This window comes from Microtus oregoni, unplaced genomic scaffold, assembly GCF_018167655.1.
Source record: "Microtus oregoni isolate MIOR12 unplaced genomic scaffold, Mior012 000045F_ref0000178, whole genome shotgun sequence".
Taxonomy (NCBI): Eukaryota; Metazoa; Chordata; class Mammalia; order Rodentia; family Cricetidae; genus Microtus; species Microtus oregoni.
The window spans coordinates 13,134,979-13,279,157 of NW_024543219.1; the positions used below are offsets into that span (position 1 = coordinate 13,134,979).

At 43.5% G+C, this 144,179-nt stretch overlaps 3 protein-coding genes and 1 non-coding gene across 5 annotated transcripts; 2 read left to right on the top strand and 2 right to left on the bottom strand.

The window, feature by feature from the left end:
• Positions 1–18,176: 18,176 nt before the first annotated feature.
• Wdhd1 (WD repeat and HMG-box DNA binding protein 1) lies at positions 18,177–53,205 on the bottom strand. Its single transcript, XM_041634235.1, has 25 exons — positions 52,858–53,205; positions 49,961–50,072; positions 48,007–48,158; positions 47,091–47,202; positions 46,876–46,926; positions 45,930–46,025; positions 43,707–43,799; positions 41,703–41,809; positions 41,112–41,253; positions 38,756–38,966; positions 37,581–37,762; positions 35,663–35,847; positions 33,947–34,188; positions 32,875–33,012; positions 31,140–31,296; positions 28,054–28,168; positions 27,269–27,400; positions 24,823–25,040; positions 24,611–24,726; positions 24,208–24,261; positions 22,485–22,528; positions 22,020–22,190; positions 21,741–21,868; positions 20,614–20,752; positions 18,177–18,981 (listed from the first exon to the last, which is right to left on the bottom strand). The coding sequence occupies exons 1-25, from the start codon at positions 52,932–52,934 to the stop codon at positions 18,790–18,792; spliced, it is 3,366 nt and encodes a 1,121-aa protein (XP_041490169.1). The 5' UTR covers positions 52,935–53,205; the 3' UTR covers positions 18,177–18,789.
• LOC121435157 lies at positions 44,682–44,786 on the bottom strand. The gene has a single exon (XR_005972545.1). It is a non-coding gene; the product is annotated as a U6 spliceosomal RNA (small nuclear RNA).
• A 185-nt stretch (positions 53,206–53,390) lies between the features above and the next one.
• On the top strand, positions 53,391–68,833 carry Socs4 (suppressor of cytokine signaling 4). Of its 2 annotated transcripts, XM_041634045.1 has the most exons (3): positions 53,391–53,534; positions 64,708–66,137; positions 68,823–68,833. In XM_041634045.1, exon 2 carries the CDS (start codon positions 64,801–64,803, stop codon positions 66,106–66,108), a length of 1,308 nt encoding a protein of 435 aa, XP_041489979.1. In that variant the 5' UTR covers positions 53,391–53,534; positions 64,708–64,800; the 3' UTR covers positions 66,109–66,137; positions 68,823–68,833. The 2 variants fall into 2 exon arrangements, with proteins under 2 accessions (XP_041489979.1, XP_041489977.1); XM_041634043.1 differs by lacking the exon at positions 68,823–68,833 and having other exon boundaries at positions 64,708–66,297.
• A 5,779-nt stretch (positions 68,834–74,612) lies between these two features.
• On the top strand, positions 74,613–103,865 carry Mapk1ip1l (mitogen-activated protein kinase 1 interacting protein 1 like). Its single transcript, XM_041634117.1, has 4 exons — positions 74,613–74,729; positions 90,622–90,644; positions 91,800–92,492; positions 101,233–103,865. Exons 2-4 carry the CDS (start codon positions 90,627–90,629, stop codon positions 101,239–101,241), a joined length of 720 nt encoding a protein of 239 aa, XP_041490051.1. The 5' UTR covers positions 74,613–74,729; positions 90,622–90,626; the 3' UTR covers positions 101,242–103,865.
• Positions 103,866–144,179: the final 40,314 nt, after the last annotated feature.

Genomic DNA, 144,179 nt, shown 5'->3' on the forward strand with positions numbered 1-144,179 from the left:
GGGTCTTACAAATTCCAGACAAGTGCTTTACCATTTAGCTATATGCAGGGCCTCGCCTTTCTAAGCAAACTCTTTATCTGAAAAATGATAATAATTTAATGGTTGCTTGGATTGAGAAAGTAGCTCATTTAGTAGAATGCTTGTTTAGCATGCATAGAGCCCTGAATTTGATCCCCATCCTGTATAAACCAGATATAAACCAGAAACCAGGCACATGCCTGTAATCTCAACACTCGGTTGGTAGAGACAGGAGGATCAGAGTTTCCAGATCATCTTTGGTGTTACACAGTGATTTTGAAGCTAGTCTGGGCTACATGAGACTCTAATATATAAGTACAAACACACATGTGCACACACACACACACACACACACACACACACACTCCAATAGTTCCAGTGCCTCTCACTTGCTAAGCAGTCAGCAAATGCTACTGCTAAGGGAGGAATTGCTTGATCTTGGTTCAGTGGTGTTGAGGATCCATTGCTGGGGAAGCAAATGGTCACCAAACGCCACCCTCAGCCCTGCAATGTATGTTTTCAACAAGATTAATCACTGGTCAAAACAAGTGAGAAAGAAAGTATTGAACTTACACTAACAGCTATCAAATTAGCTTATACTATTAGTCAACGCAAAGGGGCAGCCTGAAGAAACACGCCGAATGCGATCAATAAAAAACATTATCTGCTGGCCAGTGGTGCCAAGCTCGCCTCTGTCAGAAACTGCCAGCGTCTCTTCGGAAGAGCTCCAGACAGGCGACAAACCGCCTCTGACTGCCCAGCTCACTCAGTGCCCCTGGGCAAGACCTGAACTTCTCAACCTCCAGCCAGTCTCAAGCTCTAGCAGATGACACATGGGCAGGTCACTCAAAAAGCAGGTCATCTGCTTTGTTAGTCCTTACATGTCTAAATACTGTTTCAAACATGATTTTGAAATGTAAATTGGCTCTAAGTTGTTTTTCACTTTATTTAGCCAAAAGGCAGTGAAGCAAGTTTTTAAATTTATTTTATTTACTATGCCCAGATTATCTCATCCATATATATATATATATGATGTATTTTACCCTCTCTCCCACTCCTGACGAACTCCTTCTTTTCCCAGTAAGCCCTCCTCTCTATTTTTATGTCATTCATCGTCTTCCAACCTGCAGAGTTGGTTGGTTAGTTTTTTTATTGTTCTTTTTTAAAGATTTATTTTATGTGTCTGAGTGTTTTGCTTACACGTGTCTGTGTACCACACGTGTCTGAGGCCTGAGGAAGCCAGAAAGGGGTGTCAGCTCCCTGGAGCTGGAGTTACAAAAGATTACGAGCCACTGTGTAGATGTGGGAACTGAACCAGGGTCCTCTGCAAGAGCAGCTGGTGCTCTTAACCGCTGAGCCATCTCTCCAGCCCTGATCTGCTGAGTTTATTTAGGGTGAGGAAGGTTATTTGCTGGAACATGGGAACTTAGGCTAGGCCAATGAAGAAAATGACTCCCTCTGTCCCACAACCATTTACCACCAATGGGATCCACAAGGAAGGGTGGAGCTTGTGAACCCCTTATGTAGTGGTTTGATTAGTAATAGCCCCCACAGATTCATATGTTTGAATGCTTGACCCATTAGGAAGTGTGGTCTTGCTAGAGTAGGCGTGGCTTTCTTGCAAGAAGTGGCTTCCTGGGGTCTCAGAAGCTCAAGCCTGCCTAGTGGCTCTCAGTCTCCTGCTGCCTTCAGATCAAGATGCAGAACTCTCAGCTCCTTCTCCAGTACCATGTCTGCCTACATCTCCCTGCCATGATGATAATGAACTAAATCTCTGAAACTGTAAGCCATTCCCAGTTAAATGTTTTCCTTTATAAGAGTTGTCACAGTCGTGCCGTCTCTTCACAGCAATGGAAACCCTGACTAAGACACCTTCTCTGCCCCTGATAAGACCCATCTTTTGCAGGCAACCACACTGCTGTTAGCTCCTGAATGCAGCAGCCCTGCCATGTTGTAGCAGACAGCATTTCACAGCGTTCCTCCCCACCCATCAGCTCTTGCACTCTCTCCGCCCCCTTCTCCACAATTCTCAGGATCATGGGGAGGGTGAACTGGAGGTCTGCTCCAGGGCTGAGCACTCAACGGTCACTTGTTCCCAGCATTTTGGCCAGCTCTGAGTCTCTGGATTAACTGTTGTCCCCTGCAAAGAGAAACCTCTCTCACCAAAGCTGGGCTGGCACCAAATGCCTAATCGCCAGCCCTCTCTTCCTGGCCTCATCCAGCCACTGCCAGTCCTCAGCTATGGGCAGCCCATTCTCCCCTCTGACTCTTCCTTTGCATGACCAGATTATTCTGGCTTTCAGAGATGGTAAAATGCTCAGTGCCAAAAGGGAAGAAGAACCAACATTTGTAACTTCAGATTTAAAGAAAACTTGAAAAAAAATTTCCACACACTTGTAATGACATGCAGATTCTGCAAACATTAATGCTTGCTTCATTTATTTCTTGTAAGTCAATCAGTACTGTGTATAAACTTAATGTGTTTTTATTATTGACTTTTATTTATTATTTTGTGTGTATGTGTGTAGATATGTTTGTATGTAAGTGTGTGTGTTGTGGTATGTGTGTTTGTGTATAGGTGTAGAGGGGTGTTGGATCCTGTATGTATATGTGTGTAGGTGTGTGCCTATGTGTATGGTTAGGTGAGTGTGGGGTGTCTGTATAGACATGTGTGTAGGCGTGTGAATATGTTGTGTAGGTGTATATATGTACATGTAGGAATGTGTGGGTGTGTATATGTGTATGTGTGTAGGTATATGTGTGAATGGGTGTGTAGAGTGTGTGTAGGTGTGTACATATGTGTATACAGGTATATATGTATATATGTGTGTGCCTAGGTATGTGGTGTGGGTGTATGTAAGTGTGCATGCTATGAAGCACATGTGGAGAATTATGGGAAATGGGTTCGCTCCATCCACCTTTATATAGGATTCAGGGTAAAACTCAAGTTTGCATAGAAAGTGTACTACTTGAGTGAGCCGTATCACCAGACCTCAATGTGTTTTCTCTTCATGGGAACTGAGATACTCCCTGCTCTACCAATTCTCTCTAACTCACACCTCAGATAGATTTTTAAATATGTACTCATGGATGGTTAGAATATATATTCATATAAAATGATATAAGTATATTCACTACTACTCAGGTGATGCACACATGTGGTCAAGCATCAATGTGAGCATCGGTATGAACAGTGAGCTTGTGACTGAAAATCACAGTTCCAGTGTGAGCACCAGTGTGAACAATGAGCTTGTAACAGAAAGCCACAGTTCCAGTGTGAGTGAGCATCAGTGTGAAGAGGGAGCTTGTAACAGAAAGCCACAGTTCCAGTGTGAGCACCAGTGTGAAGAGGGAGCTTGTAACAGAAAGCCACAGTTCCAGTGTGAGCACCGGTGTGAAGAGGGAGCTTGTAACAGAAAGCCACAGTTCCAGTGTGAGCATCGGTGTGAAGAGGGAGCTTGTAACAGAAAGCCACAGTTCCAGTGTGAGCACCAGTGTGAACAGTGAGCTTGTAACAGAAAGCCACAGTTCCAGTGTGAGCATTGGTGTAAACAGGGAGCTTGTAACAGAAAGCCACAGTTCCAGTGTGAGCACCAGTGTGAACAGTGAGCTTGTAATGGAAAGCCACAGTTCCAGTGTGAGCATCGGTGTGAACAGTGAGCTTGTAACAGAAAGCCACAGTTCCATTCCTGCTTCTGCTCCTCTAAAGCACCAGCTCTTGTTTGCTTTTTAAAATAGTGTGTGTGTCTGTGTGTGTGTGTGTGTGTGTGTGTGTGTGTATTCATGTGTCTTTGAGTGTCCATTGATACCAGAAGAGGGTGGTAGATCTCCAGTTACTGGAGTTCCAAGTAGCTGTAAGCCACCATGTCAGTGTTGAGACTGAACCCAGGTCCTCTCCAAGAACAGCCAGTGTGGAGCCATCATTCCAGCCACATAAGGTACCAGCTCTGAACTAGCGCTTCCTGTTTGGGCTTTCAGTGGTGACCACAATGTCCTTGCTCCCACTTCTTACTAACTTAGCAAACTGACTTTTAATTTACTACTATGAACAATGGGAATTTAGCACACTTACTCACCTCTAACTTCCATACCAATACCATTTTTCTTAGCTCTTCTGAGGGCAAATATGTCAATCAACACATGAAGTCTTAACATTTCCTCCAGTCACTGCAGGAAGCCAACTGATCTCCTGTTTTGTAAGTGAAGAATGTTAGTATTTCTGGAAGCTGCCACTTTACTTGGACACAGTCTGTTTAGACCGATTTCATTCTGACCCATTATCACAGGGAAATGAAGCTCTCTGAGGAAGCTGGACCTAGTTCTAGTGAGCTGGCTCAGGGGGTAAAGTCACTTGCTGCACAAGCCTGGTTGATCTGAGTTCAACATCTGAGAACACACATACAAGTGGAAGGAGAGCATCACCTCCATAAAGGTATCCTGTGGCCTCCACATGGGCAACGGGCAGCGTGGCAGGCATGCCTGCACAAGGACAGACACACAGTAACAGCCAATTGAAACCTTTAAAGAGCAGGCAGGGTAGCTCTGTGGCTAAGCCGGAGTTCGACTCCTAAGACCCACATAGGAAAAGGAGAGAACCGACTCCCACAAGTTATCCTCTGACCTCTACAGACACTGTGACATGTATGTGCCTCCCACACACAAAATAAATGGGTATACCTTTTTAAACTGTTTTAAATAAACGCAACTACAGCTACACTCAGGCTCCTGCAGAAAACTTGGCCTTGGCTTACTAGAACACGGCCGTTGTGGAAAGATGGGACAGCACAGGTCAGGTGCCAAAATTATCTTGGCTAATTGTCTTAGGCCCTTGAACTTTTGCATCTGACCCAACAATCTTAGAACCAACAGAGCAGTTTCTTGGAAAGTGTTGCTAACTTTGATAGACTTCTAGTCTCTGGCAAGCCTAAAGCCAAGAATGCAGGGTGTGCAGCCGCAGCAGAGCCTTCCCTGCTTTGCTGCAAGCTCCCTGCCTTCTCTCCCTACAGGTGTTCCAGCACACCGCTGCAATGTTGGCAAATTATTCACTTAGGACTTTCTTTCGTTTTGTGACAAGAGACATTTGTGTCACCTCTCCAGATAGAACACGTCATTCAGGGCAACTTGAATTTTAATGTCTGGGCCATAGTCACCCTTGTTTGACTCAGCATAAAATGTCTTCTTTAAAGCAGTCATTACTTTCCATTGGCAGTTTGGGCACCCAGCATGGTGCCCAGAGACGACCATCCATTGGAATTCGCCTTCTGGCTCGGGTACCACCACAGGCCTTTTCTACCATTGCAACCTTATCTCGTTTTGCATTGATGGTCCCTGAGCACCAGATCATGCATTCCCTCCAATCCAAGAGTTTGGGGGATCAGGGGGACTTCCCAGGGTGTACAGTGGCCTCACAGGAAAGACCTGAAATAGCAGACCCAATTGTTGGATCAGAAGCAACCTTTTTGGCTCCTCTGGTAAGATAAATGTAAGGCATGCCCAGGAGTGTCTGGAACACACACATGTTCACAAAGTCAATATGCAGGAAGGACCAACCCGAGAGGTAAAACTTGGGATAAAACTGAGGAAGCTGCCTTCAAAATTCTTACCTAAATCAATCCAAAATCCATTCCGTGAGTTAGCGTAGACGTGGAACCCCTGCAAACATGAGAAACAGCAATTCAAGAAGGAAGTATCTAGGAAAAATCCTTTGACGTTCCTGCTGGATTCATGTTTTTTTTTTTTTTGTTTTTTTTTTTTTTTGTTTTTTTGAGACAGGGTTTCTCTGTGGTTTTGGAGCCTGTCCTGGAACTAGCTCTTGTAGACCAGGCTGGTCTCGAACTCACAGAGATCCGCCTGCCTCTGCCTCCCACATGCTGGGATTAAAGGCGTGCGCCACCACCGCCCTGCTGGATTCATGGTTGATAATTACGGTGTACCAATTTTCAGATGCTCAGACACTGAGGTGATTTAGCTGGCAATAGCTGGGCTTTACAAGTCCCTCAATGGGGAACATTTGACAGTCCTAATCTCCTTTTCTGTTTGTTGTTCTTTGAGACAGGGTTTCTCTGTGCAGCCCTGGCTGTCCTGGAAACTAGCTCTGTAGACCAGGCTGGCCTCAAACTCACAGAGATCCTCCTGCCTCTGCCTCTCCAGTGCCAGGAGAAAAGGGGTGAGCCACCAATGCCCGGCCAGCTCAGTTTTTTTTAGACTTACATTTTGAACTTCACTTTTAAACTGCCTTAGGCTGCACAGCCGGCGGCTGCACCTCCTGCTGCCAATTCCACAGCTTGAAAACTGACGAATGGATTTAAATGAAAGCTGTGCCGTGTTTGCTTTCTGTTTTGGCATGTTTGTGTGTGCTGCACACTTATGTTTGTACATTATTTACATGGAACAAAGCTGATTTAGAAACAAATAGGCATTCCTAACCTAGAAGCAGGCGCTCGAGCAGGGCAGAGCAGCCCGCTTGTGATTCCAGCACTCGAGAGGGTGGAGGCAGGCGGATCCAGACTTCAAACTCATCTTCAGTTACATAGGAAGAGCCAGCCCAGGAGTGCCTGAACATGTTTTGTTGTTGTAGCTTTCTTTCTTTTGCTATGTAGCCCTGGCTGGACTTGGACTCATCATATTGTAACACAGGATGATCTTATCTCAAAATAACCCTTTGCCTTAGTCTTAAGATTACAGGCACATACCATCATACCTGGCAACTTGGGTGAAATCTTAGGTAGGTCGTGGCACATGCCTTAAATCTCAGCACTTGGGAGGCAGAGGCAGGAGGATCTCTGTGAGTTCAAGGTCAGCCAGGCCTACAAGTGCTAGTTTCAGGGCATAAAGCTGTGACACAGAGAAACCCTGTTTCAAAAAACAAACTAAATAAATAAATAAATTAATTAAAAAAAAGATTTACTTAATAATAGATCTGGAGAGATGGTTCAGCGGTTAAGAGCACTTGTTGCTCTTGCTAAAGACTTGAGTTTGGTTCCCAGTAACTACTCTAAGTGGTTCACAGACACCAAAGGGATCTGATGCCTCTGACCTCCACAGGTACCACACTCATGTACACACACCCCGGCACAGAGATACATGCATGCACACACATGCATGACCTCCACAGGTACCTACATTTATGTACATACACCACAACACAGAGACACATGCATGAACACACATGCATGACCTCCACAGGTACCTACACTCAGATACATATACCCTGGCACAGAGATACATGCACACACATACTGTCCTAAATCTCTCCAGCCCCCGAACTCACCTCCCTGCCCCTAGCTTCTCTGATCCCTATATAATCTTAGCCATTATGGCTACACTGCCTCTTGACTCTCTCAGTCTTTTGGCTCCTGGCTAGCTCCACTCCAGAATCTCTCTTGCTTTGCTTGCCTCCTCTCTTCTCTCTTGCTGGGTTCAGTCTGCTCACCATGTTCAATCTGAACTATTCCAGATGCTTCTGGCTGTTCTCTCCTTCATATCTACAGAAATACAATAAACCTTTTCCTCAGTCATACCTAGGAGAGGTCACGTCCTCATTTTTTCATTCAAAAAATAAGAGGGGGATAGTTGGGAAGAGGAAGGGACAGGAGGGGGCAGGGCAGGGGCTCCCCAAGGGATATGAACGTAATCACAACACATGATGTGTGTATGTATGAAAATACGATACTGAAGTAAGCTATGGGCTACACTCGGACTCACTGGTTAAGAGCATCATTGCTCTACTAGACTAGAGTTCAAATCCCAGCACCCACATGAGGCTCACGAACATCTGTAATTCCAGCTCTGAGAGACCCAATGGATCGTATGGCCTCTGTGGGCACCTGCACATGTATGTATGCATAAATACACACATAAATAAAATACTTTTGGAAAAAGCCATTATTATTTACAGCTAATATATTTAAATAAAAGTTTTTAAAACTATGTGTGTATGTGCAGGTTACATGGGCGTGGCACATAGGTGAGAAAGAGCACCTGTGTCATCAGGCCAACAGAGCATCCACGTGCAACTTACAGAGTTAAATAAAGATCGCTAAAAGATATATGGAGTAGGAAAAGGTGTTGCATTAGAGTTACTGGTTTTGTTTAATGTTTCAACATGTACGACAAGCACCTCAGACAATTGTTAAGAATGTATAAACCGGGGAAAGATTGATGCCCAAATATTTATTTATTACACCTGGTGTCACAAACCTGTTGAAATCATAAAGCTATATAATACTAAATCTAGTAATAATTATTAAATGTCTAGGTTATTTCTAAAATTAAAAACCAAGCCAGGTGGGCCAGGCGATGGTGGCGCAGGCCTTTAATCTCAGCACTCGGGAGGCAGACGCAGGCGGATCTCTGTGAGTTCGAGGCCAGCCTGGTCTACAGAGCTAGTTCCAGGACAGGCTCCAAAACCACAAAGAAACCCTGTCTTGAAAAACCAAAAAAAAAAAAAAACAAAAAAAAAACCAAGCCAGGTGGTGGTGGCACACACCTTTAATTCCAGCATTTGGGAGGCAGAGGCAGGCAGATCCCTAAGTTCGAGGCCAGCCTGGTCTACAGAGAGAGTCAGGACAACCAGGGCTACACAGAGGAACCCTGTATCAAACAAACAAAGAAAAAGTGTTATGTATGAGAAAGAACATGCTTCTATAAAAATTACCAAACTATACAATAACTAAGGGCTGATAAGCACACCAAGCAGGAAGAAGAGAAACAGCTGTGTGGGGGAAAATGATGCCTACTCTATTAGAGCACTAAAGACGGCAGTGTTTCTCAAAAGCACGTGAGGCCAAGGACTGGCACAGTCCGAGAACAGGCTGGGAAAGCATGGACAGGATTTTCAGATGACCAGAACTTGTGAAAGACTGCAAGTGTGACCAAGTTGGGGAAACGACTTACAGATTTTCTTATCCCCTGTGCACGAACAACAGCGTTCACAGAGCATCGCTCTGCTCTGCACAGGAATGTGTGAGTTTCTGGCACTTTCTAGTCCATTTGTCTGGAGAATAATGAGCCCATCTTTCTTGTGCTTTGTGCGTGTGTGTGTAGCCCAGTCGTTAAAAGCACTGGCTGCTCTTCCATAGGACACTGGTTCAATTCTGAGCACCCCCCACAATTCTCTGTAACTCCAATCCCCAGGGATCCAATGCCCTCTTCTGGCCTTTAAAGGCACTGCATGTATGCAGTGCATCAACATGAGCCTATAAGGGTCACTGTCACTCAAACCACCACACCAGGTGAATTGTTCATCATCATAGGAAGTCAAGATAGGAATTCAAACATGGCAGGAACCTGTAGGCAGAAGCTGATGCAGAGGCCTTGGAGAGGAGCTTGCTCCTCATGGTTTGCTCAGACTCTTTCTCTCTCTCTCTCTCCCTTCCTCCTTCCCTTCCTCTTTCCCTCCTTTTATTTTTTTTTCTCCCTTAGACAGAGCTTGTCAGTATAATAGGCCCAACTGTCCTAGAACTCTCTGTAGACCAGGCTGGCCTCAAACTCAAGAGAGCCGATCTGTCTGTCTCTGCCTCCGAGTGCTGGGACTAAGGGCATGTGCCACCATGTCCATCTCAGCCGGCTTTCTTTCAGAATCCAGGACCACCAGCCCAGGGGTGGCACCACCCACAATGGGCTAGGCACTCACCCACCAACCACTAATTAAGAAAATACTCCACAGCCCCATTTTAGGTAAGCACTTTCATAGCTGAGGCTCCCTCCTCTCAGATGGCTCCAGCTTCTGTCAAATTGTCATAAAACTAGCCAGTCTAAGCCCTTGGTCAAATCCTCGTGGTTCTTCAGATCCTCAACACAAGCTGGGCACCTGGCGCCCTGGCACCTGCGAATGTGTCACCTCAGCTTGCTCCCTCCTCCTCAACGCTGTGGGCAAACAGAAACCCAGGAACGTCAGAATGCGCAACCCTGGTTCTTCCTAGGAAAATCTGCTTGTCTTTAACACAGAAGCCTTCTATCTGCTGCCAAAAATAAGACAAAGTCGGGGTGCTTCGCAGAAAGTTTAGATTTTTTTTTAAATTAAGAATGAATAACTCGCCGGGCGATGGTGGCGCACGCCTTTAATCCCAGCACTCGGGAGGCAGAGGTAGGCGGATCTCTGTGAATTCCAGACCAGCCTGGTCTACAGAGCTAGTTCCAGGACAGGCTCCAAAGCCACAGAGAAACCCTGTCTCGAAAAACCAAAAAAAAAAAAAAAAAAAAAAAAAAATGAATAACTCTGAACCTGATTTCTACAAAGCAGACCGGTGGCAACTTTGTCACTTCTGTGTCCTGTGTGGAGAACGGGTTTTCAGACCCCACATCAGAGCTGCAATGAATCTCCATGGCTCCAGCCCCTCTACCCTAGCCCCACCCCCTCCTCTCCGCCTTTAGTCCCTCTCAGGTTCCAGAAGCAGACCGCGCTTGTAGCCTGCTGACCACGACAATTCTGGTGGTGTCACCTGCAAGGAGCTAGCCATGAGGCTCTCTTGCCCCACCCTAGACTGGCTCAGTCACAATCTGCATTTTGTACCAACATTAGGGACTGATCCAGACTGCTAGCGTCAGGAGGCCTTGCTCACTGGCTCTGGTTTGCTTGTTTGTCTCCCTAAGTTTACTGAATTCCAGACAAGGCTATCTTCCCACTCCTCCCTGCTTTTACACTTCTTTATTAATTATGTAGGTTTCCTTGTAAGTTTTTATTTGTTTCCAATTGCTTGATGGGGCCTCTAGAGGGGCCGAAGGAAAAGTTGTGACTGGGCAGCAACTCAGCAAGAGATTCGAGTTTTCAGTCAAATCGGAAACACTGGAATGACAAACAGTTCTTTTTTTTTTTTTTTTTTTTTGGTTTTTCGAGACAGGGTTTCTCTGTGGCTTTGGGGCCTGTCCTGGAACTAGCTCTCTAGACCAGGCTGGTCTCGAACTCACAGAGATCCGCCTACCTCTGCCTCCTGAGTGCTGGGATTAAAGGCGTGCGCCACCATCGCCCGGCTGACAAACAGTTCTTATGGTTGTTTGTTGGCTGCTTGGTTGGTTGGTTGGTTTTGGGGACAGGGTTTCTCTGTGTAGCTCTGGCTGGCCTGAAACTCACTCTGTAGAGCAGGCTAGCCTCAAACTTACCTGCCTCTGCCTCCTGATGCTGGGATTTAAGGCGTGCGCCAGCACCACCTGGCCAAGTCTGCTTGTTTCTCTGTTGTTTGCAATGATCCTCTAAGCGCAGATGTGAAAAACCATGACAGATGTTTCGGAAGCTAATGGAGCAGGTCCTCATGCCGGCATCTCTTGGTGGTTTGGTTGGTTGCCCAGCATTTGGAAAGGACAGAGGCTGCTGCCTCTGAGTCCGAGGGCCAGCATCCTGCTAGAAACACTGCCACTCACAAGGCAAATGAGAAGCTCCAGCAAGGCAGAGGACCAAACTGTGTCTCTGCGTTATTTTGGCTGGTTCTAATTTTAGCGTTGCAACTTTGCTGTACATTTGTGCCAGTCAGCCATCCAAGAATTGTGGAAATTAATGTCAATGTTATGAAAGTTCCACAGATGGCTGAACCAAAGCCGATGGGGAAATGAGCTGGTTCTGATCTTTCCAATTCTCAAAGGCCCAATGTTCTCTCTCTCTTAAAATAAATGTCCTCAGTAAGATGCTATCCCAGGTAATTTTTTTCCCTGCTATAAACTGGATACTCATTAAAATCAGCTTAAATCAATGGTTCTCATAGCTAGATGCACATGAGAATCCCAGGAAATCTGCCTCTCTGCTGGAGAGATCTGATTCCATTTGTGGGAGGCTGGGGCATGCAGCAAGTCTCCTGCTCTCAGTGCCGAGTGTCAATGCTTGAACCATGTACCCTGGACATGGTGCTGTAAGAGTGGCTTGGGCACTTAGGCTTTGAGCTCTTGGCAAATTTGTCCATCATCATCCTCAGACTGTTGCCAGTGTCTCCACTCTCTCACTCAGATGACTGCTGTAATTCTGGGGATTTAAAAAAAAAATCAGTGAAGGAAGTGAAATCAAAATTACTTCTCTTTCAGTTGGCAAAATGGTTCAGTGGATCTTTTAAAGGTGCCTGCTGCCAAGCTCGATGGCCTGAGCTGGATCCCTGGAAGGAATCCATATGGTGGTAAGGAGAGAACCAATTCCTAGAAGTTGTGTCTTTCCTAAACACGTTCCAAGTCACATATAAACACACACACACACACACACACACACACACACACACAACATGCACACACACAAACTTGAGAATGAGTGAGTGACAGAGTGAATAAATGTAGGGGCTGGAGAGATGGTTCAGCAGTTAAGAGCACTTGTTGCTCTTGCAGAGAACCTGGGTTCAATTCCCAGCACCTACATGCAGTTTACAGCCATTCCAAAGACCTCTTCTGACACCAACATGTAAGTGGTGCACACATATGCAAACAGGCAAAACACTCATGCATATAAAATAAATATAAAAAATTAAAATTAAATTTAAAATGTTTTTGTTTGTTTGTTTTGTTGGTTTTTTGAGACAGGGTTTCCCTTTGTAACAGCACTGGATGTTCTGGAACTAGCTCTGTAGACCAGGCTGATCTGGAACTCACAGAGATCCACTGGCCTCTGCCTCCCAAGTGCTGGGATTAAAGGCATAACTTCTTTTTTTTTTTTTTTAAGAATCTAACTTTCAGTCAGGCGATGGTGTTGCATGCCTTTAATCCCAGCACTCGGGAGGCAGAGACAGGCAGATCTCTGTGAGTTTGAGGCCAGCCTGGTCTATAGAGCGAGTTCCAGGACAGGCTCCAAAGCTACAGAGAAACCCTGTCTCAAAAAAACAAAAACAAACAAAGAATCTAACTTTCCTTCCCTAGGCTAAAAGAGCCACATTAGGGCTTCTTATCATTGGATGTAGGGCATTCCCAACGATTCTCTCCCTACCAGGCTTCCTCAGCATTAATCTTGAACAGCTATAGCACAATATCAAAACCCCCATTTTACCAGCGTAGACTCCTTTGTGTCTGTGCAGGGTGTGTCTGTGTGCAGTTCTGCATGTGCAGCCTCCTGCAGCCACCCTCCTAATCAAAAGAACCCCACTCTACTACTGCTATGGTTTCAGTGGGGATGGAAAATGGGGTCCCCAGCTGGGGGTACTATTCTGTGATTTTCAAAAAGTGTTTTTAGATTTACAGGTATGAATGTTTTGCCTGCATGTATGCACACACATCATATGTGTGCCTCATGTCCCCAGAGGTAAGAAGAGGTATCCCATCCTTTGAAATTACAGACAGTTGTAACACATCATATGGGTGCTGGAAACCCAACTAGGGTCCTCTGCAAGAAGCTCTAAACTGCTGAGCCATCTCTCCAGCCCCTATTTTGTAATGTTTTTTTAGGTGAGGCCTAGTGGAAGACAAGGGCCACTAGAGACTTGACCTTAGGGTCGTAGCTAATCCTATGGTCCTCTCTCTGCTGTTCATCTCTGTTCATCATTACTGATATTCTGCCCCCACATGGGGCAAAGAAAGTTTGAATTGAGCCCTTTGAAACCGCAAGCAAAATAAATCTAAGTGGCTTTGGTTATTTAGGTCAATGCTACTCAGTAAAATCTAATCCAGCGTCGTCACAGGGTCCCCCTTGTTGCTCCTTCACCCCATCTTCCTTCTCATCCTCACTCTTTAACCATTTTGGGTTTTTTTGTGCCTGTGTTGCTTTTATTTGTGTTTGTGTCCGTGTGAACATAAGACACGCATGTACAGGTACCCACAGAGTCCAGAAGATGGTATGCAGAGTTACAGGAAGTACAGGCAGTTGTGAGCCACCCTACATGAACCCTGGGAACTGAACTCAGGACCTCTGAAAGAGCTTTAAGTGTTCTTCACTACTGAGCCATCTCTCTAAGAATCCTGGGTTAAGTGTCTTGGCATTGACAGGCTTGGGGTCCCAGACACTCTCTACCACAGCCCTCTTGAGCCAGGATGACCTGGTCTCCATCAGTCACATGCTGAGAACCCTGTCACAGCTGCCTGTGGCTAAAGAACACTGAGCTAGAGACAGGACACTGGGATTGATCCAGCTAGCTGCTATTTCTGGGCCTTGGTCTCCTATTATGTAAAAAGAAGCCACTCATCTGGTAGCATTACAGGTTATAGGGACAAGATAAAATAAAGTACATGGTTGGGGAAAAAAAAGAATCCTGGGTTATTTTGGATTGTTATATTGCATATATTCTTTGAGACTGGGATTGTCACACAGTATAATATTCTTGTGGTTATACAAGGCATTGATAGTACAGAGTTTGTTGTAGTTAGTTGCACGGTATCCTCTTGCATGCAAACACCATCATGTTTGAATAGTCACCCACTGAGGGATGTTTGCATAGTGCCTGAGTGTGCTTTCTGCTGCTGTGATCAAACGCTGGCTAAAAGCAACTTGGTGGAGGAAAGGCTCTGAGTGGCTTACAAGTTACTGTCTACCATCAATGGAGTCAAGTGAGGAACTCAAGGTAGAAACCTGGAGGCAGGAGCTGAAGCAGAGAACATGGAGAAAAACTGTTTACTGGTTTCCTTCTCTGGTTTGCCCAGCTACTTTCTTACATCGCTGTGGTTTGAACGAGAATGGTCCCCATTGGCTCATATGTTTGAATACTTGGTCTCCGGTTGGTGCAACTGTTTGGGAAGGATTAAGAGGTGTGGCTTTGCTGGAGGTGTGACACTGGGGCTGGGCTTTGAACTTTCAAGACTCCCAGTTAGCTCTCTGCACTGTTTACAGATTAAGGTGTGAGCTCTCAACCTCTGCCCTAGCGCCATGCCTGTCTGCCTGCTGCCATGCTCCCTGGCATGGCGGTCAAAGACTCTAGCCCTCTGAAACTGTTAGCCCCCGATAAATTGTTTCCTCTATGAAGTTGCTTTGGTCACAATGTCTCGTTACAGCAACAGAAAAGCAACTAAGATGATAGCCAAGACCCTTCTGCCTCGGAATGGCACTGCAGACAGTGAGCTGGGCCCTAGTACAACAATAAGATTCCACCGACATGCCCACAGGCCAATCAATATGGGGTAGGCAATCCACAACTGAGGTACCTTCACTCAGATGACTAGTATCAAAAAGCATGAGTAGATTATAGGTTTTGGACTATCAGAATTTATAAATTAAAATTAATTAATAAATTAAGCTCACTTAGTAGTGTTCTGTATCGTTGTTTGTTTGCTTGGTTTTGATCTGTTTCTACCTCGAAAGGGCTGGGATTACAGGTGTGTACCACACCTGGTTCTGTGTGGTGTTGGGGATTGAACCCAGGACAAGGTACATATCCTTTGGTCATTTTATTTTTTCCAAAGCGGGTTTCTCTGTGTAATAGCCCTATCATGGAATAAGCTCTGTAGACCAGGCTGATCTCGAGCTCACAGATGCACCTGCCTCTGCTGGGATTAAAGGCTACCACCACCCAGCTGTCATTTTCTAATTGGGAAGAAAGTTCTTTCAACTACTATAAAAACAGTCTGCCTTTCAACCACTTTCAATATAGGCAGATAATAGATTTAAATCCATTAAAGTAAGAAAGCTTGTTTGACAAACAAAAAAACCCTAGCTCTGAAATCACCTTTCAGACACTGAAAGGTTGGTAATGGTACATCTTTCAGTTTAAGATAGAGATGGGAATGGATCTATTGTAAGGAAGAACTGGTTCTATGCAAAGGGGTTGCAGCCCAGGTCTAAACCTGAGTCCAAGGGCAGCTCTTCCAGTAGAGCAGGCTCTAGATAGTGGGCATGAGATGGTGTCCTTGGTGACCCAGCCAGCCCCTCCCATTTTCTAGAACATTCTCCCTTATACAGTCTCTTAATTATTGGCTTTAAACGTGCTCCATGAACAACACAGATTGGCGTTTGAATACCACTTGTAGCCTTGCCAAGTCGACGCATAAATTGAGCATCACCGGTCCCATATCTGTACCATTTATAGCTAATAATTTCCTTTTTCACTCACAGATTTTTTATTTGTATTTCTCCTTTTCTATTTTTTGTCATTTTCACCAGGGATTTTTCTAAAGTATTGGTTTTTCTGGCTGTTTTATACTGTTGTCTACTTTCTGTCTATGTTCTCTCTCTGTAGACTATCATCAAAGATTAAGGAAAAAATAGATCAGCCACACCTTCTGCCTTTTGTGGCAATGACACACGTTGAATTTCAGGCTTGTGTTGTTTCAAAATGACTACTTGTTTTTGTCATTTCCTATATGGAACATGAGTTTATACTAAATACTGTGAGGCCAGTTAGTTTCTTACTACAGGATCATATATCAAAGAATAAATCCCCCTGGAGCTAGAGAGATGCTCAGTGGTTAAGAGCACTACAGCACTACTGCTCTTCAAGAGGACCAGGGTTCGATTCCCAGCACCCACATGGCAGCTCACAGCTATCTGTAACTCAGTCCCAGGGATCCAACACCCTCATACAGACAAAACAGGCAAAACACAAATGTACATAAAATAGAAACAATTTTTTTTGTTGTTTGTTTTTTTTTTGTTTTGTTTTTCGAGACAGGGTTTCTCTGTGGTTTTGGAGCCTGTCCTGGAACTAGCTCTTGTAGACCAGGCTGGTCTCGAACTCACAGAGATCCGCCTGCCTCTGCCTCCCGAGTGCTGGGATTAAAGGCGTGCGCCACCACCGCCCGGCTAAAAACAATTTTTTAAAAAAAAGAGATACTCCCAATTATGTTTGAGATTGAGTTGTCCAGAAAGTTTGTGTGGGGAAGGGAGAGGCAGAAGATGGGAAAGCAACAACTTTGGATTTGATTTTTTTCTTTTTTTCCTCTATTTTGTTTGTTGAGACAAGAGCTTACTATGCAGCCCTGAGATTTTTTGAAATAGGGTCTTGCTATATAGCCCTGAACGGCCTCATACACAGATTCCCCGGGCTCCGCAGTGCTGAGGTTAAAGGCATGCACCACCATGCTTGGCCATACGGCTCAGCATTCACTCCATGAGGCCATGTAAACTGTAGTTCTCTCAATGAGCTCTAGTCCTCCAGGTGTGACCTGGCTCGTTTTTCCTGTCTTACCATTACAGCAGGTACAGTTCCCTGACAATACCCTCACAAGCCTGGGCCACTGACATTCCCACATGAAAGCGGGGTAGGTCTCACGGCTCAGCACGGGAGTGCCTCTACCCAGGGTATGTGTCCTCTTTAGTTTCTTGTCAACTCGACACAAGTTAGATCACCTGCAAAAAGGAATCTCGATTGAAAAGGTGCCCTTCAAATTGGTCTGTAAGCAAGTCTGGGTAGTATTTTCTGATGATGTGACTGATGTGAGCGGGACCAAGCCACTGTGGGCAGAGAGTCCTGGGTGACATAAGAAAACACGCTGAAGTCATGGGGGGTAAGCAGGTAAGTTTAATGGTCTGTTTCAGTTCCTGCCTCTAGGCTCCTGCCTTGAGTTTCTTCATCATCTTCCCTTCATGGTCTACTATAAGGTGTAAAACCAAATAAACCCTTGTGCCTCAAGTTGCTTTGGGTCATAATATTTATCATGTCCTTGAGCCACAGTGTGTCCTTCCTAACCTTGGTCACTGTGGGATAAGAACTATCCTTTGGCTCCTGTACATCTGAATTTTCAATCTATTTGATCCTTTCCACCTATAAACTACCCCGACTGTGAGTCTCCTCACCTTATGATCTACACTCACACTCTAGCTGTGTGTTTTGGTTCCTGCTAATCTCTGCTTAGAACAGACAAAGTGAGGGACCGAGGAGACAGCTGAGGTCCCCGGAACCCACGTGCAGCTGAGCACAGCACACATCTGCAGTCCCAGGGCTCCTCTTGAGATGAGAGCTAGAGATAGGAGAATCCCCAGCAGCTCACGGGGCCATTGCAGAATTCACGCAAAGCCGAGGCTAGGACTGATACCTAAAGTACGACACCTTAACCTGCACTCACACATCAAACACATGCACGCACCACCCCAAATGTACAGAATAAACTGCCTGTTTAAAAGAGCAGTTAGACACTTCCCTTTTCTATACCACCTTATCGAGCTTCCAAAGACTCAGCAGAGCCCTGCTGCTGCTGATAAGAAGGCAGCACCCAGCAGCACGGATGCTTACACAGCCACAATCTCTGAGTAAAGCCTTCAGCCTTTCTCAGCCAAGCAAATGCTGTGGCAGAAGGTGGGACACGGAAAGACGATGTAAACACCACTGTGCAAATGAGAAGGTTTTATTTATTTAAAAGACCCAGGCTGTACAAACAACAGAAAGCCATACATTAAAAAAGTTCCCAGGTACACAAATTAACATACCTCATTTACAAATTTACACTTTTGGGGCCCATATTAAAAGCCACAGTCCTGAGGTAAGGCTGACAAGAAAGTAATCCATAATAACTCACTTGGGAAGCCGATGACCATGGCATTTCTACTACGAAACATAATGGAGGAAGGAAACCCTAGAAGGTTCTGTAATGCGTAGAGGTCTTAAGATGGAGACTTTTAATGATTTTTAAAGAAACAGTAAAAATGGCTTGCCCGCGGACATGATGGCATCCCCGGCAGTAACTGCAATCATGACATTTCTGTTTGGGGAAGGCAAGTGATCTACACAGACAGCTCTTACGCTCTTACCATTTGGTTTTTGCAGCACTAAGAATAGAACCCAGGGCCTTGTGCCTGCTAGGCAAGCACTCCACCTCCAAGCTGAACCCCCGCCCACTGCACTGTCTCTAGACACACAGGATAATAACATGTTCCCTGAAGACTAAAACAAGTCTAGGGTCCACCAAAAGCCAGAGCCAAGCTTGAGTATTTCCTGACTCTTCCATTCCTTATTCCTGCTTGAATGCAAAAGCTGACAGTTTCTGGTTGGCAGAAAGATCTGACGCTTTTTGCTTTTTAGACAGACCCAGATTCTCCTTGGCTGCTTCCTCCAGGTTTTCTGCCCCGCAGATCTCACGTTTTCGCTTCTTCGCTTCAGCTCCATCACTGGCAAGCTCTCCCTTGGCCTTGTTGGTCCATGCCTTTGTAAAACATTTGGGTGAAGAGATTTTTATGCACGAAGGAAAAAATAGAATGAAAATGGTCTATTTACTTCCATGAGTAATATTCTTGTATACAGAACAGTAATTAGCACTGAATTTTTAAGTTTATCATTAAAGGTTCTAATTGTTGACAGATTTAAATTTCTTATTCTGTGGGAGAAGATATTTGCAAACTAACCATCTGAACAAGGGTTGTGTATCCATAATATTTTAGCAACTTTGAAAACTCAATAGCAAAACTCCAAACAGTCAGGTTAAAAATACACAATAGATTCTACACAAATATTCTCAAGATACACAGAAATGGCCAACGGGCACATAAAAAGGCTCAGCCTATCTAATCATCAGGGTCTAAATCACAACTCACTGAGGTAATGTCCACATAGGTGTGGTGCTAAACACTTGTAATTCTGGACACTTGGGAGGCTGCTGAGACAGGACTGTCAGGAACTCAAGGGAGTCTAGGATAATTAATTAGATACTGGCTCAACAAACAACAACCATATATACTTAAGGGCTGGGGACCAAAGAAAAATGTATTTTCCTTGGGCACTAAGGACAAACATATATATATATGTGTGTGTGTGTGTGTGTGTATACATATACATACATATATATATCACACATATACATACAGGCAAATACACATACATGTACTTTTTTAAAAAAAAAAATTAAAACAAAATGTAATCAGCAACTAGGTTCAACAATGTAATCTCAGTACATGGGGGATGGGAGCAACAGAAGCAGAAAGACTGCCCAGAATGTGAGGCTGGTCTTACTTATACAGTGAGTTCCAGGGCAGTCAGGGCTACAGAGCAGCCCTGTCACAAAACCAAATAATGCCCAAAGCCACTATCATGGGATGAAAATGTAGTTCCGTGGACGAGTGCTTACCTAACATTCACGAAGCCCTACATTCTATACACAGAAATACAAAACTCCCCAAATTAAAAAACAACAAACACACAATCACAAATTTTGTCAAGTCTCTTCCTCTTTTATAATAAATTCATTCATGTCAATTTGTACAGGAAAACAGCAATGCTAAGAAGGTTGTAAATACAGCTAGAAACGCCGTCACTCACAAACCCACTCAGTAGCCAGTGTCTACACGGGGGTGCCTACACTACACACTGCCTCCCAAGGAAGTAAAGCCTGAGGTTTAATTAGCACACCACCCACATTCCAGCCTAATTTTTGTGGGAAAGCTGGACCGAAACACCAAGATTTTCCAACAAAAGGAAGTATTCTCATGTGAGCAGATAGCATTACAATTTTTCTACTTTAATGGACTTGAAAGTAGTTTAAAGTTTAAATTAAATTCATTTTTGCTTACTAATCCTTTTGCTTTCAGTTCATAACTAAAGCATCTTTTGGGGAGAGTAGGTCCCTAGCTAAGGACACACATTTACAGAGGTAACTTCTAAAATTATCCATGGATACTCAGTAACAACAAGTCCGTTTGTTAAAATTCACCCACATCTAATTTCTTCTTCACCGAGCTTTTTTTTTGATATATTCAATTTCCCAATTAAAAAGGCATTTTCCTAAGAACCTTTCAAACCTGGGAAGTCCACCGAGCTCTCATCTCAGCACAATAGCCCTTACCTTCCTCTCTTCAGCAGACAATACTCTAAATCGAATCATTCCCTCTTTTATTATGTCTGCTTCATCTGAAAAGTCAGGGTTGTCACACAAAATATGACTTCTGTTTTCTTCCAGCCACATCTGGAACCCGGTCTTTGGCCTAAAGTAATAATTATATGAAAAAAATTATACGAAATATACTATTTAAAGTGTCACATGATCTTTGAAACTAGTAACTAACCAGCCACTCACGACTCACATAAAGTAAGGGAGACACACTATACCAGTAAATAATATCCATATTTCTTTCAACAGCCTAGGCACTGCAGGATCATTAGTGGAGAAGCCTTTGCATGGTCAAGTCATCTGTCAGTGCAGAAACACAAACTCTGCATTTTCAGTTCTTGTGTGTTTATAGGTTCAAGGTTTCCAACCTCTCTGAGCTTTCTGAGGCCGCGTGGCCTGAGAATTCCTCCAGCTGTCATTCATAGGCTTGTTACTCAGCAAAGCAGCGATCTGAAACCCTGCTTACTTCTCAGCCCTTCCCATCTCCACACCCGCTCACCACTGACCTGGGTTCTTCCTGCACCATCTTTAGGGAAAACACTGACAAAGCACACTTGTAAATTTAACTGAATTCTATTACACTTTTTGTATACTTAAATGGTTTAGGTCATCAGAAGGTTTAATGAAAATATTTAAGTTTCTGAGCACTTGCTGCCATGCATCCTAAATGCTTTATGTGCATTGCTTTAAAGCAAAACCCTATGATTCAGAAATAATTAGTATCCCAACTGATAAACCAGGCAACTGAGGCTCAGAGCGATCACAGAATAAGAGTAGGACCCGAGACCGAATAGTTAAGCACTCTGACAGCAGAACCCCCGTTATTTAGTCCATTAGCTCCATTGTTTCTCACTAAATAATTAGCCTGAATGACAAAGAGACTTACAACTAAAATTTTTATTTTTAATTAATTAATGTTGCAACAAAGTAGCTCTGGCCGTCCTAGAACTTGCTTTGTAGACCTGCCTGGCCTTGAACTCACAGAGGTCTGCTTGCCCCGGCCTCCCAAGCGCTGGGATTAAAGGGATGTGCCACCACACCCAGCTGGGGCCTGGCATCTTCACGCTCCTCTGTACACTGACCTTTGGTTTTCAGAGTTTTGAGGGCACGCAGCTGGAGTTTCAGATGATGAATTTTTAGGATTTTCTTTTACTTCCTCAGTCTTATCGCCCTGTGAAGCTCTTTTCTGGAAATAGGAAGCTGCAGATGCCTATGAAACAAACAAATGTGTGAGTCTAGGGACACACACACCAACATTCAAGAAGATTGTGGGGCTAACCAAGAACGAACACATTCCCTAGCCATGCAGTGATAAACCACAGGCCTCTACCCCAGAGTGCACAAGGCCACCAAAGCAGTACCTGCTTAGACTTTGGCTTGGGCACAAGAGGCTTTATAACTGGAGATTTTTCATTATTTGCTGCTCGATTGAGAGGGATGGGCTTCCTGGATGATTTGTTCATATTGTCTAAAATATTAGTTGAACGTGTTGAATTCACTGATACAGCTGGCTCTTTGGAATTGACTAGCACCTGAAGAGAAAAGAGCATACTGCAGTTGAAAAATAAAATAACCCCATTGTAGTATGATTTTTGGAAATGAATTCATGGAGTAAACCCAGATTGAGACTGAAGCATATTGTCTCAAATACCACACCCTAAAGACAAACAGGGAGCAGCTGTCAAAATCATGAGCACTCAGCACTGGGGGTGAACACCTGGAAGCAAGCGACTGCAGAGATAGGCCTTTAATCCCCCAGAGCCTAAGGAGGTCATTTGGAAATACCTTTTAATGATATTATTCAAACAGAAAACATCATTGGTTACCTTGAAGGGGTTTACCCGTCCTTGGCTGCTAGAGAAAACTGCACCTATTATAAGAAGAAAACTCTCAATAGTGTTTGGTTTTTGTTTTTTTTTTTTAAAGATAACTTCTGACTTTCACAATACTAAACAGAATATTTTAATCTGTATTATATGAAAACAAAGGTACTGTGTAACTCCTTTTCTTTTCTTTTTTTGTTTTTTTAAAGGCAAGAGTCTCTCTAAGTCTGAGTGACTGGCCTAAAACTATTTATTATGTAAACCAGACTGGCCTCAAACTTACAGCAATCTCCCATCTCTGTCTCTCTAGTGCTAGTATTGAAGGTGTGTGCTGCCTCACCTGGTCCCCATGGAACTTTAAACTAACTAACAAACACAGACCTCTTTCCTTCTACTAACTAACAAACACAGACCTCTTTCCTTCTTTCAAGACAAAATAACATTAGATGGGAACTATCCCAATTTGCTGCTGTGAGACACACTGTGACCATGTAACATGGCGCTTAGGTTAGTAATCCCTTGAATGTGGACACCCACGTCCACCTACCAAGGAACAACCTACTGATGCCTCTTTCCCCATCTTCTGACATTTACCCCTTCAATTGCCTCTCTCAAGAACAAAACAAACTCTTTACACTTCCAACTACCATCTTCTCTTACAACCCCACTGACATCACTAACATCGCCTCCACACAGTGGTGTAAGGTCCAGCCCTCCTACACGACAGCTAAAGCCCCAACCCATTTCTTTTTTTTTTTTTTTTTTTTTTTTTGTGGTTTTTCGAGACAGGGTTTCTCTGTGGTTTTGGAGCCTGTCCTGGAACTAGCTCTTGTAGACCAGGCTGCCCCAACCCATTTCTATGTGACCAAATGTGGTGGCTACTGCCTGCCTTTATTTGACCTCTCAATGCTTTCTATATACTGGGTTCTCCCTTCAGAATTTCTTCCCATCGACTTTTTAGACCATTCCATCCCAGACCTGGCCCTTTCTCTCTGGACCAGTGGTCTCCCTCTCAGTGCTTCCTCTCCTCTCCTGTACTTGATGCTTAAAGGCTGGAAGTCGCTCGACTGAGGCTCCTGGTTCTTCTTGCTTTACAAACTCCCTAATGTGTGCTCACCTATGTCCAAAGTATACACTGCTCTACTTTTGCCAGTGGTTTCAGATTTATTCCAAGAGTCTTTGAAGCAAACACCTAACCCTGTGACCTACTTAGCTAATGTTAACACACCAGCTTCCCCTATAAACCTGTTTGCTTCTCCAGTGTTTCTGATGCTATACTGTTCTTCACTTTAGAAACACCTCAACTACGCTAGCTTTTCTTTCTACCACCACCGCTTGCCCAAGCCAATCTATTCAGTCTCACTCGGCTGCTCTAGCAGTCTTATGTCCGCCCCACCTCAGTATCGTGTGCGATGGTTCTGTTCTGCTTAGAGCTACCGTCTCCCAGGGACCGTACAATGATGACCGAGATTTTTAACACCATCTAGAAAATCGTTAACATTTGCCTGCTGCCTATCCCTGCAAGGCCCTACTGAACTGTTCTTTTTACCTCCTATATCCTTTTTCTGCAGTCTTCAGAAGTACTGTTTCCTCTGCCCTTGCTGTCACCCACAAAAATCCTTAGTGTCTGCCGTCAGTGTTCCATGAGAACATTCTCTGGTACCTAGCCTCTTCTGACTGGATTACAGCCATTGTTATATGCTCCGAGTTTACACAGATTTCTCACCTGATTTAAGAGCTGGAATATCAGGTGAATTTGCACTTTGGAATAAGTTCTGTCCTATTAATTAAAATAAACAATACAATGTCAGTGAGGAAAATGAAGTCATTCTTGATATTCAACACCTAGACAGCAGAGATACCGTGAAAAAACATGGACATTTAATTTACCTCAGTCAACCATGGAAAAGCCAATGTTCACGATGACTTTCATCTTTTATTTATTTATTTAATTTATTGTTGTTGTGGAAAGCACTCTGTACATAGAGGTCAGAGGACAACTTTCTACAGGCAGTTCTATCTACCTTTTGGTGTGCTCTGGAGGTGGCACTCGGGTGGCCAGCATGGCACAGCAAGCGCCATCACCTGCTGAGCCCCCTTAGCTTTCACTACTTGAAAACGTATCTCACCGTGGTTGTGTGGCTCCGGCCTTTCTTCTGGAACAGTCTCTTCTCTTTCTTCAGTGTCTTCTTCAACTTGATTTCTGGCCCGTGGCTGACTCCATTCTGTAGTGGTATGACTGTAACTGAAGAGTAACAGAATGATTCCATAAGCGACAAACATAAGACCAATTCATATCCAGGACAGTAAAAGAAAAATCAAATAGCTGTTGCTCTTTTACCCAGCATTCAGTTTCTTTCTGAAATCCTCTTCTTTCTCTTCTTCTGTCTGGGTTTCTGCCAACTCAGCTGCCTTCTCTGCAGCAAGCTCACTAAGTTTTTGAGCCAATATTAATTTCCGAGAGCGAGAAGCATACTTAATGGCTAAGTTCACAGCATTTTGAGTCATTAGACTGGCCAGTTCCGCACAGCGAAATTCTCGTTCCAGTTTACAAGAAAGCTAATGGGGAGAATCACAATCAAATCATGGTTAAGTAGAACTTAGGAAAACAAAAAGCTGGCGGGACTGGCAAACAGAACATCTTCTGGGTGCACTGCCTCACTGCCTCACGTCCACAAAACTGAAAAGCGTCTTGTATTCATGGTGGGCTGGCCTGACGCCCGCAGCATTTCTCAGTGGTGTAAACGAATAAAATAGTGCATTTACCACAGCAGCTTAGATCCACCGAGATGCGACACATTTCAGGTGTTAGCTATACTGGATGGCAGCTGTCCTTCAAAATTCAAATGTAGTTCTCCTAAGTTTTTCCAGCACCATCAATCCCAATAGGGCAGGGAATTTTAAAGAGTGAATTAAAACAAAGACCGGTTATTACTTTGCTCAGAACTGGCTAACAGATGCTTCCACGTGAATTTGGATGGGAGAAGTAGGCATCCTTAAGATTTCATGTATGTCTACGATCTTCAGCCACCAGAAACAGCCATGCAACCTCTAAATTAACATGTGCAATTCTTATGCCTGTTATACAAACGGGGAGATGGCTCAGTGGTTACGAATAAAGGGCTTCAGTAGGCCTGTGCATGGCAAACACAGCTGTCAGGCCTTGCCCTTTCCCCTTTCCTCCTCCTCACTAAACTACAGATTATATTTCTGAAGCTAGTCACCAAGGTCTAGCCCCTTATTTTGCCACTTCCTCTTCCTGAGCCTAACTACCAAGGTACAGCAATCAATGTATTGAAGGTTAGCAATCAAAAGCCCACCTTTTGGCTACCCTAATTAACACGCTCAATTAAAATAAACCAACTCACCCTAACAGAGAGCTTCCCTTTTTCCACTGATAAATTTACATTTGACTATGAGCCACGACTGTCTCCTTCCATCCAGAGGTGGTCCTTTGTCCCACCAGGACAACTATACCTTCCCCTCTCCCTCATCCCCTGTCTCCTGTCTTTGTCTCTTATTCCTTGCCCTTTGACCCTCTGGGGCAAATAAATCTCCTAGGTGATGAGAACTTGGTCTTGGGGTATCCTGTGTCAATTCCAGTTCTTTCAAAGAACACTCGCTGCTCTTAAACGAATATTCCTCCTCCTCCTCCTCCTCCTCCTCCTCCTCCTCCTCCTCCTCCTCCTCCTCAGGCCTTTATGATCACCAGGCACTCACATGGTGGTACACATGCAGACAAGTACTCGTTCACATAAAATAAAAATAAACATTAAAAAGGAAGACAAAGAGGAAGAACAACAACATTCATGTAATACATCTTAGAAAATACTAGTTTTTCTTTTTGGTTTGAATTCTGAAAATTCAGCACATGACAACCCAAGTTCAAAATGAGCTCCTGACATTCTGAAGGACACTAGAAGTCTTGGAACTCACGGTACAGGAGCATTTTGTGATTTAAACCCCTGACCTATGAGCATGAAGTTCTACATATTCACCTGAGCCTCCCCAAGAGTGTTGGTACGTAAGCCCAGAGCAGCACTTCTAGTCAAGGCGAACTCTGACTCAGGGCAGTGCAGTTCTCCCTCAAAGGTCAGCAGTGCACAGCCAGTGGAAAGACATGGATCACATACATGGACATCCAGTGGAAAGACATGGGATTACATGCCTTCCAGCAAACAAACCTTAAGAGACCCTGCTCCAAAAATACACACAGTGAAGAACCCGAGGCACAGCAAACCTGGCCAGTGGTGAGGACAACAGGCTGGGAAATTCAAATGCCTAAGGACATGCTTAAAAAGCTGTCTAACCCTGGAGACCTAGAACAGACCACACCTAAAGTTGTGTTGTGGCGCAGACAAGCAGCAGTCACAATGACTCTCAGACTGCGAGTCATGGGGAGCACCTGCTGGAGCGGAGCACCAGGAAAGCCTACTCTCCACCTATGGCCTTAGCTACAGGGCAACATTTCAAATATCTCAACTGTACCATCAAGAGAGAGATGAAACTTTAAGGGAAAAAATAAGATCTATGAATCCTAGATGGTAAATTTAGTGTTTATTTAAGTATCTTTAAGAACTATTACCTAGGGCTGGGCATGGTGATACACACCTTTTGCTCACTCAGGAGGCAGAGACAGGCAGGTCTTTGTGAGTTCAAGGTCAGGTTGGTCTACAGAGTGAGTTCCAGAACTGCCAGGGCTACACAGAGAAACACCCCGCCTTAAAGTAAAAAAGGATCTCAAGCTAAGAAAATAATTAAACTTTGTTTCAGCATATTTTACTCACCGCCAGCATTTTCATCAGAAGTTCTTGCTGCTCTTTTACCGCCTGATTTTTAGTGCTCTCTTCATACTCATAACCATTTTTAGCCAAGTAATCAAGGTAGTTGTGAAACAGGACCGAATGCCAAAACTGTTCCTGCAAAACAGATCAAAGTGCATCAAATTACCATTCCCTTAACACTCAACCCACCCCTCAAGGATCAGGTCCATCTTAAGATACCGGTTTTAAAATACTTTCTGAAAAACTCCTTTATATATATACTTATTTTACAACTCTAATTTCAATGGGCATTATAGCTTAGCTTTATGGTCTAGTTTTTATTTTTTTAAAAAAGGTGTCTATGTGTGTATGTGTATAAGACTGTGATTTCTTATATTAGTACTCAGAGAGCTTGGAAGACTAGTTCCTAGACGACTTGCCTTCTAACTCGAATGACTAATTGCAAGGTTTCAAAAGTCTTTTACGACAACGGGCTAGGTCTAGAGTCCGATGAGTTTACGGTCAGAGTGCAGCAGGCTTACCTGACCCTACTAGGGAAGGTCTAGCTCTGGTAAGGCCCTCCCAGTCATAACCCAGTCCTTAGCAGAGAGCCCTGGAAGCTGTGGCAGCAACCACAGGTGGCCGTGGGATCACAAGCAGTGCCCCACTGCATTATTTATAATATTTATAATTATTTATAATGCAGTATCATAGTGTAGTAATACTCAACACTGGCCACTGTGATGACTTAAATCTCCTCTGTCACAGGTATTAACTATCACATGTAGAGTATTAAGACATCCACATACCTCCATTTGGCCTTTCTCTGTGGCAGTCTGACAGTAAGGAAGCTTAAAGGATAATATGGCCACGGCGGGACGTGGAAGGGTGGGAGGGAACCGAGAACCTTTACAAGGGATGCACCTGTCAGTGAAAAAAGTTCCACCTTAAAGACGTTCTACAGTATCACAAAATCCGCTAAACTAAAAACTTTTCAGGAATCTGGAACTATGAGAGGTAATACTATTCTAATAGGCCTGGAGATTTCAAATGTCTTATAAACAATCCTATTATTACTAAAAGTCCACCAGAGAAATAAGAAGCAGCCACACTCACAAATGTGTTCATTTACATGATCTATGCCCCTTTGTCACAAGATGTCATGATATATGCCCCACTGTCACAGGAGATGTGTGACAGTCAGTACAAGAGAAACACAAATTTGAGCCGGGTGGTGGTGGTGCAGGCCTTTAATCCCAGCACTCGGGAGACAGAGGCAGGTGGAGCTCTGTTTAGTTAAAGGCCAATCTGATCTACAGAGTTAGTTCCAGGACAGCAAGAACTACACTGTCTACAATATCTCAAAACAAAAAATAAAAAACACAAACTAATTTTTATCCGCTAACAGTCAATGGACACTACTCACTGGTGACATGGACTGTTCTATGTGCACTACTTAACAAAACCATCTCATCTTCCCAGCAATTCTGGGACGCGCACTTTCTGTCTGAGAGCTGAGGGGAAATCCCTAAGTCTGACAGTGTGACCTGGCAGGCAGGCAGCATGACTCACGACTCAGAGACTGAGCCGTGGACCTTGACACCACACTGCCCTTCCAGAGTAACAACCCACACCGTCTTTACCACAAACACCAAGAGCAAGCCGAAGCCCTGAGAAGTTTTAATGAATCTTTCTCGTACAAGGGCAGTTAAGTTTCCTTAAACACAGCAGGAGACTACCGCAGAAAGAAAGCTGTAGGATTTCTTCTCAGGTCTGTAGTTATCTCCAGCCACACAGAGGGAAACAATCACCCCTAATGAGTGTAAATGAACAGACAGGACGGTGGCACACAGTTATCCTCTCAGCACTTGGGAGCCCGAGGCACAAAAACCACGAGTTTGAAGCCAGCCAGTCTCAAACCCTTACGAGGCTCTCAAAAAAAGAAGAGGGGAAGAGGAAGCAGCAGCAGCTATGACTGAAGAGCAGTATCCAACCTCTGAAAAGTCTGTTTCTTCAGAATAAGACCAAGGGAAGTATGAAAAGAGCCTGTCTCAATGCACAAAACTAAATACAATTTCACTTTCTTCTTTCCTTTCTGTTTTTGGGCCACAGTCACAAACACATAGCCCAGGCTGACCCTGAAGTCCCAATTCTCCAACTCCACCATGCTTGTAGAAATACATTTTTAATAAGCAAACTTTTCATTGCTGGGATTAAAGGTGTGCACAGCTACCACCTGGAGTAAGTGTTTGTTTTTTTAAGCTGTATTTATTTTGTGTGTATGAGTATTATGTACACCACCTTCATGTCCATGGAGTTCAGAGGAGGGTCCCCTGGAACTGGAGTATGGATGGTTGTGAGCCACCATATGAATGAACACTGGAAATCCAAGAGTCCAGGTTCCCTGGAAGAGAACTCTCAATGGTGGAGCCACTTCTCCAGCCCCCAAAGGCAGACTTCTTAGCACCTCAGTGTTTCAGATGTGTACGATTATCCTAAATGTGGGAGCAGACCTGCAGTTCTAGCACTCGGCGCAGTGGAAAGCAGGAGTTCAAGGCTATCCATGATTACAAGGTGATCCGAGCTCAGTTTGGGCTACATGAGATTCAATTTCAAGAAAACCACAATCATTGCTAAATTCAAAATTTTTATTCTAAATTATGAGTATGGCCGAGTGTGGATTTGTGCAAATGTGTAAGGTGCCCAAGGAGGCTAGAAGACTGCATTGGATCCCCTGGAGCTACAGCTACAGTTGCGAACAGCACATCTTCAATCTTAGTACTTTAGAGGCAAAACAGGTGCTCTCTGAGTTCTGGGCCAGCCTGGTCTGCACTGCCTCAAATAATAAGATGAAACATTCAATAACAAAATGAGTCATCTTAACTTTAGTAACTAGAGAGGTTAGCAAAATCCCTCATGGGTTCAAACCATAAGCTCCTGTTAATAGCTTTATGTCCAGAAATGGAAACACAAGAAATTTCCAAGGACAACCACACATCCTAACACCAATTAAAAAGTTAACTAATGCAGTCTCAAAAACACAACAAAACACAGCGCCTCATTATGTAACCCTGACAGACCTGCAACTTGCTTCGAAGACCAGATTGATTCAAACTCAGAGATCCAGCAGCTTCTGCCTCCTGAGTGCTGTGCCACCACACCCAGATTTTTCTTTAAAAAAAAAAAAATAGCATTTTTCCCTGTACTGAAGATGAAATTCGGGGTGTCTCCTACATGTTAAGCAAGTATTACTACTAAATCATATCCCCAGCCAACTAGTATAGCTTATAATACTAAATATATCAACAATGGAATTCTGCAGATTCTAGGCAAATATGGAAATAAGCATTGAAACCTTTATGGTTTTCTATTAAATTCAATTTTGCATTGTCTGAAAAGACTGTATTTTATCTTCTCAAATCCCCATAATGTGGACTATGCCCACCCCAAACACCCCTGCTTTTGTCTCATGATCTGCCAAGAGATGCCAGGAATAGAATATAGGAACTCCTGTCTCTAGAGAAACCTTATTCTGGATATTTTGCAAGTGGAATCAAACAATATATAGTCCTTTAAGACCATAATGTTTCCCAGGTTCAATGACATTATAAGTATGTATCAGTAATTTATAACTTTCTACAGCCCAATAATATAGATAGACCACATTTTAATTTTCCCTTCAGCAGTTAGCAAATGAAAAGCAAATAAATACACTGGTAGATGTGCTCGCTTCGGCAGCACATACACTACAAATACACGTACGAAGTCTCATACCAAGAGGAAGATGGAGCCAGGCACAGCCCTGTGAGTGTGGATCCCAGCACTCAGGAGACAGAGGTGGGAGGACGGCCTGAACCAGAGGCCAGACTCAGTTCTACACTCTGTGATAGCCCACCTCAGCTGCTGGGGATGCTCATGGATCCCAACCACCCAGTAGTGATCAGATTTCCCTTTGCAGTGCTCTCGTATGTTACAGACAGGAGTCCACGTGTTCCCAAGCCCTCTGTTAAGCATTCGAACACAGCCTTCGGAATCCACGTAACAGGGGGTACCTAAACAACCAACAACAAAGAAATCACTTGAAAACACAGCTATGCACTGTTAAATAAACTTCCAAAAATACACACAAAGGATTCAACTTTCATTTCAAAAGCAAAGGTGGAGGAGATAATTCAGGGTTGCTTTCTGCAAGATTTTCATTACCACACAGACCCAACTGAAGAGAAACCCTGACTCTGACTAAAATTTATTTTAAAAAACAAAAAACAACAGTTTCAGTGAAAACTATGCCCCCTGCTGGAATATAACAGTAATTATTTTTAAGTCAATTCAACTTTTTAAGAAGTTCAAACATACATCTGAAATCTCCTGGTTACGAAAGATACAATAATCAGCACTTGCTCTAAGGTGATGCTTTGGTACTGTTTTTATGCCTCTTTTCTCTAGTGGTCTAATTACTGTTCTGCCAAAAGCTCCCAGGTACGTGATTCTTAGGAAGAGAGAACATCACTGCTGACCACCTACCGTTGCTCCTCAGAACGTATGTACCCCTTTTGTTATCTTCAATCATTTCCATAGGTGCTAGACCCATTTGGCACTTGGGGAAAGGAAAAGCTAAAGAAATGGAGGCTACTTGGAGCAGTATTATTCTGGCATAAATAAACAATAACATTCCAACAGAAATGGCTGATAAGTTAAAGATGAACCAAGGTTTTCAAGTAAACCAAATGGCCAATGAAGGACATACATCCCTAGTAAGCTATATTTAAGTCCTTGAGAGAGCTAGCAGATGCTTAAATAAGGCACCTGTCATAAACCACTGTAACAGGTCAGTAATAGAACTCCAAGAGAAATATCATGTGATCCATTAATGTAACTTTTATTCATATATAGTACTTGTTTTTGTTTTTCCAGACAGGGTTTCTCTATGTAACAGCCCTAGCTGTCCTAGAACTAGCTCTTGTAAACCAGGCTGGCATTGAACTCAAAGAGATCTGCCCGCCTCTGCTCCAAAGTGCTGGGATTAAAGGTATGCACCACCATCACCCAGCTTTATGTAGTACTTTTAAACAAAAAATTTTTAGCATTTAATCATATATGGCCAAAATATTATGACTTAACATGTATGTAGTCAATGTAAATGAAATACTCAGAGTTTTTTGATATTCCCTTTTTTAAATACTAGTCTTTAAAATTCAGTATTCTATATCTATATATCAATTCAGACTGGCCACATTTCAAGTGTTCAAGAGCCACACATAGATTAAACACAATTTTAGAAACTTTCTAACTTATGTATAGAATTTATTGGAAAAGACACAATTTTATTAATGATCTGTATCTTCTACTTGCTATGTAACAAATAAATACTAGGAAACATAGTTTTCCAGAGTCGGAGAAATGGATGACTGGGTGCGAGCACTAGCTGCTCTTACAGAGGACTACAGTTTGGTTCTCAGGGCACAGAGGTGGCGCACAACCACCTCTAACTATCGCTCCTCTGGATCCCATGGGCACATACATACACATAATTAAATTTTAATATAAACAGTATTTTAAGTAAACAGTAAAATAACAAAGTTATTTTCTTCTTGAAATGTCTTTATTATAAAGAAAGGAAATGCTCTTGCCTTCAGCAGAAAACCCCAGCCACGCAAGGTAGGACTTCCTTGTAAGAGGAAGAGGGTCGCCATGCAGAACCTGTTTTTTCTTTTGCCCCAACTCTAGCAGCTGAACTCCAAGGCACTGATCTCCATCAAACCCTGTACCTAGAGAAATGCACCAGAGGTTATTCAGCCATAGTCAAGTCTAAATTATATTCTGGAACTAATTTACAACACAGTCTTAAAACAGCACTATCTTTATAGTTAACCCACATGAGGAACCGTTCTGATACATTAGAAACAGATTAGTAACTACACTGACTGTGTATGAAGTGGTACTCGTTCACTCAAGCACATCTGTGGAGAACATAATCGGTACCATTCCCTGGTCACGATCTTGGACTATATAATGTAGAAAGGGAACTGAGCACACGCGTCCATCACTTTCTGCTTCCTGACTACGGATATAATATAACCAGGTAATTTAATAAACCTGGTTGCCTTTACACCCCACCATGACGGACTGTGCCAGAATAAACCCTTTCTCCCTCGAGTTGCTTATATCACATGCTCTATACCATTATCATCATTATCATTATTATTATTGGTTTTTCAAGACAGGATTTCTCTGTGTAGCCCTGGCTGTCCTGGGGTTCTCTGTTGACCAGGCTGGCCTCGAACTCAGAGATCCACCTGCCTCTCTGCCTCCCGAGTGCTGAGATCAAAGGCATGTGCCACCACCACCCCACTCAGGTACTGTATCACAGCAACAGGAAAAGAAACTAAAACAGGGCCATTCAGAAATAGTTGGATACTCTGTCCCAAAACTCCTATCAGACCAGGCTGGCCTTGGCTCTTAGAGATCCCCTGCCTCTGCTCCCAAGTGCTGGGACTAAGCATGCCCCACCCCTGCCCAGCTTCATTCACCTCTTTTTACAAGACTAAGATAGCAAGTCTTACAGTCAAGCATCCTGACACAGTCTAACCAAAGACACTTATCTGAGGAAGGAAACAAAAGGAGATCAGTAACAACAGAAACAGCTCAAGTAGCTTCCATTTTACTCAAGCTATATTATCATATAAGACAAGGAAAACCTACCTCTATGGTAAACAATGCAAAGCTGTTCTCCGTGTCCTGCCATTGACACCACGGGTCCGGGAAGGCAGAAGATTTCTTTCTGAACGCCTCCAATAGTAAACAATCGAAGGAGCAAGGCAGTAGTAGCAGCAGCAGCCCACCCTTGACCAAGACATATGGCTTCAATATCTTCACTCTGAGGCATATCTACTATCCACTCCTTGCTTGAATCCCAAGAACTGAAGTGCAGGCAATGAAGCTTGCTAAAAATAAATAAAACAAGCCAGAAACAATTGAATTTTTATATTCTTTTACTTCCCAAAACAGGATTTGTCCATGTAGCCCTTGCTATTCTACAACTTGCTCTGTAGATCAGGCTGGCCTCGAACTCAGAGACCTGCCTGCCTCTGCTCCTGAGTGCTGGGATAAAGGCGCGCAGCAATGTGCTATTTTTATATATAACTAAACATGATGGCAAAGTTTATTTTTCTTATCTTATTACTACAATTGATTTTAAAGAAAATAATCATGAAGTTCATTTGGGGGAGGAGAGCTTGCATATGTGCATGTCTGGTGCCAGGGATACAACCACTGCCCTTAAGGTGAAAAACACTCTGTGACTGTGTTACATCCCAAACTCATGAGATAAACTTAAAATAATTTACATTAAATCTGATGACTCATATTTTGAAGGATATTTAAAGACAGAAGAACATATTTACAATATATTAAATGTAAAATATGAGGTAAGGGCCATCAAGAGTGCACACAGAACAACAACCAAGACTTTAAACAAGTTAGAAAGTATCAAAACTTTGTAAGCAACGGTTCTCATTAACAAAAAAATTAACATGTATGACCAAAGAGAGAGAGAGAGAGAAAGCAATCAGATATCACCAGTAAACTATTAACACGGCTAAAAGCTGATGTACTTCCTGTCTCTTCTCTATGCATTCGGAATGCAGGCAGCACCCAAATTTGGTATCAGAAGAAATACTGATTCTCTGAATACTAATTTTAAAATAAAAAGGAAATATACAGAGCTGTGATAACTGTCTACCTATCAAATCACATAAACTAGTCAACAATCCACTAAGCAAAAAGAAAAATTTGCTAAATACTACATTTTGATATCATCTTCCTTTTAAAAAATTATTTTTCAAAGAAAGATTTCAAATCTAATCTATGACAAAGCAAACAAAAATACTGAGGCCAGCAATAATCCAAGACTAGGACTGAATTAATTATAAGAAATATAAAAAATTTTTCAGATAATAAAAAATAATCTATACTCTGAAGTAGTAATTACTCACAAGTATATACCAATCTGTCAACTTATCAACCTGAAGGATGGTTATATTTTCTTGTATATAAATTATTGAAAAGGAGGGTTCATACAAAACGAGGTCAAGGATACATGCCATATTATTAATTCTAGGAGAATTCTAAAGGGAATTCAGGGGAACTTAGGAAACTGGCATTTTCTGAACATTCTACGAATGTTACATTATTAATAGTAATAGCAGTAACAACATAAAACATAATCTCATCTCTCTTGAATTAGAAGTCACACCCTATCATTTTCATATGCAGAAGATGCAACAAGGAGACAACTAAGAGCAAAACATATTCTGAGCTGTACTGGTGCTTACACCCAAGCCTAGTTTCTGGTATTCCGTAGTATAAAAGACACAGCTTGATCTCACAGTTCAACAATGCCAGATTCCCCCACCATACCTTGCTAATTCGTCAGTGCTTTCACATGCCAACAGAACAGCTTCATGGGAAAGAGTTCCCATTGTGTAGTTGAAAGCGTTCGATAGGTGTGTTGCATGATGGATGGAGGTGTCATGGAATTCCACATCTATGGCACTGTCCTGATCATCATTATAACAACGAATAATCCCAACAGAGTTCCACACCTACGAGTACGTAAGACCAGTTAAGAAAAACAAACTCCTAAGGCCATGTTACAAGAGCACTGACCAAGGACAATAGCTCAATCTGTATATCCAGAGTTACCACATTTTATCTAACTCAGCACAGCTCCAGAAAACAGTAGTAATTTCAGAGCTATAATGACTAATTATTCTTTCCTTTATAAAAAGTCACATAATCAATTAGCAAATGGAATACTTAACATTTTAAGAATTACATAACACAATTGAAAAAGCACTTATCCAAACCATTAAATTCTTAAAAATAAATACCTCAAACTTTGAGCTTCTACACAAATAAAGATATAAATGAAAAAAAAGATATAAATGCAACATTTATTTTTCTATTCAAATAACTGGTTACAAGATAAATATACAAACTGTAAAACAACATAAACTGGTACCATTTGGAAAGTTTATCTTCTACTGATGTACACTACAGACTCACACTTGGTCCTGTCAGTCTTTCTTTTTAATGTATTTGAGTGTTTTTCCTACATGTATGTATATGCACCATGTTCATGTCTGGTGCCACCAAAGCCAGAAGAGCATGTTAATATAGCTATAAATAAAATATTGACACTAAGATGTATTGCTTGATGAGAATTATTAACAAAGGTTTATGATGAAATACCTCCTTTTGTATTTATACTAAAATGTAAGCCAAGACCAGGTCTTCGGTAAAAACATCTAACAACATTTGCAGAAAGAAAAACATCAAATAAATAACAAATAACATCCTGAACTTTCAAGCTCTCAAACTTGAAGCAAATGCTAATATTTTCATTAATCAATTCAAGAAACATCTTAATGCTCACTGTGTTATACCTTGTTTTAAATACTAAGATATTAGATTCTCTATTCTAATTTTTAAAAATTTAAAAAGTTTTATGTGTATGGGTTTTTAATCTGCGTGTAATGTCTGTGTACCACTGTAAAGGTCAGAAGAAGATATTCAATTCCCTGAGACTGGAATTACAGACAGTTGTGAGCTGCCACTTTGGCTGGGCAATTGAATCTAACCAGCACTCATAACTACTGAGCCCCTAAGATACTAACTAGTTTTAAAAAAGAACAAGCTCACTGGGCAGCGGTGGTAGTGGTGGTTACACCTTTAATTCCAGCACACAGGAGGCAGATGCAGGTGGATCTCTGCAAATTTGAGGCTAGCCTGGTCTACAGAGTGAGTCTAGGACAGCCAGGATTGTTACACAGAGAAACCCTGTCTCAAAAAACCAAAAAGGAAAAAAAAAAGTGTTATAAAAACATCTTCCAACAAGTGTTTTATAATCCAAATAATATTTTACATAAAAATATAGCCAGGCATGACAGTACAATCCTAGTACTCCGGAAGCAAGGGCAGGAGGCTATCACAAACTTGAGGTCAACCTGGTCTACATAGTGAGTACTAGGCTACTCATTGAAATTCTGAGGAATAAGGTTTAGAAATATTCCAACAAGTATTACAAGACATACAGTCATATTTTTATTATTTTATTTTGCAAAACAGAATTAACAAAATTTTCAATAGTAATACTGAAATAAGATTAAAATTTTTAGTTAACCATGAAATAAACCTACCATAAAATTACATCAATCAAAATGCTCTAGCCTACTTACGCAAGGTTTTTAAAATTATTTTTGAATCTATCAAATAAACTGTAGGGGAAACAGTGCTTGAAAAATTACTTGAAAGTCAGGTGTAGCTGAAGGCTTACCATGAATCTGTGAGTGAGATGCAAGGGTGTAGAACTGGGCTGGAATGGCTTCTGTCGAGGCGTTGGCATGGGCCCATCATAGAACGGCCTTTGGGATTTTGTAAGGGGGAGATTATGAATACTGCCTGCCTGGTCGTCTTCCCCTTCCTCTTTGTGAAGACCAGTGTTTAGCATTGTTGCATCTACAAAACAAAGACGTATAAGACAATCATAATTAACAACCTAGAAAAGGAAAAGCGTTATGAAGAGCAGAGGGCGTTCCTACATTTCTCAGGCATGGCTGACACACTACTCGCCTCTTCCGGCACGTTAAGAAATGGAGCAACGATGCAAATGTCCAGGGAGACAGAACACACGGTGCCTTACGTCAGTCTAGGCAACGACACCAAACTCTGCTAATAGTCTCTGCATTGTTAGCTACCATCCAGTTACAGTAAAAATACTCATTTTACCAATTCTTGATTTCTATAAATCAGTTTCTATTTCTTTTTTAAAACGTTCTGGGTGGACCAGCAAGATGACTAAGCAATTAAAGCTTCTTGCTGTGCAAACCTGGTAACCTGACTTTGATTCCGAGAATCCACAGAAAAGTAGAGGGAGAGAACCAACTCCATGTATGCTGTGACATGCACACACACGAATCATAATTTTCTTTAAAGTCTGGGGCTGTAGAGACGGTTCAGTGGTAAAAGTGTTCGCCGCATACTTGTGGGTCTCAGAGACTGAACCCAGACTGTTAGCCTTAATAGGCACTTATATCCAATAAGCCATCCTGCTGGACCAGTTTTGTGTGTCTTTGAGTGCAGATACGCATATGGCACGACACGTGTGGAGGTCAGAGGATAACACTGGGAAGTGAGTTCTCTCCTGCTGTCTGTGGGACCTGGAAATCAAGCTCAGGTGGTGAGGCTGGGCATAAGAGCCTCTATCCTTGGAGCTAGACCTCTCTCTAACTTTTCTGTTGTCAATGTCATTGAGTTCACCTCTATTATTTCCTATTTGTTTGGAGTATAACTTATAGTTTGTTAGAAAGACTTAGGGGGCTGATTTGAAATTTTTTTAACATAGGATTTAGAATGCAGTTCTAAACACTAATTAAGCCATCTGATAGTTTTAATAACATATGGAAAACTAATAGCAAGGGGATTATCACACGCACAAAGTCAAATTCATACCAGCTGAGTTTTCATCATCTCCCAGGACATGACTTCTCCGTCTGAGACGATCCGCAGCCAGCACGAGGTCATCGTCCTCATCCTCATCATTTATGATTCCTTTTGAAAAAGAAGGCATCTCAACTGCATTGTCGTTTAGAAAATCGCCAGCGCTACTTGTATCGTCTCCATCAAAAAGATCATTGTAATCCTTTTCCACTCTACTAGACACCTTGAAAAATCAAATTAGAACATCTTAGTAAATGACGTAGAAAAACACAATTAGGCAAAAGAAGGCTCTTTTTCTTTTGCTGTTAATGTGGTGCCAGAGATAAACCCAGTTCCTTGCACATAAACGTATAGCCTTGATTTCCAGAGGCAACCTCTTTGTGATTTTGGGTTTTTGAGACACTGTACCATATATCCCATGTTGGCCTCAAACTCACTATGCCACTGAGTTTGCTGCCTCTACCTGGCAAGTGCTACAGACAACCAAACACACCTGGCTCCTAAAGACATGTTCAAACTCTGCCAAGCATGTTCCTATGATTTAAAGTGACTAGCCAATACACTGACTTTAGGTGCTGTGTACTCTGGAGACAGGCCAGATGTAGGGACAGTCAGCAAACATCATTTGCAGGAAGCTTCCTGAAGTGCTATCACCATGTAGCACTGCTAAGTCGGCCTGCTCACCCTGCACCTCTTTTCCAGACACTGCTAAAGAACAAGGCCCTTCCCCTGACACTCCAGCTCACTCGGCTGCTCTCCAGACCCCCAACCACCCTCACAACCTCCCACAGCTGCCTGCTGACCTCCATGACGAACTTAAAGGCCTGACTCTCTTCTACATCTTCCTCAAGGTTCCCAGCAACTGCTGGGAGTTCCCACTATTGTTTTTCTTTCCAACTCTAATAAGATAGTCCTCAAACTTCCTTCTAAGTCCATCTTAACTTGTTTTATTAATAAATAAAACTAAGAACCCACAAAAGGGAACCCCAATTTCCTCAATAACATGTAGAGACCATGAAAGGACACGGAGTCCACGAGAAAGCCTGTGGTAAAGGAGGGCTAGAGGGGCAGAAAAGGGGAGCAGGTTTTGAAGTTCAGCACTGACAGCACCCACCATGCAGAAGAAAGCTGGAATCTGGGAGAAGAGCTGTGACACTGGGAGGAACAAGAGCAAGGTCACTGTAACTTAAGATGCCCTTTCCAAACGCACTGGAAATATCTATCAAGGAAATTCTTCCTATGAATTCACATCACAGTCCCCTCTGTGAAAACCTCGGAATGTTCTCTCAAGGTGTAACATTTTCAATGCAAAATGAATCTTTAAGTGGGCAGGGTCCACATGTGATTCAATGAGGACCCTGAATTTTTGTTGTTTTGTTTTTGTTTTTTGAGACACGATTTCTTTGTGTAGCCCTGGCTGTCCTGGAACTCGTTCTGTAGACAAGGCTGGCCTCGAACTCACAAAGATCTGCCTCTGTCTCTGAGAGCTGGGACTAACAGTGTGTGCTGCCAAGCTGCCTAGCCAAGGGCTTGAATTTTAAATTGTGCTTTCTTTGAATGTTCTTATAGGATGCAGTTCTTTTTAAGTATAGGATAAAAGAGACAACTGGACCAGGAAACCAACCAATCACTGAGCACCCTGACTCTGAACCCAGAGTCAGAGAAAGAAACACTCCCTGTATTTGAGACCTGGGCCAGGGAGAGAAACATTTTTACCCTTGAACCCAGGGTTGCCAGCTCAGAGCAGGCTGGGAGCTCAGAGGACCAAGCAGAGAAGCCAGATGAAGCTTGAAGAGCGGAGCTAATTCCAGGCAGAAAAGGTTGATAAGCCAGTTGAGACCTGTCTCGGTAATTAAATCTTATTTTTTATTTATTTGTTTGTTGTTTTTCGAAACAGGGTTTCTCTGCCTATCTCTGGCTGTCCTAGAACTCACTCTGTAGCCCAGGCTGGCGTCAAACTCACAGAGATCCGCCTGCCTCTGCCTCCCTGAGTGCTGGGATTAAAGGCGTGCACCACCACCATCAGGCTCAGTTATTAAATCTTAAGTCTTAGTTCTAAAACATTTAACAATTCTCATACAAAATGCAAAAGTAGTATTTTACAAAAAATTACAAAGTAATAAAAAAGAAAAAAACAAGAAAATCATTTAGAAAAACATTCAATGGAGCAAGCAAAGCTTCCTTGTGAAATACGTGAGAAATTTAGGTTGAACAGATGTAAATAGCTTTATTACAGATGATTACTGAACATCTAAGATAGAAACAAAAGCTGTAATTTCACAAGAAAATAAGGCGGTTTACTCTATTTCCTAAATCCACACCGCTGCAGAAACAGTGGAAAAACTGTTCCTGCACAGTACACTATTACCTTGCTGCTCGACACCTTGCTACTGAGGTCGCAAACATTCTCCAGGATCCCAAGGTTCCCTTCCACATCAGTGTAACAGATTCGACCACAGGTAGGATGCCAGGCCAGGCCACAAACTGCATAACCTTTCTCGTGTTTCACCCTAAAAATGAAAAAGTAGGCTCTTCTAAAGTCACAGTCACTGGACTGGAGAATGTGATTCAGTAGTAGAGTCCTTGCCTAGAAGCATTCAATCTTCAGCACCATCCAAAACCAAATCAAAGCTACATTTCTTTACTTTCTAGGTAAATTTGAACATAAAGAAATTACACAGTACTGGAGATGGCTCAGTGTGTAAGGACTCTTGTCACCAAGCCCGAGTTTGACCTCCAGAACCCTCACGATGCGAGAACTGACTCATGCAATGTCTTCTAGCTCTACAGTACACTGCAACACGCATGCTCTCTCCAGTGTGCACACACACACACAAACAATGAGTAAATAAATATTTAAAAAACTAAATGTTTTTCATCATCTAAGAGCTATTTTCATTTTGATTAACAGTCAAAATGGGCAAATATTTTCTAATGAAACAAAAACAATAAATTGTACCTTTCCATGCAGTCTTTGGTTTCCACATTCCAAACTACAATTAAGCCATTAATAGTACCTGCAGCCAAATACTGCCCACAGGGAGACCAGGTAACTATATTGAGTGTCTACAAAGAAACAGTTAATAATAATGTATATTTAGAATCTACCCACTTTATTACCCCCAAATAGCTTTAAATCTCTAGTCTATATTATTCTAATTACATTTTAAATGGCAATAAAGTGTACTTATTTTTAACCTTTTAAATAATTTTCAGCTATTAGCATGTGTTGTTTTGCTAGCCAAGAAGAAATTAGTACCTGCCTAATTCTTTTTTTTTTTTTTGGTTTTTCGAGACAGGGTTTCTCTGTGGCTTTGGAGCCTGTCCTGGCACTAGCTCTGTAGACCAGGCTGGTCTCGAACTCACAGAGATCCGCCTGCCTCTGCCTCCCGAGTGCTGGGATTAAAGGCGTGCGCCACCACCGCCCGGCTTACCTGCCTAATTCTTAACAATGAAATATAACAGTATAAAACAATGTTAACATCCTGAAGAGAAAAAAAAAAGAATCCCCTCTAAGATTCACCACACCAAATGAAGACACCAGTAAATGAGGTGAATATTAGCAAGTCACTGTTGCTACCCTAAGCCTTGAACCGCAAAAACATACATAAGTATAAATAGTGAATGAATATACATCAGTAATTTTTGACCTAAAATTTGATAGAAATGAGGAAATGAAAGACAGAGACAGAATAAGAAAAATAACAAGGTGTTAGAGAGGTGGTTCAGTGGTTAGGAGTACTGGCTGCTTTAGAAGAGGACCAGGCTTGGCTCTCAGCACCCACATGGCAGCTTACAACTATCCAGAACTCCAGTGCCAGGGTTCACAGCCCTCTTCTGGTCTCCTCAGGCACCAGGCAAATACACAGCCCACTTGTACATAGGCAAAAAATAACAAAAAAAAAAAAACCATATACTTAAAGATTAAATTTAGCCAGGCATGGTGGCATACATTTCTAATCCCAATGAGGCTGTGGCAGGTGGATTTCTTTTCTTTTTCTTTTTTTCTTTTTTCTTTTTCGTTTGTTTTGAGACAGGTTTCTCTGTAGCTTTGGAACCTATCCTGCAACTAGCTCTTGTAGACCAAGCTGGCCTCAAACTCACAGAGATCCGCCTGCCTCTGCCTCTTGAGTGCTGGGATTAATGGCATGTGCCACCACCGCCTGGCAAGGTGGGTAGATTTCTATAAATTAAATGCCAGCCTGGTCTGCACAGAGAACTCAAGGCAGAAAGGGCTATGTGGTGAGACCCTGGGGTGGTTTTAAAGAAACAGCCCCCAAAGCAAGTGGCACTATTGGGTTTGGTCTTGTTGGAGGAAGTGTGTCACTGTGGAGACGGGCTTTGCGGTCTCAAATATACTCAAGCCACGCCCAGTAAGACAGACCCCTTCCAGCACCGTGTCTCCTGCATGCCACCATGCCGCACCAGGATGGTAATTGACTAAACTGAAAATGTGGGCCATCCCAAGTAAATGTTTTCCTTTATAAGAGTGGCTGTGGTCATGGTCTCTTCACAGCAACAGAAACCCTAAGACAGGTCCTGCCTAAAAAAACCCTAACAATCTCTCATCAACTAAAATTCTAGAGACTAGATTCACAAGTCTTATTGAAACTTAAAATAAAAATTCAAGAATAATTTAGTCTAATATCAAGCTAGGGTAACTTTACTTTCTAGAAATTTATTTATATACCCATTTAATTTTACATGTATGGCGATTTTGCCTGAATGTTTGCCTGTGTACCACAAGAGGGCATCAGATACCCTGAAACTACAGTTTCTTGGTTGTGAGCTGCCATGTATGTAGGTGCTGGGAATCAAGCCTGGGTTCTCTGAAAGCAGTCAGTGATCTTAAGCCCTGAGTCATCTCTAGCACACATGCTTCCTCTGACAACTGTTTTAGTAGAGCATGCATTCAATTTTTGCTATAGTTACTGTTCCACGACATAGTCACTTATAAACCCACCTGAGAGATAGAACTATCTGAAAGATCAAATGGGTTAGTCCAAGTTTCTCTTTTGTACAGCTTTACAGATTTTTCCACAGGAACTGCTAATAACTATTGGGAAAGACAAACAAATTACATAAATTCAATTTGCAGAGCTAATTGCAAAGGTAATCTAGGTAAACTCACAAGACATAAGAGCAAATTTGAATTTCAATTCCTATTAATAAAACTCAAAATAAATCACATGATTTGAAAATTTGATAAGAAAAAATAAAAATGAGTGACCATCCATCTATTACTTTCAATGAAAAACAAAGCAATAGCATAGTAGCTACTGCATATAATAAATAACATGCTTGTATGAGTGAGAGAGAGCAAGCCACCTCGGTGCACACAGAGAGGCCAGAGGACAACCTGTAGGAGTCTGTTCTCTTCTTCCACCTAGTTAGGTTCTGTGGTTCAAACTCAGGCTGTCAGGCTTGTCAGCATAAAGACATCCCACTGGCCTCTGCCTCCTGAGTGTTGGAATTAAAGATGTGTGCCACCACAGGGGGAAAAAAAAGCTAGTCTATTTCTAAAGACTAACTTTCTTGTATTTTTTAAAGATTTATTTAATTTTATTATATGTGTATTTTATCTATTTGCATGTCTGTGCCACTCGCAAGCCTGATGCCCATGGAGGCCGAGGTGAGGGTCGGATGCCCTGGAACTGGAGTTACAGATGCCTGCTAACCACTTTGTAATTGCCAGAAATTGAAGCTGGGTCCTCTGAGAGAGCAGGTAGTGTTCTAAATTGCTGAGCCATCTCTCCCGCCTCAGAATCTACCCTTCTTATATCTAAAAATCCATCTCATTTGTTGCTAGGAAATAAAGTCAGAGTCCTCAATTTTTTTAATTTTTAAAATTACATTTACTTTTATTAATTTATTTTGTGTGTGCATGTGCAGCAGGTGGCCTTCTCCCAGGTGTGTCATCATGGAATTATTTTTAAAAAAATACATAGAATGCTTCATGAGTATGCATGTCATTCTTGCATAAGGACCATCCTAAAGTTCTCTGTATCATCCCAATTTTAGCAAATATGCTACCAAAGTGAATTTACACTCTTAAGTGTTCACTCAACTCATGGAGGCTAAGTGTGGTTAGCATGGAGGCCAGCATTCAGAAAGAGGCAGGAGACTTCTGCCTTCTGGACTACATAGCCCTGTGTCAAAGGAAATCTTCAAGATTCAAAAGGAAGGGTCTGTTCTGAAAGTCTCTCCAAATCAGAACCAGTTCTACTCATCATGGCAAATATAAGCAGACTATAAAAATTCATGAGCCGGCTGCATGTGAGCCTGTAATCCTAATACTCAGACGCAGAAGCATGAGTTTAAGGTCTTCCCTAGCAACACAGCAGCTTGATCATGAGCCCCTTCCCAAAATAAAACAAAAAATGCATAAATATATATGCATGTGTGTGAATATATGTAAGTATTCATGTATAGTAATGTCTTTATTAATAAGCATTAACAGTCTAGCTATAGTTACTACTTTGTAGTTTGATAGTTTGTACTTAATACATTTTAAAGTCTATTTCATAAGAACACGGAAGATAGTCCTCATTCAATCATTAGAATCTTACTTTCAGGACTACCAACATTTATCTAACCAGTTGCCTAAAAATAAATCCCTAAGACATTTGCAATCTCATTGGACGGTATAATTTTTGTTATACATATACTGTAGTGCACAAGTATAAGTATACTTATAGAATATGCCTAAAAGCAGCACTGAGTCATTATTCTGAGAAAGACTTCCTTATCTCTTCAACCCTGCAAATAATCCTGTTTCAGAATTGTTCCATTAAATGTTAATGAATAGGAAAATAAAGGAATAATTCATGTAAACATATAACTTGAAAAGATCTATCCTTTCACTTTTACGAGATTCCAAGGGAGTATTCATACTCTTGGCAAGTGTTATTGCTCGTAGAGCCATCTTGCCAGTCCACACCCCAACTTTTCATATTCTTTTTAAAAATTGTCCGCTGTCCTCTCTGCAAGCATGTTATGGCATGCATGCATACAACCAAACATCACATTCATACACACAATAAAATTTTTAAAAGTTAAAACATTTCTTGAAGCATTTCAGTATTATTTGACTTAGAGTTCTAAATGATATAATACAAATAAAATTATAATAAAAAAAACAAACTTCTCACATTAAAAATTAACAAGGACTGAAAGTGTTGCTTACTTTCCCGGCTCCGGGCTGCCACGCGAGTCTGCAGATGGACCTGGCATTCACAACATCATTGCACTTTTGTAGGACTGGCCAACTAATAGCACATGTCTGTTTTTTAAAAAAGAAAATTTACTCCTCTTCATCAAAATTTCTCTCAAAACTGAGGTAAAACAGACTTAACAGGTGGTTTCTTCCATTTGTTATGTCTTGAGAAAATACAACTTAATACATTTTAACTGTCACAACTAATTACCTATTCTGTTTTAAGTCCTTCAGATACACGAAGAGTACAAACTTTACCCAGGAGCACTTTCTGTGCACATTAAACAAACATGACTCTCACAAATCAAAAAGCTCAAAAAAGGCCTTCAATAAATTAAACATGTCAACAAAAATAAATAAATCTTGAAAGGTATGCCATAAAATAGTAAGGCATCAAAGTTATCAAAGTCAGAACTACTTCCTTCAAGACTTCAGGCAGGAACTGTGGCTACTGAGGCCTACCTGTGAAGATTATTTCCCTTATCAGCCATAGTATGTGTATGGTCACAAACCCACTGACTGCCTCATGGAGACCACACTGTTCCTTCTGCCCAACCAGAGAGTGTTTCAAAAAATGTGTACCAGGTGTGGTTCTATGTCACTCTCCAAGTCAAGTATGGCTTCTGTCTTACTTCTCTATCAGCAATATCTAATACAAGGCCCCAGGCAGAGTAGCTATCCTCTAAATATATAATGACCTAATTGCCCCTTTTACTATGAGTTAGTGTAAAAGAAATTAATGTTCAACATATTTATGTATATATAAGATTATCCTGGAATAATGAAAGCAATGTTTAATGCTACTCAAAGGGAACAGATTACAAAGATAAATAATTACTTGGATCCTAAGATACTATATCACCAGAAATATCATAGAAATGGGCAAAATGCTTTAAATGTAAATTTTCTAATTTACCTGATCAGAAACATTCCACACTCTGACAGTTCCATCACAACTAGATGATGCCTGCAGAAATAAACAATGTATTTCTCTATAATTACAGTCATACCACATAGAAACTGGTTCAAATGAGTTAAAACAAGCCTTTGACCAAAAGGGTAAATATTTCTACCAATTCTCCCATAGCTTTAAACACATTGAAGAAAATGAAAAGGGAATGAAAGGCTTACCAGAAAGATATCCTTAGGATCAAAAGACAGACTTAAAACAGGGGCATCGTGTCCTCTGAATGCTTGCTGCTGGCTGTTATCCATCACGTCCACAACTTTGACCAGAAAATCACTACAAACAGTTGAGAGGAATCACATGAGTAAACACAAAAGTGTCTCATACGGCGTGGCTTGAGCATTTCAGAACAAGAGCGAATGCTGTAACACTGTTACAACAATGGAGTGTCACCCACATTCAGTAACTTGACCTTTCATTTCATTCAATAAAAATGCTGAAGATACAGTCAAAACGTCTTACCTTGTTAAAATAAAAGCACTGCCTACGCGGCTTCTCTAGATACTTCAAAGGTATTATTGCTAATATGCTTAACAGTTGCAACCATTTTAGAAAGTTCTATAACATCCCATCTCAGCAATCCAACAAGTTGGTTTTTTGGGTTTTTTTCCCCCCTATAAGGAGAATTAAAAGATTCAGAAACCAGGTATGGTGGTGCATACCTTTAAACCCAGTAGAGGCCATCCTGGTCTACAGAGGGAATTGGATTGCCAGGACTACACAGGAAAACCCTGTCTCAACCAACAAACAACCACAGAGATGGGGGGGGGGAGGGAGGGAGGGAGGGAGGAAGAAGAGGGAGGGAGGAAGAAGAGGGAGGGAGGAAGAAGAGGGAGGGAGGGGGAGATTGACTCTGCAGAAATCTGGATTTTGGTTCTACCAAAAATAATTTTTTAAATTTCTAACAAGTTATCACCTTCCTCTGATCTTTTTCAGCACTAGAGGCAATATATTGTTTTTTTTTTTTAAATCACAAGTTTGTCCTCAAAATGCTTTATTAAAGACTTGGCAACAACAATAAAGGTGGACAGTATCCTATAACTCTCACCCTTAGGAACCCTGTGTGAGAGCTGAACTTACCTGGACCCAGCAGCAATTTTAGTGCCGTCTCTATTGAAGACCACGTGGTTTGCATTTGTAGTGAAACGTGTTAATATGCCATCCGGAACTCCTTCAGGGAACGTGTAGACTTGGACAGTGTTGTTAGAAACTGCAGTGACCAACTTTCCGTTCTTAAAGAAAAATAAAAGTTAGCCATGTTGGCATAAGAAATCCAAATCAGTTAACAGTATCTTCATAATAAAAAATCCTGTAAAAACTGCAAAGCCTTATAAATGTAGTTCGTGTCTAGAGAGAACTCATCAGCATACTATTTGCCTAAAGTAAACACTAGTAAGAAAAATCTCCTAGCTTTAGAAAACTTAATTCTATCTTCACCAGCCAATCTTTAGCCTGTGTTTTTTTAATATGGTAAGAAAAAGTTATATTTTAAAGGATGCCATGAATCATAAACACGAGGAGACTCAAAAGAGGTTATCAGAGAAAACAGTTTCCGTGCAGAAGATGACATCAAAAGACAAAGACGCTGCAGCAGCCCCGTCGCCTTTGGGACAGATAAAGCCTCACAGACCCACAGCTGAGACGGAGGGACACGGAAACATGGATCGAGTCAGCAATGACAGCTGGAAGGCAGACAAGGAACTACTTCCCTTAGAGACCAGTGGGAGTCAACTGTGCTGCCTCCTGGATTGTGAAGCAGCAGTGCTCTAGGTTTTAAGCCACCGAGTTTGTGGTACAATGTTACACAGGGCTAGCAAACTAATATATAATCCTCACTTTGTTCTCCTTCCTTATACACTGTTAATAACACAATGCGTGATTATTACTGGAGAAAAAAAAAACCACAATATAAAAGTGCTCTGGGCAAAAAGTTTTCTACTCGTATAAAGTAATCTATTAATATTGAGGTTATGTCATTTTAACTTTTTCCTAAACCCATGAAATACATTTGTATATTTATTTATTTTTTTTAAATATTTATTTATTATGTATACCATATTCTGTCTGTGTGTATGCCTGCAGGCCAGAAGAGGGCACCAGATATCATTACAGATGGTTGTGAGCCACCATGTGGTTGCTGGGAATTGAACTCAGGACCTTTGGAAGAGCAGGCAGTGCTCTTAACCTCTGAGCCATCTCTCCAGCCCACATTTGTATATTTAAAACCCTTAAGCATCACACTACACAGATATTTCTACAACTTTTCCTATTTTTCACTTATTACAAACATCTTTTCTGATGCAGATATACAAAAGCTATCCTGTTTTAATAGTTGTATATCTATTTTGTGGCTCTATCAAATTATAAAACAAATTCTCTGAGAATTTCCTCAACTGCTTCCAACTTTTGCTATTCCAGTGGTCCTGGGCTGTACATTTCGGTTAGTAGGATGCTCTCTGGCGTACACAAAGCCCTGGCTTTGACCCCCTGCACTACATAAACCCAGCACGGTGCTGCAGCCTATGATCCCACCACTTGATAGATGCAAACAGTTCAGGTTCCGAAGAACAGGAGTTCAAGGTCACCCTTGGCTAAGTGAGTCTGAGGCCAGTCTTAGCAGAAGAAGACCCTCTCTCAAGAAACAAATCATAGAAATGGGGGGTTGGGGGGTAAAGAAAAATGCATGCAATATATTCAAAACTTCTTTAAGAAACATTTTCACTCTCAGACTTAGCAGTTAAGAGCAGTTACTGCTCTTCCAGAGAACCTGAATGTTCCAGGTTCCCAGCATGCAAGGCGGCTTACAACCACCTGTAACTTTAGCCCCAAAGGACCTGGTGCCCTCTGCTAGATTCGATGTGCAAGTGCAAACACACACATAATTTAAAAATAAATCTTTTTTAAAAAATAAAAAACTAAGTGCTTCCCCCAAAGATATAGTACAGAGTAAGGGAAATTAATATTTTTCTATAATCTTTCACCCAAACATATAAGTCACATGCCAGCATTACTTCACATCGAGTGAGTTAAGTACCTTCAAGGCACATGAAAATGCCTTTTCTCCAACATTAATAGACTTGGGATCATCATCGTCCAAATCTTCCCACATCCTCACATCACCATCACTTCCACAAGTCACAATGAAACTGTGAAGGACAAACAGCATGAAAATGTCACCCAGTTTCAGGAATACTCTTTATGGAATGCTACTTTTTGTTGTTGTTGGTTTTTTTTGTTTTTTTTTTTTCAAGACAGGGTTTCTCTGTAGCTTTGGAGCCTGTCCTGGAACTAGCTCTTGTAGACCAGGATGGCCTAGAACTCACTTAGCCAAGACAGAGATCCGCCTGCCTCTGCCTCCCGAGTACTGGGATTAAAGGCGTACACCACCACCGCCCGGCTGGAATGCTACTTTTACATATTCTGAAACAAAATCAAGACATTAGTGAATATTTTTCTCATTTTTTTCAGATAAACATCAATAACAGACTGCTAACTTCTCATTCTATAAAATGAAGATAAGTTTAATGTTCTCTACAGTTCTTCCTGGCATAAAATTAATCCTTGTAATAATGAAGAGACTATTTCCACATTGATCCATCATATATATCCCCAGTACTAATCAACATATGACACAAACTATAGCAAATGTCTGTTGAATAAATATATGAGCTCAACTACCCCAAAATAATTATTCAAATAAATAACTAGATGCATCTGTTATAGCTTGTTTTTCAAACTTCTCATCTCCCAAGTGCTTTTGTTTGTTTATTTATTGCGTATGTAGTGTTCTGCCTGCATATATGCCTGCAGGCCAGAAGAGGGCACCAGATCTCAGTACAGATGATTGTGAGCCACCATGTGGTTGCTGGGAATTGAATCCAGGACCTCTGGAAGAGCCGTCAGTGCTCTTAACCACTGAGCCATCTCTCCAGCCCCATTCTTTTTTTTTTTTTTAATGTCCTACCTGGCTACATATAAAACTGCAAATTAGCCAGGCAGTGGTTATGCATGCCTTTATTCCCAGCACTCAGGAGGCAGAGGCAGGTGGATTTCCATGAGTTCAAGGCCAGCCTGGTCTACAAAGCGAGTTCCAGGACAGCTAAAACTACAGAGAGAAACCCTGTCTCAAAAAAACAAAAACAAACAAACAAAAACCAGCAAATTAAATAAAAACAGTATAGGGCAAATGGCCAAAAAAATTATAAATTAAAAAAAGAGGAAGAGGGAGAAAGGGAAGGAAGGAAAGAAAGAGAAGATGAATGTTTAGGAGAAAAGAATGATTAATTCCTAAACAGAAAAATCAGAAGAGGTTCATAAGAAAGTGTTCAGCTGGGGTAATAGCACTGTGTTTATGTGTGTTCGCATGTGTGTGTGTTCATGTGCAGGCACAAGCATATGAAGGCAGATGTTTTCTTCTATAGCTCTTACACACTGAGGCAGGGTCTCTCCTGAACCTGGAATTCATGAATTCAGCTAATATAGCTAGCCTGCTTGCTCTGGGAATCCCCTGCTTCCACCTCCTAATCACTGGTATTGCAGGCCCCCCTGAATTCTGGTTGGTCATCTCCCTATCTCCAAACAAGATTAAAAGCAGAAGGCCTTGCATAGACACCCCGTCTACCTTCGCATATCCACCTCACGAATCTCCACATTACTTTACATTGTAGCACAGATAACTTTTAATTTTTAAGCAAGCAGGGCACCTGGGTCCACTGGCCTTTTGAATATACTCAGAATGCCAACATTACCACTCTACTGCCATGCCCCCAACTCTTTAGACTTCTTGTTTCTTTCTTTTTCATGTGGCTGGAGACTGTATTACCACTAAGCTATATCCCTGGCCTATCTTTATTATTGCTTAATACTCACTTAACCCTCAGGGCTCATTTCAAGACACTCCCTTACGAGACACTTTCTGTCCTTTAACCTACATCGCCTTCCCGCCCATATGCTCATCACTTAGTAGTGCTAAGCATACTTCTAAATATACATTTATTTTGTAATTAATTTGTGCCTGATGCTTATTAATCCCAGAAGACCTTAACTTCAATAAAGGGAACAGTCATGGCTTGTTGTCATTATCTCTAGCCCCCAGAAAAGTAGGCTCACAAATATTTTTTTTAATTTATTTATTTATTAAGGATTTCTGCCTCCTCCCCACCACCACCTCCCATTTCCCTCCCCCTCCCCCGATGAAGTCCCCCTCCCTCATCAGCTCGAAGAGCAATCAGGGTTCCCTGACCTGTGGGAAGCTCACAAATATTTTTTTATGGACCAACAGAGAGGGGTGGCATTGGAAGCCACACAACTTAACAGTACTTGACAGGAATGGCATTCAGAAAGATAAAAGGGAAGAAAAGGGGCTGCAGAGATGGCTCAAGACTATGAGTGCTGACTGCTCTTTCAGAGGACCCGAGTTCGGTTTCCAGCACCGACAGGGCAGCTCAACAACAGAAACGAACAAAAGAAAACAAATATACCTTTTTTTTTTTCCTAAGGAGAAGGGAGAAGGGCTCGCCCTAGTAAAATAGCAGTTTAAGAAAGAAACAGAAGAAAGTCACTTCGAAGTAAGCAAGTTAAAAAGAAAAGGGAAAGAAAGAGAACAAAGAGAAATAACATTACTAAGGCCAAAAGAGGCTACCATTGCCGACGGGATGAGCGATTTGACAAGCAGTATGCAGTGAGCGAGCTCAAAAACTGAACGTGACACCGAATGAAATTGTGGGTGGCGAGAAGACGCTACTCTGGGGAAAGGATTTTTAACTTTCCTGAGATTTAGAACTACCACGACAGTTGAAAGCAAATAACTCTCAGGAAACCGAAGCTTCTGTTTATCCCTGCCTCTCTCCCCCTCCGCCTGGGTCATCTCGGCTGACAGTTACACCTGGCTAGTTCTTTTTTTTTTTTTTTTTTATTTCCGGAGACGCTTACCTTCCAGAATCATCAAAACAGACGTCGGTGTGTCCTTCCGTGTGCCCGTACCTCATGGGCTTCTGTGTGGCCGGCATCTTTCCCTTTGCCTACCTGAACCGTTTTGTAAGAACTGGTATTTTCGTGCGCTCCACGCAGTCCTATTTCCCTCACCCGAGGAGCAACGGCACGTCACGGCGGAGAGTCTGTCACACCACCCGCCGGGGAGGAGACAAGCTTCTCCTCTGCAGGCTCAGGCAACGCGAGCAAGTAGCAGCGGGGTGTATCAGCTTCGGGGCTGAGGAAGGAGCAGTCTGCTGCGAGCAGCTTCCCGCGCTCGGGCGCGCTCGTCCTGTGCGCATGCGCGGCCCGCCGCCCAGCCGCCCAGCGCAGATCCCGACCGAGGTCGCCGGGTGCTGGCGTCAGCGGCGCGCCGCCACAAAGCCAAGAGCGGTGGCTGGGGCGGTGCTGAACCCGGAAGTGGTGGCTGTCCCCGGAGAGCAGGCGGAGATAGAGGCGAGTCCGACGCCAGGCTGACTGAGCGGGGCGGGGACTGTCAGAGAGCATCCGCCTCGCGGGAGCTGCGTGAGGAGCGGGAGTGGCCGGGCCTGCCTTCCGCGCTTGAGTGAGTGCCCAGTGATGGCGATGGTGATGGCGGCAGTTGCTCGGACAGCCCCAGTTAAGCTGCGCCCGGAGAGGTGAGAGGCGGGGAGGGTGGCCGTGAGGGCTGGGATCTGGCGCCCACCCTTCCAGGCTCTCCTCCCAGGCAACCACATTCGGCTCCTCGAACCGATCGAGCTCCCCGGGGCAGGGATAGAAACGGACCTTGTCGAGCCTTATTCTTCGTGCCCTCACTTTGTCATCTCTGTCGTGATGAAGGATGGAGTCGTTCTTGTTTCTTGTAGCTCTAGCTAAATAATGCTTAAGAGAGCTAACTCGGATTTCCTATTTAGTTCCCACTCAAAGTTTACCACCGTGCATTTAGATCTGAAAGAGAGTTCTCATTTATATTGTTGGACGCTTCTTTTCATCCTTGCAGCCCATAACGCATCCTGTGCTAAGTAAGGTCTTGAGCCCGTCAAGTTTATGCTTTTCTTGTTTCTTCATGGTCTCCATGTTAGTAAATTGGTCTCTGTTGAAAACTATGATTTTTGTGGGAGGGGGACTAGGATTTATCTTACGGAATTTCTCAGAGTTTTTGTGGTACCCACCATACAGTTTCAATCACTTACTTTTATCACCTGAGACATTTTTCCGTTGTAGAAGTATATTTCCCGGTTCTTCGGCCCGGATTCATTCCGAAAATTTACAAGCTTAGTTAATTCACGCCGTGATATTCTTGCTCTGGTAACATTTTGTAAAAATTAGGGTTCCAAGTAGACACCCAGGTTTGTATAGGCATAGAAAGAAAGAGTGGTTGGCTCAAAAAGAACCTGAGATTCTTTTGAAAATCCCAATTGTACCAGTTGTACCACAAGAATGCAGGTATCTGAGATGATGGTTTCTGAGTAACTTAGTTTTATTTTGAAATTATTCAGTTTTTAGATGGACCAATTTATAATTCTTTTGCCCAAGTAACCGGACAATAAAAATTGTTAGATATAGTGTGAGATTCAAGTTGAGCTGATGCTCATTTAGATATTGACTGTATCAGTGTGGGATTTCAGAGTAATGCTATTCAGACCTCAACACTCAGAAAACTGCAAAGAGGAACAAGAGCTATAGATGTAAATACTTTATAGTATTTGTAATACCGTTTTTACAACTGCAATACCGTATTTAAAACTGTGAATTGTGTCAGTATACCTGCCCGTTCTCTCTGCCCTAGCAATCAAGCCATTATTCACAGGTTAAGACAATATTTCCTTTGCTGATCTCACAAGGATGAATAAGCTTAAGCCTGAGGATTAGACAGCTCTAGTTTTTAATTTTATCTCTAACCTATTGTATGGCCTTGAGTGTGAGTGTGTCTTTCCTGAATGTCAGATTTCTCACCTCCAGGATGGATTTGATACTTAGTTCCATCAAATTATGGAAGGGCAAAGAAGTTACTCATGGAGGTCTAAAACTGTTAAGACCTCACGTTATTTATTAGTTAGGCACTTTAGGTATTTAGTGGTTTTCTTTAAAGTGGGGATTAGCCTGTAAAACCTTCACATGCCAGATGCCTCCAAAATTGTGAATCCTACCTTCAGCAAGTTTATGGCAGATTGAGGACAGTAGATCTTCAAGCAATATGTACAGAATGATAATGCAGTGATGAAATTTGCATAACTAAAGTACTGTATTGCAAAATCGTCAGGCTATCTAAAAATCATAACTTAAAAAAATAAATCAGTGTACCTATAATTCTGATATGAGTACCAAAATTTCCCAAATGAATTACCAGTGCATATCTCATTTGAGTGGGTATCTGAATGAACTCGCTGAAAACAATGTCAAGATTGGAGATCCAGAGGGGGGAGGACCTAGGATTTACCACAGGGCAGGGAAATCTGACTGCTCTTTGGGCTGGAGAGGGAGGGGGAGAGGAGTGGGGGGAGGGGGAGAAAGGTGGGAGGAGGGGGAGAAGTGTGGAAGGAGGGGGAGGGAAATGGGAGGCTGGGAGAAGGAGGAAATTTGTATAAGCCGGGCGGTGGTGGCGCACGCCTTTAATCCCAGCACTCGGGAGGCAGAGGCAGGCGGATCTCTGTGAGTTCGAGACCAGCCTGGTCTACAAGAGCTAGTTCCAGGACAGGCTCCAAAACCACAGAGAAACCCTGTCTCGAAAAACCAAAAAAAAATAAAATAAATAAATAAATAAATAAATAAAAAGAAAACCAAAGCAGGTCTCTGCCCACTGCTCTCCTGCCTAGCAGAAAAAAAAAAAAAAAAGATTGGAGATCCAGTTTCACTGAAGGTTAATTTGCCCTACTGTGACCATTTTAATATCCTGAGGTTCACAAATAGTGTTGATCTCAAGGGCAATAGGATGAGAGAACATAGATATATACCAAAGGTAATATTACCTATATAAATAATGTTATATAATCCTACACAGATATCCAACAGACTGTAGCAGAATTGCCTACTTAAGATTTTTTAAGATTTTATTTTTAATTGTAAAATGTGGGGGGAGGTGTGTGTGTGTGTGTGTGTATGGGAGAGAGAGAGAGCATCAAGTCCCCTGGAGAGCAACAGGCAATTGTGAGCTGCAAGATATGGGTTCTGGGATCTGATTTTGGGTCCCTTGCAAGCACAGCCAGTATTTATAGCTACTGAACCATCTCTCCAGTCCAGCCCCTAAAATTTTGTTTTAATAGAATACTTTTTTGTTGTTGTTGTTTTTGTTTTTGTTTTTCGAGACAGGGTTTCTCTGTATCTTTGTAGCCTGTCCTGGAACTAGTTCTTTTAGACCAGGCTGGCCTCGAACTCACAAAGATCTGCCTGCCTCTGCCTCCCAATAGAATACTTAATTGATATAAAAATTATCATTACTATGGAAGATGAGGCTGGAAGAGATGACAATAGCTGAGAACCAAATATTAGAGAAAAAAAACCAAAATTTTTTTAATCTCTCTAAATGTATTATGAATGAATGTGAAAACATTTATTCTGGGAATAAATAATACTTGTAGAAACCCAATAAGATATAAAAGAGAATATAGTCAAAGTCCCTCTGCTTTTAGCCACCTACTTCCTTTAGCCGAAAACAGCAGGTACTTGATTCTTATAATACCTTGGCAGTACTAGATTGACTTTTCTCATAGCAAGACAGATAAATTTTTAATATAATTTTATTCTTTGAGAATTTCACACATTATACTTTGATCTCATATTCACCACCACCTCAGTGTTCCCCCAACTCCCCCCAAATCCACCCCTACCTCCCCACCCTCTTTCAACTTGGTGTCTTTGACCCACCTTAATAACCTACCATTGCCTAATGAGTTACCCATATACTTATGAGTATAGGACCATCCGCTGGAACATGGTTGCCACACACAGATCCAGAAGATCTGAAACCCTCTTCTGGCTTCTGGGGGTACCTCCACACATGTGGTGCACATGGCCGGCTTCTGGGGGTATCTCCACACATATGGTACACATGGCCGGCTTCTGGGGGTACCTCCACACACATACCTGCACTCAGTCACAGACATATGAGTAAATCTTAAGAAGAAGCAGAGGGGGCTGGAGAGATGGCTCAGAGGTTAAGAGAACTGACTGCTGTTCCAGAGGTCCTGAGTTCAATTCCCAGCAACCACGTGGTGGCTCACACCCATCTGTAATGAGATCTGGTGCCCAAAACGCTGTATACATAATAAATAAATTTAAAAAAAAAAGAAGAAGCAGAGGAGGAGAAGAAAGAAGCAGCAGCAGCTGTGTAAAGGAGCATGTTTAATTAAATAGTAATGTGCTTTATGTATGCACATATAATTATATTTTAGAAATACTGGAGCTTTTTCAATTTCAGATTTATTTATTTGGTGTTTTGTTTTGTCATGTCAGGCTCTTGCATAGCTTAGCTGACCTTGAACTCCTGCTATTCCTGCATCCACCTCCCAAGTGCTAGCATTTCAAACACGTGCCACCGTGTCTAGTATATGCTCAGCTTTTCGTGATATATTTTTGGGCAGTTTCTAGCCTTAAATACATAGCTATTGGTGCCTCTCCTTCCTTTTTTACCTTCAATTTTGCCACTTTTTCATCTTTCATTTTTAGAAAAGTTCTCAGTGATCCTTATTTTTGTTAATCTCTTTGAATGTTGCTTTCGTGTACTTTAATGACAACTGTGTAAAGATGTGTCCTGATTTACAAGTGAGAAAACCAAGGTAGAGTTATACTTTCTGGAGCTTTGCAGTGTTGGAGATTGAACATGGAATCTGATGCATGCTAGTCCAGTTCTCTACCCGGGATCTGTAGCTCCTTTCTGTTCTGAAGCTTATTGAATGTTCCATATGTTAATCAATACACACCGTTTTATAATTGGAAATTACAAATTAGGAGGAAAATACATCAATTTATTCCATAAAGTGTTTTAATAAGATATCTTAAATATTCTGGTTTCTAAGATTCTGTTCTTCCTTCCACTTCGGGGAGGCCAGGTTTTGTGTGGTGGTCAGGGGCTGAGGGCCAGAGTCCTCATTCTTGGCCCCTTCTTCAAGGAATTGAAATAGAAGCTCCCATATATTTGCAAAAGTAGCAAGGAAACTTTATTTAAACAAAGCAATGTAAAAGATCATAATGCATTGTTAGGAAGTAGTGGGCTTCATGAACCAAGGTACTCAAGAGCCCCAGTTATCATTTGGGGCTTTTTTCTATGGGTTCAAGAGAAAAGGGGATTTTTGTTAAAAGGGAGCATGATGAGGATGGTTTCCTATTTTGATTGATGGATTAGGTCATATAATCATTTTTCTACGGTACATGTTTCTTCCCATAATGCATCTAACTTTAATCATATGCACATCCAGTTATGCACAGGCATAATTCGATAGTAAATAGGAGGTTCTCTAAAAATTAACACAGCTTTTTCTTTACTGCACATGTACCTAACGTCAGTTCACACTGGATCAGGACCAGGAAGTATAGCTAACTGAAAAAGGTTGTAAGCGTAGCTTGATGCTGGTGGGGGCCCCTAGCAGGTTGTAGGTGCATTGTTCAGAGAAAGGTATGTTCATAGCTCTGACGATAAGGGGACCTAAACTACCAAGCACATTAATAGAAGATAGGGGTGTGTAACACAAACCCAAGAAAAGTCCCAGGTTGCTAAACTATTTATTCCCTGGGCTTGCCTGCATCTATGGACTTCCAGCCATTAGTTCTCTGCTTGCCCTTTATATAGAGTAGCTGACTTCAGTTGATAAATATTTAGATATATCTCTTTATCTTTGGTTCATAAGCTCATGGAGTATACATTCGTTTTAATGTTTCCCAAATTCTGTTCTATAAAAATGATTTGTGGTCAGTGCAGGAATCTGTGTCTTAAGCAGATTTCTTTACTGAAGGGCCTTTGAAGAACTTTGTTTATGGGGATGTAGTCTGCCAGCAAGCACTTCTCAAACTTATTCCCCCAGAATAAGTATTTGTATTGTTTTATTTTGACAAATAGTAATTTCATGTATTTATCGAGTACAGTATGATTTTGATGGATGTAGACATAATAAAATGATTCCTGTAAGTTAACATTTGTAGTAAGAAGGTTAAAAAGTCTATCTGAGCATTTTGTAAATATACATTAACAGTGCTCACATGCAGTCTAATAAAGTACTGTACTGAAACTTCCTCCCACGCAGAATTTTAGGACTTTTGTTTAGTGGAATATAGATTAAAGAGTCTAGCATGACCAAGCTATGATCGGAAAGGAAGTAGAAGGAAGTGAGGGAAAGGGCAAATGAAAGTAATAGTATTAAGATAATGGTTTATTTGGGCTTTTCCTTTTTGTTTATTTGCTTGTTTTTTGATTGTCATCCAGTTCAGCCTTGTGAGTCCTGACTGGCTAACTCTTTAAAGGATATGCTTTTAAATACTTACTAGAAAATAAATACAATTTTTTTCTAGAACAAAAAAAAAATTACTAGGGAAAGGATAATTAAAGAATGATAACTTTTCAATCTCAAAAATTTTTTTCTCATATACAACCTGTTTTCGTTTTTTTGATATACTATTCCGAGGAATTCCTCTGTTGTCCACTAGCCAACTTGTGAAGCCTAAATGTTTATTTAGCATCCAACTTAAATATAGAGCTCTAATCTGTATACTCTGGGGACTGGGGTGGGTGCTGCAGGGAAACTTGCAGTCACAAAACTCGCAGGAAAGGTCACAGGACTGAATTGCTGTCACGGTTATAATGCATTTGTGAATTGGATAGTATGTTGAATTACTCTTTGGATCATCAAATTTACTTTTGGTTAGTATTAGAAATTAGAATTCTAGTCTTAAGTGTCTGTCAGCATTGTAGGCATAAGTAGTTCAATGAATAATATACATTCACAGATATAAAATATACTCTATTATTCAGCAATATAGAGACTACAAATTCGTTTTCCAGATGTTTAACCCTGTGATTAACTTTTATTTCCTATAAAACTCTTGAGTTAAAATTACCTTCCTAGCCTTACTCAATAGAAATATTAGTTATATCTTTTTCATTAGTGAAATCAGCATGTGGGCATTGATTTTTTTTTTTCATCACATCATGCCAGTTGAATCTGGAAACTTGCTTTCTTGAAGTAATGCTTACACAAACTTGTTTTTAAACTTTTGCCTCTTCCTCATTAAGAAAGAAAAACCTTTTGTTTTTTAATGTCACTGTTCATTTCCCAAGGCTGTGGGTAACATGGCTCCATTCATAAAAAATAGTACTGGATCAGGAGCTAAAGCAGCTTCTCCCGAATGAGGCTTTTCTCTTCTTTAAAAAAGGGAGATGGAGGGGAGTTTCTCCACAGCCCTGTCTGAACTGCTGTAGAGCCACCCAGCCATTCCATAACTCCTCTTTCTCTAGACAAAGCTGGGTAAATTCCAAGGATCAGCTTCGGGTAGAGTACTTATCCAACATGCATGGAGCCTGGGTTCTGACCCCAGCCTTGTAAAGAGTAATAATCGTGACAACAGAGGAAATTTTCAAGAGCTAATGACTGGCTGTTTGGAGCTGTGTTAGTCAGTGTTCCATTGCTGTGAACAGATGCCATAACCACAGCAACTCCTAAAAAAGAAAGCGTTTAATTGGGGGCTGGCTTACAGTTCACATGTTTAGTTCATCTTGGCAAGAAGCATGGTGGCATGTAGGCAGACACGGTGCTGGACAGATAGCTGAGTTCTACATCTGGATCTGCTGACTGCAGGAAGAGAGACACTGGGACGTGACTTGGACTTTTGAGCCCTCAACGCCTGTTCCCAGTGACACGCTTCCTCCATCAAGGCCATTCCTCCTAATCCTTTTAAATAATGCCACTCTTTGTTGATTTGGCATTTAACTATATGAGCCATGGGGGGCATTCTTACTCAAACCACCCCAGAAGCCATGTTAGTTTTATTGAGAACAGTGTGATTGAGTTTTTATATTTTTAAGAATTTGGAGCCAGGCATAGTAACACACAACTTTAATTCTATCATTTGGTAGGCAGAGGCAGGCAGATCTCCTGAGAGTTCAAGACTAACCTTATCTGCATAGTGAGTTCCAGGCTAGCCAAAGCTACATAGTGAAACTGTACTCAAAAATAAATAATTTTTAATGAATTTGGAGTGATAGGGATGTACCTCATTAAAAGAGCATATGTGAAACCTAGGTTTGATCCCAAGCACCACAAGTCTAATGAGACTTGTGAACAATATTAGAAAAATCCCTCCCAGGTCTTTAAGTGGGAAGATACAAGAGGGTTTTTTGTTGTTATTTTTTTAACATGGTACATTGATTGTTTGGTTTGACTGTTTAAGACAGGTTCTTATGCAGCACTGGCTGGCTTCAAATTCACTATGTACCCAAAGATAAGCTTCAAATCCTGATCCTCCTGCCCCTACATTTGTGTCACCATGCACAGGTTACATGATGGATTGTTATTCTTTCTATACAGTGGAGGACATTCTGAATATCTTTTACAACATGATCTGGACATCTCAACTATCTTTTTCCAATATGATCTTACTGCAGCAAAGGGCTTTTCTAGTAATTGTTAAGAGGTTACCTATGCTATGGTAAAACTATTAAAAATCTGCTGAGTAGTTTTGAAGAGTCACTTGTTAGCTCAGTAAAAGTGAAATTAAAATACTTGCGATTTTATGAAAGAAGAAAATTTGATTTGGATTCTTCTTAAAAGTTTAACTTACTTATTTTAAAAATATTTTAAACTTTTATTTTTGTATATGTGTGAGAGAGACACAGGTACAAGAAGAGGGTGTCAGATGTCCTGGAACCAGAGGTAAGGCAGTTGTGAGCCACCTGATGAGCTTGCTGCCTGATTCCCGTCATCTGGAAGAGTAGCAAGTGCCCTTAACCACTGAGCTATCTCTCCAGCCCCCAAAGCTCAACTAATTTATAAATACTGTTTCTTGAGATAACTTGTAACCCTGGAGTTTTAACAAAATTTTCATATTCATATCTCAATATAACAAAGATTTTTTTTTACTTCAAATATTACAGTTCAAAAATCCATCCCCTCGTCATATAGACACATGTAGTACACTACACTAAGTGAATAGACATGGAGCGGGCAGGCCTGACTCCAGCATGTTAGGACTCCCGCTTTCCCCTTCAGGGTAGCATCAGGTTACAGATGACAGTGAGTTAAGAAAGTTTTTGTCAGCCGTATAATCAATTTCATACGTTTTAATTTTTAGGAAAACAGACAATGCAAGGTAAATTTTCTTTCTTTTTTGAAAACTGTAACAATTGCATGATACTCTGGTCCACACATTGATATAACAAAAATCACTTTAATTATAAAATTAGGGTTCCTTAGTCTATAATGATACCTTCCTATAATCTTAGCATTCAGGAGGCAGGGGGATTGAGAGGTGGATCCCACCTGGGCTGCATAGTACAAGAGAGCTGGGGGTGTAGTCCAGTGGTAGGGCTTTCCGACCAGGAACAAAGCCCGAGTCCAGCCCTCAGCACACATGGGCAGGGATGGGAGTTGAGCTCCTCAGAGCTGCCATCTAATCTTTAATTTGCTTTATCCTTCTTTCAGCGATCTTTCCAAACATCCATCTTTGACCTTGGCATTGTCTGTACTGTGTGTCAGGAGACATCTGTCCTTCCTGTCTGTTCCCAGAGCCCCCTCTCGTGACTGCGTGTCTTCCTGGTTTAGACTTTACATCCCACTTTTAGAACATATCCTGTCCATAATTCAAGTAAGATTGTTGATAAATAGAAGGTTTATTTTCTCCTCTCTCGGATGCTTTGGCTCATTTTCCTTCAAAGTAAGAAACTTACCTTTATTTCCCAGTGGTGTTGAGAACCACTTTTATCTGTAGTCTTTTGTAAAGCTTTCCTTCTCAGGGTTACCTCAGTTTCTTTTATCTGATATTCTTAGGACCAGAAGCATTTTTAAATGTTGTTTATTTTCCCAGATTTTGGAATTTTTACATATATGTAATGAGATCTCGTGGAAGAGCCCAAGTCTAAAACCATTCATTCAGGTTTTATGTATATCTTATTCACATAGCCTGATAGTAATTTTACACGCATTTTTAATTTGCCTGTGTTTTGCCTGCAGCCCACCACGTAGTCAGGTGTAGAATCTTCCACTGGTGACACCAGCTGACCCTTTAAAAGTTTGACATTTTTGGAGCATTTCAGATTTTACATTAAGGAGTCCTCAAACTATCTTCATTACTTCTAGAAGTCTAAGTTTTTAGAATGATGTACTATTTAGCACACTTGTTGACTATGGAAACTCGTCCCTCTGTTCTGAGGGGGAAAATACTGTTGAAGATAAAGACAGCACTTGGTATAGTATTGCTTGGAAAGTTAGGAATAATTAGGTTTTATTTCGAAATGTATTAGTCTCTAACCAAACCACTTGATTGTTGAGGTTTTTAATATTCTGAAATTAAGAAACTTAATCATAATTAGCATGTTGTGTGACTGATTTTTTGATACGAAGTCCAGCTTTCATGTGAAAATATTTAGAAAAATAGGACCCCGCCTCTCAATTCCTGACTTAACTTTTGCTTCACTTACAAACACTTAGGTAGGCTGCAGAGATGCCCAGAAGTTAAGAGGATTTATTGGTTTTGCAGCAGACCTACATTTGGTTCCCAGCACCCACACCAGCAGGCTCACAACCACCTATGGCTGCAGTTTCAGGAGACCTCCAGCTTCCTCGGGTACCTGCATGCTCATGGCACACAATTCAAAATGACTAAAAACATGTTTTAGAAATACTTGCATAAATTCATTATGAATTCTAGTATGTGTAGCCAATGAAATTTACCTGCTTGTTTTCAAATGATCAAGAATGTTAGAGTAGATCTGGAGAGATGGCTCACTGGTTAAGAGCACTGACTGCTCTTCCAGAAGTCCCGAGTTCAATTCCCAGCATCCACACGGTGGCTCATAACCAACCATCTATAATGAGATCTGGTGCCCTCTTCTGGCCTGCAGGCAAAACACTGTATACATAATGAATAAATCTTTTTTTAAAAAGAATGTATGAAGAGAATACCTCTAAAAACTGCAAAGTCTGATAATGATGTCACTACTTACTGGAATTAATAGACAAAACTCTTTTAGAAGTATGTACTTGGCATTCTTATTGCTCCTTGGTAATTGTTTACTTAATAGATTCTAAAACTTTCAACTTGAAATTGTTGATATTTTAATCAGTAGAAATGGAAACAAGACAAGAAATAATACAGGTTATTAGTTCTAACTACTAGCTCATAGATTTGTAACTATCTCACACAGAATTTATGAGAAATAAATTGTGTTGTGAAACAAGAAAAAGAAACTGAAAGTCAGATGTGATGACACATGACTTTAATTCTAGCATTCAATTGGGGGAAGAGGGAATGCTGTAAAGTTAAGGCCAGCCTGGGCCGTACAGAGCTTTCCAGGTCGGCCAAGGCTACATTGCAAGACTTTGTCTCAGGAAACCAGTAAAAGAAAAATAGGGAACGGATAAATAAGTACAAGGTATACTGCAAAACTGTGAACTATTCCTATCCAAGCATGTATTATGGCTGAGAGAGGACCATACTGAAATTTCGCTATGAGAAAGGAATCCATTATGTTGCCTCCTTGGTATGAGGAAATATATCCCAATGTGGTGGAGCAATGCACAGGACACCTGGGGCTGCCTGGCAGTATGCATCCCTCCTTCATACTGACTGCTTTCACCTTGTGTCTAATAGGTGAGCGGGTTGCTAATGACTTCCTTCTTTCTTTCTTAGATTCATCCAGAAAGCGCCCAGAAGAATCTTCCTGTCAGAAAAGCTAAAAATGCGGTATTTATAACACTGGGAGTTTTAAGTAATTTGTTTAAAATGGCTGAAAACAATAGTAAAAACGTAGATGTCCGGCCTAAAACAGGCCGCAGTAGAAGCGCTGACCGAAAGGATGGCTATGTGTGGAGTGGAAGGAAGCTGTCCTGGTCCGGAAAGACGGAGAGCTGTTCTGAGTGGGAGACCATAGATCCTGAAGAAAAAGCCAGAGCTCCTCGACGGAGCCAAGAAAGGGACAGCTGCTCGCCCATTGACTTGGACTTAGACAATTCCTGTGGGCATAGATTTTTAGGCCGGTCCCTTAAACAGAAGCTGCAGGATGCTGTGGGGCAGTGTTTTCCAATAAAGAACTGCAGCGGTCGGCACTCTACAGGGCTTCCATCTAAAAGGAAAATTCATATCGGTGAGCTCATGCTAGACAAGTGCCCGTTCCCACCTCCATCAGATTTAGCCTTTAGGTGGCATTTTATTAAACGACATACTGGTCCTGTAGGTCCAAAATCAGATGAATGGGTGAGCACAGACTTACCTGGGAGTAAACTGAGGGATGCTCAGCTAAAACGAAGAAACATGGAAGAAGACATGCCCTGTTTCTCACATACCAGTGTTCAGCCTTGTGTCATAACTACCAACAGTGCTTCGTGTAGAGATGGTCACATAACTGGCTCTTTGATGAACTTGGTCACAAATGACAGCATTGAAGATAGTGATATGGATTCAGAAGATGAGATCATAACACTGTGCACAAGCTCCAGAAAAAGAAACAAGCCCAGGTGGGAAATGGATGATGCAATCCTGCAGTTGGAGGCACCTCCCAAGCACCACCCCCAGCTGGATTACGTTCACTGCCTTGTACCAGACCTCCTTCAGATCAGCAACAACCCGTGCTACTGGGGCGTTATGGACAAATACGCAGCCGAAGCTCTGCTGGAAGGAAAGCCAGAGGGCACCTTTTTACTTCGAGACTCAGCACAGGAAGATTACCTATTCTCCGTTAGTTTTAGACGCTATAGTCGTTCTCTTCATGCTAGAATTGAACAGTGGAATCACAACTTTAGCTTCGATGCCCACGATCCATGTGTCTTCCATTCTCCTGACATTACCGGGCTCCTAGAGCATTATAAGGACCCAAGTGCCTGTATGTTCTTTGAACCACTCTTATCCACTCCACTAATCCGGACTTTCCCCTTCTCCTTGCAGCATATCTGCAGAACAGTTATTTGTAATTGTACAACTTATGATGGCATCGATGCCCTTCCAATTCCTTCTCCTATGAAACTGTATCTGAAGGAATACCATTACAAGTCCAAAGTTAGGTTACTCAGGATTGGTGTGCCCGAGCAGCAGTGACGGGAAAGGCTAGGAGTGTGGACTTGCAGGTGGATTTTCATTTATTCTTATTTTTCTTATGCCTCTTTGAATTTTTCTACAAAGGCAGTTAGAATCCAAAATAAAACTGCCCTAAATTTTAATTCCAGATTAGTTTATTTTCTTATGATACACTTGTTATATATTTTTAAGCGGGTGTTTTTTTTTTTTGCCGTGTAAATTGTATATTTTCCCCTTAATTTACATATGGTCCGGGCATATTGAAATTTCAAGGCATTGCAAATGCATTTGAATATTGTGATTTTTTTTTTAAAAATAATCTTCTGCTCTTCCCTGCATGTGAAATGCTTTGCTAATCTATGCTATCGGTATTCTTGTATGGCAGAATAGTTACCTTTCCCACTTTGATTTTAAAATTCTTCAGTAAAGATGAGTGTTGTAGTCTGTCCATGATAATGTAATGGCAAATAGGAGTGGTAGGCAACAAAATGGTTTAAGATGAAACTTAATGTGTCTTTTTTTTAAATACTACCTAAAACAGGTTGTTTGTTTGTTTTTTAATTTGGCCATTGAAAAGAGATAATGTTATGTTCTAGAAGTGCATTTGTTCTGCAGTACAGCGGGATCATCAATAAATCCAAATACAGCAGCCACTCAGCCTGGAAGAGGTGACTGATATAATGTAACTTGCGTTCCTTTCTTACGGAAGCTTTACAAATAAAATAGCATTATTAGAAACTTGGAGTTGCCAAGACAGCTAGAGTTTTTCTGTATTAATTTGTGGACTGTCACTTCTACTTAGCTCTTTCCTGGGAACTCTGGTTTCTAAGGGAAATACATAGTTTCTAAACAGCTCCCATATCCACCAGTAACAAAGAGACCTGAATAGTTTCTCATTATTTGAAACTGAACTTAAATACAAATGCAAGCAAAAAACATGGTTCAATATTTAGGAAGTTTAATATTCATTTTGGTCTTCACAACCTAAATAATGATTTCTGTCTTCAGACCTAACATGTATTTTACGTGGCTTCAAAAAGGGGAAGACATGGCAATACCTTCACGACATAACATACTGGACAGGAGGGCAAAATAATATTTCACATTTACGATCGTAAGAGCAGCACAGCATTTTAGGACCATCACTGGCCTGAAGTAACCAGTAAGAAAGACAAGCAGTCTGTGCCCTATTTATCTACTCGGTGACAGACCTACACAGATTGCCCAGAGGTCCTCGTGGTAGGCTGTCTGCCCCTTTGAAATACTGTGGTAGTTTTTATTTATTTCCTGTGTGTGTCTGAGTGAGAGTGACAGTATCTCTCCATTAGCCTAGGCTGACCTCCCATTGGGGACTGGACAGCCTGAGTTTCAGGATTACAGGTTTCTTTTTCTTGCTTTCCATTTCCTTTCTTTTTTTTTTTTGTTGCTTTTTTTTATTTGTTTGGTTTTTGTTGTTGTGTAGATTATTTTATTTTTGTTTGTTTAAAATAGAGCTTCTCTGTGTAGCCCTGGCTGACCTGTAGCTTGTTGCATAGACCAGGCTGCCCTTGAACTCACAGAGATCCTCCAGCCTCTGCCTCACAAGCACTGGGATTAAAGATATGCATGACTTCGCCTGGCTAGTAATTGATTTTTTTGATGCTAGTTCTGCTGGATTAGAAAACTTGCTTCAGGCTGTATTAAAAGAACATTGACTCCTAAATTCCAAGTCAGGTCAAATGTTTCTTGCTGGCATAGTGGTGCACACCTCTAATCCCAGCACTTAAGAACCAGAGGGATGAATATTGCTGCAAATGTAAGCCAGTTAGAGCTGTATGGGGAAAATTTGTCTCAAAAAAAATTTTTCCCTTAATTCTTGTTGTATAATATGTTAAAGAAACTTTTTCTGATCTTGAAGGACTATTAATGTAAAGAAAACATTCTTCGGTATTGTTTTATTGGTCATGGTAGTTCATCCCTGTATTCCCAGAACTTGGAAACTGAGGCAGGAGGATTCCCATGTGTTCTGGAACAACCTAGGCTACAGAGTGAGACCCTGTTTCAATACCCTCCCCCCCCCCCCCCAAAAAAAAAAAACCCAACCTAATAGCTTCAAATTTTTCAACCATTACTAAATTCATGTGTGGAAAATCTTTTACCATTCTCTTTTAGAATTTTTTTTCCTTAGCGGTCTAAAGATGGTCTGGATCTGTGAGAGGTAGCCACTCAAGACATGCCTCTTACAGATGTAATGAGCCTCAGGCTGTGGACACTTGTGGGGTGACTACATACCCTCTAAAGAAGATGCTGCCCTTCCTAGAAGTGGAGTCTCCAACTACCTCACCTTTGCTATGGCACTTTTGTAGTTGCTGAGATGATGCTCCTCTTACTAACTGGTATAGCATTTCCTAAGTCTCCTTCTCTGGTGGCAGAATCTATAGTGTGGGAAGACTCCACTCACGCTCACAGCTCCTTATCAGAATTTGTAGACCTGTTGCTGTGAAACAATTATTTTTAAATATTTTTCTTTTAAAAGTAACTTTTTATCAGTACAGAACTATCTAAGGAATGACTAGCTTATTCTGTTAAAAGGTAGTTTTATAAAGAAAAGTAAAATATAATCATGTCTTTATAAAATTAGTAAATTTGTAAAATTAGTGTTTATATGAAAGTCAAGATTTGATTATCTTTTAATATACTTCAGACTGATTGCTTATGATATATTTTCTCTGACTTCTATTCTTTTCAATTTCAAGGTATTAACAGCTATCAATATTTTCAAAATACTGCCATATTAATACACACTGCCAGTTAATACACACTGCTTTGAAGTGTGTATTAACTGGGGACAGGAGAGACTCCTTTTCTCTGAAATGTTTTGTGTTATCTTTGTAACTACAACGAAAAGAAACTGGACAGTAGAGACATGGAGGGACTTGAGAACTATCTCCTGTGAAGGAAGAAAGAGTGACAAGAAAAACAGGGAGCTGGGGTCTAGAGAAATGACCCGCTTTCCCGTGTTTGTGAAGAACAGCAGAACTCAGAAACTAACTCATGACAAAGGTTAAAATGTATTTACGACTTAAATAGCTAAAAATGAATAAATTTTATGAAGTACCCAAAGAAGTCTAAATTAAATGGAAATGTAACTCTTAACTTGACTTTTGAAACATTTGAATAGTGTCAGTTACAGCTGAAAAATTGTCCAGTGCAGGACTTGATGCGCACACCTTTGATCCCAGCACTCAGGAGACAGAGGCAGGCAGGTCCCTGAGAGTTGAGTAACAACCTGGTCGACATAGTTCCAGGCCAGCCAGGCTACATAATGAGACCGCCTCCAAACAAAAACGAAAAAGAAAGAAAGGCAGTCGGTATGGTGGAAATGTGTAGTTTGTTTGTGAGAGAAGATGGAACTAAAAGAAACAGAATATTAAAATTAAAAATTTAGGCATTATCTCAGGGAAATGCCTTGCCAGTGAAAGGGAACTACTTTCTCACTAATAGCTCTCTGGACCAGACGCCACTACCTTGGGAATCATCTTGCACAACCAGGAGGTGAACTTGACTTTTCCATCTCTCTTGAGGCTTTTCAAGACAGACCCTTCTGCTCATTGTTTAAACTACATCTTGAGTCACGCTGTGATTCCTGCAATAATGCTGAATGCATTCTTTTTAGTTTCCTTGGGTGTTTTTCTATGAAGAGTTATATGTTTATATGTGATCTTTCTGATACATAATCATGTTATTGGCCTAAATAATTATATGGCGAGAATATTAATTTAAAGAGGACCGGATAGGAATATTAGAGGAAGCTTTTAGTCAGCCTGTGGCTAGATTTATTGATTTGGTGAACAAGCCTGTATTCTTTGCTGACTTTCAGCTAATGGTGAACTGTGGTCAAAGAATGGCTTTCACTTAATGTTTTGACTTATTACAAAGAAGATAAAGAATGTTTTAGTGATTAGAAATCCTTTAAAACGTAGAACAAATGTGCAAATAAGACTCATCATCTTTTTATAAGAAAAACACATAAGCCTTTATCATTTATTCATGAGCTAAAGCCATTAAGCTAAATCAAATTATCAACTTCCTGTCTCTGGAGTTTGGTCGTTTTATAGACCCACATAGCAGAGCACTTCTTTCCTGTGAGACAGATGTTTTGAGATCTCTTACTCTCTTTCATTAAAAGTATTTGTCACTTTTAACTATAATCAGAATCCAGGAGACAAGCATATTTTTATTTTGGCAGGGCAAATTTCACAGACTATAGACTTAATTATAAGACAATCCTGAAAACAAAACAATGATAAAAAAAAAAAAGCTCATTTAGCCAGGTGTGGTGGTGCCCACCTTCTTTAGTCCCAGCATTTGGGAGGCAGAGGCAGGTGGATCTCTGTGAGTTCCAGGCCAGGGCTACCTAGTGAGAGCCTGACTCAACAAAAAAGAAAAGAAAAAAGAAGTAATAGTTATCCAAAGGAAAGGGCCTGTGACAAAACTAACCCTGAGATAGTGTTTCTAGTAAAGGGATTAGTCAATCCTAAGTCCTCTTTTGTCTTACTGTCCTGTGAAATGTAGGTAATGGTCCTATCCCTTGGTTTCCTGAACGTTCATTCAGTAAGAGGTGTCCCTTGGAGCATAGTTGAAAATACTTGCAAGTAGCTAGTACTAATCGAGAATGATCAGTTCTCAAAATAGCACCTTTGTGGAGCATACAAAAATCACATTCACTGAATCTGTAATAGGTCTTCTTGACTTGATCTGACAGTGGAGATAACAGAACAATTTGGGTCTATGGTTCAAACTCTACAATTAGATGATTGCAATTTCCTCCTGCCTTTCATAAGGTCTGTGTAAACGGATGTTCGCCTTATTTGATTACATTTGCAGGAATAAAGATAATTTTTGCCATGGCTATAAACCAAATCTAAGCTTTCAGACTTGAGCCATGCTGTAAAACTTGGATCAGTTTTGTATTAGCCAAGTATGAACTATATATACTCGAATATACAGAGCCTAATGATTTAATAAAGCTATGTTGTCAGTCATGGTGTGTGACCCATACTAGCTCCACTTTCTAATCTTGACAAACATTTGTGTGTGAGTTTAAAATTTTTAAGCTAAATAAAATTTTGCTTAATTAAATCTTCATATATAAAATCCAAAAGTGTTGTTCTTGTTTGTTTGTTTGTTTTTAAGATGTGTGTCGTGTGTTAAATTCAGGAGCATACCTTGATACACTTAGGAGGGTCAGAGCACAACTTTTTGCAGGCTGGTTCTCTTGTGGTTTGACTTTGAGACTGGGTCTCTCCTTGTTTGCATCCAGCCTCACCAGGGGAGTGCTGGAGTTACAGCTGCTGGCCACAGCATCTAAGGTTTCACATGGGTTTAAGTGATCCTATTCAAGTGGTCAGGATTTTCTGGCAATCACCTTTACTTGCTAATCCAAAATCTTGGCCCTAGCCTTGTGGTTTTATTTTTCAGCTCTTTATTATTATTGGGACCTGGAAGGCAGGGAAGGCCGAAGTCAAAGGATAATTTATGGAGTTACTTATCTCTACCTTTACCTTCATTCCAGAGGTCAAACTCAGATTGCCAAACTTGGACAGCAAGCACTTAACCGACTGAGCCACATTTCCACTTTTTAAAATTGATTTAAAAAGCATTTCTACCTTTGAATGAAAACGAGGACATGATCATTCCTAGTTCCTGGTTGATGGAAGGGGTTTTATTGTAGATACGAAGGTGAGAATTTCCAGAGGCATCTGGAAGGGTCTAAACTTGTAGCAGACTTTCTTGAACTGCCAGCCCCCAAATCATGGCACAGAAACTTATTATGAAAGCTTGGCCTTAGCTTAGGCTTGCTTCTACCCAGCTCTTCTAACTTAACCCATTTCTGTTCACCTACTTGCTGCCACATAGCTCATGGCATTCACCTCTCCTGCATGTGCTGCTTCCCACACACACACCTGGATTCATCTTCTCTCTGCTCAGAAGTTCCGCCTATCCTTCTCCCGTCCAGCTATTGTCCATTCAACTCCTTAGTAAACTAATCAGAAGGCCGCTTGGCAAAGACACATTTCCACAGTATATAAAAAGATTATTCCACAACACAAACTGAACTGGACCATGGGGAATGGACCAAGAGAAGAACCGAGGACCAAAAGGCCAAGAGCAGGAGACCAAAAGAGTATTTAGTCAAGATGGCAGGAGTTATATAGGTACCAGAGGCTGGGGGAAGGGAAGCCCAGCCACTGGGCTGGAGAGGTTTAGGGTAGGAGGCAGGATGAGAAGTACTGGGAAGAACCACAAGTTCTGAGTGAGACTTGTCCCGGGTTTCATTGGGACCTGATATATATTCAAATCAAAAGAAGTCTGGAAAGGAAAAACTTAAAAATTACAGATATGTTGCTTTCTGGTATATTAGTTTTGAATCCACAAGAAACAGAAGCCAGTACCAAAACCACAGGTCTTAAGACCGTGGTTCTCAGCCTTCCTAATGCTGCAACCCACTTCATGCTGTGGTGACCCCCCAACCATAAGATTATTGTCATTGCTACTTCATAACTATAATTTTGCTGCTGTTATGAATTTTAAATATCTGATATAGAACCCTGTGAAAGGGTCATTCCCCCCACACACACACACCAAAGTGATTGCACAGGTTAAGAACCAGTGTTCTCAATTTAAGACTTAAGAGATGACTCATGCTGGAGCCATTTTTGAGCGATGATAGCCCCAAAACACAGATTTAGGTTACCTCAAGTTCCATGTTCCAACTGGAACCAGCATCACAAAGTTATAGTTTTACAGAACAGAGAAAGTCATAAATCAAGGCAAGTTTAAAATACACTGGTGGATACACTTGAGAGACGGTTACATCCAAGATAAAGTTTTTCTATAGGTCTAAGATGCTATCTGATGACATACTTACTTAGCTTTTGTACTAGGAGATGCTAGTGGCCTCTTAGTACATTCTGAAAGATTTTTAATCTATTGTCACAAGATGTTAGTTTTGATAGAGTGGGCAAGTGTTACTATCCAATCATTTACTGGTCTTCTCTGAGGGACCTAACAGGATGTGTCAGCAGAAACAGCCAAGATGTGACACTAGCTGCTATAGCCACTAAGTACAGCACTCTCCCTAGACACATGTGCTCTATCCCCTCATAAAAGGCAAGCCCTTCTCACCCCTGTGTCTTTCCTTCTGCTCTCCTTCAGACCTCTGCACCCGCCCCCCCCCCCCCCAATAAACCTCCCACATGAGCTCTGTTGCACTGTGTGACTTTGTGGTATAGGGAAAAAGGGCCAGCCAAAGAAACCCCCCTGGTCCTGAAACCAGAGCCAGTGAAAGAAATACTTTAGTCACAAACCCAGAACCAAAGAAATACACCCTGACCCTGAAACCAGTGCTGAAGGAACACTGGCCCTAGGATCAGAGCTAATGAAAGAAATATGCCCTGGCCCGGAAATTAGAGCCAAAAAGCTAAAAAGAGCCAGTGAAAGAAACAGACTTTGACCCTATAACCAGAGCCAAATCTGCTGCCTCCTTCCACCACCACCAACAACAGTAACTAAGCAAAAATTCAACCAATACCTGTACAGGGAAAAGCACCAATCCCTGAGCACAATATTAGTCAATCTGAGCTCAAGGGACTGAAATCTGACCAATCCCCACCATGAAAATATTGTCTTGGAAAAACAACACTCCTAAGAAGCTATCATATCATATCATATCACACATGTCCTGCACCTGTTCTGTTTGCTGCCACCTTCTTCCACCCTAGCAGAGGCAACAACTCACCTGGATTCTTTCCTCCTAATAAATCTCTTGAGTGAGATTTAGGTGAAGACTCCCTTTCACAGGAGCAGGGCTGTAGCACTTACCCTGGGAAACTTTTCCCTAGCAGAACAAAGTTGTTACTCTCCAGGATACTAGACAAAACTGTAAAAATTTCCCTGGGGAAGCCCTCTCTTGCCTGACTGCCTTTCCCTAGAGCAGGGCTGTAAACTGATCCGCTTTCTGTGACCTGTGCTATTTCCTGAACCCTGACTGCCAGGATCCCTTTCCCTCTGAGCCACAAAGCTCCAACCCACCAAGGTCGCCTACTGCAGCTAAACTAGTACAGCAAGGAAGAGCCGCTGTTCTGGAGAGCTAGAGCTAGCCCAAGATAAGCTAATTAGCATATGGCAACATTCCAATCTTCCAGGCCACTGAAATTCCAACTAGCCACTTAGTCTCTGCGGCCATAGATTGCATTCAAAAGCTTTCATTCACAACACCTTTGGAACGTTTTCCCCCTTCCCTTATCTTTTTACCCTCAATTTTGGCTGGACTATGACTGCCAGCTTGGAATTTGGCTGCAAAAACCGCTGAGTGTAGGGAGTCCAAAATCTGCTTCTAGTCACGGTTTTTTGAACTCAGGAAAACAACCCAAGCTCCTGGAGCCACGCGGGCCCGCTTGCAATCTCGGGACTGCCGGCTGGGGGCGCCGGCCAGCTGGGCGGGGCAGGCGGAAATAAAGGGGAGCCAGGCGGGCCTCCGCACTTCCCTTTCCGGTTCCAGGAGGAGCCGCGTCGGTGCCGCCTTGGTCCGTCAGGCCTCTGCTCAGCTCTCTTGATTCAGCACCGCTGCTGTGCCGCGCCTAGGGCTCGGATCCCGCCGGGTGAGTCTGCTACGGCGCCCACGGGAGATGGGGCGCGGGGCAGGCGGGAGACGGCGCGAAGACGCGGGGTCCCGGGGGCCTGGCGGCTCTCGAACCTTCGGCGGATCCTCCGGGGACCAGGCGACCGAGGGGTCTAATGGTGCGCCTGTCGGTTCCGGGGGAACGCCCACGTCATGCCGGACTTGGGGAGTAGGGCTGGAGCGGGCGACCCTCCCCCACGCTCCAGCCGTCGCGACCCTCTGGGGGCCTCCTTCGCTCCGATGGATCCCGGGTTCCCTTTGTTCGCTTAGCCCTAAAGGGCGTCTTGTCTGTCGCCCCTCACCCCTCGCCCCACCACCGGATCCCAGCCATTCCTTTCTACTCCAAACGCGGTGGAGGAGACCCGAATTTGCCTTTACAGGAAGGAAGGTCTGGCGCCTGAAAATTTTGTGTGACAAGGTTCTCGCAGTTCGTAATTACCCATTCGTTAAATGACTGCCCGGGACAGAATGTGCCAAGGGCTGAGTAACGTTCTCCCTGTGGAAGATTTAGGCGCAGATAGAACGCTTCTCTCTGCCTTGAAAACCGAAAGTAATGTTTTCACTAATCCTAATGTTGCCTCAAACCAGATCCCATCCTCGATGTTACAGGCTACTACAGGAGTACAGACGTGTGCCCCCGCTGTGCTAAAGGCCTGTTTTGAAGCCAAACCCTCATTACCGGGGTCGCCATCGAAAGTCTTTGTGTAGTGGCGTTTCTTAGGGGGAGGGAAGAGTCGTTTTCTTGGCCGTGATGTGTAGGAGCCACTCCGACAAACTGGTTTGCTTCATGAACTTTCATGCAGTTGCAGAAGTTCGGAATGTTCCTTTTGATTACAGAAGGAATCACGACGTCCATCGTCATTCTCTCACTGAGGTTGAGGCTTGCTTGGGGCCAGTATGCTTAGGAATTCACAATCTTCAGATTCTGTAATTTATAGACTGTTATTTCAGAGGAGAGGTGACACCCCAAGACTCGGGGGGCTAATATTTGTACAGCTTGTACAGTAATGATATTTGTACAGGCAGGGCCTGTAGTTGAGTGCTGTGAGGCCCTAAATTCAATCCTCAAAGCTTGAGGGAAGGGGAAAAGCGGGTATTGAGGTTATAGCTGGGGGTGGATGGGAAATGAAATGGGTAGTGTGTCTGGTCAGCTTCTGTCACCCAGTGAGTTTTGTGCGGTGCTTAGGAGATTGCATTTTCTAAGCTTTCTAGTTTGGAAATAGACAAAAAGGTGTGTGGTCATGTTGTAGCGGTTGTAAAAGCTAACGTTTATTCCAGTTTTGACTATGCCAGGCAGTGATTATTTACAGATTTTATTTAATTAAGCCTCAGCAAATCTCTGGAAAAATACCCACTTACCCTCGTTTAGGAGACTCAACGAACTGGATTTGACCAGCGGCCCTGCAGGCCTCTACTCCGCTACCTTTGTGCGGTGTATCAGTTGTGAAAGAGAAGAGGGTGTGGAGAGTTAGAACAAGTTAAAAACAGGCACTGTTTTGGGGAAGTCTTCTGTTCCTAGCGTTCACACGAGGCAGCTCCCAACTGCCTCTGGGAAATTCCCAGAAGCCTCCTTGGGAACCTGCATTAGTGAACAAACCCATAAAAAAATTTTTTTTAATTTAAAAATAGCAAGAAGGAACATTGGCTTGTTGCTTGTCTGCTATTTCCCAAGCATTGCTTTAGTTGCTTGGTCAGATGGAGTCCTGTTTAGTTCCCACGTAGCATTAGTGGCTCGTTCTAAATACATGAAGACACTGAAGTTGACTCAAGTCAGCGGTAAAGTGTTTGGATCCTTGTCTAGACGCCTCTCCTAAAATCAGTTGTTGCTTTCTTTCTGTGTTCCGACCAGTCTGAACTGCTGCTGCTTTCCCACAGACTGTTCATTCTCCCTCCCAGATGTATACAGACTGTTCTCACCCTGGAGCCTGTCTTTAACCTAATACTCCCTTACTTTTGTTCCAGACTACAGACACAGCACGTCTCAAGAATGGCTGTGTGATTAACTACCCTCAAGTCCAGCAGTGAGTCACACTTGGGTTCCAATAAATATGAGTAAATTATGGAAGAAACTACTCGGCATTTTTAAATGCTCAAGAACATTCCATGCTTCTTTAGTTACTTGTAAAACTGAATATAATCTGATAAATTAGCCAGTATTAAAAGCTAACATAGATTCTATTGTGTTGAGTGGGTCACACAAGCATGGTTATGGTGGCACTGTTTAGTTTTGATTTTGCCTGAATGGGGAAAATCTGCTTTTTTTGCCCCTTTTACCAATTTTAAGGTTTAATCACCCGCCTTACATTCATTCAAGGAATTACCCATCTCTTCCTCATGATTAATACTCTCCTTATCTTCCTTAAGTATCTTGATGACACTCTGAATTAATTCCCCAGGTGACCCAGACTTGGACAGGGATTTTCCCCTTGTTTGTGTACCTTACTCATTATTCTTGGGACTCTGGTCAGTACTCCTTCCCCTAAAGCTTCTTCTGGAGACCAGGGACTCCTGCCAGCAACCTAACAGTTAGGATTCTCATACTGTGCCCCCTCCTTTCTTTAAGTGATGCGCAAGCTCAACATCAGGCAGAGCCTGCCCTGGTTTCTGTCCTGTTACCTCACCTCCTGTGAGCATCCCACTCTCTAATCTTTTTGTTTTGTTTTGTTTTATTATTTTATTTATTTATTAAAGATTTCTGTCTCTTCCCCGCCACCCCCTTCCATTTCCCTCCCCCTCCCCCAATCAAGTCCCCCTCCCTCATCAGCCCAAAGAGCTATCAGGGTTCCCTGCCCTGTGGGAAGTCCAAGGACCACCCACCTCCATCCAGGTCTAGTAAGGTGAGCATCCAAATTGCCTAGGCTCCCCCAAAGCCAGTATGTGCAGTAGGATCAAAAACCCATTGCCATTGTTCTTGAGTTCTCAGTAGTCCTCATTGTCTGCTATGTTCAGCAAGTCCGGTTTTATCCCAGGCTTTTTCAGACCCAGGCCAGCTGGCCTTGGTGAGTTCCCGATAGAACATCCCCATTGTCTCAGTGTGTGGGTGCACCCCTCGCGGTCCTGAGTTCCTTGCTCGTGCTCTCTCTCCTTCTGCTCCTGATTTGGACCTTGAGATTTCATTCCGGTGCTCCAATGTGGGTCTCTGTCTCTGTCTCCTTTCATCGCCTGATGAAGGTTAATATTCAGGAGGATACTTATATGTTTTTCTTGGGGTTCTCCTTATTTAGCTTCTCTAGGATCACGAATTGTAGGCTCAATGTCCTTTATTTATGGCTAGAAACCAAATATGAGTGAGTACATCCCATGTTCCTCTTTTTGGGTCTGGCTTACCTCACTCAGGATCCCACTCTCTAATCTTGTAGTGACTTCAGGCCCCTGTTTTGGGAGGCGCTTGTCACTGCTCTAGAGGCCGTGGGACCTGGGAGGATGGAGCCCATAGATGAGGTGAACTGCAGCCAAACATTAGGTAGGGCTGGGTAATCCCATGGGGGGGGGGGGGTTGTAGGAACCTGAGGGGTCAAGAGCATGGCCCACAGAATAAACTAACCAGGGCTCATAGGGGCTCACAGAGACTGAAGTGACAATCAGGAGCCTGTATGGGTCTGACCTAGGCGTTCTGCATATATGGTTGTGTAGGAGCAGGGGGCTATCTATGAGTATTGCCTGCTTTGGGAACCTTTTAAGCTCCTACTGGGTTGCCTTGACAGGGATGAGGATGCCTCGTCTTACTGTGACTCTTGTACTGTATTTGGTTGATATCCCTGGGAGGCCTGCTCTTTTCTGAAGGGAAACAGAGAAGTGGATCTTGGGAGAACAGGGGAGGAGGAGAAGGAAGGGAAACTGGTTGAGCTGTAGTATATGAGAAAAGAATAAATGCATATTTGAGGTGGGCTAAAGTCTCCGTGCAATAGCTCACATTTTTTCAGGGTCTCAGACATTTTATACTCTGAGAATTAAGAGGATTCACGTGAGTAAAAAGTGTCCAGTCACAGGGAGAAGCTGCATGTGACTTCTCGGACCATGTGTCAACACAGTATAAACAGAAACTTCTTTAGTATGCTTTTGTTGTTAGTGCTGATAGGTGTAGGGATAAGTCCCGCCCCTTAAGGGGCGTGTTCGCCTCGGGCTAATGTCTGCCTATAAATTTGGCGAGTAAGCTCCGAGCTCTCGCTTCTGCTTTCCTGGTCTCCGCGGGAATGGTGGTTCTGTAAGTCTATTTCTACATTAAAGCTATATATATATTTTTACACTCTGTCTGCATTCGTTTACGCCGCTACATTTTGGCGTCCAGCGTCGGGCTATTTTGCCCCCGACTCAAGCGGGTAGCCCGCTAGCTAACACAGCACCCTCCCGGGTGCTGTTTTTCAGTTCGTGACTCCGGCCCCAGTGCCGAGTCCGAGACACACTCAGCGACACAGGCCCATTCTGCCTGCGTTGGCTAAGTTTTTTTTTTTTTTTTTTTTTTTTTTTTTGGTTTTTCGAGACAGGGTTTCTCTGTGGTTTTGGAGCCTGTCCTGGAACTAGCTCTTGTAGACCAGGCTGGTCTCGAACTCACAGAGATCCGCCTGCCTCTGCCTCCCGAGTGCTGGGATTAAAGGCGTGCGCCACCACCGCCCGGCCTTGGCTAAGTTTTGCAGCGGAACCCCACTGCCTGAATTAGCAGAAGCTCAAGTACTTGCGGTTTTGCAACAAAAGCTGCCACAGTGTCAGATTTGGTCTGTTACAAAGTGACTTGGCCGGTTGTGGCCCACGCCGGTCGGATTTGCTGAAGGAGGCAGAGGCAGGAGGATCACAAGTTTGAGGCCAGCCAGGCAGTGGTAGAGCACGCCTTTAATCCCAGCACTTGGGAAGCAGAGGCAGGCAGATCTCTGAGTTTGAGGCCTGCCAGGCCTTGGTAGTGCACGCCTTCAATCCCAGCACTTGGGAGGCAGAGACAGGCGGATCTCTGTGAGTTCAAGGCCAGCCTGGTCTACAAGAGCTAGTTCTAGGACAGGCTCCAAAAACACAGAGACCACCACTGGCAGGAATCGATCATTGCAGGTAAAAAAATTTTCTTTTATAAATAAAATGTCTGAACACATTACTGTTCAAGAATTTAATGATTTTTTTAATTGTACCATGTGGGAGATTTTACAAGAGGTGTCTATCACCCCACATATATGGATCCTTCTGGGATTCGTAGTTTTCATTGGCACCAAATGGTTTGATAATAGAAATATGATAAAGTCTTTACGAGACGAATCCAGGATTCTTAAGGTAGAGATTGAACGCTTAAAAACAATTGAGAATGACAACAATCTTCTCAAGAATCAGTTTGAAGTTCTCCAGGCTGATAACAATCTTCTCAAGAATCAGGTTGAAGTTCTCCAGACTGATAACAATCTTTTCGAGAATCAGTTTGAAGTTCTCCAGGCTGATAACTATCTTCTCAAGAATCAGGTTGAAGTTCTTCAGGCTGATGTTAAGGAGAAATTCATTACTATGGAAGAGGGAACAGCTGATCTGGACCATAAGATTCAGTCCCTTTCTGTAGGAAATGAAACATTAACTGAGAGAATCAAAACTGCTGAATGTGACAATCGGATTTTGTCTAAAGCTTATGACAGATTGACGGAAAGATTGTCAATACAAGAAGGCACGGTTTATGCCATAAAAATTATGTCCAAAGATGCTAACGGACAAACTTCATACTTTAGAATCCTCAATGAAGGCTTTGGAACATAATTCTGGACAGGAGATTCAGACATTGCAGAAGGCAATGGTGAATAGAATTGAAAAGATTGAGGAATTTCTAAATTCTGATGAGGAAGAGCAAAGGGTAGAAAGGCAAATTTTAACTACATCTGTGGGTAAGTCTCTCCGGGACAATTTCCACAAAGCTCTACCTACAGCTCTACCTGCCTTTCCAGTAATAACAACAGAGAAGGTGATTGGTTCCAAAAACCCTAGGGTCATCAAGGAGGATACATGGGAGCCTGTGCGTATGAATGATCTCAAGGAAATAAAACAGGCTGTCATGACTTTTGGGATGCAAGCCTCTTTTGTTAAAGAGATGCTAAGATCTTGGGCCACGACAAGCAGAGCAACCCCCTCAGACTGGCTCCAGCTGAGCTCTGCGGTACTCGAGAGTGGACCGCAATTGAAATGGAAATGCTTATTCAGGCAAGAGGCTAGACTCTTAGAACAGCAGGAAAAAGCGAAGGGAATTGACATTTCCCTAGATCAAATTCTAGGTGAAGGGCTCTTTTCCGATCCTCAGGAACAAGCTAATTTGGATGAAAACACACTCTCCATGTGTACTACAGCAGCCTTAAGGGCTTGGGACAGGGTACAAGACCCAGGACAGAGAATGGAATCATTTGTCAGAGTTAAACAGGGTCAGAGAGAACCCTTTAGTGACTTTTTACAAAGATTAACTAAGGCTGTACAAATAGGAATATCTGACCCAGAAGCAAGACGTATAATGATTGAGTCTTTGGCTTATGAAAATGCAAATGTGGAATGCAAAAGGATTTTGGGTCCTTTAAAGCTCAGTTCAGCGCCGTTGGAAGAATGGGTCTTGCATACACTCAATGTTGATACATTTGATTATGGCACTGAAGCATGGGTAGAAGAAGCAATTTCCAATGGTAAAAGGAGACACCAGAATACCAAATGTTTTAATTGTGGAAAAATGGGTCATATGAAAAGGAATTGTAGACAACGGATTTTCAGAAATAATAATAATAATAATAATGCATCTTTCAGAAATAATAATAATAATGCATCTTCTAGAAATAACAGAAATAGGAGGACTCAGCCTTCAGGTTTATGTAGAAGATGTGGAAAGGGCAGGCATTGGACGAATGAATGCAGGTCTACAAGAGATAGACAAGGCAACCTGATACAGCCGGGAAACGTGAGAGGGGGGGCCTCACAGGCCCCCATGGCAAACATGGTTCAGTCATATCCAGTTTCTGCAGAGAACGTGCCTCATCAGGACAATTAGGAAGCCCCATGCCTACTGTTACAAGCAATAATGATCAGAAAGATAAGTTACGTGTGTTTTGGCAAACTTCTATAAATGATCAAAGACCTAAACTGAGAGTGTGTGTAAATGGCATTTTTATTACTGGCCTGCTGGACACAGGTGCTGATGTAAGTATCATTACCCCAGAATCTTGGCATCCGTATTGGCCTCTTCAGAATGTAAATGTTCAGCTCCTGGGAATTGGAACCCTATCTCGAGTAAGGCAGAGCACGAGATGGGTTGAATGTATAGGGCCAGAGGGACAAATAGGAAAATTAAAGCCATATGTAGCCAATATCGCAATGAATTTATGGGGTCGTGACCTATTACAACAATGGAATACTGAAATTAACATTCCTGCTAAATCTAGAGCCTATATTTCTGAGAATAATATTAAAAGATATTACAAACTGAGAAAACCGGCCATTCGGGCTGTAAAAGAACAAGCAATTGATGTCCCTTCAGAGATACCAACAGCCTTGCCTCTAAAATGGTTGACTGAGAAACCAATATGGACAAAGCAATGGCCTTTAGCTGAGGAAAAGTTACAGGCTTTAGAACAGCTGGTACAAGAACAATTAGATGCTGGACATATAGAAGAATCTACCAGCCCTTGGAATTCTCCTGTATTTGTGGTTAAGAAAAAATCAGGTAAATGGAGAATGGTGACAGATCTCAGGGCCATCAACAAGGTTATTCAACCTATGGGCCCTCTGCAATCTGGAATTCCTTTGCCCTCTTTATTACCAAAAGGATGGCCTCTCATAGTTATTGATTTAAAGGATTGTTTTTTCACTATACCTTTGCAAAAAGAAGATAGAGAAAAATTTGCCTTCACAGTGCCTACTTATAACAATTCTCAACCTTCGAGGAGGTACCACTGGGCCGTCCTCTCCCAGGGTATGTTAAATAGCCCCTCCCTGTGCCAATATTTTGTGAACCAACCATTGCAAATAATACGCAAGAAATTTCCCAAATCTATAGTATACCATTACATGGACGACATCTTGTTATCTGATTCAAACATGGATACCTTGAATAGACTGTTTGAAGAAATAAAGATACTTTTACCTAAATGGGGATTGCAATTAGCTCCTGAAAAGATTCAGAAGGGAGATTCTGTTAATTATTTAGGTTATAAAATAGGTTTGCAAAAAATTAAGACACAAAAAGCACAAATTAGGAGAGATCGCCTACGGACTCTTAATGACTTTCAAAGGCTGTTAGGAGATATTTCCAGTCTACGACCAGCTATTGGAATAACACCTGATTTAATAATTCATTTGAACAAAACCTTGGATGGTGATAAAGATTTAAACAGTCCCAGAGAATTAACAGCTGAAGCAGAAAAGGAACTGACAATGATTGAGGAAAAATTACAACAGGCACATGTGGACAGGGTGAATCCAGAGCTCGATTGTATTCTCGTCATACTACCATCAAAAATTTCTCCTACAGGAATTTTAATGCAGAGAGATGATATTATTTTGGAATGGATCTTTTTACCACATAAACCAAGTAAGAAACTGAAAACTTATGTGGAAAAAGTCTCTGAGTTAATTATAAAAGGCAAGCTGAGACTTCGTCAACTAGCAGGCATAGACCCAGCAGAAATTATAGTGCCTTTCACTGCTGATGAACTAAAGAAATTATGGGAAGATAATGAACCATGGCAAAGAGCTTGTGCTAATTTTTTGGGAGACATTAATAACAACTATCCAAAAAGCAAGCGGCTTAACTTCATAAAGAGAACCTCTTGGATTCTTCCTCGAATCGTCCATGATGCTCCAATAACTGGAGCCCGTACATTCTATACTGATGCCAATAAATCAGGGAAGGCAGGTTACAAATCAGAAGACTTAGATAAGGTGGAACAAAGTCCGTATAATTCTGTCCAGAAGGCGGAATTATATGCCATTCTTATGGTGCTAAGGGATTTTAAAGAACCTATTAATATAGTTACAGATTCACAATACGCAGAAAGAGTTATTTTACATATTGAAACTGCTGAATTTATACCTGATGATACTGAACTAACCTCATTGTTCCTCCAGGTTCAAGATTTGATCAGGAACAGGCTTTGCCCTATGTACATAACACACATCTGATCCCATACGGGTCTGCCAGGTCCTCTAGCACAAGGTAATGCAGAAATTGATCAATTATTGATTGGTAGTGTGCTACAAGCCTCTGAATTTCATAAAAAACATCATGTTAATAGCAAAGGTTTGAAGAAAGAGTTTTCAATTACATGGCAACAAGCTAAGGAGATTGTAAAGAAATGCCCTACTTGCTCTTTCTATAACCAAACGCCACTGCCTGCAGGGGCTAATCCAAAGGGCACCCAAAGGAATGAAATCTGGCAGATGGATGTGTTCCACTTTGCAGAATTTGGCAAATTAAAATATGTACACCACACCATAGACACATATTCAGGTTTTCAATGGGCTACTGCCCTGAGCTCAGAAAAGGCTGATTCAGTAATCACACATTTATTGGAAGTTATGGCCATCATGGGTATACCTGCGCAAATAAAGACAGATAATGGTCCAGCATATGTATCTAAGAAAATGAAACGCTTTTTTGATTATTATAATATAAAACACATTACAGGTATACCAAATAATCCTACAGGTCAGGCAGTTATAGAAAGATCAAATCGTACTATAAAGGATATGCTGAACAAACAGAAAGGGACTGAAAATACCCCCAGAAATAGATTACATAATGCTTTATTAACCTTGAATTTTCTTAATGCTAATGAGAAAGGAACGACAGCAGCAGAAAGACATTGGATAATGGAAAAGTCTGCTGAACTAAATCAACCGATTTATTTCAAAGATGTGCTGACCTCTCAGTGGAAGCCAGGAGATGTGCTACGTTGGGGAAGGGGTTTTGCTCTTGTTTCCACAGGAGAAGAAAAATTGTGGATACCATCAAAATTAATAAAGTTTCGATTTGAAGAGGAGAAACCTCTTGGAAAGGAGAAATGACAACTCATCCACAACGATGATATTCATACAGGTGGTAAGAAAAACATATAGAATGGGGGCAGGGTTCTGTTCTTATCTCCACAGGAAAACACTCATCTTTGAGAAATTCAAGGGACCCTGGATGTTTGGATACTGACAGATGGAAAAATACCTGCCCAATAGGAAATATCAAGAAAACTGAATGGGTTGTGTAAGTAATATTAAACCATATTTCTAAATTTATAAAGCTGGTTTTGAAGTTGGACTCTGGCTCAGTCCCTCTCCAATTCCAAGCCTGTTAGTAAGAGAAAAACCCAGAGTTTCTGGAGTTTCTGTCTCATGTCAAGAGCCATGATATGGGACAGAAAGAAATATGAGTTTAGAAAACATCTTTGCTTTTCTTCATATCTATCATACTTTTCATTGAATATATCTATCATGTCTTTCATTGAATATATATATATATGTCTATATATGTCTATATGATTAATGTTTAAGTTTTTCATAATGAACAATGAGTTTTTCCTGAATTGACATTTGAAGTTTCCAGGAAGAAGATGGGGCCCCATAACAACAACTCCACCTGGTTGATATGACGTCATGATACTGATAGCGCTACTACAAGACCTGCTTTGGGTACCAGCTGCACAAGACAGTTCCAACTTGGTTAGCTGAAATGGTGCACATCTTATACAACATTTTGGCCAGACCTGCACGAAAATACTCAGAGACTATTTGCAATTTTAAAAGACATTATCTTGAAATTTAACCATCATTTTACTTTCACAGGATCCCCCAGAAAGAACGTCGCCCCTATGACAGCTGGAAGTAATTCTAGAGAACGACGTCCCCTCTCCCAGTAAAGTTTGCCCTTGGGTTTAGGGACATCATTTAGGGGTTGATTATAATTAGTATATGATTGAGGGTTGGGGGAGGAATTTTATAAGCTCAGGGATCATTTTGAAAAAAAAAAAAGGGATGATGGGATAATAGACAAATATATTGGTATAGATTCTTGTATATTGATACAAAGTTAAATTATATTGACTATTGTACGCATGCATGTTTCTACCTCTGTTTAAAACATTTTTATGTATTGACATATATTGTATTGATATATATAGTATATATTTACCATATTGCAGTGTACATTTCTACCTCTGATTAAGATACTTATATAATATTTGTGTATTGATATATATTTACCTACTGCAATGTATATTTGTACATTGTTTATATTTGGAGGTCATTGTCCTCATTTGTTTCACAGTCGTTTATTGTCTTAGTCTTTAAGTTAGATAGATATTGAGAATTATATAGACTAATTGTCATCTAAGTTTGTCATTTATTTTATTTATTTATTTATTATTTATTTATTAGACTAATCAGGTTCTTTAGATATATAGAGATTATACTCAGTATAGATAGATAATCTTCAACCTCTTCAAAGAGCTGTAGAAAATGGCCTTTAATCTAACTCAGAGTTTCGTGATAGTGAGACACAATTGCTCCTGGCAACACCGAGAGAATGTTGAGCACCAAAAACACTCCATCTGGAGCCTTTCTATTTGGCAGAACTGGCCTTTGGGCAAAGAAATGCCCATACCTCAACCACTGACAGAGATACAGAGCGTGCATCAATGGATAAAACAGGACTGTCATATCCTGCCAAGACAGGGTAAGATAGTTTTGAAAAGTTCCTTGCCTTTAATAATGGTATGTCAGCGGTGGTGGCGCACGCCTTTAATCCCAGCACTCGGGAGGCAGAGGCAGGCGGATCTCTGTGAGTTCGAGACCAGCCTGGTCTACAGAGCTAGTTCCAGGACAGGCTCCAAAGCCACAGAGAAACCCTGTCTCGAAAAACCAAAAAAAAAAAAAATAATGGTATGTCAGTTATGTTAGGCCTTAGCCAAAATTGGTTGACTCAACGTTGCAAACGAGACTTTGGGTGATTGCCCAGGTAGTCAGTTGTCTCTGTCAATTGTTGCACATTTTGGATATATCTCATTTGTTGAGTAGTGTTTATTCCCTTCTCAGATCTTTGACTGAGTTGAAGATTATATAATTGTAGTTACTCTTTACATTATTTGGACTTCTTGAGATAGAATGTTTAGCAAAGCTTTTGTTCTCAATATTGTTTGTTGTATTTATTATTTGTTGTTATTGTATGTAGTTGTATTTGGTTTAGTTCTGTCTTATTTAGACAAAAAGGGGAGATGTAGGGATAAGTCCCGCCCCTTAAGGGGCATGTTCGCCTCGGGCTAATGTCTGCCTATAAATTTGGCGAGTAAGCTCCCAGCTCTCGCTTCTGCTTTCCTGGTCTCCGCGGGAACGGTGGTTCTGTAAGTCTATTTCTACATTAAAGCTATATATATATTTTTACACTCTGTCTGCATTCGTTTACGCCGCTACAGATAGGTTCTTGTTTTGTTTGTCCCCAAATCTCAAACTAAAAACAATAATCATACTTAATGCTCCTGAAAATGCTTCTGATGTTTAAAAACAAGGCCCATGTACGCCGTCACTATTTAACCTTCTGTCATTTGAATCCTGGTTGTCGCAAAAGAGAAAGGAGCCGTTAGTATTGGAAAATGCAATAAAATTGTTGCCTGGAAACTATGGATTCAACTGGAAGACTTTTCGGGAATAAAGTAATCACTAATGTCATAGCTTGAAAAGTAGTACTCTGCTCAGATATAGGTAACCAGTCAGAGAATCTGGTTCAAGGAGACTATTTATATCCCCAGGAAAAGGAGCTAGGAACCTAAAAAGAAAGGTACCCCACAGTGGGTGTGGCAGCACATGCAGGTCCTGGCTACTCAGAGTGCTTGAGCGGGCACCGATTCAGTTCCAGCCTAGAAACAATGCCACCCTGTCTAAAAAGGAAAGTAAATATCAGCATATGTCTATACCTTGCTCTTGGGTGAGATCTAATGTTTTAAACACATCAGCTATCTCCCAGTTCATCGATAGACATTAAGGCATTTCTCACCAAAATACTGGGTTCTTATTTATCACCCCCCCCCCAAAAAAAAATTCCTGAAAAAAATTGACCATGAAATTCAGGAACATCTGAGGAAACTACAATGGAGCTAGCACAGGTGTCTGCTTACAGTGTAGAGGTGCCCCGTGAGGTGTGAGCTAGCACAAGTGTCTGCTTACAGTGGAGGTGCCCCGTGAGGTGTGAGCTAGCACAAGTGTCTGCTTACAGTGTAGAGGTGCCCGTGAGGTGTGAGCTAGCACAAGTGTCTGCTTACAGTGTAGAGGTGCCCGTGAGGTGTGAGCTAGCACAAGTGTCTGCTTACAGTGTAGAGGTGCCCGTGAGGTGTGAGCTAGCACAAGTGTCTGCTTACAGTGTAGAGGTGCCCTGTGAGGTGTGAGCTAGCACAAGTGTCTGCTTACAGTGTAGAGGTGCCCCGTGAGGTGTGAGCTAGCACAAGTGTCTGCTTACAGTGTAGAGGTGCCCGTGAGGTGTGAGCTAGCACAAGTGTCTGCTTACAGTGTAGAGGTGCCCGTGAGGTGTGAGCTAGCACAAGTGTCTGCTTACAGTGGAGGTGCCCCGTGAGGTGTGAGAGCGGCTTGCGCATCAGCACTGCCCTGCACCTGTGAGCAGATCGCATCTAGTGCCTGGTCAGCTGGAGTTAGGCTACACACACGTGTGTTTGAACCTCTCTGCTTAAACAAGCTGACCTGTAAGCTGGGGTGATAATAAAATCTGCACTGTAGAGAGCATCCCTGTTCGCTGTAAGCCTTCAGTAAATACTAGTGTCAGTGACAGCCCACTGTTTTTAAAGGGAACTTGCCCTATTAATTGAGAAGGACTAGGTTAGTTATGAGTCCCTACTTAAAAGAATTGAGAAATAGTAAACTTATTAAACCATAAACATACTCAAAGTGGTTGTCTTTGTTGGTCATAAAATTGAGATATCACAAGTAGAGACAGCTCTACAGGTTTAGGCCTAGTTTCGGTGACATGGCTAAACACACCAAGGTTGGGAAAGACGGGGCCCACTGTGCTGCCTCCTGGAAAATGGTGAAGAAAATAGAAATAAGCCAGCACACAAAGTACATCTGCTCTATCTTTGGGAAGACCAGGATGAAGAGATGAGCCATTGGCATCTGACACTATGGTTCCTGCATAAAAACAGTGGTTGGCAGGGCCTGGACCTGTAACACCACTTCTAAGGCCACAGTGAAGTCTGCCATCAGAAGGCTGAAGGAACAGGAAGACCAGGAGAAACACTGCTGCCATTTGAGACTTAGCCTGCAAGACGGGTTAATTTACATAACAGAAGACCATTAATAAATACCATTTAAGAGAGTTAAAGGGACCTTCCCAGAAAGTTTTTGTCTCCTATAACAGCTAGTGTGCTTGGCATCTAACAAAATGGTGATTAGGTAATAAATAAGGAGAAAAAGAACACCTGTTGTCTTCTAGTCACAAAGGGTCAGTGACCAACAGGTCAAAAAGTGACAGCAGGGATCAGGTAGCCAGAAAGGAATGGAAGTGTGTCTTGTTTGTAGTGGCCAGAGATTAAGGTGAGCACTACCTTTGCACTTTATCCACTGTTGATTACACTTCAACTTGGAAATTGGTAGGGGTGGGGGTACCACATAAACGAGACGTCATCGTGGCAGGAGGATCAGAAGTTCAAGGCCAGCCTGATTCACACAAAATCCTGTCTCAAGGAAAAATAAAAAATAACAAAGTGTTGGTTGGGGCACTTTCCCCTGGATTCCGTGTCTAACCGTGTGGCTGACCAGTAGAGTAGGTGACCTGCCCAGTGCTGGCAGATCATTCACAGGAGGTGGACAGCACTGGGCCTGGAATTTATAAAGCTGGTTAGTCTGGTTTAAAGCAAGTTATAAAGGTTTAGTAATATCCAGAGGGTTTTGTTTTTGTTTGTGCTCTTTTTTAAGTTTAAAGGTTACAGCCTAAGTGTGCTGTACCAGTTAGATTTAGGCGAACTTGTATGTTTGACCCTATTCCACTTCTGATGCTTTTTCTTGATTATACATTGACTTAAGAAAAAATGAGTATATATTTGTAGTGCCAGTGCTTAAAAGAACCTATGCTACCACAAAAGTCAGCATTATACAGACAGAGCAGGTTATGGTTAGGAATATATATGTATGTACATATATATATATATACAGCAATAATTGATTATGAAAAGAGCAAGAAAGTGTTTAAGGGAGGCTTTGGAGGAAGAACGGGGAAGGGAGAATTGATCTAATTATAATCTTAAAAAAAAATCTTAAAAAGCTGAGCAAGCCAGTAAACAGCATTTGTCTGTGACCTCTGCTTCAGTTCATAACCCTTGGTTCCTGCCTGATTTCGAGCAGTGATGGATTGTGATAATGTACACCCCACTCTGCTGTCCCCCCCCAAGTCAGAATGTAAATTAAGTTAAGCTGAGCTGGAAAGAATGCACTTGCCCATGTGTGAGGCTGAAGGAGTTTCTACCAAGGGTCTCTTGGCCATGCAGGATCTCTTGAACCCAGAAGTTTGAGAGCTCATGCAGTCCTAACAAGAAGGAACTTGGTATGGTTATCTCAGTTTTACTAGAAAAATTTTCCTATGTAAAAGAAAACATAAGTGAGAAAGGTTCCATGTAAGTAAAATATATGTATACACAAATTCCTTTTAAAATATATAAAAATAACCGGCAGTGATGGCACACGTCTTTAATCCCCGCACTCAGGAGTCAGAGGCAGGTGGATCTTTGTGAGTTTGAGGCCAGCCTCGTCTACAAGAGCTAGTTCCAGGACAGCCAGGGCTGTTACGCAGAGAAATCCTGTCTTTAAAAACTGTGTGTGTGTGTGTGTGTGTGTGTGTGTGTGTGTGTGTGTGTAAAAATAAAAATACTAATTTTGACATTTTCTTTTTTTAGGAAAAATGTCAGATGAATTTTCGGTAAGTTGAACCTTGCTAACTTTTTTATTTTATTTTATTTTTTGTTTTAAGGAAGGTCCTTCCAGAGAGGGTGATGCATACTTGTAATCTCAGCCCTAGAGAGGTTGGGACAGGAAGGTTCTGAGTTCCAAGCAAGCCTGAGCTATACAGTTGAGACCCTAGCTCCTTATAAATAGTGAAAAAGTTAAAAAATAAACAAACCTACAGGGTCCTAACTAAGACAGCTCAGTTGCTGGACTTGTTAGGCATATGTGTTGTTTTGGTTTTTATGTTTTCACATTTCCTTTTATTTATGTTTATGTGTAAGTGCATGGCATGGGTACTCCAGTGCTAGGGGCTAACACCCTTTTGCCTGCCAGCCCCAGGCATGCATGTTATGTGTATAAACTAATGAAGGCAAGTTTACTTTCATGTTGCTGTGATAAGAGTATGACCAAAAGCACCTTGGATGGAGAAGCCTGCTCTCATCTGACAGCTCATAGTGCATTGTGAAGGGAAGCCAAGGCAGGAACTGGAACATAAGCCATGGAGAAACACTGGCTCGCTTTTTTGAGTCACATTCAACTTCCTTTGTTTTATTTCCCAGGGATGGTACCTCCCATGATGGACATTAATCAATACTTTTGCGTACAGGCCCATCTGATAGAAGCATTTCCTCAGTTGGAGTTTACTTTTCTCAGCTGACTACAACTGTGTCGGTTGAGAACCCATGCAACATGCACACCACACATACATAAAATTAAGTTCAGGGTCCGCCTAGGCTACATGAAACCTTGTCTTAAAAATAATGTATTTTGTTTTGACTGTATTTACAGTGTTATATAAATTGCCTCATTTAATGCTGAACTTAACACTAAAACTGTTTTTGAAACTAAGAAAGTAAAGGTCAAGAGTTGAGTGTAGAGATCGATCCTATCCTGTTCCCGCTGCTTGGAAATAAAACACAGTAGAGCTGCTGTAGTTAGAAGAATTGAGCTTTGGAGAGTTTGCACTGTGAGGTTAATGTTCAAGATACCTCAAGCTTCTCCGGTGAGTAGTTTAGTCTTTGAAGGTGCCACTAATCCCCAGCTACTGTGTCCAGTTTGCATGGGATTTTCATCATGTTTGACTTGCCCCTGGATAGGACAGATATGACATACCTGTTTTGTGTTACAGTTGGCAGATGCGCTGCCTGAACCATCGTCTGCCAAAACGTCTGCTGTGAGCAATGCAAAAGCCGGCCAATCTCCTCAAGTCTGGCCAGGCTCCAACCCTTGGAGTAACCCAAGTGCTCTACCTGCTGTGCCCTCTGGACTCCCGCCAAGCGGTGCAGCGCCCTCTCCTGTGCCTTTCGGACCAGCGCCAACAGGAATGTATCCGTCTATGCCTCCAACTGGACCACCAGCCGGACCCCCAGCACCCTTTCCTCCTTCTGGACCATCATGCCCCCCACCTAGTGGTCCTTATTCAGCCCCTGCTGTGCCAGGCCCTGGCCCAACAGGGCCATATGCTACGCCAAATATGCCCCTTCCAGAGCTACCTAGGCCATATGGTGCACCCACAGATCCAGCTGGTACTTTAGGTCCATGGGGATCTATGTCTTCTGGACCTTGGGCACCAGGAATTGGGGGGCAGCACCCTAATATGCCATATCGACCTCCAGGGCCATACCCCACTGCTCCACCTCCAATGTCAGGAGCACCGCCTGTTCCATGGGGCACTGTGCCACCAGGAGCCTGGGGACCACCAGCACCGTATCCTGGCCCTGCAGGATCGTATCCCACACCAGGACCCCATCCTACTCCAAATAATCCCTACCAAGTGCCTTCTGGACCTTCTGGTGCTCCACCAATGCCTGGTGGCCCCCACGTAAGTGTTCAGCTTGTTATTGACAATAGTCAAAGTCACATTGATACACTGGAGCATTGGAGAACTTCTAAACTTAAATAGTCATGAATCTATAAATTGAGTAAATTTGAGGTTCTGGTGCAGCATTTTAAAGAACAGAAGTATTCCTGCCATTAAAAATAGAAAGGGAAGGTATCAAAGATCCCTAAAGACTGTTAGGATAGTGCTCGCTTCGGCAGCACATATACTAAGACTGTTAGGATATGCAGAGTGCTCTTAGCACCCTCAGATGACTAAGATGCATATCATGGACTGTGTTGGGGGACCGGGGTTGGGGGGGGCTGATTTACAATTCCACTTAACGGCAGCGTGAGGAGAGGCCTATGTGGATTGGTGCTGGGAACATGGTCAATGAGCATATAACAGACATTGCCCATCTCGCACAGTTCTCCCTGGGTTTTTGTTGGTTTTGGCCTTTTTGGATTCACTCTGTAGACCAGGCTGGCCTTAAAGTCACAGATCCTCCTGCCTCTGCCTTCTAAGTGCTGGGATTAAAGGAGTGCACAACCTCTGTCTGCCCCCCACCCCTGGTAATTTTGAGCCTGGCACTATGCCACTATTCTTGTAAAGCAACCTGTTAACTCTAACCACCAGATAGCTAAACTAAGCACATCTCTCTGTAGAGTCGTTAAATCCCTGTCTTAATTGTGACGAGAAACAGTCTTACTAAAATGTCCTCCAAAATCTCATTAGTGTAATTTCTGGCTATATATTTTCCCCCCATTTTTTTTTCTTGCCAAGTATGGCACAGCAAATAACATAACTTGGTGTTTGGATTTATTACACAGTAAGTTTATTTTAAGCCACAAAGAGTTAATAACTATACATGTTAATTATCTGTGTGGGGCACAGAGGTCCTTGTGCTCTTAGATAAGCACTAGGGGAACCAGGAATGTTACATGTTAAACACACAGGGCTGTCTCTTCTGAGGAGGAGATGTAGAACCTGTTTCCTGTCCAGAAGACTGGGAGCAGATGTGGTTAATAGCCTGGTGACCTTTGCACTGTGTGGCCAAGACCACACTGGATCCTTACTGTGAACTTGTCAATCTATAGAATCCATCTTTATGCCAGAGTGTTTCTATGTGCTCCTGTCTTAAGTCTCATTTTGTACATGGGCTTGAGTTATTTTTCACCAGGAAAGTTTTCACTAAATTGTGCTCTACTTAAATATGCCTTAAATAAACTACTGAGGGCTGGCCTCCTCAGTGTGAACTGCTGCTGAGTCCTACAGATTGTCACTTGTTACCACTGCATGCAGACAGACCTCATGCGGGGGACAAGTGGCACATGTGGTGGGCAGTCTGCATACAGCAGCCAGCCACGTGTGTAAGTGAGCTGCACGCAGCAAAAGCGTGTTTTCCCATAGAGGCATATCCAGAGTGCTTTTGTTTTGCGATGTCGTAGATAAATCTAATTGTCATTTGATGCATGAGTGTTCTATAAACCAACAAATTGCAAATATATTCATATTAAGCAGTGAAAAGCATTGCCTGTAATACTCTGCCACCAAGAACAGGCATCCATACCATGGCCAGTACTGTTGGTTATGTTATGTTGATCAGAAAAATCCAGAAAATACCTTGAAAAGAGACTCATACAATTAGTAGTTCTGTTATTTTGTAGAACTTCAATGGGAACACAAATGTTACGGTGTCCTATGCAAATAGAAAGTGATTTAAGTTCCTAGGAAAACTTAAATGCAGTTCATCAGATGAATGAATGAGTCTGTTTCTGTCCTGTGGTCCAGGCGCAAACTCAGAGTCATTAGCAAAGATAACAGTAGCTGGATCTGTCCAGTCTACATGTTGGGGGAAAGGAGAATGATAAACATAAAACCAATACATGTGCTCAGAGGCACTCATCATAGATGATGCCCAGGTCAAAGCAGCTAGCATCACCAGGAAGAAATTCCCAGACAACATGGAGCTCTGTGTGTTTTGTAGAATAACCTCTCCCATGGTGCAAGGGGCCTTAACGTGGCCCAGGTGGGCGCACTTGACTTCTGATGTATTGGTGTCTAGCTGGAGGCCCTCTGCCCTCATCTTTGATGCCCCAAGGCTGGATTCACAAGGTTTCACTTGGATCCATCTGCAATGACAGACTCTTACCCATTCCTGATGTTTTTCAGCCAGCCAGGCTTCCAAGTCTCAAATTGTATAAGCCACACAGGCCCATCTAAAGGCAGTTTAGAATGTTCTGTAGGTAAATTTTTAAAAATTTAGAATGTAGAATGTTCTGGGGTAAATTTTAAAAAATTAGATGCAAATAAGCCAGGCGATGGTGGCGCACACCTTTAATCCCAGCACTCGGGAGGCAGAGGCAGGTGGATCTCTGTGAGTTAGAGGCCAGCCTGGTCTACAGAGCTGCTTCCAGGACAGGCTCCAAAGCTACAGAGAAACCCTGTCTCGAAAAACAAAAAAAAACAAACAATTAGAAGTAAATAAGGAAAGCGCAAGAATATGATGCTCCTCTTGTTTTCTTTTTTTTAATAATTGTCTTAATGTTCTATGTTTGCTTTCATTTATGCTCTGGCCTTGAGATTTAAAAAGAATGCCTGTAATATGATTAATATTCATTCCTTATGGTTAATTTGGTTTATTACTGTAGACTGATTCATTGTCAATTTTGTAAGCACTGCATCCTACAGAAGCCTTCTCTGAAGCTTAGGTACAGCCTGGAAAAATGTAGAATATCTGTCAATGCAAGCATGCAGGTGCCACACCGGAGGCACGAGAGCAAAGTGAGGGACATCCATTGCCATAATTCACTTTTCACCTCTGAGATTCACTCCAAGTGTATGACCATGGCAGTGTAAGGAGGCACACATTTGTCACACGGGCCTGCATGGGGTGTCCCGCTGCACATGAAGTCTGCTAGCATTCGCACATAGTGAGTGCTGATGGACCTGTTCTGGAGAGGCAGTACAAACTGCCCTTAAAGCAATACTCAGAATCAAGGCGCTCCTGGCTTATGTCCTAAACACAATAAAGGAAAACATGGGGCCAAGGAATGCTGACCTAAATTTGATAAGGACAGAAATACACTGTCTAGGAACAATGACAATACCAGTCAACAACAGGGAAACAGATTAAGGGCCCCCTTCAGGCAAAATTAGAGGATTAAAATAGCAAGCCAGTAACACTTGTGCCAGCTTCATGTGGTAATCAATCTGTCTTTTCAGTAGAAGCTGCTACTCATAAAAGCTGCTATGCTTTTCTTTGCCCTAAAGAGATTGCCATTCTCCTTCTGTGTCCTTTATGGGCTATTGGGGACCTATGTGGCAGTAGTTCTTCATGAAAGGAAGCATAGTTTATACAGAGTTATTGATAAAGATTGGAGTGGGGAAATCGCAGCCGTGATCATAGTGCCCAGTGACTGGCAATTTAAAGCAGAAGAAAATTGCATAATTACTGCGTCACAGGAAAATGTGCTTTGCAAGGAAGGATCTGGTAGTGCCAGGAAAACTGAAGTTAAAGAGCTTTCTGGCAGAAAAAGGATTCAGTGTATCCATTCTCCAAGTATTCTCTGACTGGTGAAGAGTCTGTAACTTTTCTTTAAAAAGGCCATTGAGGTGTCCAGGCAGACTTACTGAATTGCCATGTTGTTTCGAGAGGTGTTGTGTTTACAGTGACCCCTGTGGTCCAGTAGATTCAGGCATCCCCATCACTCGGCCCAGTGCCTTTCTGTTGTATTACGGAGCAGCGGGCTGTGTCCCGCCACCCGGCTAGCTTTACCCGAAATAATTACACGGAAACTGTATTCTTTTAAACACTGCCTGACCCATTAGTTTCAGTTTCTTATTGGCTAGCTTTTACATATGGATCTAACCCATTTCTATTAATCTGTGTAGCCCACAAGCTGGCTTACCAGGAATGATCTTAACCTGTGTCTGTCTGGAGTGGGAGAACCATGGCGACTCCCTGACTCAGCTTCTTTCTCCCAGCATTCCGTTCTGTTTACTCCGCCTACCTAAGGGTTGGCCTATCAAATGGGTCTAGGCAGTTTCTTTATTAATAAGAAATCACTCCCACATCATTTCCCCTTTTTCTGTTTAAACAAAAAAGAAAGGCTTTAACTTTAACATAGTAAAATTACATATAGCAAAACAGTTATCAAGCAAGAATTACAGTTACAATATTTATATCTATTTTATCTTTTATCATAACTAAGGAAAACTATAACTACCTATTCATTCTTCAACTCCATCAAAGTCTCCAGAAGGATATAATACTACCTAAGTAAACAAGAAATAAGAAAACTCTAGAAATGACAGAGACATCTCGCTGCCTGGACAGTCACCCAAAGTTCTTTTGTACGGTTGGGGCATCCATCTTCAGCCTTCAGGCCCAAAGTATCCAGCAGACATTTTCATGAAGCAGGAAATTCCAAAGACAGTTTAGTCATTATCTGTTGTGTCCTGTAGAATGTCTCGCAGACTCTTTCATGAGTCATGAACCCCGAAAGACCATCTCACCTTTAGGCAAGTTCAGCAGTCCTCTCTCTGCGGGTTCTCTGTGTCCATTTTATGCAACAGTCTAGGCAAGAGCAGTTTCTTGCCCAAATGGCTATCAAACTCCATAAGGATCCTCTTTGATGCCCATCTTTCTCTCGAAGTAGATTGGTGCTGCCAGGAGCAGACGTGTCTCATTGTCATGAAAAGTCCTAAGTTATTAAAATATTGTAAATGCCATATTCTGTAGCCTTTGAGAGATATGAAGAATGCCTATCTGAAATATATCTCTATATATCTAGAAAATCTAAGTAACATGACTACAAACTTGACTATTATGATTATCCATCAACAACCTATATTTCCTAATTATACATTACATTTTAAAAATGAACTACACAATCACACCTTATTCAAGATCAAAAATACATATACATATAACAAAATTGACCTTAAAATCCATACCAATGCAAATTATTCATACCTATATCATATCCCCCTTTAAATGTAAAAGAACATTTATAAACAATATTTTGGGAACATGGGCGCAGTTTTTCTCTCCAAACTGCTTTCTGCTGAATGGGGGCGCTGTTAATCAGATCGTTTAGGGTGTAATCTGTGTGTCAGGTTCATGTCAGTTGGCAGTTGAGTGAAGTAATTTTGTGAAGATGTTCACAGCAACTTTTCGGGAGGTCGTGGTCTATCATACCAAATTGGGATAGAAGAAATCCACAGGGTCTGGTCCTCTGTGAAAACAAAAGAAGACCCTTTCCAAAGTATCATATCCTTAGACCCAAATTTTGAAATCGTAATACCTTTATATCCATTCTGGTTTAGCTTGGCAGCCCATGTAATGAAATGTCTGTCTGTACTTAGCTCCTTTACAGTCAAAAATTTTAAAGAAAACACAATGTACATAATCCAGACTCTCTGTGAATTTTCCATTTTTACGTGGCTTATTTTTCTTTATTTCTTTTAATCTCTTAACTATCTGTACTCTGTCTCTTTAAAGACTTTACCCTTTTTTTAAGACATTTACTTTATTCTCTATATTCTTATTCTTCTCTCTCTCAAGCCTATGTACATTCATCCAACACTGTGATCCACTGAGGTCTGTTATGTCTGAATCTGTTTTATTGTGAATCTGTAATATTTTTACTATCCAGGAGCATTTCTTAAAATGTTAAGCACTTCTTAAAAACTTAAGTTGCACCATGTACAGGTAATACGGTACCGCCTGTGTCCTGCCCAGTTGAAACCTTAAATGCGCTGTTTTTATGGTAATTACGGTAGTTCCTGCCTGAGACCAGCACAGTTCAGCATGGCAGAGCTGAGCCAAGCCGCTCCTGCCTCAGAGCCATTTGGTGCCCCTGAGCCACACACAGTTCCAGGCACACAGCAGTCCACATTGCCATCAAGCAAGCCATAGAGCTTTACTCCAAATGCTCCATTTAAAAGCTCTGTCTCCCACAGGAGCCAGACAGAGATCTTAATGGCGGCACAGCCCAGAAAGCCGGCATTTTAAAACAGCCAGTTTTTTCCTGCTGCTGAATCAGGACAATTTCTCTCTGTGGCATGCCACCCACAAACAGCAAAAAGCTATCTTTTCCTTATTTTTAAGCCTTCTCAGGTTTTTAAGTGGGTTTAGCCCCACGTTGGGCGCCACTCTGTTGTATTACGGAGCAGCGGGCTGTGTCCCGCCACCCGGCTAGCTTTACCCGAAATAATTACACGGAAACTGTATTCTTTTAAACACTGCCTGACCCATTAGTTTCAGTTTCTTATTGGCTAGCTTTTACATATGGATCTAACCCATTTCTATTAATCTGTGTAGCCCACAAGCTGGCTTACCAGGAATGATCTTAACCTGTGTCTGTCTGGAGTGGGAGAACCATGGCGACTCCCTGACTCAGCTTCTTTCTCCCAGCATTCCGTTCTGTTTACTCCGCCTACCTAAGGGTTGGCCTATCAAATGGGTCTAGGCAGTTTCTTTATTAATAAGAAATCACTCCCACATCACCTTTCCTCTCTGCTCTCCTGTTCCTTGCATTAGCCGTTGCTCCTGTGAAGAGGCCTGAGAGTCTGGGTCTCATTAGCTTGCAGAGTAGTGGGAACAGCATAACATAGGCTGGGGGACTACTATTATGCCTTCTGTACTTAAACATTTTAATTTTGTGCCACTTGGTTTAATCTTGCTAGAGGTCATAGTTTTCAGTCCTGTGGGGTTGACTTTACCTCCACAGGCCATTTGGAGGGCCGTTTTCCTATGATTATAGTAGAGACATCAGTCAGCTCCAGAAACAGTTGATCATGTAAAAGTTTTTCCTTTTATGTTTAAGTCCAGTGCTGGTTTATCATTGATTCTTTAAGTAGCCAGGTCAGTTATACTTGAAACACCTGGCCGAGATCTTTTGAAGAACATGGCTTTCAAAAGCAGCTAATTTGCTCTGTGTGGAAGTCCCCACATTTCTCTGAACTTGAGAAAGTCCATGATATTTCCTATCTCTCTCTGAGGTCTAATTATTCCTTGGTGATCTTCACAGGCATTATCAAAAGCCATCCATTTAATAATAACCTTGAACCTGTCTCCCTTTAATTGTTTCTCAGTGGCATCTTTGAGTCTCCCTATGAAATCAGCATAAGGCTCAGAGGGATCTTACATGATTTTATACACACACACCACACACACACACACACACACACACACACACACACACACACACAGAGAGAGAGTCAGATCGCCTATTAGTTTTCATCCAAGCAGCCATAGCTTCATCTGTACTGTGGGAGAGCAGCTGATCTGTTGATCCTCATGCGCCAGCCCCTATCAGCATTTCATATGAGATGTTTCCCAACTCATCCCTCAGTCCTGGTTGCTAAACTTCTTCGTGGGCTTCCTCTGTAAGCCACATTTGTCATTGAAGAAATAGGGAAGTTCTAGAAGCATTTTAGCAATCATGTGAAAATCATACAACAACCTTGTGCATTAATTCTCTAACCAAAAAATATTCATAGCAATATGGAACAGTGAGTTCTTAGGCAGTTCAAGCCTCTTTAAAACCCATGTCTAATCCCTGATAACCATTTTGATTTTGCTGAGACTGCATTGGAAATATCAACTCACCTCACGAGGCTGGGGAGGAACTGAAAATGAATTGTTTCCCCGCTCTGCCCTAGCTTGTCTGTAGTCTCTCCTAAATCCTTATCAGGAAATGGAATAAGATTACAATAATGATCTGATTTCTCACCCTGTGCTTCAGGGTAGTGCATCTAAATGAGGCTTCCTTGAGGGAGCTGCGGGGTCATCACAAGCATGGTTGTGGGTGGCACTGTTGTTTTTAATTTTGATTTTGCCTGAATGAGGAAAATCTGCTTTTTTGCCCCTTTTACCAATTTTAAGGTTTAATCACCCGCCTTACATTCATTCAAGGAATTACCCTTCTCTTCCTCATGATTAATACTCTCCTTATCTTCCTTAAGTATCTTGATGACACTCTGAATTAATTCCCCAGGTGACCCAGACTTGGACAGGGATTTTCCCCTTGTTTGTGTACCTTACTCATTATTCTTGGGACTCTGGTCAGTACTCCTTCCCCTAAAGCTCCTTCTGGAGACCAGGGACTCCTGCCAGCAACCTAACAGTTAGGATTCTCATACTGTGCCCCCTCCTTTCTTTAAGTGATGTGCAAGCTCTACTTCAGGCAGAGCCTGCCCTGATTTCTGTCCTGTTATCTCACCTCCTGTGAGCATCCCACTCTCTAATCTTGTAGCAACTTCAGGCCCCTGTTTTGGGAGGCGCTTGTCACTGCTCTAGAGGCCGTGGGACCTGGGAGGGTGGAGCCCATAGATGTGGACTAAAGTCTCATGCAATAACTACTTTATTTAGAGCCTCACAGACATCTTATACTCTTGTAGTCAAGAGAATTCACATGAATAAAGTGTCCAGACACAGGTGCAAACCTCGCATGACGGGGCACACTGAACACAGCAAAAACATGTTTTTCCTTAGAAGCATATAAACAGCAATAGCCAATTGTGATGAATGATCAGAAGTAAACTCACTTCTGTGGGGTGCCTTTGGGAGAGACACAAAGACAGTCTAAGAACAAGTCTATGTTAGGAAGAAATTGAGGTCACAAAACTCTTGGTTACTTGGACTGTTCCAGCAGTTCTATTCAGCTGGTTATTGTTTTCACAGAGACACGCCCACAATTCTAGAAGTTGATTTTTTTCTCCTTTTCTGTTGCAGTACCATTAAGTTGGCAGTGGCTGAAGAGGTGGCGCGTTGCTCTTTGAAGTACATGGACATGCACATGAAGGCGTATATACAAATGGCTGCTTCCCTGTTGGTAAAGGGCGCTCATGAATGAACTTTTGTACCTCAGACAGTTCCTGCTTCATGTGTTTGGATATGTAGAACGTTTTGTGGGTACAATCAGATAAAAATGTAAAAGCAAATCATTTAAGTGTGGTTAATGTGGTTATGTACAGTGAATAACTTTTGATAATGTTTGTTTAAAATATAACTATACCCTCAGAATCTAAAATGAAGTGGATTATTGTTAGAATATGTAACTTAATTGGCAAAGTAATTCAAATATTTTTTTATAATCATCCCCACCTCATACCTATATAACTGAAAACAATCGCTTAATTGAAACATGACTCAACATTTTGAGGTCCTCTAGCTACACAAACCAGGGCCTCTTGTTAATATTTTAGCTACATAAATGTATTGTGTATGTGTTTACTAAGTTTAAGCCAACATTATACTCTGTTCTGTCAAAATAAGATAATGTTCCTATCACAAAAGCATGCTCCAAGGACAGGTTTCTTGCTCTGACAGCTCTAGGAAAATGTTGGTGCCAAATGTACTTAGGCAAGTTAGGGTTTAATAGAGTCAGACTGCTGTGTTCTGAACCCAGCCTCAGGACAAGACAGCAGGGAGATGAGGAAGGGAGCTGCTGGACCATCACTGCAGGACCTCATAATCCAGCCGCCATCCAAGCCAGCAGGTGAAGCTGGGAGCTTTCCTCTCACTAGTGACTGCTGGGGCTTACACAGAGATGGAAGATCCTCATGACAATGTGGAACCCATGAATCCTTTTTCCTTAGGAAGCATTTACAAAAGGTGGTTCATTTTTAACATGTTATTTCCTTATCAGTTCTGGTTACTGGTGGGACTAAATAAAGGTCATTTATGCCATTTTTTTTTTTTAAGGTGGAAAGTGCTCTAAATTCTAAATGACATTCTTGCAGTGACTGAACCACAACCGGTTTGAGTCATTGCAGGATTCCACACATGTAATACATGTTTCTTGGCCTCAATGTACCAGACAACTGAAAGGGAAAACTCTTGAGTTGGCAAAGCCATGGTTAGACCTCTGAATAGACCAGGTGTAGGACGCTGAGCTTGGCAGGTGGCTCGGGCAGATACATAACCATCTAGCTCTGTGTGCATGACTGCACACCTCTTCCTTTCTAAAGGACATTTCTTGTACCGGTACATGCTGTGAGTCTGCAAGGCAGTCTGCTCTGCAGCTCTCCCAGTAGCTACAAGGCCTGTGAGCAGTCAGTCCCACATGTATGACAGACCCTCATCCATCTCAACTTACAGGGTTCACAGAGGTGATGGAACATTCGGGAGGCAGAGGCAAGCGGATCTCTGTGAGTTTGAGGCCAGCCAGGTCTACAAAGGAAGTTTCAGGACAGCCACAGTTACACAGGGAAATCTTATCTTGGGGAGAAAGAAAAGAGATGCTGTATTTGCCTCCTAGTGGGTTCAAAACCTTATAATGGGGAGGTCGCGGCCCCAGCCTGAGCTCCTGATTGTCAGATGTAGTTGCGGGCTTTAGCTTCTCAGTGTGGACCTTCCCTTCGTCTGCTCTGCTGCTCCAGGTTTGTCCAGCTTTGGGTCAGATTTTAGAGTCTTTGGCTTCACACAGCAAAGCTGGTGAAGCACATTGAGCGTGTGCTGGGTGTGCAGGGGTGCCGTGGCAGTGACTGGTAACCTCAAATGTCCCTAGTTTTGCCAGGTGGGTTCAAACATTGATTCACCAAAGATATCTTCTGCATTAAAGCCTCATAACCTTTAGGTGCATTCGGTGCCAACAGTTTTCTAGAGCTCTGGCTGAGCGGGAAATCTGTCCTTAGAGTGTAATGCAATTTTGAAAGGAACGTTTTGTTATTTTGGCAGAACTGGGTATAATAATTGGATTAAGCTTAATCACAAAACAATTTCTGATTCTTCTCCCAGGGCTTCTTGGGTCTGGAGCCCGCCCTGCCAGTCTAGGCACCTGGGCCCTGGAATATACCGTCACTGCCCTGCCTACCTATGAAATTTTAAGCCAATAATTATCAGCTGCCAAGTTCATCAACTGGTGTGTTGTGTTGATGATGATGTTTTGGGGAGTGTCGTTAAGAGAATCTAATGGTCCATCCCACATGGTGTGCAATGGCCGGCACTTCCATTTTAACCGCTGCTTTATGGACTTTCTGACTGATAATGGGAACTTAATGAATTTATTATTGTCTAATGGAAGAGCAGACTTCAAAGGGAAAGCAGAATTTTCTGTTAATTTTTATTTTTTTCTGAACATTTCTGCTGTTGCCCTCAGGATAGAGTATTTCTGGGTTCTAGATAGAAACAGGAAAAGCAAAATTAAATAAAAAAACAAAAGGTAGCCAAATGAGGAAAAGAATCTGGAAAAGGTTTTATGTTTTTGTTTTAACCCAAGAAAAGAATAATACTGTTTTCAGGACAGTCCATGCTGGGCCAGGACTGGTCAACTAAAAAAAAACAATTTGTCAATAAGTGGTTGGTTCAAATGACAATTTGTAGATGTGGGTTGACAATGTCTAAATAAATACAGCAAAAACAGCGAGGTGTGTGCAAGAGTAGTGTTTCTGACGCTGAGGTCTTAGGTGTACCGTGTGCACCTCTTTATCCAAGGACTCCCGCCTCTGTTCATCGTACTGCCAGTAGAGGGTGAGAGGGCAGGCAGCAGAATGTTCTAGAAAACACGATGCACCTCACACTGTCTTTTAGAGATGTGAAAGCCTAACAAAAGGAGCTGCTGAGAGCAGTGGTGCCCTAGGGAAGACCAATCTTAGAGGAGCAAATGTCACCCTTTATCTTCAGAATTCTGCCCAAACAAGATGGGTAATAGTGACGGGGACTGGGATTGTGTGCACACCTGTAGCCTGAGGACTGAGTCCATCCCCTGTGCACATCTGTGATGGGCTCCGTGCTGGAGAGTTGGCCACACCCATACCAGGCACCTGATAAAACGTAATTAAGAGTAGCTGACAAGATAACAGATCTGGGGCATTGGATCTTTTTCTTTTTTGTTAGGGTCTCACTTTATAACTTTGGCTAGCCTGGAGCTTTTTCCCCACCCCCTTGCCCCGCATCTCCTTACCCCCTTTTCCTTTCCCCCCAAGACAGTGTTTCTCTGTATAACAGTTCTGGCACTTGCTTTGCAGACCAGGCTGGCCTCTAACTCCCACAGATCCACCTGCCTCTGTCTCCTAAGTGCTGGGATTAAAGGTGTGCGCCACCACCGCTCAGCTTCAGCTTGGAGCTCTTTAATGTAAATGAGGAACTCACAAAAATCTTCCTGTCTCTGCTTACCAAATGCTGATGTTCAAGCATATCCCTGGTTTGTTAATCTGTGTGTGTGTACATAGATATTCATATATATATATATGAATTTCTTTCAAGAGCTGGGTAGTGGTGGTGCATACCTTTAATCCCAGCATTTACAAAGCAAAGGCATTGGAATCTCTGATTTCTAGGACAGCCAGGGAAACCCTGTCTCAAAAAACAACAATAAAAGCCAAAGAATATCTTTCGAGATTGTAGTGCTGATCAGTGCAACTATTCAAGTATGGAAGTAGCAGGATGTTTTCCTCTGCTTGTCTGGATAAATGGGCTTGCCCAGCCTGTCACTCATGGCAGACATGGGCTGGTTGCCATTGAGTAGATTTGACTGATATGTGCTCCATAAAGGTTTTTTGTAACACTTTTTTTGAGATTGTGGTCTTCCATTTATTGAATATTGATAAATTTGGTGTGTTTTACAGCCTTATGCATTTTGTTTTGGTTTTTTTTTTGGTTTTTTTTTTTTTTTTTTTTGGTTTTTTGAGACAGGGTTTCTCTGTGGCTTTGGAGCCTGTCCTAGAACTAGCTCTGTAGACCAGGCTGGTCTCAAACTCACAGAGATCCGCCTGCCTCTGCCTCCCGAGTGCTGGGATTAAAGGCGTGCGCCACCATCGCCCGGCCAGCCTTATGCATTTAACTTCAGCTGCCTGTCCTGTGGTTTGAAACATACACATTGGTACTGTGAACTTTGTAAGCACCGGAGGTTTTATCACCTACTCCTGTATTTGCAAACAAAGACAAGTGTTGCTTGAAGTAGTAATTATATTTAGAAGTAGGCTATGGATGTGATACTTGATATTTTTAAGGTAAAGTAGTTTTTGTGTGTAATACCTGAAAGCCTTTTTAAGAAATTTACTTTCGCCGGGTAGTGGTGGCGGCGCACGCCTTTAATCCTAGCACTCGGGAGGCAGAGGCAGGCGGATCTCTGAGTTCGAGGCCAGCCTGGTCTACAGAGTGAGTTCCAGGACAGCCGGAGATACACAGAGAAACTCTTGTCTCAAAAGAAAAGGAAGGAAAGGAAAGGAAGGGAAAACTTATTTTCATGATTTCATGGTTTCTTCGTGTATTTTCTTCCTGGGGCCCAATTCTAGGCTTCTCCCCAAAGTCTAGACCCATTAAGTTCCTGTTTGTAGTCCTAAAGAAAGCAAGGGACTGCAGTTCCTGCTTGCATGTGACTTGCAGGAATTCCACCTGATTGCCTAGGACTGCCCCCACGGCTAGGCCACTCTGTAACCAGGTTATCTCTTCCTGAAGTCAGGGGACCATCCACCCTGCGGCCCGCCACCCTCACTCTTATAAACTGTTACTCCTTTTCCTCTGTCACACGTGGTGAGGGTCACATTAAGGTTAATGAGGTTGACCCTGTCATGGGAGTTAGCCAGCCTTACAGCTCCTGTGTGAGTGAGCTGAGAATGAAAATTTGGGGAAAGATTGCAGTCTTTAGCCTTTTAAATTAAATTTTAGGGTTACTTCTGATATTCTGTATGCCTGAACGTGCCCACCTGAAATCTGCTAAGAAATAGTGAAATTGAAATGTAAGACCGCCCTGGGGTGAGCCCAGGTGGTTGACTGACTTTCTCGTTGTGAGATAGCATTGCTCTAACAAGCACATGCTAAGTTTCCTGGCCAGGCAGGTCCCTTCACCACCGTGCTAGTACTCCTGACTGGTCACCTCTCTGCGGTAGACGCCTAGAGCAGGACTCAGTCCTAGCATGAGCACGTTTATTCACGTGACACACAGTAGAATCTAGTGCCACAACTATGGGAGCCATCCCCTGAAGTTTATTTCTGTGGTATTTGCATGTTTTATTTGCTTTTATATATATATATATATATATATATATATATATATATATATGTATGCTCGTACCTGCGTGAGTGTGTACCTGTGCAAGCCAGAAGAGAGCATCAGATCCTGAACTAGAGTTATAACTGAACGACCTGATGTGGGTGCTGGGGATCAAACTCGGGTTCTCTGGAAGAGCAGCCAGCGCTCCTCGTCACCAGGCTGTCCCTCCAGCCCTTACATATCTTTTCTTAATTGAGTGTATGAAGCTGTTTTTCCTGATACCCTGTGGTGCGCTGGCGTTCCATAGACTTGGGAAGAAGTACTTGCCCATAAATTCTTCATAGTGGGAGCAAAGTGAATATATTTAGGTTGTGAACCCTGACTCCTGGTTGAGATTTGCCTGAATCCTAACTGCAAGTCCTAGGAGTCACGGTGTGATAGAATCTTAGACTATCCAGCTTTCTAGCCCCACTGAAGTCTTGACTTTGTATAAGCTGTAAGGACGCTAAGGGGTTGAGAATGGGGGTTGGGGTGGTAAAGCTCTCACCACCTAAGCATGAGGAGGATCTGAGTTGGAATCCCTAGGACCTAGAAAGGCAGTGTGGAAATGCATGCTCTGTAATCTCATGGAACCTACTGGGATGTAGTAGGATACCTGGAACCTTGTGGGCCTGCTACCCCGGGACACACAGCAGCAGCTAGGCCCAAGAGACTTTCAAGATGGAAGGTGATGGACATCCAAGCTTGTCCTCTGACATCTACGTGCGCATGACACTCAGATACATTTACACACGAATGCATGCACACAAACCTTAAGGCACTGGGAAATTTAAGTTTGTTACTGTGTTTGTATTCTTTTAAGCGTCATTTTATGTAGCAGTTATTTAGGCTAGTATTGCTTAAAGATGGTTTAAGGTAGTTTTTAAAGGTAGCTTTTGGGGGGCTGGAGGTAGCTCAACAGTTAAAGAACTCTGATTGCCCATCTAGAGGGCCTGGTTCAGTTCCCAGCACCCATGTAGCAGCTCAGAACCATCTGTAACTCCTGTCTCAAGTGTTCTGATATCCTCTTCTGACTTCTTTGGGCACCAGACACATAAAAATAAGCAGTTAAAAGAAGAGGGAAGCTACTTTAGAGCTAAGATCCAAGTTTAACAGAAGTGAGGTAAAAGCCAGGCAGTGGTAGCATACGCCTTTAATCCCAGCACTGGGGTGGCAGAGGCTGGTGGATCTCTGAGAGTTCGAGGCCAGCCTGGTCTACAAGAGCTAGTTCCAGGACAGGCTCCAAAGCTACAGAGAAACCCCGTCGGGGGCAAGGGGAGTGAGGAAAGCCCCCAAGGCCATCCCTCAAGGCTGGAGTCAGCGGTCCTGTCAGGGAGACAGCCTGCCAGCTGGGTTAGCCACTCTGCTATGCACTAACCTTTTGTATGGTTCCTTCATAGACAGTTAACTTGATGTTTGCCATGCGCCATTCTGTCTTCATTTTGTCCTTAGAGGACCTTGTATGGATGCCAAAGCTCTGGGGATGCTTTTCAGGGAAGAGACCAGAGTCTGGAGCTTCTTCCCGTACTACCCTCACGCTCTGCTTCCTATCCTGGGAGCCAATGGTAGCTCTCTGCCTGCCAATCAAACCTTTGGTCACTGTAACACCTTGGAAGAGAAACACCGCCTCTGCAGTTCACATGCAGGATCCCACTTAGCGCCGCACGTGAAGACAAAAAGGTTCTTGCCTTGTTTATAGATGAGAAAATGAAGGCTCTCACAGATCCTGTGTTGTGGGACCAGGATTAAAGTCCTGGGCATGACTGTTTTAAGATTATGTCCTAGTAGGATGCTGTTTTCCAGAGGTGAGTTTCTGTGTTCTGTCGCTGCCTTCCTTGGCTGCCTAGTCTTGAAGAACTCCCACCAGCAGGTCAGTCCATCTAGTATTTAGTGAGTACCACACCTTGCACACATCCCTTTTCTGGGTTTCGTTGATTATAGAAAGCATTGGTATTGAAGCGCATACTGAGTTGCGGTGCCTCTAGTGCCGATTTATAACCAAAGCTGTGTCTGTGAAGACAAATAATGCTCACAAGTATCGGCGTTGAACGGCATTTAAAACGTGCATCTGAGAACAGCGTATAAAAGGCAACAAAGGGTCAGACCCACTTGTTCCAGTCCTTAGTCACCAGTCCTTAGAAGCGCAGTGGATATCCAGGGCTAAGGGCTAGGCCAAAGGTGACCTAGCGGATGGAACGTAGACCACAGAGGACAGTTCTGCCATATGGCTCGATGATTTTTCATTTCATCTCGCCAGTACAGGACGTACTAAGTAAAGACGTCTTAATGGTTGCTGAATGACACACTGACACTGCCCAAATGTTTAAATAACAATTTTTATTAAGCTTTTTTTTTTGGAAAAATAATTTGGCTTAATCATTCTAGAACTTTAAAACAGTTCCATTAGAAGCCGAAACAGTGTGCGTACTTCCACTTTCATTACTTCACTGGCTCCTGGTTGGGGTTTGCCTGAATCCTAAATGCAGGTCCTAGGAATGGTGTCACAGAATCTTGGAATATCCAGGCTTCTAGCCCTACTGAAGTCTTGACTTTGTATAAGCTGCAAAGAAGCTAAGGGGAGTGGGGTAGTGGTGGTGCACACCTTTAATCCCAGTCTTCAGGAGGCAGAGGCAGTCGGATCTCTGAGTTCGAGGCCAGCCTGGTCTACAAGAGCTAGTTCCAGGACAGGCTCCAAAGCTACAGAGAAACCCTGTCTCGGAAAACAAAAGCAAAAAAAAAAGCTAAGGGGTTGAGAAGGTTGGGGGGTGCGGTGTAAATCTCTTGTGACCCAAGGATGAGGAAGAGCTACATTGGGATCCCTGTAATACAAATCTGACAGAACCCAGAAGGCGACCCTTTTTGATTCAGTAAGCTACATAACTGCTAAACACAGGCTGAGTTTATTTCAGACTGAGTTGTGCGGAGATTTGGAACAGTTGGTCACTTCCTGTGCTTATCCATAAGACAGTGTCCGCAGACTTGAGAAGAAAAAGGTGGAACATTCTTCCCTCTGGCCAGAGATCACTGCTGCGTTAGAATAACCAAAGTAATGTCTATCTAATATGCTGCATATCATATTAGATTAAAAATTAGAGTGCACTGTACGGAAGTGATCATATATGCCTGTCTGGAATAATTCAAAACTTCATTATTCACCTATACCTCTACTTTGTATTCTCAAAGCCATCTTTTTGCTGGACCTGTAGTTCACATGTGTGAGGCCCTGGCTGCAGGTCCCAGTACTAGGGAGAAAAGATCCTGTTTGGTGGGGCGGGGGTGCCTTGAGTTTTGGTTTTTTTCAAGGTAGGGGCTCACTATGAAGACCAGGCTGGTCTTGAACTCAGATCCTCCTGCTTCTGCTTCCCAAGTGCTGGGTTTAAAAGTGTGCGCCACCACTGCCCAGCTGAACGTATCCTGTTTAAAGAATGAGTTTTAGGGTTATCCTAAGTGTAGCATGTGCTCTCTGTCTCTCTCTCTTTCCCTCTCACAAACACACTATCCACACAACCAGTGTAGACTGTTTTCATGGTCACCTTGGGAAAAAAATGCCCTTCCAACCCATTTATGAGCATAGAAAGTGAACTTCATATATAGTAGTTAGGATACTATTCATTCTGTTGCATAGAAAACTGAGGTAGGGGCTGGAGAGATGGCCCAGAGGTTAAGAGCACTGACTGCTCTTCCAGAGGTCCTGAGTTCAATTCCCAGCAACCACATGGTGGCTCACGGCCATCTGTAATGAGATCTGGTGCCCTCTTCTGGCATGCAAGCATACATGGAAGGAATGTTGCATACATAATAAAAAAATCTTTAAAAAAAAAAAGAAAGAAAACTGAGGGAAAATAACCAAGTCATGCTTTGCAGCCGCATTCTCCTTGATAACTCATTAGCAGAGTATATTCCGGTTGAGACGCAGTATTGGAAGCCATACGTGTTAGGATGGACAAGCTTATAGAGAAGGGTGGCTTGAAATCGGCTGGGTAGGAAGTTCTCATTTCACTGGGTGTCCGTCCCTCAAAAACACCTGTGTTCTCAGTTCTGACCTTTGGTAGCTGCCACACGCAAATAAGGCCCAGTGTGCGGTAAAATCGCCTCTCGTTTCCTCCAGCCCTGAGAGTTTAATTGGAGGGAAGAAGGGAGGTGCCGCAGAGTTTCTCCACAGGACCCCTCAGAGGCCCGGAACAGCAAGGCATTAGCTGCCTCAACATCTTTGTCAACTCTAGAGCCTGTGGTCCTCAGGAAGAATCAAATGTCTGAGTTGTCACATTGATGTAGTCCTTAGGCTGTCTGCTGTATTCCTATCGCTGCCACGGCCATCTCACGGTACCGGGGCAGCGTTCTCACACACGGGGAAGCAGACTGCCGCTACCATCTCATGGTACCGGGGCAGCGTTCTCACACACGGGGAAGCAGACTGCCGCGACCATCTCACGGTACCGGGGCAGCGTTCTCACACACGGGGAAGCAGACTGCCGCGACCCGACCATCTCACGGTTCCGGGGCTGTGGGAAGCAGACTGCCACCGCCATCTAAAGGTTCCGTGGCAGTGGGAAGCCGACTGGCTTTGCTTTAGGCTACTGTTGGTGTCACAGTTGACCCCTTCATACCCACCATTTACTCTCTACTCTTTCCTATCTGCAGCATCTGCTCGTAGAACATTCCAGAATGGTTAATTGTTCACATAGACCTCTGTGTAGTGAATGACATCTGTTCTCACTGCAGACTGCATGTGTCTGTGACATCAGAAGCAGCTCAATGGTGTCGATTTGCATGCAAAGTGGCACCCCACGCTCCTCCAAGCCTGGCTATCCATTAGCTACCAGGGTCAGGAGAAGCCTCTCACAGGCTGAGCATCGGCAGTGGGAGGAGAGGTTTGCAGCCAGGGAGAAGTACAGAGGACCTGAAGGCTTTGGTGTGATGTGCCGTCAAGTGGGTTGCGGCTGTACATAGTCACACACTCAACTCCTATGGTGCTCGTCTGTACACCTGGCATGATTTTAAAAAGCGTGTGGAGAGCCGGGCGGTGGTGGCGCACGCCTTTAGTCCCAGCACTCGGGAGGCAGAGACAGGCGGATCTCTGTGAGTTCGAGACCAGCCTGGTCTACAAGAGCTAGTTCCAGGACAGGCTCCAAAGCCACAGAGAAACCCTGTCTCGAAAAACAAAAACAAAAAAAACAAACAAACAAACAAACAAAAAAGCGTGTGGAGGTGATAGAGATGATGACCCAACAGCTAAAAGCACTTGGCCACTCTTGGAAGGATCCAGATTGAGTTCCCAGCACAGGATAGGCAGCTCACAACCATCTGTGATTTTGGTCCCGTGGACCTGGTATCCTCTTGTGACATCTGCAGGCACTTGGGGTCATAGAGTCGTACAGGCACCCATACACACACATAATAAAGTATATGGACACTTAATTTTGAAAAGAACCTGTGCATATCTGCAATCCCAGTATCTAGGAGGATCGTTAATCCTGGTTTACACAGCAAGAGCCTGTCTCCAGAAACAGTAAGTCACACCACAAAGCCTCAATTTCTCTTGAACTGAAAAGGCAAATAAACACCTTCAGTAGTGACTGACTGTTGAGCAGGCAGTAGTAGCCTGAGTCCACGCCAAGGATTGTTCTTTTACTTTAGTTGCTTTAGTCAGGCACTGGTGGCACACGCCTTTAATCCCAGCAGAGGCAGGAGGATCTCTGTGAGGTCGAAGTCATCCTGGTCTACAGAGCGAGTTCCCGGACAGCCAGAGTTACACAGAGAAACCCTGTCTTGGTGCTGGAGAGATGGCTCAGCTGTTAAGAGCATTCCCTGCTCTTCCAAAGGTCCTGAGTTCAATTCCTAGCAACCTCATGGTGGCTCACAACCATCTGTAATGGGGTCTGGCGCCCTCTTCTGGCCTGCAGTCATACACACAGACAGAATATTGTATACATAATAAATAAATATTTAAAAAAAAAAAGAAACCCTGTCTTGAGGGGAAAAATTTAACTGCTTTAGAAAACAGTTGAATTTAAGAATATAAGCATACAGGTCTTCTCCCCAGTGATTCCCTCAGCCTGGTGTCCACTACCACCCACCAAAACATGTTCTTCAGGCAGAGCATAAATGAGTCATAATCCAGTTTGTCACACCCAGCCCTGGACAAACGGGGAGACCATTGTGAAACAGTCCAATCTGTCAGGCGTAGTGTTGGAGAGACCAGAGACTGGATGTAACCCCTCAAACACAGGAAACAATGGGGTGATGATTTTCTTTGCCGTGTTAAGGTAAGTGGAGGAAAACAGAAACCGCAGCCAGAACCATCCACCTGGTTTAACCCCTGGTCTCCCTGCTAACGGGATAAATGCCATTGAACGAGCCTCTCCGCGCATTACACCCTTCATTTGTCCTGCTTCTAAAGCTCAGGCTGCAGCAAATTCCTAACTGCGTGGAGTTCTGAGAGTTAATGAGCCGCATGACCCGCTGAATGCCAGGTTTTATGTGAGCTTTTCCTGAGGCCTGGAGGGTGTTGCTGCCTCAGGCTTGTAGAATGTCGAGCCAGGGAAATAAGTGAGAGCAGAGCCTCTTGTCTGGTGTGACGTCACTCGCGTGGGAAACAAACTCACCTGACGACCCTCTATTGCTCAGCTACTGCTTGTGGCACTAATGAGTCAAACAGCCTCTGAACAACGTTAACACTTTCTCATCAAGTCCTCCACGCACAGAAGTGAGGCGGTCAGAATGGGCCCTTCAGAAAATCCCGTTTCAGGGAGGGAACACTTTAAACTGCTTAGTCCCTGCCCTTGTTCTCTGAATCAAATCCATGTGCTGTTGGATAGGAGAGATAGACCGGAAGCACAGGTCCAGGTGTGGATTTTAGGGCGATGGGACCAAGCAGGCAGATGCTCTGTCCAAGGACCCACCAAGTCTACCAGAGCCATTTGATCTGAGTGGGGGCATTCCACACAGACCAGAGACTGGCGCGGTGCCTACGGCTTTCCCTGCAGCATCCCCATAAAATCAGCAGCTGACATACAAGCAGTTACACCATCCTTTCCTGCTGGGGTTGGGAAACGCAGGAACTATTCATCCAAGTCTCAGGCCGACTAAAGTGCTAAAAATCTGAAGCTGAGACGAGCTGGAGTCCAGTTCTTACTAAGACTAAAGCCGGGGGATAGGAGCCAGGCCAGGACAAGATGAAAGGAGGAAGGGCAACAGAAAAGAGAAGGTGGTCTTTGTGGCCCGTCCCTGTCGTTCCAGCACTCTATAGGCAGAGATAGGGGGAGGGGATCACCATTTCAAGGCCAGACAGATGAGCAAGTCAGGGTACACAGAAAGACTTTGAAGAAAACAGACAGGTCGCAGGGATAGCTCAGCAGTTTACAGCCGGTACTCTTCTGGCATAGGACCTGAACAGGGTTCCCAGCGCCCCTGGATTTACGGCACTGTAACTCCACCTCCAGGAGGCCTGACACCCTCTTCTAGCCTCCGCATTGCACTTCTGTGCACAGATTCATCCAGCTAAGCCAGCCTCATACCAGAACCTGAGATCCTCCTGAATCAAGTGCTAGGATTATAGGCAAGCTTCAGTGCACCCAGAAGAGCAATCTTTCCGAATGTTAAAACCCTAGATACCGGGCTGGAGAGATGGCTCAGAGGTTAGGAGCACTGATTGCTCTTCCAGAGGTCCTGAGTTCAATTCCCAGCAACCACATGGTGGCTCACAACCATCTATAATGAGATCTGGTGCCCTCTTCTGGCATACAAACATACATTGCAGGAATGTTGTATACATAATAAATAAATAAATCTTTAAAAAAAAAACCCTAGATACCTATGGGCAAAATAATAATTTTGATCCATACTTGATACATATTAAGTGTTGGGGGCTGCAGACCCCTGGCCCCTTTGCCTGCTGGAGTGAACTGAGCAAAACAACTTGTTTACCTGTGCCTATAGCTGCTCTGAGCACACGACCTTGATGGAAAGAGAGTGGGTTCTGATGAGGCCTGCAGCTGAAAGAACCTGAGAGCTGGGGCGTGGCTATCAGTTAAGAATCCCTATATAAGCTTGCCTGGAGCACAATAAAGTTGGCATTCTTGTATCAAGGATGACCCATGTCCTTGTGTCTGTCTATCTATGTGTGTTTTTAAGTCTCCATTCTAGTTCCCAGCTCGCGTTCCATCCCGTAATGCAGGCATTACAATTAAGAGACTAAAAATGTTATGATTAATAAAAGGGAAAAAAGAGACTAAAAATGGATTATATACCTAAAAGTAAAACTTCTAGGAGGAAATAGAAAAGTCTTTATAACCTTAAGTTCTAATATAAGAACTACAATAAAAGATAAGGACTGCTATATAGAGAAAACTTGTCTTGGAAAACCAAAAAATTACATCTGCGTGTCATAGTGGTACACACTTCTGATCCCAGCACTCAGGAGGCAGAAGCAGGTGGACCTGTGATTTTGATGCCAGCCTGGTCTACAAAGTGAGTTCTAGGACATCTAGGAATACACAGAAGCCCTGTCTCAAAAAGAGAAGAAAGGAGGAGGAAGGAAGGCATGAAGACAGACACGAAGGACTTTTTGGCTCACAGTTGGAGGAGACACAGTCCATCATGTTGGAGAAGGCATGGAGGCAGGAAGGTGCGGCATCTTTCGTTTGGTGTCAACAGGGAGAAATGACAAAGTTGGTTCTCAGCTCCCCTCCTCCTTTTCCTGCAAAGTATTATACTAGCATACCCAGGCCATGCAATGGCGGGCCCCACATTTACAGAGGATCCTCTTCCTTTGCTTAACCTAGTGGAGACAATTCTTTGCAAATATGCCCAGACACCTGACTCTTAAATTTCTAGATCCCTGTTAAGAGTTAATATTAATCATCACCCTGCCCGTGGTAAAGGCCTTCAAAAGCAGCTGAACAACCCAAGCACAGTAACATACAATTTTAATCAGAATACTCAGGAGGCAGAGGTAGGTGGATCTCTGTGAGTTTGAGGCCAACAACTTAGCTTGCTTTTACCTTGCACATATCTGAGAGATCCATGAGCAAGGGCTTGGGCTGGCGCTGAAACCGAAGCGGTCCGGTGACTTGTTAGTGACTCTTGCCTCTGTTAAAGTAGTTAGTCAGGATCGCTTTCTGCACACACCACGGCTCCTGATAGACACCTGATCTCATCATGAGAGAGGCCCAAGTTTAGCTGCCATGGCTGGGCGCAGAGCAGACGATGCCTATGAACACCGGCTGAACGGTCGTAGACTATGAATGAGACATCAACAGACCTCCATGGGCAAAAAGGCACTGGACACCTGTCTGTGCAGAACAGCGCAAGCAAGGATGCCTGTGTGACTCACCTGAAGGAAGAGCTTTGGAAGCCCACATTGAGTCTGTCTGAACTCAAAAGATGTCCACCTTTTTCCTGATATTTTTGCCCAATAGGCAATGAATAATAACTTTTAGCAGGTGGTATTGGTTGCTTTACTCTTTATTCTCTTGAGGCTCCCTCCACCCAGCTCCCAAATAATCACAGACAGGCTTATTCTTACTTACGAATGTCCAGCCTTAGCTTGGCTTGATTCTTGCCAGCTTTTCTTAAATTATCCCTGACAACATTTGCCTCTGGGCTTTTTCCTTTCTGTATTTCTGTACATCACTCTTATTCTGTGTCTGGGTGGGTGGCTGTCTGGGTGGGTGGGTGGCTGGGTGGGTGGGTGGGTGGCTGGGTGGCTGGCTGGCTGGGTGGGTGGCTGGCTGGGTGGCTGGGTGGGTGGCTGGGTGGGTGGGTGGCTGGCTGGGTGGCTGGGTGGGTGGCTGGGTGGGTGGGTGGCTGGGTGGGTGGGTGGCTGGGTGGGTGGGTGGCTGGCTGGGTGGCTGGCTGGCTGGGTGGGTGGCTGGCTGGGTGGCTGGGTGGGTGGCTGGGTGGGTGGGTGGCTGGCTGGGTGGCTGGGTGGGTGGCTGGGTGGGTGGGTGGGTGGCTGGCTGGGTGGCTGGGTGGGTGGCTGGGTGGGTGGGTGGCTGGGTGGGTGGGTGGCTGGCTGGGTGGCTGTCTGGGTGGGTGGCTGTCTGGGTGGGTGGCTGGGTGGGTGGGTGGCTGGGTGGGTGGGTGGCTGGGTGGGTGGGTGGCTGGGTGGGTGGGTGGCTGTCTGGGTGGGTGGCTGGGTGGGTGGGTGGCTGGCTGGGTGGGTGGCTGGGTGGGTGGGTGGCTGGGTGGGTGGGTGGCTGGCTGGGTGGGTGGCTGGGTGGGTGGCTGGCTGGGTGGGTGGCTGGGTGGCTGGCTGGCTGGCTGGGTGGCTGGCTGGGTGGGTGGCTGGGTGGGTGGCTGGCTGGCTGGGTGGGTGGCTGGGTGGGTGGCTGGCGGGCTGGGTGGGTGGCTGGCTGGGTGGGTGGCTGGGTGGCTGGGTGGGTGGCTGGGTGGCTGGGTGGCTGGCTGGCTGGCTGGGTGGCTGGCTGGGTGGCTGGATGGGTTGGTGGCTGGGTGGCTGGGTGGGTGGCTGGGTGGCTGGGTGGCTGGCTGGGTGGCTGGCTGGGTGGCTGGCTGACTGAGTGGCTGGGTGGGTGGCTATGTGGGTGGCTGGCTGGGTGGCTGGGTGGGTGGGTGGCTGGGTGGCTGGGTGGGTGGGTGGCTGGGTGGCTGGGTGGGTGGGTGGCTGGCTGACTGACTGGCTGACTGGCTGACTGACTGGCTGGCTGACTGAGTGGCTGGCTGACTGGCTGGCTGGGTGGCTGGCTGGGTGACTGACTGGCTGACTGGGTGGCTGGCTGGGTGGGTGGCTGGCTGGCCTTTGATGTCCTCTTCCCCTTGTTCTCTAATTGCTCCCCCTACTTATCCTCTCTGCCTCCCAGCCCCGCCTATCCTTGCTCCTGCCTCACTATTGGCCATTCAGCTCTTTATTAGACCATCGGGTGTTTTAGACAGGCAAAGAATCACAGCTTCACAGAGTTAAACAAATGCAGTGTAAACATAAGTCACACACCTTAATATTCCCCCACAAGCAGGGAAAATAGATTAGGGTTTGTTGGTGTAGATTTCAGCGAGCATGAAAGTCATGCTCCTCAGAGGGGTTGCCAGTGGCATATTGCCCCACTCAAGCAAATAGCCCCAACCCAGCCTGTGCAGGCAACCCTAATTAAATACAGCCACACACAGAGAGACATGAAAGGAGGAGGGTTTGGAGGGTTGGCTTAGCGGGTAAGAGCACTTGTTGCCCTTACGGAGGCCCTGAGATGCATACAGAGCCCATATGTTCAGTGGCTCCTGTAACTCCTGGCTCCAGGTTCCTGCCCTGTCTTCCTGTAATGATGAACACTTTCCTCCCCAACTCACTTTGGTCATAGTGTTTCATCCCAACATCCTAAGGCAATTCTGCATCAGGAAGCCTCAGTCTTCGGTCCTAAGACCTTCAACTGACTGAAAGAGGCCCACCGTCATCGTGGAGGGCAGAATGCTGGATTCAGAGTCTACTTACTGACTTAAATGTTGTTTCAAACTCTACTCAGCTTTACTAAAGTTGACTTTCCTGAGCAATCATGGCATTTCAAGTAAGACATAGGTGGCAGTCATCAACAGCATACATTGTTCAAATGACGCTGCTATAGACCACGAACACCAAGAATCCACTACGGAATCCATGAAATTATTTGGTGCTCTGATGAGGCAGATTTAGGGCAAGCATGCTGTTGAACGTTTTGCACAGCTACGTGACTTTCAGGAAATGAAATAACGACAGTTATCCTTATGAAGGTCCACTGTCATCAAGCAGGGAATGGCTGCTCTTCTGAGGCATGCCATCTCAGTGATGTCATATCGAAGGTCAGGTCCCTTTCCCCTGACACAAAACCAAATTTAGAAAATCAGGTCTGCCTTACTTACTGTTCTGTGGAGATAAAGAGACACTATGACCAAGGAAACGCTTATTAAAAAGGCATTTAATTGGAGCTTGTTAACGATTTTAGAGATTTAGTCCATTATCATCATGACGGGGAGTGTGGTCCAGGCAGGGGTGTGCTGGAGAAATTCTGAGAGCGGCCCCTGATTGGAAGGTAGAGAAAGAGGCTGGGCCTGATGTGGGCTTGTGAAACAGTGACACCCTTCCTCCAGCATGTCACACCTTCTAATCCTTCTCGAATTGTGCCACTCTTCGATGACCAAGCATTCGGATATATGAACCTATGGAGGGCATTCTTTTTCTTTTGGGGGGGCTTGGAAAGGAGAGAGAGCTAGGCTCTCGCTGTGTAGCCTTGACTGTCCTAGAACTCACTGTGTAGACCAGGCTGGCCTTGAACTCCTGGAGATCTACCTGCCTCTGCTTCCCAAGTGCTGGGACTAAAGGTGTGTGCCACTAGCACCTGGTATGGCGGACTCTCTTATTCAAACCACCACAAAGACCAGCGGGGTTTAAGGGAGTTGAGATAAGGACACAAAACTGGATCTGAGTTTTCCCACACCACAAGGTGTTTGGGCTACCGTGGATATATGTGCCATCAGGGATCCTTTCTGGGAACCAGGACCTCAAAACTAGTAAGGAAAGGCACATCCCCCAACCTCCCTATCCAGCTCGGGAAACTCTGTGTTAGAGGCACCTACTTCCCCTCCACTAAAAAAACTAAGGAAGTGGTCTGCTTGGTGGTGCACACCTTTAATCCCAGCACTCTGGAGGCAGAGGCAGGTGGATCTCTGTGAGTCCGAGGCCAGCCTGGTCTACACAGAAAATTCCAAGACAGCCAGACCTAGGGCTACTTTAAATAAATAAATAACACATAAACGAATAGATAAATAAATAATACCAGGAAGTGTCCTGCATGCTGACATCATAACATAGTTTAGGGGAAGGTAAAATGAAACCCAAAGCTTACGTAACACTGGGATTTAAAATGTGGTTAGGCGCCAGCATTATGCACTTCCTCAAAATGCACACCTTCCACTTGGCATCTGCAGCACCTCCCGTCCTCTGTGCCTGGCCTGGGTGGCATCTCCATGTTGGGCAGGGTTACTGCCATCCCTGTCAGCATCGGCTTCGCCCTCCTCCTCTTGGGACACCCTTGCTTCTTTCTTTGAAGGAGCCGTTTCAGGCGTGGACTCTGACTTTGGAGGGCAGGGTTAGCAGACAAGCCTGAGGGTCATCTCTGTGGTCCATCTTTTCTTGTCTTCACAGGGCTTAGCCTCCCCTCTAGCTTTCCCTTTGTGCGTGGCAGCCACTCATCAGGAGCTAGGTACTGGGTAGGGTGCGCAGTACCTACGGCTTTGGTCCCTCAGGGGTGCTGTTGCTGCTGGGTTTTGTTGTTTTGCTTTGTTTTCTTCACAATTCCATAAAAAAAAAAAACTGGGGCTGGAGAGATGCCTCAGAGGTTAAGAACACTGACTGCTCTTCCAGAGGACCTGAGTTCAATTCCCAACAACCACATGGTGACTCACAACCATCTGTAATGAGATCTGGTGCCCTCCTCTGGCCTGCAGGCTTACATGCAGACAGAACATTGTGTGCATAATAACTAATTAAACTTATTTAAAAAAAAAATTGTCTGGGTCTGTTGGGGCTTGCTTGCACTTCCAGGACTGGGAAGAAGGAGGCAAGAAAAGCAGGTGCTCATGGTCATCCTCAGTTACTTGGGACCCTGTGTCAAACAGCAGCAAACATCAATAAAACCATCATAATGAATGGTTTTTGTTCCAATTTAAGGTATGTTGTTATAGTTGCAATTCTTGTTTATAATAGAAAATGGATCATTTTATTTTACAATAGGCTGGTATTGTATGAAAATGAATAATGGAAACCACTTAATTAATTAATTAAAATAAAATATCTTCAAAGCAATGGACAGATGTGTTTGATCAAACAGCTGGACACCATTGCCTATCCATGCTGACTCGTGAAATTATCCGTCACAGGTTTTCTTGCTTAAAGAGGAAAGGGCAGAAGGAAACAAAAAAAAATGGTTTATTCAAGGTTGCTAATAACTTCCGGCTGGGTGTCCCCAAGGGAAAAGTCAGCCAGTCCAGTGAGCTGCAAATCCCTGCCACAGCCGTGCAAGTATAATACCGGTCAGAAGGGGGTGCTGTCTCCTGCCTGTAACTACCCTCCTGGGAACCATCATGTCAGGAGATGTTGATGATGCTTATAATTAATTATTTTTTATTACTCTTGGTTCAGTGTATCATATAACCTTTGATATTTCACTGTTGCTCCAAGCACCTCATGGGCAATAATGAGTCACTGCGTTAATAGTGCATGAAGGCATGGACCAAGCCTTCCCGGAGAGATGCAGTTGGTCCAACCAGGCAAACCCAGCCAGATGGCTTTTCCAGTCTAAGCAAACTCATGCTGGCGCTAGAGGGAAGGAGAAAGCTGGAGTATTTGGCAACTGAAAGAAGAAACAGAGAGGAACCTTCTAGCTCAGACTGAGGGTGTGTGTGGGAGGTGCCAGGCAGTGCAGCCCTGCTTAGCCAAGCTGCCACATCTAATCTGGCTTCTTAATTAGAAATGGAAACCCGCACAAGGATAGTGGCCCCTGGGCTTTCATTGATAATTAAAAGCTTCCATTTTAATGATAGTTTACGTTTGTGCTATGTGAGTACTTGCAGAGGGCTCCCCACACATAACAAGGAGAGACGGCACTAAATTACTTCCAGTTTACTGCTGAGGAGATGCAGAGGGTGAATGGTTTGCTTTGGCTTTCTGTGAGCAAAGCCTGGGAGGTGACCAAAAATCTGGGGCCTGATGCTTGCTCTGTGTTCTTTCCCTTATCAAAAAATAGACTCTCAGCCGGGCGATGGTGGCGCACGCCTTTAATCCCAGCACTCGGGAGGCAGAGGCAGGCGGATCTCTGTGAGTTCGAGACCAGCCTGGTCTACAGAGCTAGTTCCAGGACAGGCTCCAAAGCCACAGAGAAACCCTGTCTCGAAAAACCAAAAAAAAAAAAAAAAATAGACTCTCACTCTCTTTATGGCTGTCTCCAGTGTCCATTAGCGATGAATGTTTGTATACACTGGGAACTCAGAGATCAGCCAGCCTCTGCCTCTAGAGTGCTGGGATTAAAGATTAAAGACATCCGCTACCAACATCAGGCCAGCTGTGTCATTTGTAACAGCCTAATCTGGAAGCAAACCAAACTCCGCCAACAGGAAATGGTAATGGTGGGGCATTTCTATAGTGTGATACCATATGGCAATGAAAATAGATGAACAGTGCCAACCATCAGATATGACACTCCAGGGCTGGAGAGATGGCTCGGCGATTAGGAGCACTGACTGCACTTCCAGAGGACCCGGGCTCAATTTCCAGCACCCACATAGCAGCTCACAGCTGTCTGAAACTCCAGTTCTAGGGTACCTGACACCCCCATACAGATGCACATGAAGATAAGATCCAATGCACATAAATAAAAATAATTTAAAAAATAACCAAAATAAGCAAACTGAACGTAATGTGTAGGAAGTCAGGGCTAGTAACTAGGATGGGGTGGGGGGCATGAAGAAAACTTTGGGGTGCATCTAAAGTCCTGCTACTCAAACTGAGTTGCTATTACATGAGTAACATATGTGTTCACTTTGTATAAAATTCCCCAGGCAGCACGCCTAGAATGCATACATGTTTCTGCTCTCTTCAAGGAGCTGTGTTTATCCTTGTCTTCTTTCTTTCTTTTTAACTTTCTTTTTATTTATTTTTGTGTCTTCCACATCATGCATCTCAATCCCATTCATCGCCTGCTGCTTTGTATCCACCTTCCCTTGCAATCTCCCCCAAAATAAAATGAAATAAAATTGAAGAGATTTTTTTTTAAGCAAGAGAGAGAAAAGAAAAAGAAAAAAATCTCGTCATGGAAGCTGTAGTGTGGCACAGTAGTCACATAGTAAACCTTTTTGTCCATACATCTTTACTTAAAAGTGTTCATTGCAAAGTGTCATTGGTCTGGTTCAAGGCCTCTGGTTTCTGCTATACTATTAGTATCAGGCCCTCACTGGAGCTCCTCTTGGATATTCTGTTGCCGCCCTGTGTTGTGGAAATCCTGTAGCTTTGGGTCTACAGGACCAGCCCCTTCACATGCTCCAGCAGATCATAGTTGGGGTGGGTGTTGGGATGGGTGAACTCATAGCTCTGTTCCTGGGACTGGGTAGTTGCAGAGTTGGTCAGTCTGCCAGTTCTCCTCATCCTCATCACCAGAGTGAGCTCTCTGGCTTTGACCCAGCTAGCTCATCCTATGCAGCAGTGAGTAAAGGGCAGGACTGGTTCTCCTGCCTTCACATCCTCAGGGTCGGTTCACCCACATCCACACCAGCAGGGCCTGCTCTACTGTGCTGCCCAGGTGAGGTGCAGGGCCTGCTCTACTGTGCTGCCCAGGTGAGATGCAGGGCCTGCTCTACTGTGCTGCCCAGGTGAGGTGCAGGGCCTGCTCTACTGTGCTGCCCAGGTGAGGTGCAGGGCCTGCTCCCCCGAGTGCTGCAGCTGGTGAGGGACAGGGACGGTCCTCTTGCTCTTCTGACCTCAGGGCCAGCTCTGCCACCTGCCACAGGCGGCAAAGGGAAAATCTCTCCCTTGCCCATGCCACCATACGGCTGATGAGGGGTGGGGCCAGATCTCCACACTCACTCTTTTGAGGTAAGCTCCACTATTCAGACCAGGCTGGCCTCAAACTCACAGAGATCCACCTGTCTCTGCCTGGGTGCTGAGACTGAAGGTGTGCATTACCACACCCAGCTATTTGTATTTATTTTCCCCCCATTTTCATTTGTGTGTTTTTCCTTTTATGAATTTATTTTATTTTTTAATACACTTGAGTGATTTGCCGTGTGTGTGTGTGTGTGTGTGTGTGTGTGTGTGTGTGTATGCATCATGTGCATACCTGAAGCCCAATGAGGTCAGAAGAAGAATCATGTTCCTTGGGACTGGAGTTACAGATACTTCTGAGCTACCATGTGGGTGCTGGGAATCGAACCCAGGTCCTCTGGAAAAGCAGGCAGTGCTTTTAACTACTGAGATTTCTCTCCAGCCCCTCATCTTTCTTTTTCTTTTTAATTTTTGGTTTCCACTTTCTGGTTTAAGATAAGATCTCTCTCTGAGATTGGAGTTCATCAACTGACCAGGCAGGCTGTCCGGAGAGCTCCAGAGATCCACTAACCTCACCTCCCCACTCTGGGATTGCGGGCACAGGCTACCATAGCCAGCTCTATATGTGGACGCTAACAATAAAAGACCTAACTCTTTCATCCCAAAGGTGCAAAGGGCGCCTACTGACAAGAGGGAGAGGGACAGCTGGGAACTGAAGCTGTTCAGAAGTCTACAGCTTGGAGGAGGGAGAGGACTTTAGGGGAAAGGTGCTTGCTGAGCAAGCCTGGCGGCCTTTGTCTACCTCCAGAACTCATATAGAGGTGGAAGGGGAAAACCAGCTCCCAATGCCTTCTGACCTCCACATGCATATCATTCACACACACAATTGAAACATTATTATTATTATTATTATTATTATTATTATTATTATTATTATCTTAAAAGTTCATACCTAACTAGGCCTGCTGCAAGCCTGTAATCTCAGCTATTCAGGAAATTAAAACAGAAAGATTTCAACATCAGGAGTGCCTGAGTAACTTAATGAGACCTTGTCTTAGAAAAAAAGTGGGGGGGACTGAAGAGATGGCTCAGTAGTTAAGGACACGGGTTCAATTCCAGCATCCACATGGCAGCTCACAACTCTCTATAATTCCAGTTCCAGGAGACGCAACACCTTCAAACAGACATACATGTAGTCAAAACACCAATGCACATATAATAAAAATAAATTTTAAAAAGGATATTCCATTAATGTTTAAAAATAACCAGAGGTATAACTTAGGTCACTTACCTAGTATTCAGTATTCCTGAGGTCCTGGGTTCAATTCCCTGCACCAGAAAAGAAAACAGATGTTCCTGTTGAGCAGAAACTCAAGACCAGGCTTCCTTACCCCAGGACCTGCTATTCGTCAGCAAGCGGGGCTTCTTGCAGGACCACCCTGGCTGGAAAAAGACTACAGGACAAAAACATATTATGTTGGATCAAGGGCTGGACCTCTGGTCCAGGGCTCTACATGTCACTCCAAACACTGAAAAGAACATTCTTTCATCCAGGGCACTTTAGTGAAGCTTATCTGAGCAGAGAAGAGCTCAGGATCAGGCAGGTCCCACAAGCAAAACAAGTTCTGAGGACTCCAACCAATGGCTAGATCAGGCAGCATCTATAGAGAGCCAAAGCTAGGCACATCGTGCTGAAACACAATGAGTTCTTTAGTGAACTGGCCACTAGGTGTCTTATAACCAACAAAAGCCCACTATTGTGATAAAATCTAGGTTGGTTGATCCATTTGAACCAATACAGGCACCCTGGTAACATAATTTAAATATGTGTCTGTCTATCATCTATCTATCTATCTATCTATCTATCTATCTATCTATCTATCTATCTATCATCTATTTATTATCTATCTATCATCTATCTATCTGTCTATCATCTGTCTATCTACCTATCATCTATCTGTCTGTCTGTCTGTCTATCTATCATCTATCTGTCTATCATCTATCTATCTACCTATATCTATCTATCTGTCTATCTACCTATCATCTGTCTATCTATCTATCTATCTATCTATCTATCTATCTATCTATCTATCTATCATCTATCTATCTATCTATCTATCATCTATCTATCTATCATCTACCTATCATCTATCTATCTGTCATCTGGATATATCTATATGTGGTTGCTGGGAATTGAACTCAGGTTCTCTGGATGAGCAGTAAGTGCTGTTAATCACTGAGTCATCTCTCCGGTCCTACATAATTTTGGCTTACTAGTTCCATTTCCGATAATGATTCCCTGGAGCCGGAATGGCCAGAATTTAGGAAATGGGCTCTACTCGCCAGCATCATCATCTCAGATATCTCTCTCTGCCCCCTCATCTGTTTCTTGTAGCATGGATAATAAAAACCCAGGAATAGAAATTGGGGTTCAACCTGAAGGTCAGAAAAGCAAAGCAGAAGCCACTGGCTCTTAACTCAGACAGAAATGGGGCTTCTGCCTCCACGAGTTCTCAGAAGGAGGCTGAGCTGAGAGCTGTCTCCTCCCACTTTATCTTCCTCTCTAGTGCTGGGATTAAAGGAAGGCTCCGTTACAACCCTTCCACCTGGCTTGTATGGTGAACTAGTATGGCTCCTGGGGTTAAAAGTGGGTGCCACCACTGCCTGATCTGTAAGACTGGCCAGTGTGGCTGTTTGACTTCTCTGATCTTCAGGCAAGCTTTGTTTATTAAAACACAAATGAAATCTCACTACAGTTTCTCCCCTTCCCCAGCTCAGGTTTGTTTTCACTTCTGTGAAACAAGTCTCACCACCTAGCCCAGGCTAACCTTGAATCCCAGCAATCCTCCGCTCACTAGGGTCTGGGATTACAAGCCTGTACCAGGATGCCCAGCTCTCCCTGCCCACTAGGCGTTCTGTGCTGTGTGGGTCGGTTGAAGAAAGAGGGCCACTCCAAGATGTCTTTGAGGCTCTCTGGCACAGGAAGAAAGAGTTGTGCAAAGTCTGTTTATGGAGTGTTACACAAAAGTTGGTCTTGGGTAAAACAAGTTCCTTATACCAAAGCCCCTGAAATAATCTATAGGTTCTCTGAAGGGAAACATCACACCCCTGTAAGTTTAGTCCTTATCGTGTACCTGTTGGCAGTACCCAATCATTCAAGAAATCCAGGTGTGCCAGGACCATCTTGTGACCAAAGTTTGTAGAGCTCCTTCAGCTTTATAGAGACAGAGAACCATCACTGTATCCAACAATGGTTTCAAGCCCAGAGAGGCTGGCACTGGAGAGCCCAGCAAAAGGCCCACATCTTCTGTATGCCTGCTTAGAAGGCCCTTGAGATGACTGGCTATCGAACCAATGGAAACAAAGCGTGCGTGTGTGGAGAAAAGGCAGGAAAGGAGGAGAAGAGAGAAGTTTGCCTGAAGGACAGAGTAAACCCTTGATGGCCCCATATTCTGCAACCACCAGAGGCACGTGCACGGCAGGGTTCCAACCAGGCCTCGCTCTAACTGTCCCTCTCCCCTGGGCTCCATGCCTGTCCTCTACTTCCCTGCCTATGTAATCCCACTTTGATTGCTAAGCAACGCCATCCGTGGTTACCCTCTTCTAAAGCGCAGATCCTGAAGCCTGGGCACTTCAGCAAGTCAGTGGAATCAGTTCATCCTTTATCCAATCTATTTGAGAAGCGCCCTTGTAATAGGTACTTCACTAGGAAGCCGGGTACCCTGGGAAATAAGGCTTCATCAGGGTGACCGAGAAGATTCAGTTCAAACTTGAAGTACCGACTGGACACCTCTGGTCAGCAGAAAGGGAGCTGGAGCTGAAGAAGGAGGATAACTTGTGGAAGACTTACTGCTCCCTGGATCAGCATCACCCCCCGGTTGTGCTTGGCTTCTCATGCTGTTCTGATCTGTCAAATACTAACTCTGCCAGGAGTTACTGCTCCATTGTTCGCATGTTCTGAACATTCTGGCTTTTCTGCATGTTTCACTTAGGGACTTTCCGCCCGACCATTAGATCATGGTTAGGTTGCCTAGAAAGTTGTTTAGTTACCCATGTACACAAGAACTTCCTCGTTTCCCTTACCCTAGATTTACCTGGATTATTCCCTTGAAAAATGAGACTTGATCAGAATCCTGGTTGTCTCCATCTCTTGTGTCTCTTGTCCCATCCCATTCCCACTCCCTTTCTAGGGCCTCTAGGGTCAGGGTCATAACAGAAAAACGCACAACACTTCCTGGAGGAGCTTCAGCCTTGTTAGGGGCACCCAAGTACACAAGAGACTCGGGCAGAGCAAGGAAGTGTTGCTAAGGCTCCCAGGGAAGGAGCTTCACTTTAGAAAGCTGAGTGCGGCTGTGTCAAAGGGCCTTTTCAGGTGTTCTCATGGCTGAACCACACTGACTCTTTCATCCAGGAGCCCGGAAAGTGGGCTGTTACAACCCCATAGTTTTCTAAATATTAACATGGGTGTAACTTCCTGGTCTCCTTGCTTCCCACCCTCCAGAGTCCTTCCTAGCTGGTGTTAAAGGGAGTCATTCATACGTGTCTGTAGTGTGTTTAGGGGCCTACCCACCCACCCTCGCTTGTTCCTCCACTCCGGCCACTTGCCAAGTCCTGTGGTAGGCAGAGTGGTTTCACATTTACTAAGTGTCCCTGTGACAGATCCTGTCTGTCACTGTCAAGCTCACAAGGCAACCCTTGTGAACTCCACCAGCTCGGACAGTTAGAGGGAAGGGAAGATTGTGACCATAAGTGGAGACAGTGTGGCACTCTTCTGTGTTCCCAGCACTCGGGGGAGAGAGCCAGGAGGATCAGGAGATGGAAGTCATATTTGGCTACACGGCCAGTTTAAGTTCCAGGCTACATGAGACACTGTTTCAAAGCAAGCAAGAAAGACAGAGGGGAGAAAAGAGTCAAAAGAGTTGGTCTTGCAGAATTGGAAAGGAGGTCAAAAGGGTAAAATAGGTGATGAAGATGGATGGGTGGGTGGGTAAAAGGACACGTGGGACACGGAGGATGAAAAGAGATTGTCAGGGAAGGGCCACAAGGGGGATTGAGAGGAGCTGAGAGAAGAGGGGAAGGAGAATCTTTAAGACACATTTTGGAAAAAATGCCTCATGATATCTAATACCTCGGATGCTAGTTTAAAACTTTAAAAAGCTTAATACTTTTGAGACTTTATTTTATTTCTATTTCATATGTTTGAGCATGTGCCTGAGTGTATGCCTGTGTCCAAGGAGGCCAGAAAAAGGCACCGGATGCCCTGGGACTAGAGTTACAGTCAGCCATGAGTGGCCTGTGTCTGTAAGACAGTTTCTTTGGTGTCTTCCATCCACTCTGGCTCTAACAATCTCTCTGCCCCCTTTTTCTGCATAGCTCCCTAAGTCCTGAGGGGAGGGTTAGGTGAATCCCATTTAGACCAAGTGTCCCACGCATGGTCAGTCTCTGAATATTGGTCAAGTGTGGGTCCCTGCATCACTGCCCATCTACTGTAGGAGGAAGCTTCCCTGATGAAGGCTGGGCAAGACTGATCTGAGTCCCAGCCTGGTGTGACTCAGGGTCTCAGTTTCTGAACAGCAGCCCTCACTGAAGGAATGGGGGTCTTTGAGAAATGGCTTGCTGTTGATTTAGGTTAGCATTTGTCTTAGTTAGGGTTCCTATTGTTGTGATAAAACATCATGACCAAAAACCAAGTTGGGGAGGAAAGGGTTTATTTGACTTACACTAACACGTTGCTGCTCATGGCTGAAGAGAGTCAGTACAGGAGCTCCAGCAGGGCAGGATCCTGGAGGCAGGAGCTGATGCAGAGGCCATGGAAGGGGGCTGCTTACTGGCTTGTTTCCCCTGGCTTGCTCAGTCTGCTTTCTTTCAGAACCCGGATCAGCAGCCCAGGAATGGCATCACCCACCTGGACTGGGCCTTGCCCCATTGATCACTAATTGAGAAAATGCCTTACAGATAGGTCTCAGGGAGGCATTTCCTCAACTGAAGCTCCTTCCTCTCTGATGGCTCTAGCTTGTGTCAGGTTGACACACAAAATCAGCCAGCACAGAAAGCGAAGGCTGGACCAGAAAGCGAGTAGAGCCCAAAGAGCTGTCATTCTTTGAGGCAGATCTGGAAGACCTTGAAAAGCAGTAAGCAGGGGTTGCCACTTGTCAGACATGGCACAAGCGTCCAAGTAAGCCCTGTTGCCTGAATAAGGAGCTTTCCTGGTTCACTAATAGTCAGTAGACAAACAATTCCGTAAACTGCAATAGACCAACAATAAACAAGGGTGAGGGAGTCCTTCATTACAATAAAATGTCCACAGACAGAGGATGATGGAGGCGCACAGTCAAAGGCAGATGCTTCGGCTGGAGAGATGGCTCAGTGGTTAAGAGCACTGGTTGTTCTTCCAGAAGTCCTGAGTTCAATTCCCAGCGACCACATGGTGGTTCACAACCATCAATAATAAGATCTGGTGCTCTCTTCTGGCATGTGTATATATAATAAATTAATTAATTTTAAACTTCTGGCATGTATCTTAAAAGGATTTGAGGTACATGGAGCAGCCACTATGGGGTCACTGCTCTAGCACCAGGGTGGACTGGGCTAGACAACTTCTCCAACGCAGGACAGCCCACAGGTAAATCCTTGGCAAAGCACCCAGACAACACTGGGCTCCAGATGCTGCTGGGAGAATATGCCCTCTACCGGAGGGATGAAGGAACGCCATAGTTACAGGCCTGTGGTCATGAAATCAGCAAGCTTGCCTCCCGGGTATGAGACCCTGAGTTCGCACCTCCGCACTTGAAAGAAAGAAAAAAGCAACCCAGAGCCAAGGCATGGCAGCCACACCTGTAATCACCAGCTACAAGGAGGCAGAGGCAGGAGAGTCAAAAGCTCAAGGCCGTTTCAATAAATACGTGAGTCAATGAGGGCCAGAAATGTAGCTCTGCGGGAGAGTGCTTGCCCAGCACGTGCGAGCCCTGGATTGGCGTCTGTGTGCACAGACTTTCTGGTGAGGAGCTGCACGGGAATCCAGCAGAGAGCCCAGCTCTTGGCCCTGTGCCTACCTGGTGAACCCTATGCTATCTGTGCCGGACCCGATTACAGTGATGAGAAAAGCAATGTCGCCTCTGCTATGCGGATGGGGTGCAGTCCCAGATGAACCCAGGACATCCGGAAGTGCACTATGTGCTCTTATCTACCGAGCCAGTGCTCCTGTCTGCACTGGCACTTGCATGAGGTGCTGGGTTTGAACTTAACACAGAAAAAGAGGAGGGGGAAAAAACTCTGGAAACTCTTTTCTCTCTTCTTTCTGCAGCTCTGAATTGTTCGATTATCCCCCTGGGGTCATAAGGTCCCTAAGTATATCATGGTGAGTGGAAACCATGAAGGCAGGAGGGCGCATTGGCGGTTTGTCCAGTCTCCTTTGTATGTGCATTAGCAGTAGAAATATGGAAACTAAAGTATTAGTCACAATGCTTCTGTAAACTTGTTTCAGCTTACAACAACTAGAAAATCAGGCTGCTGAAAGTCTACCGTCTGTGCCAGCATTTAATTATGTATGTGTGTTCATGCATGTGAACACAGAGGATTGCAGGTAGATTTGAGCTGCCTGACATTGTTGCTGGGACCTGAACTGTCCTCTGCGACAGCAGGGTATGCTCGTAACCACTGAGCTAACAATTCAGTTTGTAACATTTGGGTTTTTCGACATAAGTACATTTTTGTATTGAGAGCAAATGAATGTTGTGTTGGAAGCATTTTTGTAAGAAAGCAGAGTTTATCTATTCACTATGCTCTTCAGAGTTGTTCTCCATGGAAGTACTTGGTTTGGAGTTTTTTTTTTTGTGTGTGTGTGTGTGCCTGTGTGTTTGTGTATGTATACATTATGTATACATATATGTATGTATATATGTAGCCTGATTAATAAAAACCTAAGACAGATTTTGGGGTTCAACCTGAAGGTCAGAAAAGCAAAGCAGCCAGCCACTGGCTCTTACCTCTACCTCAGTACAAAATGGCGATCCTGCCTTCAGGAGTCTCAGAAAAAAACTGTGTGTGAGAGCTGTCTCCTTCTGTCTTATATTCCTCTCTAGGGCTGGGCTTAAAGGTGAGCACCAGTACCACCCAGTTTCTATGGCAACTAGTGTAGCTACTGGGATTAAAGGTGTGTGCCACCACTACCTGGTCTGTGAGGCTGATCAATGCCGCTGTTTTACTCTCTGATCTTCAGGCAAGCTTTATTTATTAAAAATGAAATGATATATCACTGTATATATGTATGTATGTATCTCTGTCTCTGTGTGCATGTGTATCTGTGTATGTCTCTGTGCGTGCATATGTGTCTGTGTGTATATTTTTGTGCGTACATGTGTATCTGTTTATGTCTTTGTGTGTGCATATGTGTCTCTGTGTGTATATCTTTGTGTGTGTCTGTGTGAGTGTGTATGTCTCTGTATGCATGTGTATCTGTATGCCTCAGTTTGTGCATGTGTTTGTGTGCGTCTGTGTGTGTGTGCACATGCTCTTAACTTCTGAGCCTTCTCTCAGCCCAAACTATTAAATTAAAAAAAAATCAGTGAAATTTAGAGACAGAAGTAATGGTGGCCATGTGACTCCAGCGCTCTGGAGGCTGGAAAAGGAGACCCGCAAACCCAGTGCAAGCCTAGACTAACCCTTCCTGCCCCGCCCCCACCAAAAAAAACATGGAAGGAAGGAAAAAGTAGAGCCAGGGCTAGAGCCAGTTGGTAGAGAACGCATCGCAGATACCCACCATCTAAGACAGGAGTGGGACACCCCTGTGATCTCAGCACTTGGGGAGGTAAGGCAGAAGGGCTAGAAATTCATGCCCATCTTTGGCTGCCTACCAAGTTCAAGGTCATCTGGGCGACTGTGGGCTCCACAGAAATAAATACCTGCCCTGCTTTATAGCAGGAACTTGAACCTTCACCTAATTCGCTGCTCACAACGCCCTGGGGCTATTAAGGTCTCTCACAGGTAGTGGCCAACAATACTTTAATCAAGTCACCAAATAGCTGTGTTTTAGTATAGACCAGTACCTAATATCCTATGCTCCGAGAAGAACTCAGCATTGTTCCTGTGACAACCCCGTCCAGAATGCGGCGTCCTAAGTCTATGTACGAGGAAACACAAGTCCAAATTCAAAGACGTTCTGTGAACAACCGGCCTATCGTCTGAAAAATATCAGAGTCGGGAAACAGAAAGAGAGTCTCACAGTCTCAGAATAAAATAACATAAGCAGATCTGGCAACAGAATGCTGTGTGGTCTTGGATTTGGTCCTAGATTCAGGAGGAAAAAAAGGAAGGAGATTGCTGGAGCAATTAAGGATCTAGGTGAGGATAATGTGTTCTGCGAGGATTAACTGCACTGTGGCTGTGCGAAGAACACGCTGCCTAAAAGCTGGACTGGTCGTACATATCTAGTGTATGGACATTATAGGTGGTACATGCCTGCAATCCCAGCCTTGGCTTCCATTCGATCATAGCTCAGAAAACAAAAACAAACAGGATCTCTGCCTTTTCTCGGCCTTGGGAATGCACACTGAAGTATTTGTGGGGGAGGACACTGTGTCTCTCCTAGCTCCTCAGTGACTGGAGAAGTGGTGGGGCCTATGAGAAGCATTTGGGTCATGGACACTTTTCTCCTGAATGGAGTTCCTGGGAGCATGTGTCAGCTGTCACGAGAGTACTTACATGTCCTGTCCCCCTTTTGTTCCTTTTCTTGTTGTTGTAATCTGCACTTCTGCTTTTCTCTGTGAATTCAAGGAACACAGGGCCCCACCCACTCTGTGCTATTAACAAAAGTAAACCGGTTCTTCATCACTGACTCACCAGCGGGCGTTCCATGGTTCCTCTAGAAAATGCGTTCAGACAGCTAGTGAGTGTGGGTTAGGAATTACGTGAGGGCAGGGCAGAGGACTCAGTGGTCATCTGCCCTTACTGCTCTTGCAGTAAGGACCTGCATTTGATTTCCAGACCTATGTTAGGCTGCTCACAACTAGGTAACTATAGTTCCAGGGGAGCCCAATGTCCTCTGTGTACTGTGGGCATCTGCACAGATGTGGTGTACATAAAACTCACACATAGCTATAAATAAATATAATAAATCTTGGGCTGGGTGAAGTGCACAGTGTGTGCCTTTAATTCAGGTACTCTAGAGGCAGAGGCAGGCAGATCTCTGGGTGAGTTTGAGGCCAGCCAGAACTACACAGTGAGACACATTTATGAATTCTTTGTATTGTTCCTGGCCAGTTTTCTTTTTTAAAATTTTATTTATTTATTTATTTAGTTGTTTATTTAATGTGTATTGGTATTTTGCCTGCATGTATCTCTATGTGATTGTCAGGTCCTCTGAAATTGGAATTACAGACAGTCGAGAGCTGCAATGTGCTGGGAACTGAATCCTGGTCCTCTGAAAGAACGGCCACTGCTCTTAACGGCAGAGCCATCTCCCCAACCCCACTTGCCATTTTCCTCTATGACAGAAATTATATAAATTAAAAGCAGAAGCCAGGCAATACTCCGTAGACTTGAAGGTCCATGCTTCTTGCTGGGACTAGCATAAGGGTGAGTAGGACACTTTGGGGCTGTGGGAGGGGACAGGTAGACTCTCCCCGCGAAGCATGCCAAAGCCAAGAGGGGCAGAGATGGGAGGAGTGCTGGGGCTTGCTGGCTTCCAGTCTAGCTGGATACAACATGAGATCCGATGCAGGGAGAAATCCTGCAAGGAATAGGCAAGAGTGACAGAGGAGGTCTTTCGATACCCTCTTCTGGCCTCTCCATGTGTGCACAAGGGTGCACACCCATATACTACATGTATACTTATACTCACACAGGGACCTCAATCAAAAAAAAAAAGACCATTTTGGGCCTCAGTTTCTTTGCTTGTTTTAACTCGCGTGTCCCACACATTAAAGGACAAGTGCGACAAACTTCTCAAAGCAGGACAGTGTCAATTTGGGAACCCTCCAATGTTGGGGAATAGTGTTTTGAGGCTTGTTGCTTTTGTTTATGCTGCATTTGTTTAACTCTGTGAAGCTGTGTTACTTTGCTTGTCTAAAACACCCAATGGCCTAATAAAGAGCTGAACGGCCAATAGCGAGGCAGGAGCAAGGATAGGCAAAAGCATAAAACATCATACAACCCTCCAAGGTGTACATGATCTTGTAAGAGCCTCCTACCCTCCATCTCACAAACGGGGCCTGGAAAGGGTCTAGAATGACTGAGTTGCTGGGGAGGGCAACAGAGGTTTGCCCTCCCTTTGCTGCTGCCCACCTGGCCTGCGGGGAGTGTTTGTAGCTGCTGCAGGACATGGGGCAACAAGGTGCCTGCCCTTGGAACTCCTGGCCAGGTTACTGCCAGCTGGCCTGAGAAGGCCTGGAAAACACCCGTGCCGAGAGCCCCTGAGTCATCTGGGTGTAGCCACTGTGGTGATCCATTGTTGCAACGGAAAGAGCTAACAGAGTCCAGACAAATAGACTGGATTTTAGAACATGGATTTCCTCTTAATCTTTTAATACTTTTATTTTACGTGTATGGGTGTTTTGCCTGCATGTATGTACATCTGTGCACCGTGCCTGTGCGGTGCCCATAGAGGCCAGAAAGGGGCATCAGATTGCCTGGGACTGGAGCTCAGGATGGTAGCAAGCTCCCGTGTGGTTGCAAATCAAACTCCAGTCCTCTGGAAGAGCAGCCTGTGCTCTAACCACGCAGCCTACTCTCCAGCCCTGAAACACTTTGTAAAGATGTGTACTAATGAAACAGCTTGTTCTAACTGCTGGGTGGGTCAGCAGCATGCAGAGCGAGTGTAGCCCCCACGCCCACTCCCACCTTCGAGAGATCTGAGGGCTCACGCACACCCAGGGCATAAAACGTGATTTCTGAAGGTCCGTGATCAGGAAGTGACTGAGAATTTGCCTCCCTCTCAGTGAGTCTCCAAACCTCCTGTCTTTTCCACTTTAACAATTGTTGCTCTTAGCCTTCTACCTGGACAGGACTTTGCAGACAGAAGGTCCTGTCCATCTTCCTTCCCAAGACAGGGAGTATAGGTTTAGAACTGAAATCTGTGTAGGCTGCTGCAATGTTGCTTCAGATGTCTGACAGGCAGGTCACCACACACAGGCCTCCTGACCTCAATTGTTTTCCTCACAGGTCCAAAGCATTTCCTTCAGGCAGGGACCTGAAGAGGGACACCTGGCCCTGATGTCATGACAATGCTGATCCTGACGAGAAAAAGCTCCCCGAAGATCAGCTGGAAGACCTGAGACTAATACTCTGGTACAGTGGCCACACCCAGTTCCAGAATGCGCCCCACCTTGCCCCTGGGCGTTACATCTTAGCATTTAATTATTGAGATGGTTGTTTGGAAGTCTTGGGAAACAGGTACCTTCCTTCTGTCTTTACCTGTCTTGATTTTCCTTCTGCCTCCTGAGCTGAGCAGAGTGAGTTCATTTTGAAGGAAAGGGATGGAGAACCTGGGAAGGTGTTGACAGAAATCTTCTTTCCAGGTGACAAGTTGATGTCCAGCTCCTGGAGTACGGAGCCAGATATGGAATGGCTGGGTCCACACTCTGCCAAATATGGATGTCTGTGTCCTAGGGTGTGTACTGTCATGTGACTATGTTAGAGCCTTCTGGCCCATGAAAATTTTACATAACTCAGGGTGCATAACTATATAAAAATGGGTGTAGAGACGGGCAGTGGTCCTGCACACCTTTAATCCCAGCACTCGGGAGGCAGAGGCAGGTAGATCTCTGTGAGTTTGAGACCAGTCTGGTCTACAAGAGCTAGTTCCAGGACAGGCTCCAAAGCTACAGAGAAACCCTGTCTCAAAAATCCAAAATAATAATAATAATAATAAGTAAAGAAAGCAAAGACTGACAGATAATATGCTATAAAAACTTATTAAAGAGTCTTTTAAACTTTAAAAAAATTATATATATTATAAAAATTATAATATATATATATATATATATATAGAGAGAGAGAGAGAGAGAGAGAGAACAACTTTCAAAAGTCAGTTCTTTTCTTCCAACATGTGGTTCCCAGGTTTTGCTTTTGCAAACCTGAATCAATTTAAAGAATAGACAGACGACAAGGTAGGCTGCTTTAAAGTATTCACCTGGGGAGTGGTGGCACATACCTTTGATCCCAGCACTCTTGAGTTCAAGACCAGCCTGCCTGATCTGCAGAACGGGTTCCAGAGAAACCCTGTCTTGAAAAAGAAAATAAGTAAATAAATGAAATAGTTCCTTTTTGTAACTAAAATTCATATTTTACTTTCGCCACTGCCATGATTGGACCTAGGACCCCATACTTGCTGGGACAATCACCCTGCCACTGAGCTGTACCCCCACCTGTAACAAAAAATTATAAAGAAATTAATTAAATGCAGAGTTTGACATGGGTTTCAATGGGTACGCCTGTATTTTTTCGAACTGTAGCGTTCACCCAAACAGATTTCCACATAAGTTGACTACGGAGGAAGTAAATACTAGCTACAGATATGAACTCAGTGCTTGTGATAGCATGCAGAAGGCATGTGCTTGCTCAGGCCAGATCGAATCCGAGCCTGGAGGGGAGGGCGAGGAATGTGTCCCACCTGTAGCTGAGGAGCTACTGAAAATTGTCAGCTGCTGGGAGAGACGGTTTTCTTTAAGAGTGTAGTCCCCTTGAGCTTGTGACGTGGCTGGTGGGCTAAGATACTTTCCACCCAGTCTGGTAACCGGAGTCTGAGTCCCAGGAACCATGTTGCTGAAGTAGAGAACTGACTTCACACACATGGTGAATAAGGGTAATTTTAAAAAAGAACGTATCTCCTAGTAAGTGGACCACACTCCAATGGAAGGCCTCACATCTAAAAATATACGAGCAGCGCAAATTTGGACTGGTGACTAAAAATGTCAAGAGGAGGTGAAGTTGTGTGGGGAGGGGGAGGGTGGAGATGGGAGGTGAAGGGGTGAATATGGTCAAAGCACATTCACTGTACAAAATTCTGAAAGATCGAACAGAAAAGAACTAATATGGTAAAGCTAAGAAAAAGAAGTTAGCTAAGAAAAAAATGTTAGCTGAAAATACAAATTGTTGACAGCGGTTTCTGTCCCACCTGGCCCGGCAGCCGTTCAGTCCCAAAGGAACACACAGAGGCCTACATTAATTATAAATTGGTTGACCTATTAGCTCAGGCTTCTTATTAACTAATTCTTACATCTTAAGTTAACCCATAATTCTTGTCCCAAACTCAGGCAGGAAGTAGAGGTGGGGCAACCAGGCAGGAAGTAGAGGCAGAACAAGGAGAACAGAATTCTGGGAAGAGGAAAGAGTCAGTCTGCAGTCGTCACCCAGACACAGAGGAAGCAAGATGAGAATGCCTTGCTGATAAAAGGTACTAAGCCACGTGACTAACACAGAAAGAATTATGGGTTAATGTAGGACATAAGAGTTAATAAGAAGCCTGAGCTAATAGGCCAACCAGTTTTAATTAATGTAAGCCTCCATGTATTTCTTTGGGACTGAACGGCTGTGGGACTGGGCAGAACAGAAACTTCCATTAACAAAATGGCACCAACATGGACAACTGCATCCACATAAAACCTGAGAGACCTTGGGGAGTAATTCTAGACACAAAAGAACAGAGTTAAGCACAGCTTCTTGGTAGGAGCATTTTCTCTGGTGTGCTCTGTTTGCAAGAGGCAAGTATGTCTTATTTAAGAGAGGATTCATGACTCAGCTTTAGCTGCAAAACCCTTTCATATCTTTTAAGGGACCCATCAGCAAACACTTATATAGTGTCTATGAACAGCAGACAGATGAGACTGGGAGGTTTTACATCAGCTGATGGATTTTTCCTTTATTCAGTTTTTGAGATAGGGTCTCACAATGTAGCCCTGGCTGTCCCGGAACTCACTCCATAGACCAGCCTGGCCTCAAACTCACAGAGATCTGCATGCCTCTTCCTCCTGAGTGCTGGAATTAAGTGTGTACCAGCTCACCTAGCTTCTATAATCTGGTCTTATTTATTTATGATTTTTTTTGAGACAGGGTTTCTCTGTTTAGCCCTCATAACCTGGCTATCAAGCACTTCTTCTACAGGCTGGGGATGTGGTTAGCTTCCCTTCCAGAAGATGCCAGTTTGGTTTCTAGGACCGACATTGGGTTTCTCCAGCTGCATGTCACTCTTAATTCCAGGGGACTCCAAACTTTTTGGCCTCTAAAGGCATCTGCACATTCACAGTGCACATAAACCTGCACAGGTATACAAACATACACATAACATTTTTTTTTAAGTATTTATTTATTTGTTATGTATACAATAGTCTATCTGTGTGTATGCCTGCAGGCCAGAAGAGGGCACCAGACCTTATTACAGATGGTTGTGAGCCACCATGTGGTGGCTGGGAATTGAACTCAGGACCTTTGGAAGAGCAGGCAATGCTCTTAACCACTGAGCCATCTCTCCAGCCCCCACATAAAATTTTTTAAAAAGCCATTTCCAGCTAGGTATGGTGACTCACACCTGCAATCACAGAACTTGGGAGTAGGAGACAAGAGGATTGCTATAGATTTAAGGCCAGCTGGGGATAAAGACAGTAAGAGACTGTCCCAAAAACAGAGCCCCTTTTGGGTGTACATGTGTGTGCAGCATTTTTATTTGTTTTTTTTTTTTATGCCACACCAAGATTATTAGACTATGCTTAGACGTCATTCCTGAAATAAGCTGAAGAAGGCCTGCGCTTGAGGGTGTGAGTCACCAGGAAGCGGCCTGCTGAGAAGGCAGGGGGTTGCTGATGTGAGAGCTAGTTAAGTCTTGCTTAACACCCAATAGGGCTCAGGTCAGTCAGCTGAGCCAGCTGCGGAGGCCTGTGGGAGACACAGGGACTGATGTCCCCATCACTACGATAGCGATCAGTCTGGCCAGTGTTTATATCCTGGGATTCTGGGCGTTCAGAGACTGGAAGAGTAGGTTCAGAGAGCTTCTGTGACATCCGAAGTTGGACAGAGGAGTGATCCAGTCTTCACAAGCGGGTGACATTCCACGTTCCGCAGTGAACAGGGGTGGGATGTTCCCACAGGGATGTGAACTGGTCTTTGCAGAGAAGGAAGACTAGAAGTGAAAGAGGGCAGAGAGACGAGCAAGAGTAAGTCCCTGGAGGACACAGGGGCCTGAGAAGGAGAGGGGAGAAGGCCTGGCAGGCCCTAGGCACAGCACACACAGGGGAAGGGGCTTTGAAATAGGCACAGCGAGCACAACCCAGTGTACCCTCGGGGAGAACCGGAGCCCACGCCTTCCCGTAGGCTGTGAGAGACAGGGACGGTTTTCCAGTAAAACTGCACAGTCCCTGAAAGCTCTCGGAAGGAATTAAGGGAGTGGAGCAGAAAAGGTGCCACTCACCAAGGCACCTGGTTAAGAGTGACCGAGAAGTCCCCCTGCCTAGCTTCACAGCCCAACGTTGTCACTTACTGTGTGAACTTGGCCACGTTGTTTTCCTGTTTTTATGTCCCTGGATTTCTAGTTCTTTCCCGGTGAAGTTGGAATAATGACAGGTCTAACGGCTGAGGTAACGATGAAACTGCTCATATAAGGTACTGGTAATTGAAGGTGAAAATAATAGCCTCAGAAATAGTGACGGTGGCAAGCCAGACAGCAGTCATGCATTTGTTTCAGGAATGGGAAAGTAGACGAGGAGGAGGTGGGGAGAGAATATCCTAGAAGCTTTAGGACTAGAGGAATCTGAGGAGGAGATTACTGCAGTTACTCTCTGGGGCCTCGTCAACCCAGGCTGGTTCTTCCAAACCTGCCGCCAACTCTGGGAGTTCTGGTCCTCACCCCAGCTGTCCCAGGGGATCCCATCTGAGGCTGGGCCCTAACTGGCCATGAAATGGTTTTGTGTCTCAGTCAGCATTCTACACTGGCTCTCACATGAGCCCAACTCTTTCCCGTGGTGGAAGTATCACCATTTCCCCAAGAACACACATGACTTAATCACATGAACTAATTCTTTCTCCTTTCTCAACCTCACATCCCACATGGGTCCCATGCTGAGCCTCCTCCACCAACAGAATCTCCCAAGTCCACCCCTCCCTTCCCTTCCTCCAGCTTCTCTAAGCCCTCAGCCTCCTCTGTACCCTGTCTATCCCGTTCCAATTAAATTTCCCTACCCAGAGTTCTCAGTTTCTTGACAATGACCCACAGTAAGAAATAGACTAGAAAGCCAGGCAGTGGTGGCACAAGCCTTTAATCCCAGTGCTTGGGAGGCAGTCACAGACAGATCTCTGGGTTCTAGGCCAGCCTGGTCTACAGATCAAGTTCTAGGACAGCCAGGGCTACATAGAAAAAATAAAACTGAAAAGAAATAGACTCTGAGCCATCTCTCCAGCCCAAGAATTTTTTTCTTGTCTGTACGAATGACTGCAGGCCAGAAGAGGGTGCCAGATCTCAATACAGATGGTGTGAATCATCGTGTAGATGCTGGGAATTGATCTCAGGACCACTGGAAGAGCAGCCAGTGCTCTTAATCATTGAGCTATCTCTCCAGTCCCAAGGAAAGATTTTTTTTTGTATTATTACAACACTCTTGGCCTATTAGCTCAAGCGTCTTATTGGCTAGCTCTTATATCTCAAATTAGCCTATTTCTATTAATCTGTATCACCATATGGTTTTGGCATACCGGTAAGGTGGTAAGGTTTTGTGGGTTTTGTCCAGTGTCTGTCTCCTGTGGCGGCTACATGGCTTCTCTTGACTCCACCTACTCTCTCCTCTATCTGCTTGGAATTCCCACCTTGCCCTATTCTGCACTGCAATAGGCCCCAAGCAGTTTCTTTATTAACCAATGCTATTCACAGCATACCAAGGGGAATCCCACACCAGGGGAAGGCTAAGTGGCATGCTTTGGAGTAAGAACCTGCTTCCATCACTGCCTGACCAGTATAAATCATGGCTCTTTGTCCCTGTGAAGATGAGTTAACCGTTCCCCCTCGGGTGGTTGCAGTAGGCAAGTGATTCTAGCAGGGAGGAAGCTGCTCCTGTGAACATTGCTGCCATTAGGACCCTCCACCCAGCTTCACTGTGGGTATCCAGTCACTGAGAAGTTCCCACCTGCTGATGGCGTTGATGGGCGGCCTGTGGATGGCGAACCCTTCCAGGTTTGAACAACCCTTTCACAGGGGTCGTCTAAGACCATCTGACTAACAGACATTTACATTACTGTTTATAACAATAGCAAAATTACAGTTAGGAAGTAGCAACAACAATAATTTTATGGGTGGGGGCACCACACCATGAAGAACTGTGTTACATGGGTCACAGCACTGAGGAAGGCTGATAACCACTGTTCTCAAGCAAACCCTTCATGAGGGACACTCACACTCTGACCTACCCGCACCATAGTGTGATTCTGTGGCTCACGGTACAGACCCAGTGCCTCCCTGCCTGGTTGCCATAGTGTGATTCCGTGGCTCATGGTATAGACCCAGTGCCTCCCTGCCTGGTTTCAACCCCTGAGTCAGCTGCTTACCACCTGTGTGACCCTGGCCAATTTATTTAATTCCCTGTGCTCAGTTTCCTCATCAAGCATATGAAAATATTTATTACTCACCGATAGGTTATTGTGAGGATTACACAAATTGAAAGATGAAAAATGCTAGCTTAGTTCCTGCCATGTAATAAACCCTAGGGCAAGGTTCATCCGTATTGCTACCATGCCTGGAACCCTTCTCAGCTGTGACTTTGAAGCTATTGGTGCGGTGTCTCACTGGTCCTGCCCTTCCTTACTCCACTCCCAGGGAGAGTAAATTGTCCCTTGCTCTGCCCACTGCAGTGTGTGTCCTGTTTGTTCTCCCCCTCCAGCAGTACCTGGTCACACCGCAGTTAGTATCTGTGTGACCCTCAGGCCCAAGGTTTGGTGCTCCTTAGGGGCAGGGACCATGGTTTTCCTGCTTATGTGTTATCTGCTTCTCCTGAATGTCTGGAAGACAGCAGCCCTGATTATGAATAATGATGAGGTAATGAATGAACGAATTGGTGGCAGGGGCAGGCCGAGCACCGAGTAAGAGCTGAGTAATAACAGTGGTCAGAGTTGGAGGCGTTTATCTACCTTGCGGCTTTCTCTTTGCCTCCTGGAATACTGCGTCAATAGCTTCGAAGCTCTTTCCTGACCTTGTACACACAGCACCAGGGATCACTTTGCTGGCTCTGACATTTCATTTGTGTCCAGGATGGTCTTTGTGAACTTCGGGGCTGTAATTCTCATTGCCATAAACTTAGATTGCACTTTTCATGGGCCTGATTTCCGCCACCACTCCAGTTCCAAGCTGGGTAAAGACCAAACAGGTGTTTCTTCTCTACTCTGGGCCTCTCAGCACCAATCCCACCCCTGCTTTATTTTTGAGACAAGTTCTCACTATGTAACCTTGGCTGGCCTAGAACTCCCAGAGATGCACATGCCTCTGCCTCTCAAGTACTGGGATTGAAGGCATGTGTTACTATACCCAGTTTGACATTTGTTCTTGTTGAGATCGTGGGCAAGCAGCTCTGAGGTCTTCATGATTGTGAACATCATTGCTGCAAGTGGTGACAAGGTGTTTGGAGAGCTTTGAGTTCCAGTTAGCTTAGAGGAATTGGCCTCTTCTGAAATCTCCTACCACAGTCTGCTTTCCAGTGCACGCTTGTTACTAGACTGCCAGAGTTCATAGAAAATGGCCAGGCTAAGCTATGCTTTTTGGATTTCCTGAGACATTTGCAACCTGCATTCCTATCCTTGTGCATTCACAGCCTATGACAGGCCCTTCAAAAGTACAGAGAGGGGCTGGAGAGATGGCTCAGTGGTTAAGAGCATTGCCTGCTCTTCCAAAGGTCCTGAGTTCAATTCCCGGCAACCACATGGTGGCTCACAACCATCTGTAATGACATCTGATGTCCTCTTCTGGCCTGCAGACATACACACAGACAGAATATTGTAAACATAATAATAAATAAATATTAAAAAAAAAGTACAGAGAGGGCTGGAGAGGCACTGCTGCTCTTTCAAAGAACCCACGTTAGCTCCCAGCACCAACGTGGTGGCTCTGTTACTCAAGTTCCAGGGCATCCAGTGCCCTCTTCAGACCCCTATGGGCCTCAGGCATACATATGGTGCAGAAATATAAGTAGCATGAATAATAAAAACCTAGAGTCAGATATTGGGGTTCAACCTGAAGACCAGAGAAGACAGCCAACCACTAGAGAGACCTTTTACCTCTACAAAAATCTTTAGACCGAAAGGGCGATCCTACAATGCTCTCCACCAGCCTCAGACTCCACACTCCATTGAGTTCCTGTCTCTTCCCCTTTATATTCTTCTCTCTGCCCAGCCATATCGCTCCTGTCTCCACCTCCCTAGTGCTGGGATTAAAGACGTGTGATCCCAAGTGCTTGGATCATCTTTGTGTGAGCTCTATTTCTCTTTTAGACAGATTCAATCCTGTGTAGCCAGTGTAGCCTTGAACTCACAAAGACCCATCTGCCTCTGTCTCCCGAGTCCTGAGATTAAAGGTGTGTGCCACCACTGCCTGGCCTGTAGGGCTGACTAGTGTGGCTGCTTTGCCCTCTGATCTTCAGGCAAGCTTTATTTATTAAAACACAAATAATATACTACTATAGATATAAATGCAGACATTCACATATACATATAAGATATAAATAAATAGATCTTTTTTTTCTAAGTGCAGAGATGGCTAAGGTAGCTCAGTGGGTAAGAGCACTTGCTGAGCAATGCTCCTCTGATCTTAGTGCCCACATAAAACACCAGGTGTGGCCATGGCACCGGTAGCTCCAGTTCTTCTGAAGGGGAAGGTGACAGAGTCACTGGGGCTTGCTGGTCACCAGCCTCGCTCCAGGTTTAGGGACAGATTCTGTCTCAAAGGCATACGGTGGAGAGTGACAGAGTAGGTCGGATGCATGGTGTCTTCCCCCAGTCTTCTAAGTGCACACACAGGTGTACAGTCCCCGTCCATGCAACAAACACCATCCCTGCAGCAAAACAACAGAAAACAGGAAACAAGACAGATGTTCAGAAAGCCAGCCGTGGTGGCACATGCCTGTAGTCCCAGTATCAGGAGGTAGAGTAAGAAGAATCAAGTCATTCTTGAATATACGTTGTTCACAGCCAGCTCCAGCTATGTGAGACCCTGTCTCAAACAAA

Excerpts from the sequence above, each read along its gene's own strand:
- Wdhd1 (XM_041634235.1), bottom strand. The coding sequence starts at position 52,934 with ATGCCGGCCACACAGAAGCCCATGAGGTACGGGCACACGGAAGGACAC. Across the intron at positions 41,254-41,702 it reads ACCAAAGACTGCATGGAAAG|GGTGAAACACGAGAAAGGTT; the intron begins GTACAATTTATT and ends TTTCATTTTTAG. Across the intron at positions 27,401-28,053 it reads CAGAGAAAGGCCAAATGGAG|GAACAGTTTTGGCATTCGGT; the intron begins GTATGTGGATGT and ends TCTGTTTTGCAG.
- Socs4 (XM_041634045.1), top strand. The coding sequence starts at position 64,801 with ATGGCTGAAAACAATAGTAAAAACGTAGATGTCCGGCCTAAAACAGGC.